This window comes from Stomoxys calcitrans, chromosome 2, assembly GCF_963082655.1.
Source record: "Stomoxys calcitrans chromosome 2, idStoCalc2.1, whole genome shotgun sequence".
In the NCBI taxonomy this organism is placed as follows: domain Eukaryota; kingdom Metazoa; phylum Arthropoda; class Insecta; order Diptera; family Muscidae; genus Stomoxys; species Stomoxys calcitrans.
This window is the reverse complement of record NC_081553.1, coordinates 151,429,600-151,573,778: the sequence shown is the minus strand read 5'-3', so window position 1 is coordinate 151,573,778 and position 144,179 is coordinate 151,429,600. Positions and strand designations below refer to the sequence as shown.

At 36.1% G+C, this 144,179-nt stretch overlaps 1 long non-coding RNA gene across 1 annotated transcript; it reads left to right on the top strand.

The window, feature by feature from the left end:
• The first annotated feature begins 132,986 nt into the window (after window positions 1–132,986).
• Window positions 132,987–133,465, top strand: LOC131995208 (uncharacterized). Its single transcript, XR_009397264.1, has 2 exons — window positions 132,987–133,068; window positions 133,149–133,465. It is a non-coding gene; the product is annotated as an uncharacterized LOC131995208 (long non-coding RNA).
• Window positions 133,466–144,179: the final 10,714 nt, after the last annotated feature.

Sequence of the window (144,179 nt, the reverse complement as noted above, 5' to 3'; positions counted from 1 at the left end):
GTGAGTGCTAGGTAGACAAAACCAGTATGGAATTGTAGATATTATTATTGGCTTTCAAATGAATCAATCCGATTGCAAATCGCTTACGTCGTTTCCGAGAAAACCGAATATTACATTTTCCTTCCGCACAAGTCACTTCCAGAATGAACCAACATAAAATTATTCTATATCTCGGAAACGGTAAGTGCTAGATAGACTTAACCATAATGCAATTGTAGATATTACTATTGGCTTTCAAATGAATCAATCCGATTGCAAATCGGTTAAGTCGTTTCCGAGAAAAACGAAAATTACATATTCCATCCGCACAAGTCACTTTCAGAATGAACCAACATAAAAATAATCTATATCTCGGAAACTGTGAGTGCTAGGTAGACATAACCATAATGGAATTGTAGATATTATTATTGGCTTTCAAATGAATCAATCCGATTGCAAATCGCTTAAGTCGTTTCCGAGAAAAACGAAAATTACATATTCCATCCGCACAAGTCACTTCCAGAATGAACCAACATAAAATTATTCTATATCTCGGAAACGGTAAGAGCTGGGTAAACATAACCAGTATGGAATTGTGGATATTATTATTGGCTTTCAAACGAATCAATCCGATTGAAAATCGGTTAAGTCGTTTCCGAGAAAAACGAAAATTACATATTCCATCCGCACAAGTCACTTCCAGAATGAACCAACATAAAATTATTCTATATCTCGGAAACGGTATGCGCTAGTTATACATAACCATAATGGAATTGTAGATATTACTATTGGCTTTCAAATGAATCAATCCGATTGCAAATCGGTTAAGTCGTTTCCGAGAAAAACGAAAATTACATATTCCATCCGCACAAGTCACTTCCAGAATGAACCAACATAAAAATAATGTATATCTCGGAAACTGTGAGTGCTAGGTAGACAAAACCAGTATGGGATTGTAGATATTATTATTGGCTATCAAACGAATCAATCCGATTGCGAATCGGTTAAGTCGTTTCCGAGAAAAACAAAAATTACATATTCCATCCGCACCAGTCACTTCCAAAATGATCCAACTTAAAATTATTCTATATCTATTGGCTTTTAAACGAATTTATCCGATTGCAAATCGGTTAAGTCGTTTCCGAGAAAAACGAAAATTACATATTCCATCCGAACAAGTCACTTCCAGAATGACCCAACCTAAAAATAATCTATATATCAGAAACGGTGAGTTCTAGGTAGACAAAACGAGTATGGGATTGTAGATATTATTATTGGCTATCAAACGAATCAATCCGATTGCGAATCGGTTAAGTCGTTTCCGAGTAAAACAAAAATTACATATTCCATCCGCACCAGTCACTTCCAAAATGGTCCAACTTAAAATTATTCTATATCTATTGGCTTTTAAATGAATTTATCCGATTGCAAATCGGTTAAATCGTTTCCGAGAAAAACGAAAATTACATATTCCATCCGAACAAGTCACTTCCAGAATGACCCAACCTAAAAATAATCTATATATCAGAAACGGTGAGTTCTAGGTAGACAAAACGAGTATGGGATTGTAGATATTATTATTGGCTTTCAAACGAATCAATCCGATTGCAAATCGCTTAAGTCGTTTCCGAGAAAAACGAAAATTACATATTCCATCCGCACAAGTCACTTCCAGAATGAACCAACATAAAATTATTCTATATCTCGGAAACGGTAAGAGCTGGGTAAACATAACCAGTATGGAATTGTGGATATTATTATTGGCTTTCAAACGAATCAATCCGATTGAAAATCGGTTAAGTCGTTTCCGAGAAAAACGAAAATTACATATTCCATCCGCACAAGTCACTTCCAGAATGAACCAACATAAAATTATTCTATATCTCGGAAACGGTATGCGCTAGTTATACATAACCATAATGGAATTGTAGATATTACTATTGGCTTTCAAATGAATCAATCCGATTGCAAATCGGTTAAGTCGTTTCCGAGAAAAACGAAAATTACATATTCCATCCGCACAAGTCACTTCCAGAATGAACCAACATAAAAATAATGTATATCTCGGAAACTGTGAGTGCTAGGTAGACAAAACCAGTATGGGATTGTAGATATTATTATTGGCTATCAAACGAATCAATCCGATTGCGAATCGGTTAAGTCGTTTCCGAGAAAAACAAAAATTGCATATTCCATCCGCACCAGTCACTTCCAAAATGATCCAACTTAAAATTATTCTATATCTATTGGCTTTTAAACGAATTTATCCGATTGCAAATCGGTTAAGTCGTTTCCGAGAAAAACGAAAATTACATATTCCATCCGAACAAGTCACTTCCAGAATGACCCAACCTAAAAATAATCTATATATCAGAAACGGTGAGTTCTAGGTAGACAAAACGAGTATGGGATTGTAGATATTATTATTGGCTATCAAACGAATCAATCCGATTGCGAATCGGTTAAGTCGTTTCCGAGTAAAACAAAAATTACATATTCCATCCGCACCAGTCACTTCCAAAATGGTCCAACTTAAAATTATTCTATATCTATTGGCTTTTAAATGAATTTATCCGATTGCAAATCGGTTAAATCGTTTCCGAGAAAAACGAAAATTACATATTCCATCCGAACAAGTCACTTCCAGAATGACCCAACCTAAAAATAATCTATATATCAGAAACGGTGAGTTCTAGGTAGACAAAACGAGTATGGGATTGTAGATATTATTATTGGCTTTCAAACGAATCAATCCGATTGCGAATCGGTTAAGTCACTTCCGAGAAAAACGAAAATTACATATTCCATCCGCACAAGTCACTTCCAGAATGACCCAACCTAAAAATAATCTATATATCAGAAACGGTGAGTGCTAGGTAGACAAAACGAGTATGGGATTGTAGATATTATTATTGGCTTTCAAACGAATCAATCCGATTGTAAATCGCTTAAGTCGTTTTCGAGAAAATCGAAAATTACATATTCCATCCGCACAAGTCACTTCCAGAATGACCCAACCTAAAAATAATCTATATCTCGGAAACGGTAAGTGCTAGGTAGACATAACCAGTATGGAATTGTGGATATTATTATTGGCTTTCAAACGAATCAATCCGATTGAAAATCGGTTAAGTCGTTTCCGAGAAAAACGAAAATTACATATTCCATCCGCACAAGTCACTTCCAGAATGACCCAAACTAAAAATAATCTATATCTCAGAAACGATAAGAGCTAGGTAGACAAAACCAGTATAGAATTGTATTAATTATTAGTGGCTTTCAAACGAATCAATCCGATTGCGAATCGCTTAAGTCGTTTTCGAGAAAATCGAAAATTACATATTCCATCCGCACAAGTCACTTCCAGAATGACCCAACCTAAAAATAATCTATATCTCAGAAACGGTAAGTGCTAGGTAGACATAACCAGTATGGAATTGTGGATATTATTATTGGCTTTCAAACGAATCAATCCGATTGAAAATCGGTTAAGTCGTTTCCGAGAAAAACGAAAATTACATATTCCATCCGCACAAGTCACTTCCAGAATGACCCAAACTAAAAATAATCTATATCTCAGAAACGATAAGAGCTAGGTAGACAAAACCAGTATAGAATTGTAGTAATTATTAGTGGCTTTCAAACGAATCAATCCGATTGCAAATCGCTTAAGTCGTTTCCGAGAAAAACGAAAATTATTATTTCCATCCGCACAAGTCACTTCCAGAATGAACCAACCAAAAATTATTCTATATCTCGGAAACGGTAAGTGCTAGGTAGACAAAACCAGTACAGAATTGTAGATATTAATATTGGCTTTCAAATGAATCAATCCGATTGCAAATCGCTTAAGTCGTTTCCGAGAAAACCGAAAATTACATATTCCATCCGCACAAGTCACTTCCAGAATGACCCAACCTAAAAATAATCTATATCTCAGAAACGGTAAGTGCTAGGTAGACATAACCAGTATGGAATTGTGGATATTATTATTGGCTTTCAAACGAATCAATCCGATTGAAAATCGGTTAAGTCGTTTCCGAGAAAAACGAAAATTACATATTCCATCCGCACAAGTCACTTCCAGAATGACCCAAACTAAAAACAATCTATATCTCAGAAACGATAAGAGCTAGGTAGACAAAACCAGTATAGAATTGTAGTAATTATTAGTGGCTTTCAAACGAATCAATCTGATTGCAAATCGCTTAAGTCGTTTCCGAGAAAAACGAAAATTATTATTTCATCCGCACAAGTCACTTCCAGAATGAACCAACATAAAAATAATCTATATCTCGGAAACTGTGAATCCTAGGTAGACAAAACCAGTACGGAATTGTAGATATTATTATTGGCTTTCAAATGAATCAATCCGATTGCAAATCGCTTAAGTCGTTTCCGAGAAAACCGAAAATTACATATTCCATCCGCACAAGTCACTTCCAGAATGAACCAACATAAAAATAATGTATATCTCGGAAACTGTGAGTGCTAGGTAGACATAACCATAATGGAATTGTAGATATTATTATTGGCTTTCAAATGAATCAATCCGATTGCAAGTCGTTTCCGAGAAAAACGAAAATTACATATTCCATCCGCACAAGTCACTTCCAGAATGAACCAACATAAAATTATTCTATATCTCGGAAACGGTAAGTGCTAGGTAGACATAACCATAATGCAATTGTAGATATTACTATTGGCTTTCAAATGAATCAATCCGATTGCAAATCGGTTAAGTCGTTTCCAAGAAAAACGAAAATTACATATTCCATCCGCACAAGTCACTTCCAGAATGAACCAACATAAAAATAATCTATATCTCGAAAACTGTGAGTGCTAGGTAGACATAACCATAATGCAATTGTAGATATTACTATTGGCTTTCAAATGAATCAATCCGATTGCAAATCGGTTAAGTCGTTTCCGAGAAAAACGAAAATTACATATTCCATCCGCACAAGTCACTTCCAGAATGAACCAACATAAAAATAATCTATATCTCGGAAACTGTGAGTGCTAGGTAGACAAAACCAGTACGGAATTGTAGATATTGTTATTGGCTTTCAAATCAATCAATCCGATTGCAAATCGCTTAAGTCGTTTTCGAGAAAATCGAAAATTACATATTCCATCCGCACAAGTCACTTCCAGAATGAACCAACCAAAAATTATTCTATATCTCGGAAACGGTAAGAGCTGGGTATACATAACCAGTATGGAATTGTGGATATTATTATTGGCTTTCAAATGAATCAATCCGATTGCAAATCGCTTAAGTCGTTTCCGAGAAAACCGAAAATTACATATTCCATCCGCACAAGTCACTTCCAGAATGAACCAACATAAAATTATTCTATATCTCGGAAACGGTAAGTGCTAGGTAGACATAACCATAATGCAATTGTAGATATTACTATTGGCTTTCAAATGAATCAATCCGATTGCAAATCGGTTAAGTCGTTTCCGAGAAAAACGAAAATTACATATTCCATCCGCACAAGTCACTTCCAGAATGAACCAACATAAAAATAATCTATATATCGAAAACTGTGAGTGCTAGGTAGACATAACCATAATGGAATTGTAGATATTATTATTGGCTTTCAAATGAATCAATCCGATTGCAAATCGCTTAAGTCGTTTCCGAGAAAAACGAAAATTACATATTCCATCCGCACAAGTCACTTCCAGAATGAACCAACATAAAATTATTCTTTATCTCGGAAACGGTAAGTGCTAGGTAGACATAACCATAATGCAATTGTAGATATTACTATTGGCTTTCAAATGAATCAATCCGATTGCAAATGGGTTAAGTCGTTTCCGAGAAAAACGAAAATTACATATTCCATCCGCACAAGTCACTTCCAGAATGAACCAACATAAAAATAATCTATATCTCGAAAACTGTGAGTGCTAGGTAGACATTACCATAATGGAATTGTAGATATTATTATTGGCTTTCAAATGAATCAATCCGATTGCAAATCGCTTAAGTCGTTTCCGAGAAAAACGAAAATTACATATTCCATCCGCACAAGTCACTTCCAGAATGAACCAACATAAAATTATTCTATATCTCGGAAACGGTAAGAGCTGGGTACACATAACCAGTATGGAATTGTGGATATTATTATTGGCTTTCAAACGAATCAATCTGATTGAAAATCGGTTAAGTCGTTTCCGAGAAAAACGAAAATTACATATTCCATCCGCACAAGTCACTTCCAGAATGAACCAACATAAAATTATTCTATATCTCGGAAACGCTATGCGCTAGTTATACATAACCATAATGGAATTGTAGATATTACTATTGGCTTTCAAATGAATCAATCCGATTGCAAATCGGTTAAGTCGTTTCCGAGAAAAACGAAAATTACATATTCCATCCGCACAAGTCACTTCCAGAATGAACCAACATAAAATTATTCTTTATCTCGGAAACGGTAAGTGCTAGGTAGACATAACCATAATGCAATTGTAGATATTACTATTGGCTTTCAAATGAATCAATCCGATTGCAAATGGGTTAAGTCGTTTCCGAGAAAAACGAAAATTACATATTCCATCCGCACAAGTCACTTCCAGAATGAACCAACATAAAAATAATCTATATCTCGAAAACTGTGAGTGCTAGGTAGACATTACCATAATGGAATTGTAGATATTATTATTGGCTTTCAAATGAATCAATCCGATTGCAAATCGCTTAAGTCGTTTCCGAGAAAAACGAAAATTACATATTCCATCCGCACAAGTCACTTCCAGAATGAACCAACATAAAATTATTCTATATCTCGGAGACGGTAAGAGCTGGGTACACATAACCAGTATGGAATTGTGGATATTATTATTGGCTTTCAAACGAATCAATCTGATTGAAAATCGGTTAAGTCGTTTCCGAGAAAAACGAAAATTACATATTCCATCCGCACAAGTCACTTCCAGAATGAACCAACATAAAATTATTCTATATCTCGGAAACGCTATGCGCTAGTTATACATAACCATAATGGAATTGTAGATATTACTATTGGCTTTCAAATGAATCAATCCGATTGCAAATCGGTTAAGTCGTTTCCGAGAAAAACGAAAATTACATATTCCATCCGCACAAGTCACTTCCAGAATGAACCAACATAAAAATAATGTATATCTCGGAAACTGTGAGTGCTAGGTAGACATAACCATAATGGAATTGTAGATATTATTATTGGCTTTCAAATGAATCAATCCGATTGCAAATCGATTAAGTCGTTTCCGAGAAAAACGAAAATTACATATTCCATCCGCACAAGTCACTTCCAGAATGAACCAACATAAAATTATTCTATATCTCGGAAACGGTAAGAGCTGGGTAAACATAACCAGTATGGAATTGTGGATATTATTATTGGCTTTCAAACGAATCAATCCGATTGAAAATCGGTTAAGTCGTTTCCGAGAAAAACGAAAATTACATATTCCATCCGCACAAGTCACTTCCAGAATGAACCAACATAAAATTATTCTATATCTCGGAAACGGTAAGCGCTAGTTATACATAACGATAATGGAATTGTAGATATTACTATTGGCTTTCAAATGAATCAATCCGATTGCAAATCGGTTAAGTCGTTTCCGAGAAAAACGAAAATTACATATTCCATCCGCACAAGTCACTTCCAGAATGAACCAACATAAAATTATTCTTTATCTCGGAAACGGTAAGTGCTAGGTAGACATAACCATAATGCAATTGTAGATATTACTATTGGCTTTCAAATGAATCAATCCGATTGCAAATGGGTTAAGTCGTTTCCGAGAAAAACGAAAATTACATATTCCATCCGCACAAGTCACTTCCAGAATGAACCAACATAAAAATAATCTATATCTCGAAAACTGTGAGTGCTAGGTAGACATAACCATAATGGAATTGTAGATATTATTATTGGCTTTCAAATGAATCAATCCGATTGCAAATCGCTTAAGTCGTTTCCGAGAAAAACGAAAATTACATATTCCATCCGCACAAGTCACTTCCAGAATGAACCAACATAAAATTATTCTATATCTCGGAAACGGTAAGAGCTGGGTACACATAACCAGTATGGAATTGTGGATATTATTATTGGCTTTCAAACGAATCAATCTGATTGAAAATCGGTTAAGTCGTTTCCGAGAAAAACGAAAATTACATATTCCATCCGCACAAGTCACTTCCAGAATGAACCAACATAAAATTATTCTATATCTCGGAAACGCTATGCGCTAGTTATACATAACCATAATGGAATTGTAGATATTACTATTGGCTTTCAAATGAATCAATCCGATTGCAAATCGGTTAAGTCGTTTCCGAGAAAAACGAAAATTACATATTCCATCCGCACAAGTCACTTCCAGAATGAACCAACATAAAAATAATGTATATCTCGGAAACTGTGAGTGCTAGGTAGACATAACCATAATGGAATTGTAGATATTATTATTGGCTTTCAAATGAATCAATCCGATTGCAAATCGCTTAAGTCGTTTCCGAGAAAAACGAAAATTACATATTCCATCCGCACAAGTCACTTCCAGAATGAACCAACATAAAATTATTCTATATCTCGGAAACGGTAAGAGCTGGGTATACATAGCCATTATGGAATTGTGGATATTATTATTGGCTTTCAAATCAATCAATCCGATTGCAAATCGCTTAAGTCGTTTTCGAGAAAATCGAAAATTACATATTCCATCCGCACAAGTCACTTCCAGAATGAACCAACCAAAAATTATTCTATATCTCGGAAACGGTAAGAGCTGGGTATACATAACCAGTATGGAATTGTGGATATTATTATTGGTTTTCAAATGAATCAATCCGATTGCAAATCGCTTAAGTCGTTTCCGAGAAAACCGAAAATTACATATTCCATCCGCACAAGTCACTTCCAGAATGAACCAACATAAAATTATTCTATATCTCGGAAACGGTAAGTGCTAGGTAGACATAACCATAATGCAATTGTAGATATTACTATTGGCTTCCAAATGAATCAATCCGATTGCAAATCGGTTAAGTCGTTTCCGAGAAAAACGAAAATAACATATTCCATCCGCACAAGTCACTTCCAGAATGAACCAACATAAAAATAATCTATATCTCGGAAACTGTGAGTGCTAGGTAGACAAAACCATAATGGAATTGTAGATATTATTATTGGCTTTCAAATGAATCAATCCGATTGCAAATCGCTTAAGTCGTTTCCGAGAAAAACGAAAATTACATATTCCATCCGCACAAGTCACTTCCAGAATGAACCAACATAAAATTATTCTATATCTCGGAAACGGTAAGAGCTGGGCACAAGTCACTTCCAGAATGAACCAACATAAAATTATTCTATATCTCGGAAACGGTAAGAGCTGGGCACAAGTCACTTCCAGAATGAACCAACATAAAATTATTCTATATCTCGGAAACGGTAAGTGCTAGGTAGACATAACCATAATGGAATTGTAGATATTATTATTGGCTTTCAAACGAATCAATCCGATTGAAAATCGGTTAAGTCGTTTCCGAGAAAAACGAAAATTACATATTCCATCCGCACAAGTCACTTCCAGAATGACCCAAACTAAAAATAATCTATATCTCAGAAACGATAAGAGCTAGGTAGACAAAACCAGTATAGAATTGTAGTAATTATTAGTGGCTTTCAAACGACTCAATCCGATTGCAAATCGCTTAAGTCGTTTCCGAGAAAAACGAAAATTATTATTTCATCCGCACAAGTCACTTCCAGAATGAACCAACATAAAAATAATCTATATCTCGGAAACTGTGAGTGCTAGGTAGACATAACCATAATGGAATTGTAGATATTATTATTGGCTTTCAAATGAATCAATCCGATTGCAAATCGCTTAAGTCGTTTCCGAGAAAAACGAAAACTACATATTCCATCCGCACAAGTCACTTCCAGAATGAACCAACATAAAATTTTTCTATATCTCGGAAACTGTGAGTGCTAGGTAGACAAAACCAGTATGGAATTGTGGATATTATTATTGGCTTTCAAACGAATCAATCCGATTGAAAATCGGTTAAGTCGTTTCCGAGAAAAACGAAAATTACATATTCCATCCGCACAAGTCACTTCCAGAATGAACCAACATAAAAATAATGTATATCTCGGAAACTGTGAGTGCTAGGTAGACATAACCATAATGGAATTGTAGATATTATTATTGGCTTTCAAATGAATCAATCCGATTGCAAATCGGTTAAGTCGTTTCCAAAAAAAAACAAAATTACATGTTCCATCCGCACAAGTCACTTCCAGAATGACCCAACCTAAAAATAATCTATATCTCAGAAACGGTAAGTGCTAGGTAGACATAACCAGTATGGAATTGTGGATATTACTATTGGCTTTCAAACGAATCAATCCGATTGAAAATCGGTTAAGTCGTTTCCGAGAAAAACGAAAATTACATATTCCATCCGCACAAGTCACTTCCAGAATGACCCAAACTAAAAATAATCTATATCTCAGAAACGATAAGAGCTAGGTAGACAAAACCAGTATAGAATTGTAGTAATTATTAGTGGCTTTCAAACGACTCAATCCGATTGCAAATCGCTTAAGTCGTTTCCGAGAAAAACGAAAATTATTATTTCATCCGCACAAGTCACTTCCAGAATGAACCAACATAAAAATAATCTATATCTCGGAAACTGTGAGTGCTAGGTAGACATAACCATAATGGAATTGTAGATATTATTATTGGCTTTCAAATGAATCAATCCGATTGCAAATCGCTTAAGTCGTTTCCGAGAAAAACGAAAACTACATATTCCATCCGCACAAGTCACTTCCAGAATGAACCAACATAAAATTTTTCTATATCTCGGAAACTGTGAGTGCTAGGTAGACAAAACCAGTATGGAATTGTGGATATTATTATTGGCTTTCAAACGAATCAATCCGATTGAAAATCGGTTAAGTCGTTTCCGAGAAAAACGAAAATTACATATTCCATCCGCACAAGTCACTTCCAGAATGAACCAACATAAAATTATTCTATATCTCGGAAACGGTATGCGCTAGTTATACATAACCATAATGGAATTGTAGATATTACTATTGGCTTTCAAATGAATCAATCCGATTGCAAATCGGTTAAGTCGTTTCCGAGAAAAACGAAAATTACATATTCCATCCGCACAAGTCACTTCCAGAATGAACCAACATAAAATTATTCTATATCTCGGAAACGGTAAGTGCTAGGTAGACATAACCATAATGCAATTGTAGATATTACTATTGGCTTTCAAATGAATCAATCCGATTGCAAATCGGTTAAGTCGTTTCCAAGAAAAACGAAAATTACATATTCCATCCGCACAAGTCACTTCCAGAATGAACCAACATAAAAATAATCTATATCTCGAAAACTGTGAGTGCTAGGTAGACATAACCATAATGCAATTGTAGATATTACTATTGGCTTTCAAATGAATCAATCCGATTGCAAATCGGTTAAGTCGTTTCCGAGAAAAACGAAAATTACATATTCCATCCGCACAAGTCACTTCCAGAATGAACCAACATAAAAATAATCTATATCTCGGAAACTGTGAGTGCTAGGTAGACAAAACCAGTACGGAATTGTAGATATTGTTATTGGCTTTCAAATCAATCAATCCGATTGCAAATCGCTTAAGTCGTTTTCGAGAAAATCGAAAATTACATATTCCATCCGCACAAGTCACTTCCAGAATGAACCAACCAAAAATTATTCTATATCTCGGAAACGGTAAGAGCTGGGTATACATAACCAGTATGGAATTGTGGATATTATTGTTGGCTTTCAAATGAATCAATCCGATTGCAAATCGCTTAAGTCGAGAAAACCGAAAATTACATATTCCATCCGCACAAGTCACTTCCAGAATGAACCAACATAAAATTATTCTATATCTCGGAAACGGTAAGTGCTAGGTAGACATAACCATAATGCAATTGTAGATATTACTATTGGCTTTCAAATGAATCAATCCGATTGCAAATGGGTTAAGTCGTTTCCGAGAAAAACGAAAATTACATATTCCATCCGCACAAGTCACTTCCAGAATGAACCAACATAAAAATAATCTATATCTCGGAAACTGTGAGTGCTAGGTAGACAAAACCAGTATGGAATTGTAAATATTATTATTGGCTTTCAAATGAATCAATCCGATTGCAAATCGCTTAAGTCGTTTCCGAGAAAACCGAAAATTACATATTCCATCCGCACAAGTCACTTCCAGAATGAACCAACATAAAATTATTCTATATCTCGGAAACGATAAGTGCTAGGTAGACATAACCATAATGCAATTGTAGATATTACTATTGGCTTTCAAATGAATCAATCCGATTGCAAATCGGTTAAGTCGTTTCCGAGAAAAACGAAAATTACATATTCCATCCGCACAAGTCACTTCCAGAATGAACCAACATAAAAATAATCTATATCTCGAAAACTGTGAGTGCTAGGTAGTGCTAGTTGGCTTTCAAATGAATCAATCCGATTGCAAATCGCTTAAGTCGTTTCCGAGAAAAACGAAAATTACATATTCCATCCGCGCAAGTCACTTCCAGAATGAACCAACATAAAATTATTCTATATCTCGGAAACGGTAAGAGCTGGGTATACATAACCAGTATGGAATTGTGGATATTATTATTGGCTTTCAAACTAATCAATCCGATTGAAAATCGGTTAAGTCGTTTCCGAGAAAAACGAAAATTACATATTCCATCCGCACAAGTCACTTCCAGAATGAACCAACAAAAATTATTCTATATCTCGGAAACGGTAAGCGCTAGTTATACATAAGCATAATGGAATTGTAGATATTACTATTGGTTTTCAAATGAATCAATCCGATTGCAAATCGGTTAAGTCGTTTCCGAGAAAAACGAAAATTACATATTCCATCCGCACAAGTCACTTCCAGAATGAACCAACATAAAAATAATGTATATCTCAGAAACGGTAAGTGCTAGGTAGACATAACCAGTATGGAATTGTGGATATTACTATTGGCTTTCAAACGAATCAATCCGATTGAAAATCGGTTAAGTCGTTTCCGAGAAAAACGAAAATTACATATTCCATCCGCACAAGTCACTTCCAGAATGACCCAAACTAAAAATAATCTATATCTCAGAAACGATAAGAGCTAGGTAGACAAAACCAGTATAGAATTGTAGTAATTATTAGTGGCTTTCAAACGAATCAATCCGATTGCAAATCGCTCAAGTCGTTTCCGAGAAAAACGAAAATTATTATTTCATCCGCACAAGTCACTTCCAGAATGAACCAACATAAAAATAATCTATATCTCGGAAACTGTGAGTGCTAGGTAGACAAAACCAGTATGGAATTGTGGATATTATTATTGGCTTTCAAACGAATCAATCCGATTGAAAATCGGTTAAGTCGTTTCCGAGAAAAACGAAAATTACATATTCCATCCGCACAAGTCACTTCCAGAATGAACCAACATAAAATTATTCTATATCTCGGAAACGGTATGCGCTAGTTATACATAACCATAATGGAATTGTAGATATTACTATTGGCTTTCAAATGAATCAATCCGATTGCAAATCGGTTAAGTCGTTTCCGAGAAAAACGAAAATTACATATTCCATCCGCACAAGTCACTTCCAGAATGAACCAACATAAAAATAATCTATATCTCGAAAACTGTGAGTGCTAGGTAGACATAACCATAATGCAATTGTAGATATAACTATTGGCTTTCAAATGAATCAATCCGATTGTAAATCGGTTAAGTCGTTTCCAAGAAAAACGAAAATTACATATTCCATCCGCACAAGTCACTTCCAGAATGAACCAACATAAAAATAATCTATATCTCGAAAACTGTGAGTGATAGGGAGACATAACCATAATGCAATTGTAGATATTACTATTGGCTTTCAAATGAATCAATCCGATTGCAAATCGGTTAAGTCGTTTCCGAGAAAAACGAAAATTACATATTCCATCCGCACAAGTCACTTCCAGAATGAACCAACATAAAAATAATCTATATCTCGGAAACTGTGAGTGCTAGGTAGACAAAACCAGTACGGAATTGTAGATATTGTTATTGGCTTTCAAATCAATCAATCCGATTGCAAATCGCTTAAGTCGTTTTCGAGAAAATCGAAAATTACATATTCCATCCGCACAAGTCACTTCCAGAATGAACCAACCAAAAATTATTCTATATCTCGGAAACGGTAAGAGCTGGGTATACATAACCAGTATGGAATTGTGGATATTATTGTTGGCTTTCAAATGAATCAATCCGATTGCAAATCGCTTAAGTCGAGAAAACCGAAAATTACATATTCCATCCGCACAAGTCACTTCCAGAATGAACCAACATAAAATTATTCTATATCTCGGAAACGGTAAGTGCTAGGTAGACATAACCATAATGCAATTGTAGATATTACTATTGGCTTTCAAATGAATCAATCCGATTGCAAATCGGTTAAGTCGTTTCCGAGAAAAACGAAAATTACATATTCCATCCGCACAAGTCACTTCCAGAATGAACCAACATAAAAATAATCTATATCTCGGAAACTGTGAGTGCTAGGTAGACAAAACCAGTACGGAATTGTAAATATTATTATTGGCTTTCAAATGAATCAATCCGATTGCAAATCGGTTAAGTCGTTTCCGAGAAAAACGAAAATTACATATTCCATCCGCACAAGTCACTTCCAGAATGAACCAACATAAAAATAATCTATATCTCGAAAACTGTGAGTGCTAGGTAGTGCTAGTTGGCTTTCAAATGAATCAATCCGATTGCAAATCGCTTAAGTCGTTTCCGAGAAAAACGAAAATTACATATTCCATCCGCACAAGTCACTTCCAGAATGAACCAACATAAAATTATTCTATATCTCGGAAACGGTAAGAGCTGGGCACAAGTCACTTCCAGAATGAACCAACATAAAATTATTCTATATCTCGGAAACGGTATGAGCTGGGTATACATAACCAGTATGGAATTGTGGATATTATTATTGGCTTTCAAACTAATCAATCCGATTGAAAATCGGTTAAGTCGTTTCCGAGAAAAACGAAAATTACATATTCCATCCGCACAAGTCACTTCCAGAATGAACCAACAAAAATTATTCTATATCTCGGAAACGGTAAGCGCTAGTTATACATAAGCATAATGGAATTGTAGATATTACTATTGGTTTTCAAATGAATCAATCCGATTGCAAATCGGTTAAGTCGTTTCCGAGAAAAACGAAAATTACATATTCCATCCGCACAAGTCACTTCCAGAATGAACCAACATAAAAATAATGTATATCTCAGAAACGGTAAGTGCTAGGTAGACATAACCAGTATGGAATTGTGGATATTACTATTGGCTTTCAAACGAATCAATCCGATTGAAAATCGGTTAAGTCGTTTCCGAGAAAAACGAAAATTACATATTCCATCCGCACAAGTCACTTCCAGAATGACCCAAACTAAAAATAATCTATATCTCAGAAACGATAAGAGCTAGGTAGACAAAACCAGTATAGAATTGTAGTAATTATTAGTGGCTTTCAAACGAATCAATCCGATTGCAAATCGCTCAAGTCGTTTCCGAGAAAAACGAAAATTATTATTTCATCCGCACAAGTCACTTCCAGAATGAACCAACATAAAAATAGTCTATATCTCGGAAACTGTGAGTGCTAGGTAGACAAAACCAGTATGGAATTGTGGATATTATTATTGGCTTTCAAACGAATCAATCCGATTGAAAATCGGTTAAGTCGTTTCCGAGAAAAACGAAAATTACATATTCCATCCGCACAAGTCACTTCCAGAATGAACCAACATAAAATTATTCTATATCTCGGAAACGGTATGCGCTAGTTATACATAACCATAATGGAATTGTAGATATTACTATTGGCTTTCAAATGAATCAATCCGATTGCAAATCGGTTAAGTCGTTTCCGAGAAAAACGAAAATTACATATTCCATCCGCACAAGTCACTTCCAGAATGAACCAACATAAAAATAATCTATATCTCGAAAACTGTGAGTGCTAGGTAGACATAACCATAATGCAATTGTAGATATTACTATTGGCTTTCAAATGAATCAATCCGATTGCAAATCGGTTAAGTCGTTTCCAAGAAAAACGAAAATTACATATTCCATCCGCACAAGTCACTTCCAGAATGAACCAACATAAAAATAATCTATATCTCGAAAACTGTGAGTGATAGGGAGACATAACCATAATGCAATTGTAGATATTACTATTGGCTTTCAAATGAATCAATCCGATTGCAAATCGGTTAAGTCGTTTCCGAGAAAAACGAAAATTACATATTCCATCCGCACAAGTCACTTCCAGAATGAACCAACATAAAAATAATCTATATCTCGGAAACTGTGAGTGCTAGGTAGACAAAACCAGTACGGAATTGTAGATATTGTTATTGGCTTTCAAATCAATCAATCCGATTGCAAATCGCTTAAGTCGTTTCCGAGAAAAACGAAAATTATTATTTCATCCGCACAAGTCACTTCCAGAATGAACCAACATAAAAATAATCTATATCTCGGAAACTGTGAGTGCTAGGTAGACAAAACCAGTACGGAATTGTAGATATTATTATTGGCTTTCAAATGAATCAATCCGATTGCAAATCGCTTAAGTCGTTTCCGAGAAAAACGAAAATTACATATTCCATCCGCACAAGTCACTTCCAGAATGAACCAACATAAAATTATTCTATATCTCGGAAACGGTAAGTGCTAGGTAGACATAACCATAATGCAATTGTAGATATTACTATTGGCTTTCAAATGAATCAATCCGATTGCAAATCGGTTAAGTCGTTTCCGAGAAAAACGAAAATTACATATTCCATCCGCACAAGTCACTTCCAGAATGAACCAACATAAAAATAATCTATATCTCGAAAACTGTGAGTGCTAGGTAGACATAACCATAATGCAATTGTAGATATTACTATTGGCTTTCAAATGAATCAATCCGATTGTAAATCGGTTAAGTCGTTTCCGAGAAAAACGAAAATTACATATTCCATCCGCACAAGTCACTTCCAGAATGAACCAACATAAAAATAATCTATATCTCGGAAACTGTGAGTGCTAGGTAGACAAAACCAGTACGGAATTGTAGATATTGTTATTGGCTTTCAAGTCACTTTCAAGTCACTATTGGCTTTCACAAGTCACTTCCAGAATGAACCAACCAAAAATTATTCTATATCTCGGAAACGGTAAGAGCTGGGTATACAAAACCAGTATGGAATTGTGGATATTATTATTGGCTTTCAAATGAATCAATCCGATTGCAAATCGCTTAAGTCGTTTCCGAGAAAACCGAAAATTACATATTCCATCCGCACAAGTCACTTCCAGAATGAACCAACATAAAATTATTCTATATCTCGGAAACGGTAAGTGCTAGGTAGACATAACCATAATGCAATTGTAGATATTACTATTGGCTTTCAAATGAATCAATCCGATTGCAAATCGGTTAAGTCGTTTCCGAGAAAAACGAAAATTACATATTCCATCCGCACAAGTCACTTCCAGAATGAACCAACATAAAAATAATCTATATCTCGGAAACTGTGAGTGCTAGGTAGACAAAACCAGTACGGAATTGTAGATATTATTATTGGCTTTCAAATGAATCAATCCGATTGCAAATCGCTTAAGTCGTTTCCGAGAAAACCGAAAATTACATATTCCATCCGCACAAGTCACTTCCAGAATGAACCAACATAAAATTATTCTATATCTCGGAAACGGTAAGTGCTAGGTAGACATAACCATAATGCAATTGTAGATATTACTATTGGCTTTCAAATGAATCAATCCGATTGCAAATCGGTTAAGTCGTTTCCGAGAAAAACGAAAATTACATATCCCATCCGCACAAGTCACTTCCAGAATGAACCAACATAAAAATAATCTATATCTCGAAAACTGTGAGTGCTAGGTAGACATAACCATAATGGAATTGTAGATATTATTATTGGCTTTCAAATGAATCAATCCGATTGCAAATCGCTTAAGTCGTTTCCGAGAAAAACGAAAATTACATATTCCATCCGCACAAGTCACTTCCAGAATGAACCAACATAAAATTATTCTATATCTCGGAAACGGTAAGCGCTAGTTATACCTAACCATAATGGAATTGTAGATATTACTATTGGCTTTCAAATGAATCAATCCGATTGCAAATCGGTTAAGTCGTTTTCGAGAAAAACGAAAATTACATATTCCATCCGCACAAGTCACTTCCAGAATGAACCAACATAAAAATAATGTATATCTCGGAAACTGTGAGTGCTAGGTAGACATAACCATAATGGAATTGTAGATATTATTATTGGCTTTCAAATGAATCAATCCGATTGCAAATCGGTTAAGTCGTTTCCAAAAAAAACAAAATTACATATTCCATCCGCACAAGTCACTTCCAGAATGACCCAACCTAAAAATAATCTATATCTCAGAAACGGTAAGTGCTAGGTAGACATAACCAGTATGGAATTGTGGATATTACTATTGGCTTTCAAACGAATCAATCCGATTGAAAATCGGTTAAGTCGTTACCGAGAAAAACGAAAATTACATATTCCATCCGCACAAGTCACTTCCAGAATGACCCAAACTAAAAATAATCTATATCTCAGAAACGATAAGAGCTAGGTAGACAAAACCAGTATAGAATTGTAGTAATTATTAGTGGCTTTCAAACGAATCAATCCGATTGCAAATCGCTTAAGTCGTTTCCGAGAAAAACGAAAATTATTATTTCATCCGCACAAGTCACTTCCAGAATGAACCAACATAAAAATAATCTATATCTCGGAAACTGTGAGTGCTAGGTAGACAAAACCAGTACGGAATTGTAGATATTATTATTGGCTTTCAAATGAATCAATCCGATTGCAAATCGCTTAAGTCGTTTCCGAGAAAAACGAAAATTACATATTCCATCCGCACAAGTCACTTCCAGAATGAACCAACATAAAATTATTCTATATCTCGGAAACGGTAAGTGCTAGGTAGACATAACCATAATGCAATTGTAGATATTACTATTGGCTTTCAAATGAATCAATCCGATTGCAAATCGGTTAAGTCGTTTCCGAGAAAAACGAAAATTACATATTCCATCCGCACAAGTCACTTCCAGAATGAACCAACATAAAAATAATCTATATCTCGAAAACTGTGAGTGCTAGGTAGACATAACCATAATGCAATTGTAGATATTACTATTGGCTTTCAAATGAATCAATCCGATTGTAAATCGGTTAAGTCGTTTCCGAGAAAAACGAAAATTACATATTCCATCCGCACAAGTCACTTCCAGAATGAACCAACATAAAAATAATCTATATCTCGGAAACTGTGAGTGCTAGGTAGACAAAACCAGTACGGAATTGTAGATATTGTTATTGGCTTTCAAGTCACTTTCAAGTCACTATTGGCTTTCACAAGTCACTTCCAGAATGAACCAACCAAAAATTATTCTATATCTCGGAAACGGTAAGAGCTGGGTATACAAAACCAGTATGGAATTGTGGATATTATTATTGGCTTTCAAATGAATCAATCCGATTGCAAATCGCTTAAGTCGTTTCCGAGAAAACCGAAAATTACATATTCCATCCGCACAAGTCACTTCCAGAATGAACCAACATAAAATTATTCTATATCTCGGAAACGGTAAGTGCTAGGTAGACATAACCATAATGCAATTGTAGATATTACTATTGGCTTTCAAATGAATCAATCCGATTGCAAATCGGTTAAGTCGTTTCCGAGAAAAACGAAAATTACATATTCCATCCGCACAAGTCACTTCCAGAATGAACCAACATAAAAATAATCTATATCTCGGAAACTGTGAGTGCTAGGTAGACAAAACCAGTACGGAATTGTAGATATTATTATTGGCTTTCAAATGAATCAATCCGATTGCAAATCGCTTAAGTCGTTTCCGAGAAAACCGAAAATTACATATTCCATCCGCACAAGTCACTTCCAGAATGAACCAACATAAAATTATTCTATATCTCGGAAACGGTAAGTGCTAGGTAGACTAACCATAATGCAATTGTAGATATTACTATTGGCTTTCAAATGAATCAATCCGATTGCAAATCGGTTAAGTCGTTTCCGAGAAAAACGAAAATTACATATCCCATCCGCACAAGTCACTTCCAGAATGAACCAACATAAAAATAATCTATATCTCGAAAACTGTGAGTGCTAGGTAGACATAACCATAATGGAATTGTAGATATTATTATTGGCTTTCAAATGAATCAATCCGATTGCAAATCGCTTAAGTCGTTTCCGAGAAAAACGAAAATTACATATTCCATCCGCACAAGTCACTTCCAGAATGAACCAACATAAAATTATTCTATATCTCGGAAACGGTATGCGCTAGTTATACATAACCATAATGGAATTGTAGATATTACTATTGGCTTTCAAATGAATCAATCCGATTGCAAATCGGTTAAGTCGTTTCCGAGAAAAACGAAAATTACATATTCCATCCGCACAAGTCACTTCCAGAATGAACCAACATAAAAATAATGTATATCTCGGAAACTGTGAGTGCTAGGTAGACAAAACCAGTATGGGATTGTAGATATTATTATTGGCTATCAAACGAATCAATCCGATTGCGAATCGGTTAAGTCGTTTCCGAGAAAAACAAAAATTACATATTCCATCCGCACCAGTCACTTCCAAAATGATCCAACTTAAAATTATTCTATATCTATTGGCTTTTAAACGAATTTATCCGATTGCAAATCGGTTAAGTCGTTTCCGAGAAAAACGAAAATTACATATTCCATCCGAACAAGTCACTTCCAGAATGACCCAACCTAAAAATAATCTATATATCAGAAACGGTGAGTTCTAGGTAGACAAAACGAGTATGGGATTGTAGATATTATTATTGGCTTTCAAACGAATCAATCCGATTGCGAATCGGTTAAGTCACTTCCGAGAAAAACGAAAAGTACATATTCCATCCACACAAGTCACTTCCAGAATGACCCAACCTAAAAATAATCTATATATCAGAAACGGTGAGTGCTAGGTAGACAAAACGAGTATGGGATTGTAGATATTATTATTGGCTTTCAAACGAATCAATCCGATTGTAAATCGCTTAAGTCGTTTTCGAGAAAATCGAAAATTACATATTCCATCCGCACAAGTCACTTCCAGAATGACCCAACCTAAAAATAATCTATATCTCAGAAACGGTAAGTGCTAGGTAGACATAACCAGTATGGAATTGTGGATATTATTATTGGCTTTCAAACGAATCAATCCGATTGAAAATCGGTTAAGTCGTTTCCGAGAAAAACGAAAATTACATATTCCATCCGCACAAGTCACTTCCAGAATGACCCAAACTAAAAATAATCTATATCTCAGAAACGATAAGAGCTAGGTAGACAAAACCAGTATAGAATTGTAGTAATTATTAGTGGCTTTCAAACGAATCAATCCGATTGCAAATCGCTTAAGTCGTTTTCGAGAAAATCGAAAATTACATATTCCATCCGCACAAGTCACTTCCAGAATGACCCAACCTAAAAATAATCTATATCTCAGAAACGGTAAGTGCTAGGTAGACATAACCAGTATGGAATTGTGGATATTATTATTGGCTTTCAAACGAATCAATCCGATTGAAAATCGGTTAAGTCGTTTCCGAGAAAAACGAAAATTACATATTCCATCCGCACAAGTCACTTCCAGAATGACCCAAACTAAAAATAATCTATATCTCAGAAACGATAAGAGCTTGGTAGACAAAACCCGTATAGAATTGTAGTAATTATTAGTGGCTTTCAAACGAATCAATCCGATTGCAAATCGCTTAAGTCGTTTCCGAGAAAAACGAAAATTATTATTTCCATCCGCACAAGTCACTTCCAGAATGAACCAACCAAAAATTATTCTATATCTCGGAAATGGTAAGTGCTAGGTAGACAAAACAAGTACAGAATTGTAGATATTATTATTGGCTTTCAAATGAATCAATCCGATTGTAAATCGCTTAAGTCGTTTTCGAGAAAATCGAAAATTACATATTCCATCCGCACAAGTCACTTCCAGAATGACCCAACCTAAAAATAATCTATATCTCAGAAACGGTAAGTGCTAGGTAGACATAACCAGTATGGAATTGTGGATATTATTATTGGCTTTCAAACGAATCAATCCGATTGAAAATCGGTTAAGTCGTTTCCGAGAAAAACGAAAATTACATATTCCATCCGCACAAGTCACTTCCAGAATGACCCAAACTAAAAATAATCTATATCTCAGAAACGATAAGAGCTAGGTAGACAAAACCAGTATAGAATTGTAGTAATTATTAGTGGCTTTCAAACGAATCAATTCGATTGCAAATCGCTTAAGTCGTTTCCGAGAAAAACGAAAATTATTATTTCATCCGCACAAGTCACTTCCAGAATGAACCAACATAAAAATAATCTATATCTCGGAAACTGTGAATGCTAGGTAGACAAAACCAGTACGAAATTGTAGATATTATTATTGGCTTTCAAATGAATCAATCCGATTGCAAATCGCTTAAGTCGTTTCCGAGAAAACCGAAAATTACATATTCCATCCGCACAAGTCACTTCCAGAATGAACCAACATAAAAATAATGTATATCTCGGAAACTGTGAGTGCTAGGTAGACATAACCATAATGGAATTGTAGATATTATTATTGGCTTTCAAATGAATCAATCCGATTGCAAATCGCTTAAGTCGTTTCCGAGAGAAACGAAAATTACATATTCCATCCGCACAAGTCACTTCCAGAATGAACCAACATAAAATTATTCTATATCTCGGAAACGGTAAGAGCTGGGTATACATAACCAGTATGGAATTGTGGATATTATTATTGGCTTTCAAACGAATCAATCCGATTGAAAATCGGTTAAGTCGTTTCCGAGAAAAACGAAAATTACATATTCCATCCGCACAAGTCACTACCAGAATGAACCAACATAAAATTATTCTATATCTCGGAAACGGTAAGCGCTAGTTATACATAACCATAATGGAATTGTAGATATTACTATTGGCTTTCAAATGAATCAATCCGATTGCAAATCGCTTAAGTCGTTTCCGTGAAAAACGAAAATTACATATTCCATCCGCACAAGTCACTTCCAGAATGACCCAACCTAAATATAATCTATATCTCAGAAACGGTAAGTGCTAGGTATACATAACCAGTATGGAATTGTAGATATTATTATTGGCTTTCAAATGAATCAATCCGTTTGCAAATCGCTTAAGTCGTTTCCGAGAAAAACGAAAATTACATATTCCATCCGCACAAGTCACTTCCAGAATGACCCAACCTAAATATAATCTATATCTCAGAAACGGTAAGTGCTAGGTATACATAACCAGTATGGAATTGTACATATTATTATTGGCTTTCAAATGAATCAATCCGATTGCAAATCGCTTAAGTCGTTTTCGAGAAAAACGAAAATTACATATTCCATCCGCACAAGTCACTTCCAGAATGAAACAACCTAAAAATAATCTATATCTCAGAAACGGTAAGTGCTAGGTATACAAAACCAGTATGGAATTGTGGATATTATTATTGGCTTTCAAATGAATCAATCCGATTGCAAATCGGTTAAGTCGTTTCCGAGAAAAACGAAAATTACATATTCCATCCGCACAAGTCACTTCCAGAATGACCCAACCTAAATATAATCTATATCTCAGAAACGGTAAGTGCTAGGTATACATAACCAGTATGGAATTGTGGATATTATTATTGGCTTTCAAATGAATCAATCCGATTGCAAATCGCTTAAGTCGTTTCCGTGAAAAACGAAAATTACATATTCCATCCGCACAAGTCACTTCCAGAATGACCCAACCTAAATATAATCTATATCTCAGAAACGGTAAGTGCTAGGTATACATAACCAGTATGGAATTGTGGATATTATTATTGGCTTTTAAATGAATCAATCCGATTGCAAATCGCTTAAGTCGTTTCCGAGAAAAACAAAAATTACATATTCCATCCGCACCAGTCACTTCCAAAATGATCCAACTTAAAATTATTCTATATCTATTGGCTTTTAAACGAATTTATCCGATTGCAAATCGGTTAAGTCGTTTCCGAGAAAAACGAAAATTACATATTCCATCCGAACAAGTCACTTCCAGAATGACCCAACCTAAAAATAATCTATATATCAGAAACGGTGAGTTCTAGGTAGACAAAACGAGTATGGGATTGTAGATATTATTATTGGCTATCAAACGAATCAATCCGATTGCGAATCGGTTAAGTCGTTTCCGAGAAAAACAAAAATTACATATTCCATCCGCACCAGTCACTTCCAAAATGATCCAACTTAAAATTATTCTATATCTATTGGCTTTTAAATGAATTTATCCGATTGCAAATCGGTTAAGTCGTTTCCGAGAAAAACGAAAATTACATATTCCATCCGAACAAGTCACTTCCAGAATGACCCAACCTAAAAATAATCTATATATCAGAAACGGTGAGTTCTAGGTAGACAAAACGAGTATGGGATTGTAGATATTATTATTGGCTTTCAAACGAATCAATCCGATTGCGAATCGGTTAAGTCACTTCCGAGAAAAACGAAAAGTACATATTCCATCCACACAAGTCACTTCCAGAATGACCCAACCTAAAAATAATCTATATATCAGAAACGGTGAGTGCTAGGTAGACAAAACGAGTATGGGATTGTAGATATTATTATTGGCTTTCAAACGAATCAATCCGATTGTAAATCGCTTAAGTCGTTTTCGAGAAAATCGAAAATTACATATTCCATCCGCACAAGTCACTTCCAGAATGACCCAACCTAAAAATAATCTATATCTCAGAAACGGTAAGTGCTAGGTAGACATAACCAGTATGGAATTGTGGATATTATTATTGGCTTTCAAACGAATCAATCCGATTGAAAATCGGTTAAGTCGTTTCCGAGAAAAACGAAAATTACATATTCCATCCGCACAAGTCACTTCCAGAATGACCCAAACTAAAAATAATCTATATCTCAGAAACGATAAGAGCTAGGTAGACAAAACCAGTATAGAATTGTAGTAATTATTAGTGGCTTTCAAACGAATCAATCCGATTGCAAATCGCTTAAGTCGTTTCCGAGAAAAACGAAAATTATTATTTCCATCCGCACAAGTCACTTCCAGAATGAACCAACCAAAAATTATTCTATATCTCGGAAATGGTAAGTGCTAGGTAGACAAAACCAGTACAGAATTGTAGATATTATTATTGGCTTTCAAATGAATCAATCCGATTGTAAATCGCTTAAGTCGTTTTCGAGAAAATCGAAAATTACATATTCCATCCGCACAAGTCACTTCCAGAATGACCCAACCTAAAAATAATCTATATCTCAGAAACGGTGAGTGCTAGGTAGACATAACCAGTATGGAATTGTGGATATTATTATTGGCTTTCAAACGAATCAATCCGATTGAAAATCGGTTAAGTCGTTTCCGAGAAAAACGAAAATTACATATTCCATCCGCACAAGTCACTTCCAGAATGACCCAAACTAAAAATAATCTATATCTCAGAAACGATAAGAGCTAGGTAGACAAAACCAGTATAGAATTGTAGTAATTATTAGTGGCTTTCAAACGAATCAATCTGATTGCAAATCGCTTAAGTCGTTTCCGAGAAAAACGAAAATTATTATTTCATCCGCACAAGTCACTTCCAGAATGAACCAACATAAAAATAATCTATATCTCGGAAACTGTGAATGCTAGGTAGACAAAACCAGTACGAAATTGTAGATATTATTATTGGCTTTCAAATGAATCAATCCGATTGCAAATCGCTTAAGTCGTTTCCGAGAAAACCGAAAATTACATATTCCATCCGCACAAGTCACTTCCAGAATGAACCAACATAAAAATAATGTATATCTCGGAAACTGTGAGTGCTAGGTAGACATAACCATAATGGAATTGTAGATATTATTATTGGCTTTCAAATGAATCAATCCAATTGCAAATCGCTTAAGTCGTTTCCGAGAAAAACGAAAATTACATATTCCATCCGCACAAGTCACTTCCAGAATGAACCAACATAAAATTATTCTATATCTCGGAAACGGTAAGAGCTGGGTATACATAACCAGTATGGAATTGTGGATATTATTATTGGCTTTCTATATTGATGCTATACGTTTCACTGTTAAAGAGAGCAGACGTGTTTTTGAGCGGCTCCATAAGTTCGACTGGTATTCACTGTTCCGATACATTTCTGGCAAGGAGGAGGCGTGTAGTCCATACTTCAGGAAGCTGTGCATCTTGCGACGAGTTCGGGAGGCTGCCCTTGTTCGGAAAAGTGCTTATTTCTTTGCGAGAAGTTTTAATTTTTGTAAAACAGATTGTGAAATCACTGGAAGGAAGATCTGTTGATGTTAACCGGTCAATGTTTTGCACAAATTCAGCAATCGGCACAACAGAAAACAGCTGGTACGTTTTGACAGTTTTGATAGTGTTGTATTTTACGTTTGAGGCCGAGCTTACATTGTAAAAGAAAGTCAGAGTTTGGATTTAAATAACTAGCAATAGAAATTCACCACTGCTACCACAGCATTAGATTAAATATACAACCCTAAAAGTATACTACAGAAAATTATAAAAACCGACTATAGCTCTGGTAACAACTTATCACCAAGAAAGTAGTAACCACCAAATTATTGGTCATTAAGGAATGTCAGAAAATCAGAAAACTTTGTTACAGACAACCCAACAAACAAAAAGAAAACTCCAGGAAACATCGCCAGAATATCAAAATATGTCGAAGAAACCCGTTGGCAATATGGAAGTGAGCGACTTAGTCGAGCTGATGAAATGCACAATGAGCGAATTGCTTGAAGACAAACTGCAAAATCTACCAACAAAACAAGATATTGAGGAGGTCAAGGCGGGAATATCATGGGCAACATCAGAGATTTCAGATCTCAAGGCAGAAAATGCAAAATTGAAAATGGAATTAGAGCTTCTGAAAAATAAAATTGAGAATAACGACCGTAGCATAAGATGGTTAGAGAATCAGGTCAGCAATACAAAACTTGTTTTTAAGGGAATTGTGAACGAAAAACCCGCAATAAACCCGGTTGTTAAGCTGTGCACTGAAAAACTGCAAATAACACCAGCCATAAAATCAGCTAAAACTATATTTGAACGAGGAAATGTGCAAACGGTGGTAGTAGAATTCGATAATGAAACTGTTGCATCAGAAGTACTTCAAAAAACAAGATTTTTATCCGGAACTTCAATCTATGTAGATCGAGATCTATGTCCAAGAAGACAGCGAAACAAGGTTGCAATGCTTTTAGTACGGAAGGATATTCTCCAGGAATCTAAAAAACATAAAATAATAGTAAGGGATGATAAAATGAAAATAAAAGATTATTGGTTCACATGGAACAACAACAACATTTTAACGTGTGGAAAAAGGAATGCTGAAATAGTTCTCAAAGAACTCTATGGCGAAGAATTATCCAGAACCAACTTTGACACAATTTTTGATGAGATTCAGTCAAAAAACTACTAAGATTAAATTCTAATCAGATTAGCCAAACTGTCGAGCAGAAAAATTGTAATTTAGAGCTAAAAATAATATCTTACAATATAAATGGTTTGGCAAACAAATATATGTTCCCAATATTCTTCACTTTTTTAAATGATTTTGATATAATTATTCTATTGGAAACACATCTCACAATCGAAAACACTAAACAAGCAGAGAAATATTTTCCAAATCACGATATTGACTGGGTATATGCAACAAGGGCAAGTAGATATGGAAGAGCAATTGGTGGGGTAATGATAGCTATCAAACGGTCAATCAAGGGAAACTATCTACAATATGAATTCGTTATGTTTTCTGGAATAAAAGCATTATATTTAAAGCTAGGCCAACTTAAATTCTGGATGCTACCATTGTATTTACGCAGTGTAAATTGGACCAACGATTTTACTGCAGTGAAACGAATAATTGAAGAAGACCCATGCAAAGATGTGATAATGATAGGTGATATGAATATCCGCATTGGAAGCAGTCAACAAGAAATAGTTTCGCTATTTAGAGAATCTTTCTCTGCAGGCATGAAGATAAGAAAATCGATGGATAAGGAAATTAATAGCAAAGGGCGCACATATCTGGAGTTCTGCAATGACAACAACTTAGTAATACTAAATGGCCAGACAAAAGGAGATGAAGATGGCAACTTTACTTTTGTGAGTACGGTTGGCGAGTCGGTTAATGACATATGTGCTATGTCTTCCAGTTTACTACAATATGTGGACAATTTTGCTGTCGAAGAAAACATTTGGTCTGACCATCTCCCCATTTCTTTGAAAATGAAATTTAATATAAACGGAACTGTTACAAACAGACTAAAGCTCTTACCAAAACTCTCTTGGAAAGACAACGACAAAAACAACTACCAAACAATGCTGAACATAAATCTTCAAAATGTCTTGAATACCCACGAAGTTCACAACCTTAAGGATCTGACAGACATCATAGTAAAATCATCTGTAACCACAGATAATCATAGCTACAAGCCAAAGGGGAAGTGGTATACTGAAAGATGTCATTGGGCGAGGAAAAAAGTCTTTAAAAGCTTGAGGAAATTTAAGAAAAGTAGCAATGAATGTAATAAACAACAATACCTGCAAGCACAACGTATATATAAAATGATATGCGTAACGAGCAAAAAGGCTTATTACAGCATGATTAGCGAACAAATCAACAATATTAAAAACAGTAAAGAATGGTGGAAATTAGTACGGGAGATTAATAATAACCAATTTCATATAGGCCCGAATATATCTGCGTCATCTTTTAGAGACTACTTCATGAAGCTACTCAATACAGATCAGACAACGTCGAATATTCTGTACGCTCCCTCATTTATCACAGTTCATTTATTAGACAAGGAAATAACGGTCGAAGAAGTAAAGAGAATGTTACAAAAGGTTAAACTAAACAAAGCTCCAGGAGAGGACAGGATTCCTTATGAATTTTTTGTTAATGCTACAGACGAGTTTATTTCGGAACTAGTACAGGTGTACAACACAATGTATACTAATGGAATAGTGGATGAGTCTTTTATCAAAACGGTAATTTTCCCAATTCACAAAAAGGGCAATGTAAATGAGACGAAAAATTATCGTGGAATATCATTCATGAACTCTGTAGCAAAAATATTCATGGGAGTTCTTAACGAAAGGCTGCAATTGTGGATAGAGGAAAGAAATATTTTAGTCGAATATCAGGCAGGCTTCCGAAAAAAGTACTCAACTACAGATAACATATACAACCTAGCGTCAATAGTTCACATTAAGCTGGCAAAAAAAGAAAAAGTATACGCATTTTTTGTGGACTTCAAAGCCGCATTTGACAAGATATCCCGAAGCCTACTTATCTACAAATTGCACGAAATGGGCATATCAAATAAATTTGTTACAATAATAGAAAATATCTATCAAAACACCCAATCAGCTATATGGACAGGAGAAGAATTATCGTATTATTTTCATACCATCTCGGGAGTAAAACAAGGCTGCCTTTTATCTCCACTGCTGTTTGCACTTTACGTCAACGACCTACATGATAGTCTGGGAGGAGGCTTGAATATAGAATGGCTGAACATAAGAGTATTACTATATGCGGACGACATTGTAATTCTGGTCGACGACAAGACGGTACTACAAAACATGATATCCAACTTAGAATACTATTGCGCAAAATGGAATCTGGAGGTTAACATGGACAAATCCAAAATAATTATTTTTCGAAACGGCGGACGAATATCTGACCACGAAAAATGGTATTTTCACGGAGAAGCGATAGAAATTGTTTCTGAGTATAATTATCTTGGTGTTATAATTACACCGCAAATGAAATTCCAAAAGCATGTTAAAAGTCGTAATGCTCAAGCAAAAAGTGCAATAAACATGACTTGGAAAGCATTTCTTCAAAAGAAAGATATTTCCTTGAGCCAAAAATGGAATTTATATCTGGCGGTTAGCAGATCCATACAGTCCTACTCCGCACAAGTCTGGGGATTTGGAAATTTTGAAGAAGTAGATAAGCTACAGCGTTTTTTTCTGAAACGAGTTCTGAAGCTACCCGAAAACACCCCAAATTATGCTATCGCTCTTGAAACCTGCATAGAAAATAGTCATATATATACGCTACAACTGCATATGAAATACGTGGGCAGAACTATGTTTAAATATAATCGAGATCGACTACCGCATCAGCTATCTAAAATTCTACTGAACAAACAACTGTTCTGGGTTAAAGAATTAAATGAGTTTGACATCCACGTAATCGATGCAAGCATCAATGAAACTACCTGGAATGGAATAATAACATCGCTCACTAACCATCTAAATGCGTGCAGTCGTACAAAATATGAACAGAAGGCAACACAAAGCAACGAAAGAATTTATAAACACCTAGACTACACTAGGGGTTCTGAATATATATCCGATCGCTACACTGAAGATGATATAACTTGGATACTAAAGGCAAGATGCGATTTGATATACCTCAATGGAAGCCAATACACTGCCAATTCTAATGAAATTACCGAATGCACATTATGTAATATGCGAGCAAAAGAAAACATTCAGCATTTCTTAGGAATATGCCCAATACTGCGAGGATACCGGATGCAATTTTTTGGCAAAATTAGTTTAACTGACAGAGAAATCATAGATATTCTAGATGGCAGAGGAGCCTTGGATTGGATAAACTTAGTGAAATATTTAAAAAATGCACTGAAGTATAGAAAATTAATAATCACTGAATTCACATGAAATTTAAACATAATGTTCTCTTTACCAAATCTCAAATGTTTGTATTAAATTTACCGGCTGACGACACTAAGTCAAAGCCGTATATCTTATTTCATAATCTAATATTCGAAGTACGATTTATTTTTTAAAATGAAATGAATAAAGATACTACTACTACTACTACTTATTGGCTTTCAAACGAATCAATCCGATTGAAAATCGGTTAAGTCGTTTCCGAGAAAAACGAAAATTACATATTCCATCCGCACAAGTCACTACCAGAATGAACCAACATAAAATTATTCTATATCTCGGAAACGGTAAGCGCTAGTTATACATAACCATAATGGAATTGTAGATATTACTATTGGCTTTCAAATGAATCAATCCGATTGCAAATCGCTTAAGTCGTTTCCGTGAAAAACGAAAATTACATATTCCATCCGCACAAGTCACTTCCAGAATGACCCAACCTAAATATAATCTATATCTCAGAAACGGTAAGTGCTAGGTATACATAACCAGTATGGAATTGTAGATATTATTATTGGCTTTCAAATGAATCAATCCGATTGCAAATCGCTTAAGTCGTTTCCGAGAAAAACGAAAATTACATATTCCATCCGCACAAGTCACTTCCAGAATGACCCAACCTAAATATAATCTATATCTCAGAAACGGTAAGTGCTAGGTATACATAACCAGTATGGAATTGTAGATATTATTATTGGCTTTCAAATGAATCAATCCGATTGCAAATCGCTTAAGTCGTTTCCGAGAAAAACGAAAATTACATATTCCATCCGCACAAGTCACTTCCAGAATGAAACAACCTAAAAATAATCTATATCTCAGAAACGGTAAGTGCTAGGTATACAAAACCAGTATGGAATTGTGGATATTATTATTGGCTTTCAAATGAATCAATCCGATTGCAAATCGGTTAAGTCGTTTCCGAGAAAAACGAAAATTACATATTCCATCCGCACAAGTCACTTCCAGAATGACCCAACCTAAATATAATCTATATCTCAGAAACGGTAAGTGCTAGGTATACATAACCAGTATGGAATTGTGGATATTATTATTGGCTTTCAAATGAATCAATCCGATTGCAAATCGCTTAAGTCGTTTCCGTGAAAAACGAAAATTACATATTCCATCCGCACAAGTCACTTCCAGAATGACCCAACCTAAATATAATCTATATCTCAGAAACGGTAAGTGCTAGGTATACATAACCAGTATGGAATTGTGGATATTATTATTGGCTTTCAAATGAATCAATCCGATTGCAAATCGCTTAAGTCGTTTCCGAGAAAAACGAAAATTACATATTCCATCCGCAAAAGTCACTTCCAGAATGAAACAACCTAAAAATAATCTATATCTCGGAAACTGTGAGTGCTAGGTATACAAAACCAGTATGGAATTGTGGATATTATTATTGGCTTTCAAATGAATCAATCCGATTGCAAATCGGTTAAGTCGTTTCCGAGAAAAACGAAAATTACATATTCCATCCGCACAAGTCACTTCCAGAATGAACCAACATAAAAATAATCTATATCTCGGAAACTGTGAGTGCTAGGTAGACATAACCATAATGGAATTGTAGATATTATTATTGGCTTTCAAATGAATCAATCCGATTGCAAATCGCTTAAGTCATTTCCGAGAAAAACGAAAATTACATATTCCATCCGCACAAGTCACTTCCAGAATGAACCAACATAAAAATAATCTATATCTCGGAAACTGTGAGTGCTAGGTATGCAAAACCAGTATGGAATTGTGGATATTATTATTGGCTTTCAAATGAATCAATCCGATTGCAAATCGGTTAAGTCGTTTCCGAGAAAAACGAATATTACATATTCCATCCGCACAAGTCACTTCCAGAATGACCCAACCTAAAAATAATCTATACCTCGGAAACGGTAAGAGCTAGGTAGACAAAACCGGTATAGAATTGTAGATATTATTATTGGCTTTCAAACGAATCAATCCGATTGAAAATCGGTTAAGTCGTTTCCGAGAAAAACGAATATTACATATTCCATCCGCACAAGTCACTTCCAGAATGACCCAACCTAAAAATAATCTATACCTTGGAAACGGTAAGAGCTAGGTAGACAAAACCAGTATAGAATTGTAGATATTATTATTGGCTTTCAAACGAATCAATCCGATTGAAAATCGGTTAGGTCGTTTCCGAGAAAAACGAAAATTACATATTTCATCCGCACAAGTCACTTCCAGAATGAACCAACATAAAAATAATCTATATCTCGGAAACTGTGAGTGCTAGGTAGACAAAACCAGTACAGAATTGTAGATATTATTATTGGCTTTCAAATGAATCAATCCGATTGCAAATCGCTTATGTCGTTTCCGAGAAAAACGAAAATTACATATTCCATCCGCACAAGTCACTTCCAGAATGAACCAACATAAAATTATTCTATATCTCGGAAACGGTAAGCGCTAGTTATACATAACCATAATGGAATTGTAGATATTACTATTGGCTTTCAAATGAATCAATCCGATTGCAAATCGGTTAAGTCGTTTCTGAGAAAAACGAAAATTACATATTCCATCCGCACAAGTCACTTCCAGAATGAACCAACATAAAAATAATGTATATCTCGGAAACTGTGAGTGCTAGGTAGACATAACCATAATGGAATTGTAGATATTATTATTGGCTTTCAAATGAATCAATCCGATTGCAAATCGCTTAAGTCGTTTCCGAGAAAAACGAAAATTACATATTCCATCCGCACAAGTCACTTCCAGAATGAACCAACATAAAATTATTCTATATCTCGGAAACGGTAAGAGCTGGGTATACATAACCAGTATGGAACTGTGGATATTATTATTGGCTTTCAAACGAATCAATCCGATTGAAAATCGGTTAAGTCGTTTCCGAGAAAAACGAAAATTACATATTCCATCCGCACAAGTCACTACCAGAATGAACTAACATAAAATTATTCTATATCTCGGAAACGGTAAGCGCTAGTTATACATAACCATAATGGAATTGTAGATATTACTATTGGCGAAACGAAAATTACATATTCCATCCGCACAAGTCACTTCCAGAATGAACCAACATAAAATTATTCTATATCTCGGAAACGGTAAGCGCTAGTTATACATAACCATAATGGAATTGTAGATATTACTATTGGCTTTCAAATGAATCAATCCGATTGCAAATCGGTTAAGTCGTTTCCGAGAAAAACGAAAATTACATATTCCATCCGCACAAGTCACTTCCAGAATGAACCAACATAAAAATAATCTATATCTCGAAAACTGTGAGTGCTAGGTAGACATAACCATAATGGAATTGTAGATATTATTATTGGCTTTCAAATGAATCAATCCGATTGCAAATCGCTTAAGTCGTTTCCGAGAAAAACGAAAATTACACATTCCATCCGCAATATGAACCAACATAAAATTATTCTATATCTCGGAAACGGTAAGAGCTGGGTACACATAACCAGTATGGAATTGTGGATATTATTATTGGCTTTCAAACGAATCAATCTGATTGAAAATCGGTTAGTTCGAAAAAAAAACAAAATTACATATTCCATCCGCACAAGTCACTTCCAGAATGACCCAACCTAAAAATAATCTATATCTCAGAAACGGTAAGTGCTAGGTAGACATAACCAGTATGGAATTGTGGATATTATTATTGGCTTTCAAACGAATCAATCCGATTGAAAATCGTTTAAGTCGTTTCCGAGAAAAACGAAAATTACATATTCCATCCGCACAAGTCACTTCCAGAATGACCCAAACTAAAAATAATCTATATCTCAGAAACGATAAGAGCTAGGTAGACAAAACCAGTATAGAATTGTAGTAATCATTAGTGGCTTTCAAACGAATCAATCCGATTGCAAATCGCTTAAGTCGTTTCCGAGAAAAACGAAAATTATTATTTCATCCGCACAAGTCACTTCCAGAATGAACCAACATAAAAATAATCTATATCTCGGAAACTGTGAATGCTAGGTAGACAAAACCAGTACGGAATTGTAGATATTATTATTGGCTTTCAAATGAATCAATCCGATTGCAAATCGCTTAAGTCGTTTCCGAGAAAACCGAAAACTACATATTCCATCCGCACAAGTCACTTCCAGAATGAACCAACATAAAATTATTCTATATCTCGGAAACGGTAAGTGCTAGGTAGACATAACCATAATGGAATTGTAGATATTATTATTGGCTTTCAAATGAATCAATCCGATTGCAAATGGGTTAAGTCGTTTCCGAGAAAAACGAAAATTACATATTCCATTCGCACAAGTCACTTCCAGAATGAACCAACATAAAAATAATCTATATCTCGAAAACTGTGAGTGCTAGGTAGACATAACCATAATGGAATTGTAGATATTATTATTGGCTTTCAAATGAATCAATCCGATTGCAAATCGCTTATGTCGTTTCCGAGAAAAACGAATATTACATATTCCATCCGCACAAGTCACTTCCAGAATGACCCAACCTAAAAATAATCTATACCTCGGAAACGGTAAGAGCTAGGTAGACAAAACCAGTATAGAATTGTAGATATTATTATTGGCTTTCAAACGAATCAATCCGATTGAAAATCGGTTAGGTCGTTTCCGAGAAAAACGAAAATTACATATTTCATCCGCACAAGTCACTTCCAGAATGAACCAACATAAAAATAATCTATATCTCGGAAACTGTGAGTGCTAGGTAGACAAAACCAGTACAGAATTGTAGATATTATTATTGGCTTTCAAATGAATCAATCCGATTGCAAATCGCATATGTCGTTTCCGAGAAAAACGAAAATTACATATTCCATCCGCACAAGTCACTTCCAGAATGAACCAACATAAAATTATTCTATATCTCGGAAACGGTAAGCGCTAGTTATACATAACCATAATGGAATTGTAGATATTACTATTGGCTTTCAAATGAATCAATCCGATTGCAAATCGGTTAAGTCGTTTCTGAGAAAAACGAAAATTACATATTCCATCCGCACAAGTCACTTCCAGAATGAACCAACATAAAAATAATGTATATCTCGGAAACTGTGAGTGCTAGGTAGACATAACCATAATGGAATTGTAGATATTATTATTGGCTTTCAAATGAATCAATCCGATTGCAAATCGCTTAAGTCGTTTCCGAGAAAAACGAAAATTACATATTCCATCCGCACAAGTCACTTCCAGAATGAACCAACATAAAATTATTCTATATCTCGGAAACGGTAAGAGCTGGGTATACATAACCAGTATGGAATTGTGGATATTATTATTGGCTTTCAAACGAAAATTACATATTCCATCCGCACAAGTCACTACCAGAATGAACCAACATAAAATTATTCTATATCTCGGAAACGGTAAGCGCTAGTTATACATAACCATAATGGAATTGTAGATATTACTATTGGCGAAACGAAAATTACATATTCCATCCGCACAAGTCACTTCCAGAATGAACCTACATAAAATTATTCTATATCTCGGAAACGGTAAGCGCTAGTTATACATAACCATAATGGAATTGTAGATATTACTATTGGCTTTCAAATGAAACAATCCGATTGCAAATCGGTTAAGTCGTTTCCGAGAAAAACGAAAATTATATATTCCATCCGCACAAGTCACTTCCAGAATGAACCAACATTAAAATAATCTATATATCTCGAAAACTGTGAGTGCTAGGTAGACTAACCATAATGGAATTGTAGATATTATTATTGGCTTTCAAATGAATCAATCCGATTGCAAATCGCTTAAGTCGTTTCCGAGAAAAACGAAAATTACATATTCCATCCGCAATATGAACCAACATAAAATTATTCTATATCTAGGAAACGGTAAGAGCTGGGTACACATAACCAGTATGGAATTGTGGATATTATTATTGGCTTTCAAACGAATCAATCCGATTGAAAATCGGTTAAGTCGTTTCCGAGAAAAACGAAAATTACATATTCCATCCGCACAAGTCACTTCCAGAATGAACCAACATAAAATTATTCTATATCTCGGAAACGGTAAGCGCTAGTTATACATAACCATAATGGAATTGTAGATATTACTATTGGCTTTCAAACGAATCAATCCGTTGCAAATCGGTTAAGTCATTTCCGAGAAAAACGAAAATTACATATTCCATCCGCACAAGACACTTCCAGAATGAACCAACATAAAAATAATGTATATCTCGGAAACTGTGAGTGCTAGGTAGACATAACCATAATGGAATTGTAGATATTATTATTGGCTTTCAAATGAATCAATCCGATTGCAAATCGCTTAAGTCGTTTCCGAGAAAAACGAAAATTACATATTCCATCCGCACAAGTCACTTCCAGAATGAACCAACATAAAATTATTCTATATCTCGGAAACGGTAAGAGCTGGGTATACATAACCAGTATGGAATTGTGGATATTATTGTTGGATTTCAAACGAATCAATCCGATTGAAAATCGGTTAAGTCGTTTACGAGAAAAACGAAAATTACATATTCCATCCGCACAAGTCACTACCAGAATGAACCAACATAAAAATAATCTATATCTCGGAAACTGTGAGTGCTAGGTAGACCAAACCAGTACGGAATTGTAGATATTGTTATTGGCTTTCAAATGAATCAATCCGATTGCAAATCGCTTAAGTCGTTTTCGAGAAAATCGAAAATTACATTTTCCATCCGCACAAGTCACTTCCAGAATGAACCAACCAAAAATTATTCTATATCTCGGAAATGGTAAGTGCTAGGTAGACAAAACCAGTATGGAATTGTAGATATTATTATTGGCTTTCAAATGAATCAATCCGATTGTAAATCGCTTAAGTCGTTTCCAAAAAAAACAAAATTACATATTCCATCCGCACAAGTCACTTCCAGAATGACCCAACCTAAAAATAATCTATATCTCAGAAACGGTAAGTGCTAGGTAGACATAACCAGTATGGAATTGTGGATATTATTATTGGCTTTCAAACGAATCAATCCGATTGAAAATCGGTTAAGTCGTTTCCGAGAAAAACGAAAATTACATATTCCATCCGCACAAGTCACTTCCAGAATGACCCAAACTAAAAATAATCTATATCTCAGAAACGATAAGAGCTAGGTAGACAAAACCAGTATAGAATTGTAGTAATTATTGGTGGCTTTCAAACGAATCAATCCGATTGCAAATCGCTTAAGTCGTTTCCGAGAAAAACGAAAATTATTATTTCATCCGCACAAGTCACTTCCAGAATGAACCAACATAAAAATAATCTATATCTCGAAAACTGTGAATGCTAGGTAGACAAAACCAGTACGGAATTGTAGATATTATTATTGGCTTTCAAATGAATCAATCCGATTGCAAATCGCTTAAGTCGTTTCCGAGAAAACCGAAAATTACATATTCCATCCGCACAAGTCACTTCCAGAATGAACCAACATAAAATTATTCTATATCTCGGAAACGGTAAGTGCTAGGTAGACATAACCATAATGGAATTGTAGATATTATTATTGGCTTTCAAATGAATCAATCCGATTGCAAATGGGTTAAGTCGTTTCCGAGAAAAACGAAAATTACATATTCCATCCGCACAAGTCACTTCCAGAATGAACCAACATAAAAATAATCTATATCTCGAAAACTGTGAGTGCTAGGTAGACATAACCATAATGGAATTGTAGATATTATTATTGGCTTTCAAATGAATCAATCCGATTGCAAATCGCTTAAGTCGTTTCCGAGAAAAACGAAAATTACATATTCCATCCGCACAAGTCACTTCCAGAATGAACCAACATAAAATTATTCTTTATCTCGGAAACGGTAAGTGCTAGGTAGACATAACCATAATGCAATTGTAGATATTACTATTGGCTTTCAAATGAATCAATCCGATTGCAAATGGGTTAAGTCGTTTCCGAGAAAAACGAAAATTACATATTCCATCCGCACAAGTCACTTCCAGAATGAACCAACATAAAAATAATCTATATCTCGAAAACTGTGAGTGCTAGGTAGACATAACCATAATGGAATTGTAGATATTATTATTGGCTTTCAAATGAATCAATCCGATTGCAAATCGCTTAAGTCGTTTCCGAGAACAACGAAAATTACATATTCCATCCGCACAAGTCACTTCCAGAATGAACCAACATAAAATTATTCTATATCTCGGAAACGGTAAGAGCTGGGTACACATAACCAGTATGGAATTGTGGATATTATTATTGGCTTTCAAACGAATCAATCTGATTGAAAATCGGTTAAGTCGTTTCCGAGAAAAACGAAAATTACATATTCCATCCGCACAAGTCACTTCCAGAATGAACCAACATAAAATTATTCTATATCTCGGAAACGCTATGCGCTAGTTATACATAACCATAATGGAATTGTAGATATTACTATTGGCTTTCAAATGAATCAATCCGATTGCAAATCGGTTAAGTCGTTTCCGAGAAAAACGAAAATTACATATTCCATCCGCACAAGTCACTTCCAGAATGAACCAACATAAAAATAATGTATATCTCGGAAACTGTGAGTGCTAGGTAGACATAACCATTATGGAATTGTAGATATTATTATTGGCTTTCAAATGAATCAATCCGATTGCAAATCGCTTAAGTCGTTTCCGAGAAAAACGAAAATTACATATTCCATCCGCACAAGTCACTTCCAGAATGAACCAACATAAAATTATTCTATATCTCGGAAACGGTAAGAGCTGGGTATACATAACCAGTATGGAATTGTGGATATTATTATTGGCTTTCAAACGAATCAATCCGATTGAAAATCGAACATAAAATTATTCTATATCTCGGAAACGGTAAGTGCTAGGTAGACATAACCATAATGGAATTGTAGATATTATTATTGGCTTTCAAATGAATCAATCCGATTGCAAATCGCTTAAGTCGTTTCCGAGAAAAACGAAAATTACATATTCCATCCGCACAAGTCACTTCCAGAATGAACCAACATAAAATTATTCTATATCTCGGAAACGGTAAGAGCTGGGTATACATAACCAGTATGGAATTGTGGATATTATTATTGGCTTTCAAACGAATCAATCCGATTGAAAATCGGTTAAGTCGTTTCCGAGAAAAACGAAAATTACATATTCCATCCGCACAAGTCACTTCCAGAATGAACCAACATAAAATTATTCTATATCTCGGAAACGGTATGCGCTAGTTATACATAACCATAATGGAATTGTAGATATTACTATTGGCTTTCAAATGAATCAATCCGATTGCAAATCGGTTAAGTCGTTTCCGAGAAAAACGAAAATTACATATTCCATCCGCACAAGTCACTTCCAGAATGAACCAACATAAAAATAATGTATATCTCGGAAACTGTGAGTGCTAGGTAGACATAACCATAATGGAATTGTAGATATTATTATTGGCTTTCAAATGAATCAATCCGATTGCAAATCGCTTAAGTCGTTTCCGAGAAAAACGAAAATTACATATTCCATCCGCACAAGTCACTTCCAGAATGAACCAACATAAAATTATTCTATATCTCGGAAACGGTATGAGCTGGGTATACATAACCATTATGGAATTGTGGATATTATTATTGGCTTTCAAATCATTCAATCCGATTGCAAATCGCTTAAGTCGTTTTCGAGAAAATCGAAAATTACATATTCCATCCGCACAAGTCACTTCCAGAATGAACCAACCAAAAATTATTCTATATCTCGGAAACGGTAAGAGCTGGGTATACATAACCAGTATGGAATTGTGGATATTATTATTGGCTTTCAAATGAATCAATCCGATTGCAAATCGCTTAAGTCGTTTCCGAGAAAACCGAAAATTACATATTCCATCCGCACAAGTCACTTCCAGAATGAACCAACATAAAATTATTCTATATCTCGGAAACGGTAAGTGCTAGGTAGACATAACCATAATGCAATTGTAGATATTACTATTGGCTTTCAAATGAATCAATCCGATTGCAAATCGGTTAAGTCGTTTCCGAGAAAAACGAAAATTACATATTCCATCCGCACAAGTCACTTCCAGAATGAACCAACATAAAAATAATCTATATCTCGGAAACTGTGAGTGCTAGGTAGACAAAACCAGTACGGAATTGTAGATATTATGAGTGGCTTTCAAATGAATCAATCCGATTGCAAATCGCTTAAGTCGTTTCCGAGAAAACCGAAAATTACATATTCCATACGCACAAGTCACTTCCAGAATGAACCAACATAAAATTATTCTATATCTCGGAAACGGTAAGTGCTAGGTAGACATAACCATAATGCAATTGTAGATATTACTATTGGCTTTCAAATGAATCAATCCGATTGCAAATCGGTTAAGTCGTTTCCGAGAAAACGGTAAGAGCTGGGCACAAGTCACTTCCAGAATGAACCAACATAAAATTATTCTATATCTCGGAAACGGTATGCGCTAGTTATACATAACCATAATGGAATTGTAGATATTACTATTGGCTTTCAAATGAATCAATCCGATTGCAAATCGGTTAAGTCGTTTCCGAGAAAAACGAAAATTACATATTCCATCCGCACAAGTCACTTCCAGAATGAACCAACATAAAATTATTCTATATCTCGGAAACGGTAAGTGCTAGGTAGACATAACCATAATGCAATTGTAGATATTACTATTGGCTTTCAAATAAATCAATCCGATTGCAAATCGGTTAAGTCGTTTCCGAGAAAAACGAAAATTACATATTCCATCCGCACAAGTCACTTCCAGAATGAACCAACATAAAAATAATCTATATCTCGAAAACTGTGAGTGCTAGGTAGACATAACCATAATGCAATTGTAGATATTACTATTGGCTTTCAAATGAATCAATCCGATTGCAAATCGGTTAAGTCGTTTCCGAGAAAAACGAAAATTACATATTCCATCCGCACAAGTCACTTCCAGAATGAACCAACATAAAAATAATCTATATCTCGGAAACTGTGAGTGCTAGGTAGACAAAACCAGTACGGAATTGTAGATATTGTTATTGGCTTTCAAATCAATCAATCCGATTGCAAATCGCTTAAGTCGTTTTCGAAAAAATCGAAAATTACATATTCCATCCGCACAAGTCACTTCCAGAATGAACCAACCAAAAATTATTCTATATCTCGGAAACGGTAAGAGCTGGGTATACATAACCAGTATGGAATTGTGGATATTATAATTGGCTTTCAAATGAATCAATCCGATTGCAAATCGCTTAAGTCGTTTCCGAGAAAAACGAAAATTACATATTCCATCCGCACAAGTCACTTCCAGAATGAACCAACATAAAATTATTCTATATCTCGGAAACGGTAAGAGCTGGGCACAAGTCACTTCCAGAATGAACCAACATAAAATTATTCTATATCTCGGAAACGGTAAGAGCTGGGTATACATAACCAGTATGGAATTGTGGATATTATTATTGGCTTTCAAACTAATCAATCCGATTGAAAATCGGTTAAGTCGTTTCCGAGAAAAACGAAAATTACATATTCCATCCGCACAAGTCACTTCCAGAATGAACCAACATAAAATTATTCTATATCTCGGAAACGGTAAGCGCTAGTTATACATAACCATAATGGAATTGTAGATATTACTATTGGCTTTCAAATGAATCAATTCGATTGCAAATCGGTTAAGTCGTTTCCGAGAAAAACGAAAATTACATATTCCATCCGCACAAGTCACTTCCAGAATGAACCAACATAAAAATAATGTATATCTCAGAAACGGTAAGTGCTAGGTAGACATAACCAGTATGGAATTGTGGATATTATTATTGGCTTTCAAACGAATCAATCCGATTGCAAATCGCTTAAGTCGTTTCCGAGAAAAACGAAAATTATTATTTCATCCGCACAAGTCACTTCCAGAATGAACCAACATAAAAATAATCTATATCTCGGAAACTGTGAGTGCTAGGTAGACAAAACCAGTACGGAATTGTAGATATTATTATTGGCTTTCAAATGAATCAATCCGATTGCAAATCGCTTAAGTCGTTTCCGAGAAAAACGAAAATTACATATTCCATCCGCACAAGTCACTTCCAGAATGAACCAACATAAAATTATTCTATATCTCGGAAACGGTAAGTGCTAGGTAGACATAACCATAATGCAATTGTAGATATTACTATTGGCTTTCAAATGAATCAATCCGATTGTAAATCGGTTAAGTCGTTTCCGAGAAAAACGAAAATTACATATTCCATCCGCACAAGTCACTTCCAGAATGAACCAACATAAAAATAATCTATATCTCGGAAACTGTGAGTGCTAGGTAGACAAAACCAGTACGGAATTGTAGATATTGTTATTGGCTTTCAAATCAATCAATCCGATTGCAAATCGCTTAAGTCGTTTTCGAGAAAATCGAAAATTACATATTCCATCCGCACAAGTCACTTCCAGAATGAACCAACCAAAAATTATTCTATATCTCGGAAACGGTAAGAGCTGGGTATACATAACCAGTATGGAATTGTGGATATTATTATTGGCTTTCAAATGAATCAATCCGATTGCAAATCGCTTAAGTCGTTTCCGAGAAAAACGAAAATTATTATTTCATCCGCACAAGTCACTTCCAGAATGAACCAACATAAAAATAATCTATATCTCGGAAACTGTGAGTGCTAGGTAGACAAAACCAGTACGGAATTGTAGATATTATTATTGGCTTTCAAATGAATCAATCCGATTGCAAATCGCTCAAGTCGTTTCCGAGAAAACCGAAAATTACATATTCCATCCGCACAAGTCACTTCCAGAATGAACCAACATAAAATTATTCTATATCTCGGAAACGGTAAGTGCTAGGTAGACATAACCATAATGCAATTGTAGATATTACTATTGGCTTTCAAATGAATCAATCCGATTGTAAATCGGTTAAGTCGTTTCCGAGAAAAACGAAAATTACATATTCCATCCGCACAAGTCACTTCCAGAATGAACCAACATAAAAATAATCTATATCTCGAAAACTGTGAGTGCTAGGTAGACATAACCATAATGCAATTGTAGATATTACTATTGGCTTTCAAATGAATCAATCCGATTGCAAATCGCTTAAGTCGTTTCCGAGAAAAACGAAAATTATTATTTCATCCGCACAAGTCACTTCCAGAATGAACCAACATAAAAATAATCTATATCTCGGAAACTGTGAGTGCTAGGTAGACAAAACCAGTACGGAATTGTAGATATTATTATTGGCTTTCAAATGAATCAATTCGATTGCAAATCGGTTAAGTCGTTTCCGAGAAAAACGAAAATTACATATTCCATCCGCACAAGTCACTTCCAGAATGAACCAACATAAAAATAATGTATATCTCAGAAACGGTAAGTGCTAGGTAGACATAACCAGTATGGAATTGTGGATATTACTATTGGCTTTCAAACGAATCAATCCGATTGAAAATCGGTTAAGTCGTTTCCGAGAAAAACGAAAATTACATATTCCATCCGCACAAGTCACTTCCAGAATGACCCAAACTAAAAATAATCTATATCTCAGAAACGATAAGAGCTAGGTAGACAAAACCAGTATAGAATTGTGGATATTATTATTGGCTTTCAAACGAATCAATCCGATTGCAAATCGCTTAAGTCGTTTCCGAGAAAAACGAAAATTATTATTTCATCCGCACAAGTCACTTCCAGAATGAACCAACATAAAAATAATCTATATCTCGGAAACTGTGAGTGCTAGGTAGACAAAACCAGTACGGAATTGTAGATATTATTATTGGCTTTCAAATGAATCAATCCGATTGCAAATCGCTTAAGTCGTTTCCGAGAAAAACGAAAATTACATATTCCATCCGCACAAGTCACTTCCAGAATGAACCAACATAAAATTATTCTATATCTCGGAAACGGTAAGTGCTAGGTAGACATAACCATAATGCAATTGTAGATATTACTATTGGCTTTCAAATGAATCAATCCGATTGTAAATCGGTTAAGTCGTTTCCGAGAAAAACGAAAATTACATATTCCATCCGCACAAGTCACTTCCAGAATGAACCAACATAAAAATAATCTATATCTCGGAAACTGTGAGTGCTAGGTAGACAAAACCAGTACGGAATTGTAGATATTGTTATTGGCTTTCAAATCAATCAATCCGATTGCAAATCGCTTAAGTCGTTTTCGAGAAAATCGAAAATTACATATTCCATCCGCACAAGTCACTTCCAGAATGAACCAACCAAAAATTATTCTATATCTCGGAAACGGTAAGAGCTGGGTATACATAACCAGTATGGAATTGTGGATATTATTATTGGCTTTCAAATGAATCAATCCGATTGCAAATCGCTTAAGTCGTTTCCGAGAAAAACGAAAATTATTATTTCATCCGCACAAGTCACTTCCAGAATGAACCAACATAAAAATAATCTATATCTCGGAAACTGTGAGTGCTAGGTAGACAAAACCAGTACGGAATTGTAGATATTATTATTGGCTTTCAAATGAATCAATCCGATTGCAAATCGCTCAAGTCGTTTCCGAGAAAACCGAAAATTACATATTCCATCCGCACAAGTCACTTCCAGAATGAACCAACCAAAAATTATTCTATATCTCGGAAACGGTAAGAGCTGGGTAGACATAACCATAATGCAATTGTAGATATTACTATTGGCTTTCAAATGAATCAATCCGATTGCAAATCGGTTAAGTCGTTTCCGAGAAAAACGAAAATTACATATTCCATCCGCACAAGTCACTTCCAGAATGAACCAACATAAAAATAATCTATATCTCGAAAACTGTGAGTGCTAGGTAGACATAACCATAATGCAATTGTAGATATTATTATTGGCTTTCAAATGAATCAATCCGATTGCAAATCGCTTAAGTCGTTTCCGAGAAAAACGAAAATTACATGTTCCATCCGCACAAGTCACTTCCAGAATGAACCAACATAAATTATTCTATATCTCGGAAACGGTAAGAGCTGGGCACAAGTCACTTCCAGAATGAACCAACATAAAATTATTCTATATCTCGGAAACGGTAAGAGCTGGGTATACATAACCAGTATGGAATTGTGGATATTATTATTGGCTTTCAAACGAATCAATCCGATTGAAAATCGGTTAAGTCGTTTCCGAGAAAAACGAAAATTACATATTCCATCCGCACAAGTCACTTCCAGAATGAACCAACATAAAATTATTCTATATCTCGGAAACGGTAAGCGCTAGTTATACATAACCATAATGGAATTGTAGATATTACTATTGGCTTTCAAATGAATCAATCCGATTGCAAATCGGTTAAGTCGTTTTCGAGAAAAACGAAAATTACATATTCCATCCGCACAAGTCACTTCCAGAATGAACCAACATAAAAATAATGTATATCTCGGAAACTGTGAGTGCTAGGTAGACATAACCATAATGGAATTGTAGATATTATTATTGGCTTTCAAATGAATCAATCCGATTGCAAATCGGTTAAGTCGTTTCTGAGAAAAACGAAAATTACATATTCCATCCGCACAAGTCACTTCCAGAATGACCCAAACTAAAAATAATCTATAGCTCAGAAACGATAAGAGCTAGGTAGACAAAACCAGTATAGAATTGTAGTAATTATTAGTGGCTTTCAAACGAATCAATCCGATTGCAAATCGCTTAAGTCGTTTCCGAGAAAAACGAAAATTATTATTTCATCCGCACAAGTCACTTCCAGAATGAACCAACATAAAAATAATCTATATCTCGGAAACTGTGAGTGCTAGGTAGACAAATCCAGTACGGAATTGTAGATATTATTATTGGCTTTCAAATGAATCAATCCGATTGCAAATCGCTTAAGTCGTTTCCGAGAAAAACGAAAATTACATATTCCATCCGCACAAGTCACTTCCAGAATGAACCAACATAAAATTATTCTATATCTCGGAAACGGTAAGTGCTAGGTAGACATAACCATAATGCAATTGTAGATATTACTATTGGCTTTCAAATGAATCAATCCGATTGCAAATCGGTTAAGTCGTTTCCGAGAAAATCGAAAATTACATATTCCATCCGCACAAGTCACTTCCAGAATGAACCAACATAAAAATAATCTATATCTCGAAAACTGTGAGTGCTAGGTAGACATAACCATAATGGAATTGTAGATATTACTATTGGCTTTCAAATGAATCAATCCGATTGTAAATCGGTTATGTCGTTTCCGAGAAAAACGAAAATTACATATTCCATACGCACAAGTCACTTCCAGAATGAACCAACATAAAAATAATCTATATCTCGGAAACTGTGAGTGCTAGGTAGACAAAACCAGTACGGAATTGTAGATATTGTTATTGGCTTTCAAATCAATCAATCCGATTGCAAATCGCTTAAGTCGTTTTCGAGAAAATCGAAAATTACATATTCCATCCGCACAAGTCACTTCCAGAATGAACCAACCAAAAATTATTCTATATCTCGGAAACGGTAAGAGCTGGGTATACATAACCAGTATGGAATTGTGGATATTATTATTGGCTTTCAAATGAATCAATCCGATTGCAAATCGCTTAAGTCGTTTCCGAGAAAACCGAAAATTACATATTCCATCCGCACAAGTCACTTCCAGAATGAACCAACATAAAATTATTCTATATCTCGGAAACGGTAAGTGCTAGGTAGACATAACCAAAATGCAATTGTAGATATTACTATTGGCTTTCAAATGAATCAATCCGATTGCAAATCGCTTAAGTCGTTTCCGAGAAAAACGAAAATTATTATTTCATCCGCACAAGTCACTTCCAGAATGAACCAACATAAAAATAATCTATATCTCGGAAACTGTGAGTGCTAGGTAGACAAAACCAGTACGGAATTGTAGATATTATTATTGGCTTTCAAATGAATCAATCCGATTGCAAATCGCTCAAGTCGTTTCCCAGAAAACCGAAAATTACATATTCCATCCGCACAAGTCACTTCCAGAATGAACCAACATAAAATTATTCTATATCTCGGAAACGGTAAGTGCTAGGTAGACATAACCATAATGCAATTGTAGATATTACTATTGGCTTTCAAATGAATCAATCCGATTGCAAATCGGTTAAGTCGTTTCCGAGAAAAACGAAAATTACATATTCCATCCGCACAAGTCACTTCCAGAATGAACCAACATAAAAATAATCTATATCTCGAAAACTGTGAGTGCTAGGTAGACATAACCATAATGGAATTGTAGATATTATTATTGGCTTTCAAATGAATCAATCCGATTGCAAATCGCTTAAGTCGTTTCCGAGAAAAACGAAAATTACATATTCCATCCGCACAAGTCACTTCCAGAATGAACCAACATAAAATTATTCTATATCTCGGAAACGGTAAGAGCTGGGCACAAGTCACTTCCAGAATGAACCAACATAAAATTATTCTATATCTCGGAAACGGTAAGAGCTGGGTATACATAACCATAATGCAATTGTAGATATTACTATTGGCTTTCAAATGAATCAATCCGATTGCAAATCGGTTAAGTCGTTTCCGAGAAAAACGAAAATTACATATTCCATCCGCACAAGTCACTTCCAGAATGAACCAACATAAAAATAATCTATATCTCGAAAACTGTGAGTGCTAGGTAGACATAACCATAATGGAATTGTAGATATTATTATTGGCTTTCAAATGAATCAATCCGATTGCAAATCGCTTAAGTCGTTTCCGAGAAAAACGAAAATTACATATTCCATCCGCACAAGTCACTTCCAGAATGAACCAACATAAAATTATTCTATATCTCGGAAACGGTAAGAGCTGGGTAAACATAACCAGTATGGAATTGTGGATATTATTATTGGCTTTCAAACGAATCAATCCGATTGAAAATCGGTTAAGTCCTTTCCGAGAAAAACGAAAATTACATATTCCATCCGCACAAGTCACTTGCAGAATGAACCAACATAAAATTATTCTATATCTCGGAAACGGTATGCGCTAGTTATACATAACCATAATGGAATTGTAGATATTACTATTGGCTTTCAAATGAATCAATCCGATTGCAAATCGGTTAAGTCGTTTCCGAGAAAAACGAAAAGTACATATTCCATCCGCACCAGTCACTTCCAAAATGATCCAACTTAAAATTATTCTATATCTATTGGCTTTTAAACGAATTTATCCGATTGCAAATCGGTTAAGTCGTTTCCGAGAAAAACGAAAATTACATATTCCATCCGAACAAGTCACTTCCAGAATGACCCAACCTAAAAATAATCTATATATCAGAAACGGTGAGTTCTAGGTAGACAAAACGAGTATGGGATTGTAGATTATATTATTGGCTTTCAAACCAATCAATCCGATTGCGAATCCGTTAAGTCGTTTCCGACAAAAAGAAAATTAGCTATTTCATCTGCACCAGTCACTTCCATTCGCTTTCAAATGAATCAATCCGATTGCAAATCGGTTAAGTCGTTTCCGAGAAAAACGAAAATTACATATTCCATCCGAACATGTCACTTCCAGAATGACAAAACATAAAAATGATCTATATCTCGGAAACGGTGAGTGCTATGTAGACAAAACGAGTGTGGAATTGTAGATATTATTATTGGCTTTCAAACGAATCAATCCGATTGCGAATCGAATAAGTCGTTTCCTAGAAAAACGAGAATTACATATTCCGTCCGCACAAGTCACTTCCTAACATAAACTTACTCTATATCTCGGAAACTGTGAGCGCTTTGTAGACAAAACGAGTATGGAATTGTAGATATTATTATTGGCTTTCAAACGAATCGATCCGATAGCGTATCGGTTAAGTCGTTTCCGAGAAAAACAAAAATTACATATTCCATCCGCACAAGTCACTTCCAGAATGACACAACACCAAATTATTCTATATCTTGGAATCTGTGATTGCTATGTAGACAAAGCGAGTATGGGATTGTAGACATTATTATTGGCTTTCAACCGAATCAATCCGATCGTGAATCGGTTAAGTCGTTTCCGAGAAAAACGAAAATTACATATTCCATCCGCACAAGTCACTTCCAGAATGACCCAACCTAAAAATATTCTATATCTCGGAAACGGTGAATGCTAGGTAGGCAAACCGAGTATGTGATTGTAGATATTATTATTGGCTTTCAAACGAATCAATCCGATTGCGAATCGGTTAAGTCGTTTCCGAGAAAAACGAAAATTACATATTCCATCAGAACAAGTCACTTCCAGAATGACCCAACCTAAAAATAATCTATATCTCAGAAACGGTGAGTGCTAGGTAGACAAAACGAGTATGGAATTGTAGATATTATTATTGGCTTTCAAACGAATCAATCCGATTGCGAATCGGTTAAGTCACTTCCGAGAAAAACGAAAAGTACATATTCCATCCGCACAAGTCACTTCCAGAATGACCCAACCTAAAAATAATCTATATATCAGAAACGGTGAGTGCTAGGTAGACAAAACGAGTATGGGATTGTAGATATTATTATTGGCTTTCAAACGAATCAATCCGATTGCGAATCGGTTAAGTCGTTTCCGAGAAAAACGAAAAGTACATATTCCATCCGCACCAGTCACTTCCAAAATGATCCAACTTAAAATTATTCTATATCTATTGGCTTTTACACGAAATTATCCGATTGCAAATCGGTTAAGTTGTTTCCGAGAAATACGAAAATTACATATTCCATCCGAACAAGTCACTTCCAGAATGACCCAACCTAAAAATAATCTATATATCAGAAACGGTGAGTTCTAGGTAGACAAAACGAGTATGGGATTGTAGATATTATTATTGGCTTTCAAACGAATCAATCCGATTGCGAATCGGTTAAGTCGTTTCCGAGAAAAACAAAAATTACATATTCCATCCGCACAAGTCACTTCCAGAATGACCCAACCTAAAAATAATCTATATCTCGGAAGTGGTGAGTGCTAGGTAGACAAAACGAGTATGGGATTGTAGATACTATTTTTGGCTTTCAAACGAATCAATCCAATTGCGAATCGGTTAAGTCGTTTCCGAGAAAAACGAAAAGTACATATTCCATCCGCACCAGTCACTTCCAAAATGACCCCACTTAAAATTATTCTATATCTATTGGCTTTTAAACGAATTTATCCGATTGCAAATCGGTTAAGTCGTTTCCGAGAAAAACGAAAATTACATATTCCATCCGAACAAGTCACTTCCAGAATGACCCAACCTCAAAATAATCTATATATCAGAAACGGTGAGTGCTAGGTAGACAAAACGAGTATGGAATTGTAGATATTATTATTGGCTTTCAAACGAATCAATCCGATTGCGAATCGGTTAAGTCGTTTCCGAGAAAAACGAAAATTACACATTCCGTCCGCACAAATCACTTCCAGAATGACCCAAAATAAAATTATTCTATAATCGGAAACTGTGAGTGCTATGTAGACAAAACCAGTATGGGATTGTATATATTATCATTGGCTTTCAAACGAATCAATCCAATTGCGAATCGGTTAAGTCGTTTCCGAGAAAAACGAAAATTACACATTCCGTCCGCACAAATCACTTCCAGAATGACCCAAAATAAAATTATTCTATAATCGGAAACTGTGAGTGCTATGTAGACAAAACCAGTATGGGATTGTATATATTATCATTGGCTTTCAAACGAATCAATCCGATTGCGAATCGGTTAAGTCGTTTCCGAGAAAAGTGAAAATTACATATTCCATCCGCACAAGTCACTTCCAGAATGACCCAACCTAAACTTATTCTCTATATCGGATACTGTAAGTGCTAGGTAGACAAGACAAGTATGGAATTGTAGATATTATTATTGGCTTTCAAACGAATCAATCCGATTGCGAATCGGTTATGTCGTTTCCGAGAAAAACGAAAATTACATATTCTATCCGCACAAGTCACTTCCAGAATGACACAACATCAAATTATTCTATATCTTGGAATCTGTGATTGCTATGTAGACAAAGCGAGTATGGGATTGTAGACATTATTATTGGCTTTCAACCGAATCAATCCGATTGTGAATCGGTTAAGTCGTTTCCGAGAAAAACGAAAATTACATATTCCATCCGCACAAGTCACTTCCAGAATGACCCAACCTAAAAATAATGTATATCTCGGAAACGGTGAGTACTAGGTAGGCAAAACGAGTATGTGATTGTAGATATTATTATTGGCTTTCAAACGAATTTATCCGATTGCAAATCAGTTAAGTCGTTTCCGAGAAAAACGAAAATTACATATTCCATCCGAACAAGTCACTTCTAGAATGACCCAACCTAAAAATAATCTATATCTCGGAAACGGTGAGTGCTAGGTAGACAAAACAAGTGCTATGTTGCAGGTATCATTATTGGCTTTTAAACGAATCTATCCGTTTGCGGATCGATTAAGCCGTTTTCGAGAAAAACGAAAATTACATATTCCATCCGCACAAATCACTTCAAGAATGACCCAACCTAAAAATATTCTATATCTCGGAAACGGTGAGTGCTAGGTAGACAAAACCAGTATGGAATTGTAGATATTATTATTGGCTTTCAAATGAATCAATCCGATTGCAAATCGGTTAAATCGTTTCCGAGAAAAGCGAAAATTACACTCCATCCGCACAAGTCACTTCCAGAATGAACCAACCTAAAAATAATCTATATCTCGGAAACTGTGAGTGCTAGGTAGACAAAACCAGTTTGGAATTGTAGATATTGTTATTGGCTTTCAAACGAATCAATCCGATTGCGAATCGGTTAAGTCGTTTCCGAGAAAAACGAAAAGTACATATTCCATCCGCACAAGTCACTTCCAGAATGACCCAACCTAAAAATGATCTATATCTCGGAAACTGTAAGTGCTAGGTAGACAAAACGAATATGGGATTGTAGATATTATTATTGGCTTTCAAACGAATCAATCCGATTGCGAATCGGTTAAGTCGTTTCCGAGAAAAACGAAAAGTAGATATTCCATCCGCACCAGTCACTTCCAAAATGACCCAACTTAAAATTATTCTATATCTATTGGCTTTTAAACGAATTTATCCGATTGCAAATCGGTTAACTCGTTTCCGAGAAAAACGAAAATTACATATTCCATCCGAACAAGTCACTTCCAGAATGACCCAACCTCAAAATAATCTATATATCAGAAACGGTGAGTGCTAGGTAGACAAAACGAGTATGGAATTGTAGATATTATTATTGGCTTTCAAACGAATCAATCCGATTGCGAATCGGTTAAGTCGTCTCCGAGAAAAACGAAAAGTACATATTCCATCCGCACAAGTCACTTCCAGAATGACCCAACCTTAAAATAATCTATATCTCGGAAATGGTGAGTGCTAGGTAGACAAAACGAGTATGGGATTGTAGATACTATTTTTGGCTTTCAAACGAATCAATCCAATTGCGAATCGGTTAAGTCGTTTCCGAGAAAAACGAAAAGTACATATTCCATCCGCACCAGTCACTTCCAAAATGACCCAACTTAAAATTATTCTATATCTATTGGCTTTTAAACGAATTTATCCGATTACAAATCGGTTAAGTCGTTTCCGAGAAAAACGAAAATTACATATTCCATCCGAACAAGTCACTTCCAGAATGACCCAACCTCAAAATAATCTATATATCAGAAACGGTGAGTGCTAGGTAGACAAAACGAGTATGGAATTGTAGATATTATTATTGGCTTTCAAACGAATCAATCCGATTGCGAATCGGTTAAGTCGTTTCCGAGAAAAACGAAAAGTACATATTCCATCCGCACAAGTCACTTCCAGAATGACCCAATCTAAAAATAATCTTATCTCGGAAACGGTGAGTGCTACGTAGACAAAACCAGTGTTATGTTGCAGATATTATTATTGGCTTTCGAACGAATCAATCCGATTGCGAATCGATTATGTCGTTTCCAAGAAAAACGAAAATTACATATTCCATCCGCACAAGTCACTTCCAGAATGACCCAACCTAAAAATAATCTATATCTCGGAAACGCTGAGTGCTAGGTAGACAAAACGAGTATGGGATTGTAGATATTATTATTGGCTTTCAAACGAATCAATCCAATTGCGAATCGGTTAAGTCGTTTCCGAGAAAAACGAAAATTACATATACTATCCGCACAAGTCACTTCCAGAATGACCCAAAATAAAAATATTCTATAATCGGAAACTGTGAGTCCTATGTAGACAAAACCAGTATGGGATTGTAGATATTATCATTGGCTTTCAAACGAATCAATCCGATTGCGAATCGGTTAAGTCGTTTCCGAGAAAAACGAAAATTACATATTCCATCCGCACAAGTCACTTCCAGAATGACCCAACCTAAACTTATTCTCTATCTCGGAAACTGTAAGTGCTAGGTAGACAAGACAAGTATGGAATTGTAGATATTATTATTGGCTTTCAAACGAATCAATCCGATTGCGAATCGGTTATGTCGTTTCCGAGAAAAACGAAAATTACATATTCCATCCGCACAAGTCACTTCCAGAATGACCCAACCTAAAAATAATCTATATCTCGGAAACGGTGAGTGCTAGGTAGACAAGACAAGTAGACAAAACGAGTATGGAATTGTAGATATTATTATTGGCTTTCAAACGAATCGATCCGATAGCGTATCGGTTAAGTCGTTTCCGAGAAAAACAAAAATTACATATTCCATCCGCACAAGTCACTTCCAGAATGACACAACATCAAATTATTCTATATCTCGGAATCTGTGAGTGCTATGTAGACAAAGCGAGTTTGGGATTGTAGACATTATCATTGGCTTTCAACCGAATCAATCCGATTGTGAATCGGTTAAGTCGTTTCCGAGAAAAACGAAAATTACTTATTCCATCCGCACAAGTCACTTCCAGAATGACCCAACCTAAAAATAATGTATATCTCGGAAACGGTGAGTGCTAGGTAGGCACAACGAGTATGTGATTGTAGATATTATTATTGGCTTTCAAACGAATTTATCCGATGGCAAATCGGTTAAGTCGTTTCCGAGAAAAACGAAAATTACATATTCCATCCGAACAAGTCACTTCCAGAATGACCCAACCTAAAAATAATCTATATCTCGGAAACGGTAAGTGCTAGGTAGACAAAACAAGTGCTATGTTGCAGGTATCATTATTGGCTTTCAAACGAATCTATCCGATTGCGGATCGATTAAGTCGTTTTCGAGAAAAACGAAAATTACATATTCCATCCGCACAAATCACTTCAAGAATGACCCAACCTAAAAATATTCTATATCTCGGAAACGGTGAGTGCTAGGTAAACAAAACCAGTATGGAATTGTAGATATTATTATTGGCTTTCAAATGAATCAATCCGATTGCAAATCGGTTAAGTCGTTTCCGAGAAAAGCGAAAATTGCAAACTCCATCCGCACAAGTCACTTCCAGAATGAACCAGCCTAAAAATAATCTATATCTCGGAAACTGTGAGTGCTAGGTAGACAAAACTAGTTTGGAATTGTAGATATTGTTATTGGCTTTCAAACGAATCAATCCGATTGCGAATCGGTTAAGTCGTTTCCGAGCAAAACGAAAACTACCTATTTCATCTGCACCAGTCACTTCGAGAATGACCCAACATAAAATTATTCTAAATCTCGAAAACGGTGAGTGCTAGGTTGACCAAACGAGTATGGGATTGTAGATATTATTATTGGCTTTCAAACGAATGAATCCGATTGCGAATCGGTTAAGTCGTTTCCGAGAAAAAGGAAAATTACATATTCCATCCGAACAAGTCACTTCCAGAATGACCCAACCTCAAAATAATCTATATATCAGAAACGGTGAGTGCTAGGTAGACAAAACGAGTATGGAATTGTAGATATTATTATTGGCTTTCAAACGAATCAATCCGATTGCGAATCGGTTAAGTCGTTTCCGAGAAAAACGAAAAGTACATATTCCATCCGCACAAGTCACTTCCAGAATGACCCAACCTAAAAATAATCTATATCTCGGAAATGGTGAGTGCTAGGTAGACAAAACGAGTATGGGATTGTAGATACTATTTTTGGCTTTCAAACGAATCAATCCAATTGCGAATCGGTTAAGTCGTTTCCGAGAAAAACCAAAATTACATATTCCATCCGCACAAGTCACTTCCAGAATGACCCAATCTAAAAATAATCTTATCTCGGAAACGGTGAGTGCTAGGTAGACAAAACCAGTGTTATGTTGCAGATATTATTATTGGCTTTCGAACGAATCAATCCGATTGCGAATCGGTTATGTCGTTTCCGAGAAAAACGAAAATTACATATTCCATCCGCACAAGTCACTTCCAGAATGACCCAACCTAAAAATAATCTATATCTCGGAAACGCTGAGTGCTAGGTAGACAAAACGAGTATGGGATTGTAGATATTATTATTGGCTTTCAAACGAATCAATCCAATTGCGAATCGGTTAAGTCGTTTCCGAGAAAAACGAAAATTACATATTCTATCCGCACAAGTCACTTCCAGAATGACCCAACCTAAAAATAATCTATATCTCGGAAATGGTGAGTGCTAGGTAGACAAAACGAGTATGGAATTGTAGATATTATTATTGGCTTTCAAACGAATCAATCCGATTGCGAATCGGTTAAGTCGCTTCCGAGAAAAACGAAAAGTACATATTCCATCCGCACAAGTCACTTCCAGAATGACCCAACCTAAAAATAATCTATATATCAGAAACGGTGAGTGCTAGGTAGACAAAACGAGTATGGGATTGTAGATATTATTATTGGCTTTCAAACGAATCAATCCGATTGCGAATCAGTTAAGTCGTTTCCGAGAAAAACGAAAAGTACATATTCCATCCGCACCAGTCACTTCCAAAATGATCCAACCTAAAAATAATGTATATCTCGGAAACGGTGAGTGCTAGGTAGGCAAAACGAGTATGGGATTGTAGATATTATTATTGGCTTTCAAACGAATCAATCCGATTGCGAATCAGTTAAGTCGTTTCCGAGAAAAACGAAAATTACACATTCCATCCGCACAAATCACTTCCAGAATGACCCAAAATAAAATTCTTCTATAATCGGAAACTGTGAGTGCTATGTAGACAAAACCAGTATGGGATTGTATATATTATCATTGGCTTTCAAACGAATCAATCCGATTGCGAATCGGTTAAGTCGTTTCCGAGAAAAGTGAAAATTACATATTCCATCCGCACAAGTCACTTCCAGAATGACCCAACCTAAACTTATTCTCTATATCGGATACTGTAAGTGCTAGGTAGACAAGACAAGTATGGAATTGTAGATATTATTATTGGCTTTCAAACGAATCAATCCGATTGCGAATCGGTTATGTCGTTTCCGAGAAAAACGAAAATTACATATTCTATCCGCACAAGTCACTTCCAGAATGACACAACATCAAATTATTCTATATCTTGGAATCTGTGATTGCTATGTAGACAAAGCGAGTATGGGATTGCAGACATTATTATTGGCTTTCAACCGAATCAATCCGATTGTGAATCGGTTAAGTCGTTTCCGAGAAAAACGAAAATTACATATTCCATCCGCACAAGTCACTTCCAGAATGACCCAACCTAAAAATAATGTATATCTCGGAAACGGTGAGTGCTAGGTAGGCAAAACGAGTATGTGATTGTAGATATTATTATTGGCTTTCAAACGAATTTATCCGATTGCAAATCAGTTAAGTCGTTTCCGAGAAAAACGAAAATTACATATTCCATCCGCACAAGTCACTTCCAGAATGACCCAACCTAAAAATAATCTATATCTCGGAAATGGTGAGTGCTAGGTAGACAAAACGAGTATGGGATTGTAGATACTATTTTTGGCTTTCAAACGAATCAATCCAATTGCGAATCGGTTAAGTCGTTTCCGAGAAAAACGAAAAGTACATATTCCATCCGCACCAGTCACTTCCAAAATGACCCAACTTAAAATTATTCTATATCTATTGGCTTTTAAACGAATTTATCCGATTGCAAATCGGTTAAGTCGTTTCCGAGAAAAACGAAAATTACATATTCCATCCGAACAAGTCACTTCCAGAATGACCCAACCTCAAAATAATCTATATATCAGAAACGGTGAGTGCTAGGTAGACAAAACGAGTATGGAATTGTAGATATTATTATTGGCTTTCAAACGAATCAATCCGATTGCGAATCGGTTAAGTCGTTTCCGAGAAAAACGAAAAGTACATATTCCATCCGCACAAGTCACTTCCAGAATGACCCAATCTAAAAATAATCTATATCTCGGAAATGGTGAGTGCTAGGTAGACAAAACCAGTGTTATGTTGCAGATATTATTATTGGCTTTCGAACGAATCAATCCGATTGCGAATCGGTTATGTCGTTTCCAAGAAAAACGAAAATTACATATTCCATCCGCACAAGTCACTTCCAGAATGACCCAACCTAAAAATAATCTATATCTCGGAAACGCTGAGTGCTAGGTAGACAAAACGAGTATGGGATTGTAGATATTGTTATTGGCTTTCAAACGAATCAATCCGATTGCGAATCGGTTAAGTCGTTTCCGAGAAAAACGAAAAGTACATATTCCATCCGCACCAGTCACTTCCAAAATGACCCAACTTAAAATTATTCTATATCTATTGGCTTTCAAACGAATCAATCCGATTGCGAATCGGTTAAGTCGTCTCCGAGAAAAACGAAAAGTACATATTCCATCCGCACAAGTCACTTCCAGAATGACCCAACCTAAAAATAATCTATATCTCGGAAACGGTGAGTGCTAGGTAGACAAGACAAGTAGACAAAACGAGTATGGAATTGTAGATATTATTATTGGCTTTCAAACGAATCGATCCGATAGCGTATCGGCTAAGTCGTTTCCGAGAAAAACAAAAATTACATATTCCATCCGCACAAGTCACTTCCAGAATGACACAACATCAAATTATTCTATATCTCGGAATCTGTGAGTGCTATGTAGACAAAGCGAGTTTGGGATTGTAGACATTATTATTGGCTTTCAACCGAATCAATCCGATTGTGAATCGGTTAAGTCGTTTCCGAGAAAAACGAAAATTATATATTCCATCCGCACAAGTCACTTCCAGAATGACCCAACCTAAAAATAATGTATATCTCGGAAACGGTGAGTGCTAGGTAGGCACAACGAGTATGTGATTGTAGATATTATTATTGGCTTTCAAACGAATTTATCCGATTGCAAATCGGTTAAGTCGTTTCCGAGAAAAACGAAAATTACATATTCCATCCGAACAAGTCACTTCCAGAATGACCCAACCTAAAAATAATCTATATCTCGGAAACGGTAAGTGCTAGGTAGACAAAACAAGTGCTATGTTGCAGGTATCATTATTGGCTTTCAAACGAATCTATCCGATTGCGGATCGATTAAGTCGTTTTCGAGAAAAACGAAAATTACATATTCCATCCGCACAAATCACTTCAAGAATGACCAAACCTAAAAATATTCTATATCTCGGAAACGGTGAGTGCTAGGTAAACAAACCAGTATGGAATTGTAGATATTATTATTGGCTTTCAAATGAATCAATCCGATTGCAAATCGGTTAAGTCGTTTCCGAGAAAAGCGAAAATTGCAAACTCCATCCGCACAAGTCACTTCCAGAATGAACCAGCCTGACAATAATCTATATCTCGGAAACTGTGAGTGCTAGGTAGACAAAACTGGTTTGGAATTGTAGATATTGTTATTGGCTTTCAAACGAATCAATCCGATTGCGAATCGGTTAAGTCGTTTCCGAGCAAAACGAAAACTACCTATTTCATCTGCACCAGTCACTTCGAGAATGACCCAACATAAAATTATTCTAAATCTCGAAAACGGTGAGTGCTAGGTTGACCAAACGAGTATGGGATTGTAGATATTATTATTGGCTTTCAAACGAATCAATCCGATTGCGAATCGGTTAAGTCGTTTCCGAGAAAAAGGAAAATTACATATTCCATCCGAACAAGTCACTTCCAGAATGACCCAACCTCAAAATAATCTATATATCAGAAACGGTGAGTGCTAGGTAGACAAAACGAGTATGGAATTGTAGATATTATTATTGGCTTTCAAACGAATCAATCCGATTGCGAATCGGTTAAGTCGTTTCCGAGAAAAACGAAAAGTACATATTCCATCCGCACAAGTCACTTCCAGAATGACCCAACCTAAAAATAATCTATATCTCGGAAATGGTGAGTGCTAGGTAGACAAAACGAGTATGGGATTGTAGATACTATTTTTGGCTTTCAAACGAATCAATCCAATTGCGAATCGGTTAAGTCGTTTCCGAGAAAAACCAAAATTACATATTCCATCCGCACAAGTCACTTCCAGAATGACCCAATCTAAAAATAATCTTATCTCGGAAACGGTGAGTGCTAGGTAGACAAAACCAGTGTTATGTTGCAGATATTATTATTGGCTTTCGAACGAATCAATCCGATTGCGAATCGGTTATGTCGTTTCCGAGAAAAACGAAAATTACATATTCCATCCGCACAAGTCACTTCCAGAATGACCCAACCTAAAAATAATCTATATCTCGGAAACGCTGAGTGCTAGGTAGACAAAACGAGTATGGGATTGTAGATATTATTATTGGCTTTCAAACGAATCAATCCAATTGCGAATCGGTTAAGTCGTTTCCGAGAAAAACGAAAATTACATATTCTATCCGCACAAGTCACTTCCAGAATGACCCAAAATAAAAATATTCTATAATCGGAAACTGTGAGTCCTATGTAGACAAAACCAGTATGAGATTGTAGATATTATCATTGGCTTTCAAACGAATCAATCCGATTGCGAATCGGTTAAGTCGTTTCCGAGAAAAACGAAAATTACATATTCCATCCGCACAAGTCACTTCCAGAATGACCCAACCTAAACTTATTCTCTATCTCGGAAACTGTAAGTGCTAGGTAGACAAGACAAGTATGGAATTGTAGATATTATTATTGGCTTTCAAACGAATCAATCCGATTGCGAATCGGTTATGTCGTTTCCGAGAAAAACGAAAATTACATATTCCATCCGCACAAGTCACTTCCAGAATGACCCAACCTAAAAATAATCTATATCTCGGAAACGGTGAGTGCTAGGTAGACAAGACAAGTAGACAAAACGAGTATGGAATTGTAGATATTATTATTGGCTTTCAAATGAATCGATCCGATAGCGTATCGGTTAAGTCGTTTCCGAGAAAAACGAAAATTACATATTCCATCCGCACAAGTCACTTCCAGAATGACACAACATCAAATTATTCTATATCTCGGAATCTGTGAGTGCTATGTAGACAAAGCGAGTATGGGATTGTAAACATTATTATTGGCTTTCAACCGAATCAATCCGATTGTGAATCGGTTAAGTCGTTTCCGAGAAAAACGAAAATTACATATTCCATCCGCACAAGTCACTTCCAGAATGACCCAACCTAAAAATAATGTATATCTCGGAAACGGTGAGTGCTAGGTAGGCAAAACGAGTATGTGATTGTAGATATTATTATTGGCTTTCAAACGAATTTATCCGATTGCAAATCGGTTAAGTCGTTTCCGAGAAAAACGAAAATTACATATACCATCCGAACAAGTCACTTCCAGAATGACCCAACGTAAAAATAATCTATATCTCGGAAACGGTAAGTGCTAGGTAGACAAAACAAGTGCTATGTTGCAGGTATCATTATTGGCTTTCAAACGAATCTATCCGATTGCGGATCGATTAAGTCGTTTTCGAGAAAAACGAAAATTACATATTCCATCCGCACAAATCACTTCAAGAATGACCCAACCTAAAAATATTCTATATCTCGGAAACGGTGAGTGCTAGGTAGACAAAACCAGTATGGAATTGTAGATATTATTATTGGCTTTCAAATGAATCAATCCGATTGCAAATCGGTTAAGTCGTTTCCGAGAAAAGCGAAAATTGCAAACTCCATCCGCACAAGTCACTTCCAGAATGAACCAGCCTAAAAATAATCTATATCTCGGAAACTGTGAGTGCTAGGTAAACAAAACTACTTTGGAATTGTAGATATTGTTATTGGCTTTCAAACGAATCAATCCGATTGCGAATCGGTTAAGTCGTTTCCGAGCAAAACGAAAACTACCTATTTCATCTGCACCAGTCACTTCGAGAATGACCCAACATAAAATTATTCTAAATCTCGAAAACGGTGAGTGCTAGGTTGACCAAACGAGTATGGGATTGTAGATATTATTATTGGCTTTCAAACGAATCAATCCGATTGCGAATCGGTTAAGTCGTTTCCGAGAAAAACGAAAATTACATATTCCATCCGCACAAGTCACTTTCAGAATGACCCAACCTAAAAATAATCTATATATCAGAAACTCTGAGTGCTAGGTAGACAAAACGAGTATGGGATTGTAGATATTATTATTGGCTTTCAAATGAATCAATCCGATTGCGAATCGGTTAAGTCGTTTCCGAGAAAAACGAAAAGTACATATTCCATCCGCACCAGTCACTTCCAAAATGACCCAACTTAAAATTATTCTATATCTATTGGCTTTTAAACGAATTTATCCGATTGCAAATCGGTTAAGTCGTTTCCGAGAAAAACGAAAATTACATATTCCATCCGAACAAGTCACTTCCAGAATGACCCAACCTCAAAATAATCTATATATCAGAAACGGTGAGTGCTAGGTAGACAAAACGAGTATGGAATTGTAGATATTATTATTGGCTTTCAAACGAATCAATCCGATTGCGAATCTGTTAAGTCGTTTTCGAGAAAAACGAAAAGTACATATTCCATCCGCACAAGTCACTTCCAGAATGACTTGACAGATCACGTGGGATTTCAGACATGGTGTCAAAGAGAAAGATGCTCAGCATGCTTTGACATTTCATCATGAATAGACTTACTAACGAGCAACGCTTGCAAATCATTGAATTTTATTACCAAAATCAGTGTTCGGTTCGAAATGTTTTCATCCACCGTTCAGCGATGAGGCTCATTTCTGGTTGAATGGCTACGTAAATAAGCAAAATTGCCGCATTTGGAGTGAAGAGCAACCAGAAGCCGTTCAAGAACTGCCCATGCATCCCGAAAAATGCACTGTTTGGTGTGGTTTGTACGCTGGTGGAATCATTGGACCGTATTTTTTCAAAGATGCTGTTGGACGCAACGTTACGGTGAATGAACACATTTCGAACCGAACACTGATTTTGGTAATAAAATTCAATGATTTGCAAGCGTTGCTCGTTAGTAAGTCTATTCATGATGAAATGTCAAAGCATACTGAGCATCTTTCTCTTTGACACCATGTCTGAAATCCCACGTGATCTGTCAAATACTAATGCATGAAAATCCTAACCTCAAAAAAATCACCCTTTAGATATTATTACTGGTTTTCAAACGAATTAATCCGATTGCGAATCGGTTAAGTCGTTGGTAGACAAGACGGTGAGTGCTAGGTAGACAAGACAAGTAGACAAAACGAGTATGGAATTGTAGATATTATTATTTGCTTTCAAACGAATCGATCCGATAGCGTATCGGTTAAGTCGTTTCCGAGAAAAACAAAAATTACATATTCCATCCACACAAGTCACTTCCAGAATGACACAACATCAAATTATTCTATATCTCGGAATCTGTGAGTGCTATGTAGACAAAGCGAGTATGGGATTGTAGACATTATTATTGGCTTTCAACCGAATCAATCCGATTGTGAATCGGTTAAGTCGTTTCCGAGAAAAACGAAAATTACATATTCCATCCGCACAAGTCACTTCCAGAATGACCCAACCTAAAAATAATGTATATCTCGGAAACGGTGAGTGCTAGGTAGGCAAAACGAGTATGTGATTGTAGATATTATTATTGGCTTTCAAACGAATTTATCCGATTGCAAATCGGTTAAGTCGTTTCCGAGAAAAACGAAAATTACATATACCATCCGAACAAGTCACTTCCAGAATGACCCAACGTAAAAATAATCTATATCTCGGAAACGGTAAGTGCTAGGTAGACAAAACAAGTGCTATGTTGCAGGTATCATTATTGGCTTTCAAACGAATCTATCCGATTGCGGATCGATTAAGTCGTTTTCGAGAAAAACGAAAATTACATATTCCATCCGCACAAATCACTTCAAGAATGACCCAACCTAAAAATATTCTATATCTCGGAAACGGTGAGTGCTAGGTAGACAAAACCAGTATGGAATTGTAGATATTATTATTGGCTTTCAAATGAATCAATCCGATTGCAAATCGGTTAAGTCGTTTCCGAGAAAAGCGAAAATTGCAAACTCCATCCGCACAAGTCACTTCCAGAATGAACCAGCCTAAAAATAATCTATATCTCGGAAACTGTGAGTGCTAGGTAGACAAAACTAGTTTGGAATTGTAGATATTGTTATTGGCTTTCAAACGAATCAATCCGATTGCGAATCGGTTAAGTCGTTTCCGAGCAAAACGAAAACTACCTATTTCATCTGCACCAGTCACTTCGAGAATGACCCAACATAAAATTATTCTAAATCTCGAAAACGGTGAGTGCTAGGTTGACCAAACGAGTATGGGATTGTAGATATTATTATTGGCTTTCAAACGAATCAATCCGATTGCGAATCGGTTAAGTCGTTTCCGAGAAAAACGAAAATTACATATTCCATCCGCACAAGTCACTTTCAGAATGACCCAACCTAAAAATAATCTATATATCAGAAACTCTGAGTGCTAGGTAGACAAAACGAGTATGGGATTGTAGATATTATTATTGGCTTTCAAACGAATCAATCCGATTGCGAATCGGTTAAGTCGTTTCCGAGAAAAACGAAAAGTACATATTCCATCCGCACCAGTCACTTCCAAAATGACCCAACTTAAAATTATTCTATATCTATTGGCTTTTAAACGAATTTATCCGATTGCAAATCGGTTAAGTCGTTTCCGAGAAAAACGAAAATTACATATTCCATCCGAACAAGTCACTTCCAGAATGACCCAACCTCAAAATAATCTATATATCAGAAACGGTGAGTGCTAGGTAGACAAAACGAGTATGGAATTGTAGATATTATTATTGGCTTTCAAACGAATCAATCCGATTGCGAATCTGTTAAGTCGTTTTCGAGAAAAACGAAAAGTACATATTCCATCCGCACAAGTCACTTCCAGAATGACTTGACAGATCACGTGGGATTTCAGACATGGTGTCAAAGAGAAAGATGCTCAGTATGCTTTGACATTTCATCATGAATAGACTTACTAACGAGCAACGCTTGCAAATCATTGAATTTTATTACCAAAATCAGTGTTCGGTTCGAAATGTTTTCATTCACCGTTCAGCGATGAGGCTCATTTCTGGTTGAATGGCTACGTAAATAAGCAAAATTGCCGCATTTGGAGTGAAGAGCAACCAGAAGCCGTTCAAGAACTGCCCATGCATCCCGAAAAATGCACTGTTTGGTGTGGTTTGTACGCTGGTGGAATCATTGGACCGTATTTTTTCAAAGATGCTGTTGGACGCAACGTTACGGTGAATGAACACATTTCGAACCGAACACTGATTTTGGTAATAAAATTCAATGATTTGCAAGCGTTGCTCGTTAGTAAGTCTATTCATGATGAAATGTCAAAGCATACTGAGCATCTTTCTCTTTGACACCATGTCTGAAATCCCACGTGATCTGTCAAATACTAATGCATGAAAATCCTAACCTCAAAAAAATCACCCTTTAGATATTATTATTGGTTTTCAAACGAATCAATCCGATTGCGAATCGGTTAAGTCGTTTCCGAGAAAAACGAAAATTACATATTCCATCCGCACAAGTCACTTCCAGAATGACCCAACCTAAAAATGATCTATATCTCGGAAACTGTAAGTGCTAGGTAGACAAAACGAATATGGGATTGTAGATATTATTATTGGCTTTCAAGCGAATCAATCCGATTGCGAATCGGTTAAGTCGTTTCCGAGAAAAACTAAAAGTACATATTCCATCCGCACCAGTCACTTCCAAAATGACCCAACTTAAAATTATTCTATATCTATTGGCTTTTAAACGAATTTATCCGATTGCAAATCGGTTAAGTCGTTTCCGAGAAAAACGAAAATTACATATTCCATCCGAACAAGTCACTTCCAGAATGACCCAACCTCAAAATAATCTATATATCAGAAACGGTGAGTGCTAGGTAGACAAAACGAGTATGGAATTGTAGATATTATTATTGGCTTTCAAACGAATCAATCCGATTGCGAATCGGTTAAGTCGTTTCCGAGAAAAACGAAAAGTACATATTCCATCCGCACAAGTCACTTCCAGAATGACCCAACCTAAAAATAATCTATATCTCGGAAATGGTGAGTGCTAGGTAGACAAAACGAGTATGGGATTGTAGATACTATTTTTGGCTTTCAAACGAATCAATCCAATTGCGAATCGGTTAATTCGTTTCCGAGAAAAATGAAAAGTACATATTCCATCCGCACCAGTCACTTCCAAAATGACCCAAATTAAAATTATTCTATATCTATTGGCTTTTAAACGAATTTATCCGATTGCAAATCGGTTAAGTCGTCTCCGAGAAAAACGAAAAGTACATATTCCATCGAAAAGTCACTTCCAGAATGACCCAACCTCAAAATAATCTATATATCAGAAACTGTGAGTGCTAGGTAGACAAAACGAGTATGGAATTGTAGTTATTATTATTGGCTTTCAAACGAATCAATCCGATTGCGAATCGGTTAAGTCGTTTCCGAGAAAAACGAAAAGTACATATTCCATCCGCACAAGTCACTTCCAGAATGACCCAACCTAAAAATAATCTATATCTCGGAAATGGTGAGTGCTAGGTAGACAAAACGAGTATGGGATTGTAGATACTATTTTTGGCTTTCAAACGAATCAATCCAATTGCGAATCGGTTAATTCGTTTCCGAGAAAAACGAAAAGTACATATTCCATCCGCACAAGTCACTTCCAAAATGACCCAACTTAAAATTATTCTATATCTATTGGCTTTTAAACGAATTTATCCGATTGCAAATCGGTTAAGTCGTCTCCGAGAAAAACGAAAAGTACATATTCCATCGAACAAGTCACTTCCAGAATGACCCAACCTCAAAATAATCTATATATCAGAAACGGTGAGTGCTAGGTAGACAAAACGAGTATGGAATTGTAGATATTATTATTGGCTTTCAAACGAATCAATCCGATTGCGAATCGGTTAAGTCGTTTCCGAGAAAAACGAAAAGTACATATTCCATCCGCACAAGTCACTTCCAGAATGACCCAACCTAAAAATAATCTATATCTCGGAAATGGTGAGTGCTAGGTAGGCAAAACGAGTATGGGATTGTAGATACTATTTTTGGCTTTCAAACGAATCAATCCAATTGCGAATCGGTTAAGTCGTTTCCGAGAAAAACGAAAATTACATATTCCATCCGCACAAGTCACTTCCAGAATGACCCAATCTAAAAATAATCTTATCTCGGAAACGGTGAGTGCTAGGTAGACAAAACCAGTGTTATGTTGCAGATATTATTATTGGCTTTCGAACGAATCAATCCGATTGCGAATCGGTTATGTCGTTTCCGAGAAAAACGAAAATTACATATTCCATCCGCACAAGTCACTTCCAGAATGACCCAACCTAAAAATAATCTATATCTCGGAAACGGTGAGTGCTAGGTAGACAAAACGAGTATGGGATTGTAGATATTATTATTGGCTTTCAAACGAATCAATCCAATTGCGAATCGGTTAAGTCGTTTCCGAGAAAAACGAAAATTACATATTCCATCCGCACAAGTCACTTCCAGAATGACCCAAAATAAAAATATTCTATAATCGGAAACTGAGTGCTATGTAGACGAAACCAGTATGGGATTGCAGATATTATCATTGGCTTTCAAACGAATCAATCCGATTGCGAATCGGTTAAGTCGTTTCCGAGAAAAACGAAAATTACATATTCCATCCGCACAAGTCACTTCCAGAATGACCCAACCTAAACTTATTCTCTATCTCGGAAACTGTAAGTGCTAGGTAGACAAGACAAGTATGGAATTGTAGATATTATTATTGGCTTTCAAATAAATCAATCCGATTGCAAATCGGTTAAGTCGTTTCCGAGAAAAGCGAAAATTGCAAACTCCATCCGCACAAGTCACTTCCAGAATGAACCAACCTAAAAATAATCTATATCTCGGAAACTGTGAGTGCTAGGTAGACAAAACAAGTGCTATGTTGCAGGTATCATTATTGGCTTTCAAACGAATCTATCCGATTGCGGATCGATTAAGTCGTTTTCGAGAAAAACGAAAATTACATATTCCATCCGCACAAATCACTTCAAGAATGACCCAACCTAAAAATATTCTATATCTCGGAAACGGTGAGTGCTAGGTAGACAAAACAAGTGCTATGTTGCAGGTATCATTATTGGCTTTCAAACGAATCTATCCGATTGCGGATCGATTAAGTCGTTTTCGAGAAAAACGAAAATTACATATTCCATCCGCACAAGTCACTTCCAGAATGACCCAACCTAAAAATAATCTATATCTCGGAAACGGTGAGTGCTAGGTAGACAAAACAAGTGCTATGTTGCAGGTATCATTATTGGCTTTCAAACGAATCTATCCGATTGCGGATCGATTAAGTCGTTTTCGAGAAAAACGAAAATTACATATTCCATCCGCACAAATCACTTCAAGAATGACCCAACCTAAAAATATTCTATATCTCGGAAACGGTGAGTGCTAGGTGGACAAAACCAGTATGGAATTGTAGATATTATTATTGGCTTTCAAATAAATCAATCCGATTGCAAATCGGTTAAGTCGTTTCCGAGAAAAGCGAAAATTGCAAACTCCATCCGCACAAGTCACTTCCAGAATGAACCAACCTAAAAATAATCTATATCTCGGAAACTGTGAGCGCTAGGTAGACAAAACTAGTTTGGGATTGTAGATATTGTTATTGGCTTTCAAACGAATCAATCCGATTGCGAATCGGTTAAGTCGTTTCCGAGCAAAACGAAAACTACCTATTTCATCTGCACCAGTCACTTCGAGAATGACTCAACATAAAATTATTCTAAATCTCGAAAACGGTGAGTGCTAGGTAGACAAAACGAGTATGGGATTGTAGATATTATTATTGGCTTTCAAACGAATCAATCCGATTGCGAATCGGTTAAGTCGTTTCCGAGAAAAACGAAAATTACATATTCCATCCGCACAAGTCACTTTCAGAATGACCCAACCTAAAAATAATCTGTATATCAGAAACTCTGAGTGCTAGGTAGACAAAACGAGTATGGGATTGTAGATATTATTATTGGCTTTCAAACGAATCAATCCGATTGCGAATCGGTTAAGTCGTTTCCGTGAAAAACGAAAAGTACTTATTCCATCCGCACCAGTCACTTCCAAAATGACCCAACCTCAAAATAATCTATATATCAGAAACGGTGAGTGCTAGGTAGACAAAACGAGTATGGAATTGTAGATATTATTATTGGCTTTCAAACGAATCAATCCGATTGCGAATCGGTTAAGTCGTTTCCGAGAAAAACGAAAAGTACATATTCCATCCGCACAAGTCACTTCCAGAATGACCCAACCTAAAAATAATCTATATCTCGGAAATGGTGAGTGCTAGGTAGACAAAACGAGTATGGGATTGTAGATACTATTTTTGGCTTTCAAACGAATCAATCCAATTGCGAATCGGTTAAGTCGTTTCCGAGAAAAACGAAAAGTACATATTCCATCCGCACCAGTCACTTCCAGAATGAACCAACATAAAATTATTCTATATCTCGGATCAGTGTTCGGTTCGAAATGTTTTCATTCACCGTTCAGCGATGAGGCTCATTTCTGGTTGAATGGCTACGTAAATAAGCAAAATTGCCGCATTTGGAGTGAAGAGCAACCAGAAGCCGTTCAAGAACTGCCCATGCATCCCGAAAAATGCACTGTTTGGTGTGGTTTGTACGCTGGTGGAATCATTGGACCGTATTTTTTCAAAGATGCTGTTGGATGCAACGTTACGGTGAATGAACACATTTCGAAACGAACACTGATTTTGGTAATAAAATTCAATGATTTGCAAGCGTTGCTCGTTAGTAAGTCTATTCATGATGAAATGTCAAAGCATACTGAGCATCTTTCTCTTTGACACCATGTCTGAAATCCCACGTGATCTGTCAAATACTAATGCATGAAAATCCTAACCTCAAAAAAATCACCCTTTACATATTCCATCCGCACAAGTCACTTCCAGAATGACCCAACATAAAAATGATCTATATCTCGGAAACTGTAGGTGCTAGGTAGACAAAACGCGTATGGAATTGTAGATATTATTATTGGCTTTCAAACGAATCAATCCGATTGCGAATCGGTTAAGTCGTTTCCGAGAAAAACGAAAAGTACATATTCCATCCGCACAAGTCACTTCCAGAATGACCCAACCTAAAAATAATCTATATCTCGGAAATGGTGAGTGCTAGGTAGACAAAACGAGTATGGGATTGTAGATACTATTTTTGGCTTTCAAACGAATCAATCCAATTGCGAATCGGTTAAGTCGTTTCCGAGAAAAACGAAAAGTACATATTCCATCCGCACCAGTCACTTCCAAAATGACCCAACTTAAAATTATTCTATATCTATTGGCTTTTAAACGAATTTATCCGATTGCAAATCGGTTAAGTCGTTTTTCTCGGAAACGACTTAACCAATTTGCAATCGGATTGATTCATTTGAAAGCCAATAATAATATCTACAATTCCATACTGCTTTGTGTATCTAGCACTCACAGTTTCCGAGATATAGAATAATTTTATGTTGGTTCATTCTGGAAGTGACTTGTGCGGATGGAATATGTAATTTTCGTTTTTCTCGGAAACGACTTAAGCTATTTGCAATCGGATTGATTCGTTTGAAAGCCAATATTAATATCTACATTTCCATACTGGTTTTGTCTACCTAGCACTCACAGTTTCCGAGATATAGATTATTTTTATGTTGGTTCATTCTGGAAGTGACTTGTGCGGATGGAATATGTAATTTTCGTTTTTCTCGGAAACGACTTAACCGATTTGCAATCGGATTGATTCATTTGAAAGCCAATATTAATATCTACAATTCCATACTGGTTATGTCTACCTAGCTCTTACAGTTTCCGAGATATAAAGGGTGATTTTTTTGAGGTTAGGATTTTCATGCATTAGTATTTGACAGATCACGTGGGATTTCAGACATGGTGTCAAAGAGAAAGATGCTCAGTATGCTTTGACATTTCATCATGAATAGACTTACTAACGAGCAACGCTTGCAAATCATTGAATTTTATTACCAAAATCAGTGTTCGGTTCGAAATGTTTTCATTCATCGTTCAGCGATGAGGCTCATTTCTGGTTGAATGGCTACGTAAATAAGCAAAATTGCCGCATTTGGAGTGAAGAGCAACCAGAAGCCGTTCAAGAACTGCCCATGCATCCCGAAAAATGCACTGTTTGGTGTGGTTTGTACGCTGGTGGAATCATTGGACCGTATTTTTTCAAAGATGCTGTTGGACGCAACGTTACGGTGAATGAACACATTTCGAACCGAACACTGATTTTGGTAATAAAATTCAATGATTTGCAAGCGTTGCTCGGTAGTAAGTCTATTCATGATGAAATGTCAAAGCATACTGAGCATCTTTCTCTTTGACACCATGTCTGAAATCCCACGTGATCTGTCAAATACTAATGCATGAAAATCCTAACCTCAAAAAAATCACCCTTTACATATTCCATCCGCACAAGTCACTTCCAGAATGACCCAACATAAAAATGATCTATATCTCGGAAACTGTAGGTGCTAGGTAGACAAAACGAGTATGGGATTGTGGATATTATTATTGGCTTTCAAACGAATCAATCCGATTGCGAATCGGTTAAGTCGTTTCCGAGAAAAACGAAAATTACATATTCCATCCGAACAAGTCACTTCCAGAATGACCCAACCTAAAAATAATCTATATCTCGGAAACGGTGAGTGCTAGGTAGACAAAACAAGTGCTATGCTGCAGGTATCATTATTGGCTTTTAAACGAATCTATCCGATTGCAAATCGGTTAAGTCGTTTCCGAGAAAAACGAAAATTACATATTCCATCCGAACAAGTCACTTCCAGAATGACCCAACCTAAAAATAATCTATATATCAGAAACGGTGAGTGCTAGGTAGACAAAACGAGTATGGAATTGTAGATATTATTATTGGCTTTCAAACGAATCAATCCGATTGCGAATCGGTTAAGTCGTTTCCGAGAAAAACGAAAATTACATATTCCATCCGAACAAGTCACTTCCAGAATGACCCAACCTAAAAATAATCTATATCTCGGAAACGATGAGTGCTAGGTAGACAAAACAAGTGCTATGTTGCAGGTATCATTATTGGCTTTTAAACGAATCTATCCGATTGCAAATCGGTTAAGTCGTTTCCGAGAAAAACGAAAATTACATATTCCATCCGAACAAGTCACTTCCAGAATGACCCAATCTAAAAATAATCTATATATCAGAAACGGTGAGTGCTAGGTAGACGAAACGAGTATGGAATTGTAGATATTATTATTGGCTTTCAAACGAATCAATCCGATTGCGAATCGGTTAAGTCGTTTCCGAGAAAAACGAAAATTACCTATTTCATCTGCACCAGTCACTTCGAGAATGACCCAACATAAAATTATTCTATATCTCAAAAACGGTGAGTGCTAGGTTGACCAAACGAGTATGGGATTGTAGATATTATTATTGGCTTTTAAACGAATCTATCCGATTGCGGATCGATTAAGTCGTTTTCGAGAAAAACGAAAATTACATATTCCATCCGCACAAATCACTTCCAGAATGACCCAACATAAAAATGATCTATATCTCGGAAACTGTAAGTGCTAGGTAGACAAAACGAGTATGGGATTGTAGATATTATTATTGGCTTTCAAACGAATCAATCCGATTGCGAATCGGTTAAGTCGTTTCCGAGAAAAACGAAAAGTACATATTCCATCCGCACAAGTCACTTCCAGAATGACCCAACCTAAAAATGATCTATATCTCGGAAAATGTAAGTGCTAGGTAGACAAAACGAGTATGGGATTGTAGATATTATTATTGGCTTTCAAACGAATCAATCCGATTGCGAATCGGTTAAGTCGTTTCCGAGAAAAACGAAAATTACATATTCCATCCGCACCAGTCACTTCCAAAATGACCCAACTTAAAATTATTCTATATATATTGGCTTTTAAACGAATTTATCCGATTGCAAATCGGTTAAGTCGTTTCCGAGAAAAACGAAAATTACATATTCCATCCGAACAAGTCACTTGCAGAATGACCCAACCTAAAAATAATCTATATCTCGGAGATGGTGAGTGCTAGGTAGACAAAACGAGTATGGAATTGTAGATATTATTATTGGCTTTCAAACGAATCAATCCGATTGCGAATTGGTTAAGTCGTTTCCGAGAAAAACGAAAAGTACATATTCCATCCGCACAAGTCACTTCCAGAATGACCCAACCTAAAAATAATCTATATCTCGGAAAGGTGAGTGCTAGGTAGACAAAACGAGTATGGGATTGTAGATACTATTTTTGGCTTTCAAACGAATCAATCCAATTGCGAATCGGTTAAGTCGTTTCCGAGAAAAACGAAAATTACATATTCCATCCGCACAAGTCACTTCCAGAATGACCCAATCTAAAACTAATCTTATCTCGGAAACGGTGAGTGCTAGGTAGACAAAACCAGTGTTATGTTGCAGATATTATTATTGGCTTTCGAACGAATCAATCCGATTGCGAATCGGTTATGTCGTTTCCGAGAAAAACGAAAATTACATATTCCATCCGCACAAGTCACTTCCAGAATGACCCAACCTAAAAATAATCTATATCTCGGAAACGGTGAGTGCTAGGTAGACAAAACGAGTATGGGATTGTAGATATTATTATTGGCTTTCAAACGAATCAATCCGATTGCGAATCGGTTAAGTCGTTTCCGAGAAAAACGAAAAGTACATATTCCATCCGCACCAGTCACTTCCAAAATGACCCAACTTAAAATTATTCTATATCTATTGGCTTTTAAACGAATTTATCCGATTGCAAATCGGTTAAGTCGTTTCCGAGAAAAACGAAAATTACATATTCCATCCGAACAAGTCACTTCCAGAATGACCCAACCTCAAAATAATCTATATATCAGAAACGGTGAGTGCTAGGTAGACAAAACGAGTATGGAATTGTAGATATTATTATTGGCTTTCAAACGAATCAATCCGATTGCGAATCGGTTAAGTCGTTTCCGAGAAAAACGAAAAGTACATATTCCATCCGCACAAGTCACTTCCAGAATGACCCAACCTAAAAATAATCTATATCTCGGAAATGGTGAGTGCTAGGTAGACAAAACGAGTATGGGATTGTAGATACTATTTTTGGCTTTCAAACGAATCAATCCAATTGCGAATCGGTTAAGTCGTTTCCGAGAAATACGAAAAGTACATATTCCATCCGCACCAGTCACTTCCAAAATGACCCAACTTAAAATTATTCTATATCTATTGGCTTTTAAACGAATTTATCCGATTGCAAATCGGTTAAGTCGTCTCCGAGAAAAACGAAAAGTACATATTCCATCGAACAAGTCACTTCCAGAATGACCCAACCTCAAAATAATCTATATATCAGAAACGGTGAGTGCTAGGTAGACAAAACGAGTATGGAATTGTAGATATTATTATTGGCTTTCAAACGAATCAATCCGATTCCGAATCGGTTAAGTCGTTTCCGAGAAAAACGAAAAGTACATATTCCATCCGCACAAGTCACTTCCAGAATGACCCAACCTAAAAATAATCTATATCTCGGAAATGGTGAGTGCTAGGTAGACAAAACGAGTATGGGATTGTAGATACTATTTTTGGCTTTCAAACGAATCAATCCAATTGCGAATCGGTTAAGTCGTTTCCGAGAAAAACGAAAATTACATATTCCATCCGCACAAGTCACTTCCAGAATGACCCAATCTAAAAATAATCTTATCTCGGAAACGGTGAGTGCTAGGTAGACAAAACCAGTGTTATGGTGCAGATATTATTATTGGCTTTCGAACGAATCAATCCGATTGCGAATCGGTTATGTCGTTTCCGAGAAAAACGAAAATTACATATTCCATCCGCACAAGTCACTTCCAGAATGACCCAACCTAAAAATAATCTATATCTCGGAAACGGTGAGTGCTAGGTAGACAAAACGAGTATGGGATTGTAGATATTATTATTGGCTTTCAAACGAATCAATCCAATTGCGAATCGGTTAAGTCGTTTCCGAGAAAAACGAAAATTACATATTCCATCCGCACAAGTCACTTCCAGAATGACCCAAAATAAAAATATTCTATAATCGGAAACTGTGAATGCTATGTAGACGAAACCAGTATGGGATTGTAGATATTATCATTGGCTTTCAAACGATCAATCCGATTGCGAATCGGTTAAGTCGTTTCCGAGAAAAACGAAAATTACATATTCCATCCGCACAAGTCACTTCCAGAATGACCCAACCTAAACTTATTCTCTATCTCGGAAACTGTAAGTGCTAGGTAGACAAAACAAGTATGGAATTGTAGATATTATTATTGGCTTTCAAACGAATCAATCCAATTGCGAATCGGTTAGGTCGTTTCCGAGAAAAAAGAAAATTACATATTCCATCCGCACAAGTCACTTCCAGAATGACCCAAAATAAAAATATTCTATAATCGGAAACTGAGTGCTATGTAGACGAAGCCAGTATGGGATTGTAGATATTATCATTGGCTTTCAAACGAATCAATCCGATTGCGAATCGGTTAAGTCGTTTCCGAGAAAAACGAAAATTACATATTCCATCCGCACAAGTCACTTCCAGAATGACCCAAAATAAAAATATTCTATAATCGGAAACTGAGTGCTAGGTAGACGAAACCAGTATGGGATTGTAGATATTATTATTGGCTTTCAAACGAATCAATCCAATTGCGAATCGGTTAAGTCGTTTCCGAGAAAAACGAAAATTACATATTCCATCCGCACAAGTCACTTCCAGAATGACCCAAAATAAAAATATTCTATAATCGGAAACTGTGAATGCTATGTAGACGAAACCAGTATGGGATTGTAGATATTATCATTGGCTTTCAAACGATCAATCCGATTGCGAATCGGTTAAGTCGTTTCCGAGAAAAACGAAAATTACATATTCCATCCGCACAAGTCACTTCCAGAATGACCCAACCTAAACTTATTCTCTATCTCGGAAACTGTAAGTGCTAGGTAGACAAAACGAGTATGCGATTGTAGATATTATTATTGGCTTTCAAACGAATCAATCCAATTGCGAATCGGTTAAGTCGTTTCCGAGAAAAACGAAAATTACATATTCCATCCGCACAAGTCACTTCCAGAATGACCCAAAATAAAAATATTCTATAATCGGAAACTGAGTGCTATGTAGACGAAACCAGTATGGGATTGTAGATATTATCATTGGCTTTCAAACGAATCAATCCGATTGCGAATCGGTTAAGTCGTTTCCGAGAAAAACGAAAATTACATATTCCATCCGCACAAGTCACTTCCAGAATGACCCAACCTAAAAATAATTTATATCTCGGAAACGGTGCTAGGTAGACAAGACAAGTAGACAAAACGAGTATGGAATTGTAGATATTATTATTGGCTTTCAAACGAATCGATCCGATAGCGTATCGGTTAAGTCGTTTCCGAGAAAAACAAAAATTACATATTCCATCCGCACAAGTCACTTCCAGAATGACACAACATCAAATTATTCTATATCTCGGAATCTGTGAGTGCTATGTAGTCAAAGCGGGTATGGGATTGTAGACATTATTATTGGCTTTCAACCGAATCAATCCGATTGTGAATCGGTTAAGTCGTTTCCGAGAAAAACGAAAATTACATATTCCATCCGCACAAGTCACTTCCAGAATGACCCAACCTAAAAATAATGTATATCTCGGAAACGGTGAGCGCTAGGTAGGCAAAACGAGTATGTGATTGTAGATATTATTATTGGCTTTCAAACGAATTTATCCGATTGCAAATCGGTTAAGTCGTTTCCGAGAAAAACGAAAATTACATATTCCATCCGAACAAGTCACTTCCAGAATGACCCAACCTAAAAATAATCTATATCTCGGAAACGGTGAGTGCTAGGTAGACAAAACAAGTGCTATGTTGCAGGTATCATTATTGGCTTTCAAACGAATCTATCCGATTGCGGATCGATTAAGTCGTTTTCGAGAAAAACGAAAATTACATATTCCATCCGCACAAATCACTTCAAGAATGACCCAACCTAAAAATATTCTATATCTCGGAAACGGTGAGTGCTAGGTAGACAAAACCAGTATGGAATTGTAGATATTATTATTGGCTTTCAAATAAATCAATCCGATTGCAAATCGGTTAAGTCGTTTCCGAGAAAAGCGAAAATTGCAAACTCCATCCGCACAAGTCACTTCCAGAATGACCCAACCTAAAACTAATCTTATCTCGGAAACGGTGAGTGCTAGGTAGACAAAACCAGTGTTATGTTGCAGATATTATTATTGGCTTTCGAACGAATCAATCCGATTGCGAATCGGTTATGTCGTTTCCGAGAAAAACGAAAATTACATATTCCATCCGTACAAGTCACTTCCAGAATGACCCAACCTAAAAATAATCTATATCTCGGAAACGGTGAGTGCTAGGTAGACAAAACGAGTATGGGATTGTAGATATTATTATTGGCTTTCAAACGAATCAATCCGATTGCGAATCGGTTAAGTCGTTTCCGAGAAAAACGAAAAGTACATATTCCATCCGCACCAGTCACTTCCAAAATGACCCAACTTAAAATTATTCTATATCTATTGGCTTTTAAACGAATTTATCCTATTGCAAATCGGTTAAGTCGTTTCCGAGAAAAACGAAAATTACATATTCCATCCGAACAAGTCACTTCCAGAATGACCCAACCTCAAAATAATCTATATATCAGAAACGGTGAGTGCTAGGTAGACAAAACGAGTATGGAATTGTAGATATTATTATTGGCTTTCAAACGAATCAATCCGATTGCGAATCGGTTAAGTCGTTTCCGAGAAAAACGAAAAGTACATATTCCATCCGCACAAGTCACTTCCAGAATGACCCAACCTAAAAATAATCTATATCTCGGAAATGGTGAGTGCTAGGTAGACAAAACGAGTATGGGATTGTAGATACTATTTTTGGCTTTCAAACGAATCAATCCAATTGCGAATCGGTTAAGTCGTTTCCGAGAAATACGAAAAGTACATATTCCATCCGCACCAGTCACTTCCAAAATGACCCAACTTAAAATTATTCTATATCTATTGGCTTTTAAACGAATTTATCCGATTGCAAATCGGTTAAGTCGTCTCCGAGAAAAACGAAAAGTACATATTCCATCGAACAAGTCACTTCCAGAATGACCCAACCTCAAAATAATCTATATATCAGAAACGGTGAGTGCTAGGTAGACAAAACGAGTATGGAATTGTAGATATTATTATTGGCTTTCAAACGAATCAATCCGATTCCGAATCGGTTAAGTCGTTTCCGAGAAAAACGAAAAGTACATATTCCATCCGCACAAGTCACTTCCAGAATGACCCAACCTAAAAATAATCTATATCTCGGAAATGGTGAGTGCTAGGTAGACAAAACGAGTATGGGATTGTAGATACTATTTTTGGCTTTCAAACGAATCAATCCAATTGCGAATCGGTTAAGTCGTTTCCGAGAAAAACGAAAATTACATATTCCATCCGCACAAGTCACTTCCAGAATGACCCAATCTAAAAATAATCTTATCTCGGAAACGGTGAGTGCTAGGTAGACAAAACCAGTGTTATGTTGCAGATATTATTATTGGCTTTCGAACGAATCAATCCGATTGCGAATCGGTTATGTCGTTTCCGAGAAAAACGAAAATTACATATTCCATCCGCACAAGTCACTTCCAGAATGACCCAACCTAAAAATAATCTATATCTCGGAAACGGTGAGTGCTAGGTAGACAAAACGAGTATGGGATTGTAGATATTATTATTGGCTTTCAAACGAATCAATCCAATTGCGAATCGGTTAAGTCGTTTCCGAGAAAAACGAAAATTACATATTCCATCCGCACAAGTCACTTCCAGAATGACCCAAAATAAAAATATTCTATAATCGGAAACTGTGAATGCTATGTAGACGAAACCAGTATGGGATTGTAGATATTATCATTGGCTTTCAAACGATCAATCCGATTGCGAATAGGTTAAGTCGTTTCCGAGAAAAACGAAAATTACATATTCCATCCGCACAAGTCACTTCCAGAATGACCCAACCTAAACTTATTCTCTATCTCGGAAACTGTAAGTGCTAGGTAGACAAAACAAGTATGGAATTGTAGATATTATTATTGGCTTTCAAACGAATCAATCCAATTGCGAATCGGTTAAGTCGTTTCCGAGAAAAAAGAAAATTACATATTCCATCCGCACAAGTCACTTCCAGAATGACCCAAAATAAAAATATTCTATAATCGGAAACTGAGTGCTATGTAGACGAAGCCAGTATGGGATTGTAGATATTATCATTGGCTTTCAAACGAATCAATCCGATTGCGAATCGGTTAAGTCGTTTCCGAGAAAAACGAAAATTACATATTCCATCCGCACAAGTCACTTCCAGAATGACCCAAAATAAAAATATTCTATAATCGGAAACTGAGTGCTAGGTAGACGAAACCAGTATGGGATTGTAGATATTATCATTGGCTTTCAAACGAATCAATCCGATTGCGAATCGGTTAAGTCGTTTCCGAGAAAAACGAAAATTACATATTCCATCCGCACAAGTCACTTCCAGAATGACCCAACCTAAACTTATTCTCTATCTCGGAAACTGTAAGTGCTAGGTAGACAAGACAAGTATGGAATTGTAGATATTATTATTGGCTTTCAAACGAATCAATCCGATTGCGAATCGGTTATGTCGTTTCCGAGAAAAACGAAAATTACATATTCCATCCGCACAAGTCACTTCCAGAATGACCCAACCTAAACTTATTCTCTATCTCGGAAACTGTAAGTGCTAGGTAGACAAAACGAGTATGCGATTGTAGATATTATTATTGGCTTTCAAACGAATCAATCCAATTGCGAATCGGTTAAGTCGTTTCCGAGAAAAACGAAAATTACATATTCCATCCGCACAAGTCACTTCCAGAATGACCCAAAATAAAAATATTCTATAATCGGAAACTGAGTGCTATGTAGACGAAACCAGTATGGGATTGTAGATATTATCATTGGCTTTCAAACGAATCAATCCGATTGCGAATCGGTTAAGTCGTTTCCGAGAAAAACGAAAATTACATATTCCATCCGCACAAGTCACTTCCAGAATGACCCAACCTAAAAATAATCTATATCTCGGAAACGGTGCTAGGTAGACAAGACAAGTAGACAAAACGAGTATGGAATTGTAGATATTATTATTGGCTTTCAAACGAATCGATCCGATAGCGTATCGGTTAAGTCGTTTCCGAGAAAAACAAAAATTACATATTCCATCCGCACAAGTCACTTCCAGAATGACCCAACCTAAAAATAATGTATATCTCGGAAACGGTGAGCGCTAGGTAGGCAAAACGAGTATGTGATTGTAGATATTATTATTGGCTTTCAAACGAATTTATCCGATTGCAAATCGGTTAAGTCGTTTCCGAGAAAAATGAAAATTACATATTCCATCCTCACAAGTCACTTCCAGAATGACCCAACATAAAAATAATCTATATCTCGGAAACGGTGAGCCCTAGGTAGACAAAACAAGAATGGAATTGTAGATATTCTTATTAGCTTTCAAACGAATCATCCCGATTGCGAATAGGTTAAGTCGTTTCAGAGAAAAACAAAAATTGCATATTTCATCTGCACCAGTCACTTCCAGAATTACCCAACATTAAATTATTCTATATCTCGGAAACGGTGAGTGCTATGTAGACAAGACGAGTATGGGATTGTAGATATTATTATTGGCTTTCAAACGAATCAATTTGATTGTGAATCGATTAAGTGGTTTCTGAGAAAAACGAAAATTACCTATTCCATCCTCACAAGTCACTTCCAGAATGACCCAACCTAAAATTATTCTCTATCTCGGAAACTGTGAGTGCTAGGTAGACAAGACATGTATGGATTTGTAGATATTATTATTGGCTTTCAGATGAACACAAGTCACTTCCAGAATGACCCAACCTAAAAATAATGTATATCTCGGAAACGGTGAGCGCTAGGTAGGCAAAACGAGTATGTGATTGTAGATATTATTATTGGCTTTCAAACGAATTTATCCGATTGCAAATCGGTTAAGTCGTTTCCGAGAAAAACGAAAATTACATATTCCATCCGAACAAGTCACTTCCAGAATGACCCAACCTAAAAATAATCTATATCTCGGAAACGGTGAGTGCTAGGTAGACAAAACAAGTGCTATGTTGCAGGTATCATTATTGGCTTTCAAACGAATCTATCCGATTGCGGATCGATTAAGTCGTTTTCGAGAAAAACGAAAATTACATATTCCATCCGCACAAATCACTTCAAGAATGACCCAACCTAAAAATATTCTATATCTCGGAAACGGTGAGTGCTAGGTAGACAAAACCAGTATGGAATTGTAGATATTATTATTGGCTTTCAAATAAATCAATCCGATTGCAAATCGGTTAAGTCGTTTCCGAGAAAAGCGAAAATTGCAAACTCCATCCGCACAAGTCACTTCCAGAATGAACCAACCTAAAAATAATCTATATCTCGGAAACTGTGAGTGCTAGGTAGACAAAACTAGTTTGGAATTGTAGATATTGTTATTGGCTTTCAAACAAATCAATCCGATTGCGAATCGGTTAAGTCGTTTCCGAGCAAAACGAAAACTACCTATTTCATCTGCACCAGTCACTTCGAGAATGACCCAACATAAAATTATTCTAAATCTCGAAAACGGTGAGTGCTAGGTTGACCAAACGAGTATGGGATTGTAGATATTATTATTGGCTTTCAAACGAATCAATCCGATTGCGAATCGGTTAAGTCGTTTCCGAGAAAAACGAAAATTACATATTCCATCCGCACAAGTCACTTTCAGAATGACCCAACCTAAAAATAATCTGTATATCAGAAACTCTGAGTGCTAGGTAGACAAAACGAGTATGGGATTGTAGATATTATTATTGGCTTTCAAACGAATCAATCCGATTGCGAATCGGTTAAGTCGTTTCCGTGAAAAACGAAAAGTACTTATTCCATCCGCACCAGTCACTTCCAAAATGACCCAACCCCAAAATAATCTATATATCAGAAACGGTGAGTGCTAGGTAGACAAAACGAGTATGGAATTGTAGATATTATTATTGGCTTTCAAACGAATCAATCCGATTGCGAATCGGTTAAGTCGTTTCCGAGAAAAACGAAAAGTACATATTCCATCCGCACAAGTCACTTCCAGAATGACCCAACCTAAAAATAATCTATATCTCGGAAATGGTGAGTGCTAGGTAGACAAAACGAGTATGGGATTGTAGATACTATTTTTGGCTTTCAAACGAATCAATCCAATTGCGAATCGGTTAAGTCGTTTCCGAGAAAAACGAAAAGTACATATTCCATCCGCACCAGTCACTTCCAAAATGACCCAACTTAAAATTATTCTATATCTATTGGCTTTTAAACGAATTTATCCGATTGCAAATCGGTTAAGTCGTTTTTCTCGGAAACGACTTAACCAATTTGCAATCGGATTGATTCATTTGAAAGCCAATAATAATATCTACAATTCCATACTGCTTTGTGTATCTAGCACTCACAGTTTCTGAGATATAGAATAATTTTATGTTGGTTCATTCTGGAAGTGACTTGTGCGGATGGAATATGTAATTTTCGTTTTTCTCGGAAACGACTTAAGCTATTTGCAATCGGATTGATTCGTTTGAAAGCCAATATTAATATCTACATTTCCATACTGGTTTTGTCTACCTAGCACTCACAGTTTCCGAGATATAGAATATTTTTATGTTGGTTCATTCTGGAAGTGACTTGTGCGGATGGAATATGTAATTTTCGTTTTTCTCGGAAACGACTTAACCGATTTGCAATCGGATTGATTCATTTGAAAGCCAATATGAATATCTACAATTCCATACTGGTTATGTCTACCTAGCTCTTACAGTTTCCGAGATATAAAGGGTGATTTTTTTGAGGTTAGGATTTTCATGCATTAGTATTTGACAGATCACGTGGGATTTCAGACATGGTGTCAAAGAGACCAAGAAACGAGAAAAACGAAAATTACATATTCCATCCGAACAAGTCACTTCCAGAATGACCCAACCTAAAAATAATCTATATATCAGAAACGGTGAGTGCTAGGTAGACAAAACTATTATGGAATTGTAGATATTATTATTGGCTTTCAAACGAATCAATCCGATTGCGAATCGGTTAAGTCGTTTCCGAGAAAAACGAAAATTACATATTCCATCCGAACAAGTCACTTCCAGAATGACCCAACCTAAAAATAATCTATATCTCGGAAACGATTAGTGCTAGGTAGACAAAACAAGTGCTATGTTGCAGGTATCATTATTGGCTTTTAAACGAATCTATCCGATTGCAAATCGGTTAAGTCGTTTCCGAGAAAAACGAAAATTACATATTCCATCCGAACAAGTCACTTCCAGAATGACCCAATCTAAAAATAATCTATATATCAGAAACGGTGAGTGCTAGGTAGACGAAACGAGTATGGAATTGTAGATATTATTATTGGCTTTCAAACGAATCAATCCGATTGCGAATCGGTTAAGTCGTTTCCGAGAAAAACGAAAATTACCTATTTCATCTGCACCAGTCACTTCGAGAATGACCCAACATAAAATTATTCTATATCTCAAAAACGGTGAGTGCTAGGTTGACCAAACGAGTATGGGATTGTAGATATTATTATTGGCTTTTAAACGAATCTACCCGATTGCGGATCGATTAAGTCGTTTTCGAGAAAAACGAAAATTACATATTCCATCCGCACAAATCACTTCCAGAATGACCCAACATAAAAATGATCTATATCTCGGAAACTGTAAGTGCTAGGTAGACAAAACGAGTATGGGATTGTAGATATTATTATTGGCTTTCAAACGAATCAATCCGATTGCGAATCGGTTAAGTCGTTTCCGAGAAAAACGAAAAGTACATATTCCATCCGCACAAGTCACTTCCAGAATGACCCAACCTAAAAATGATCTATATCTCGGAAAATGTAAGTGCTAGGTAGACAAAACGAGTATGGGATTGTAGATATTATTATTGGCTTTCAAACGAATCAATCCGAATGCGAATCGGTTAAGTCGTTTCCGAGAAAAACGAAAATTACATATTCCATCCGCACCAGTCACTTCCAAAATGACCCAACTTAAAATTATTCTATATATATTGGCTTTTAAACGAATTTGTCCGATTGCAAATCGGTTAAGTCGTTTCCGAGAAAAACGAAAATTACATATTCCATCCGAACAAGTCACTTGCAGAATGACCCAACCTCAAAATAATCTATATCTCGGAAACGGTGAGTGCTAGGTAGACAAAACGAGTATGGAATTGTAGATATTATTATTGGCTTTCAAACGAATCAATCCGATTGCGAATTGGTTAAGTCGTTTCCGAGAAAAACGAAAAGTACATATTCCATCCGCACAAGTCACTTCCAGAATGACCCAACCTAAAAATAATCTATATCTCGGAAATGGTGAGTGCTAGGTAGACAAAACGAGTATGGGATTGTAGATACTATTTTTGGCTTTCAAACGAATCAATCCAATTGCGAATCGGTTAAGTCGTTTCCGAGAAAAACGAAAATTACATATTCCATCCGCACAAGTCACTTCCAGAATGACCCAATCTAAAACTAATCTTATCTCGGAAACGGTGAGTGCTAGGTAGACAAAACCAGTGTTATGTTGCAGATATTATTATTGGCTTTCGAACGAATCAATCCGATTGCGAATCGGTTATGTCGTTTCCGAGAAAAACGAAAATTACATATTCCATCCGCACAAGTCACTTCCAGAATGACCCAACCTAAAAATAATCTATATCTCGGAAACGGTGAGTGCTAGGTAGACAAAACGACTATGGGATTGTAGATATTATTATTGGCTTTCAAACGAATCAATCCGATTGCGAATCGGTTAAGTCGTTTCCGAGAAAAACGAAAAGTACATATTCCATCCGCACCAGTCACTTCCAAAATGACCCAACTTAAAATTATTCTATATCTATTGGCTTTTAAACGAATTTATCCGATTGCAAATCGGTTAAGTCGTTTCCGAGAAAAACGAAAATTACATATTCCATCCGAACAAGTCACTTCCAGAATGACCCAACCTCAAAATAATCTATATATCAGAAACGGTGAGTGCTAGGTAGACAAAACGAGTATGGAATTGTAGATATTATTATTGGCTTTCAAACGAATCAATCCGATTGCGAATCGGTTAAGTCGTTTCCGAGAAAAACGAAAAGTACATATTCCATCCGCACAAGTCACTTCCAGAATGACCCAACCTAAAAATAATCTATATCTCGGAAATGGTGAGTGCTAGGTAGACAAAACGAGTATGGGATTGTAGATACTATTTTTGGCTTTCAAACGAATCAATCCAATTGCGAATCGGTTAAGTCGTTTCCGAGAAATACGAAAAGTACATATTCCATCCGCACCAGTCACTTCCAAAATGACCCAACTTAAAATTATTCTATATCTATTGGCTTTTAAACGAATTTATCCGATTGCAAATCGGTTAAGTCGTCTCCGAGAAAAACGAAAAGTACATATTCCATCGAACAAGTCACTTCCAGAATGACCCAACCTCAAAATAATCTATATATCAGAAACGGTGAGTGCTAGGTAGACAAAACGAGTATGGAATTGTAGATATTATTATTGGCTTTCAAACGAATCAATCCGATTGCGAATCGGTTAAGTCGTTTCCGAGAAAAACGAAAAGTACATATTCCATCCGCACAAGTCACTTCCAGAATGACCCAACCTAAAAATAATCTATATCTCGGAAATGGTGAGTGCTAGGTAGACAAAACGAGTATGGGATTGTAGATACTATTTTTGGCTTTCAAACGAATCAATCCAATTGCGAATCGGTTAAGTCGTTTCCGAGAAAAACGAAAATTACATATTCCATCCGCACAAGTCACTTCCAGAATGACCCAATCTAAAAATAATCTTATCTCGGAAACGGTGAGTGCTAGGTAGACAAAACCAGTGTTATGTTGCAGATATTATTATTGGCTTTCGAACGAATCAATCCGATTGCGAATCGGTTATGTCGTTTCCGAGAAAAACGAAAATTACATATTCCATCCGCACAAGTCACTTCCAGAATGACCCAACCTAAAAATAATCTATATCTCGGAAACGGTGAGTGCTAGGTAGACAAAACGAGTATGGGATTGTAGATATTATTATTGGCTTTCAAACAAATCAATCCAATTGCGAATCGGTTAAGTCGTTTCTGAGAAAAACGAAAATTACATATTCCATCCGCACAAGTCACTTCCAGAATGACCCAACCTAAACTTATTCTCTATCTCGGAAACTGTAAGTGATAGGTAGACAAGACAAGTATGGAATTGTAGATATTATTATTGGCTTTCAAACGAATCAATCCGATTGCGAATCGGTTATGTCGTTTCCGAGAAAAACGAAAATTACATATTCCATCCGCACAAGTCACTTCCAGAATGACCCAACCTAAAAATAATCTATATCTCGGAAACGGTGAGTGCTAGGTAGACAAGACAAGTAGACAAAACGAGTATGGAATTGTAGATATTATTATTGGCTTTCAAACGAATCGATCCGATAGCGTATCGGTTAAGTCGTTTCCGAGAAAAACAAAAATTACATATTCCATCCGCACAAGTCACTTCCAGAATGACACAACATCAAATTATTCTATATCTCGGAATCTGTGAGTGCTATGTAGACAAAGCGGGTATGGGATTGTAGACATTATTATTGGCTTTCAACCGAATCTATCCGATTGTGAATCGGTTAAGTCGTTTCCGAGAAAAACGAAAATTACATATTCCATCCGCACAAGTCACTTCCAGAATGACCCAACCTAAAAATAATCTATATCTCGTTAACGGTGAGTGCTAGGTAGACAAAACAAGTGCTATGTTGCAGGTATCATTATTGGCTTTCAAACGAATCTAATCGATTGCGGATCGATTAAGTCGTTTTCGAGAAAAACGAAAATTACATATTCCATCCGCACAAATCACTTCAAGAATGACCCAACCTAAAAATATTCTATATCTCGGAAACGGTGAGTGCTAGGTAGACAAAACCAGTATGGAATTGTAGATATTATTATTGGCTTTCAAATAAATCAATCCGATTGCAAATCGGTTAAGTCGTTTCCGAGAAAAGCGAAAATTGCAAACTCCATCCGCACAAGTCACTTCCAGAATGAACCAACCTAAAAATAATCTATATCTCGGAAACTGTGAGTGTTAGGTAGACAAAACTAGTTTGGAATTGTAGATATTGTTATTGGCTTTCAAACGAATCAATCCGATTGCGAATCGGTTAAGTCGTTTCCGAGCAAAACGAAAACTGCCTATTTCATCTGCACCAGTCACTTCGAGAATGACCCAACATAAAATTATTCTAAATCTCGAAAACGGTGAGTGCTAGGTTGACCAAACGAGTATGGGATTGTAGATATTATTATTGGCTTTCAAACGAATCAATCCGATTGCGAATCGGTTAAGTCGTTTCCGAGAAAAACGAAAATTACATATTCCATCCGCACAAGTCACTTTCAGAATGACCCAACCTAAAAATAATCTATATATCAGAAACTCTGAGTGCTAGGTAGACAAAACGAGTATGGGATTGTAGATATTATTATTGGCTTTCAAACGAATCAATCCGATTGCGAATCGGTTAAGTCGTTTCCGTGAAAAACGAAAAGTACATATTCCATCCGCACCAGTCACTTCCAAAAAGACCCAACCTCAAAATAATCTATATATCAGAAACGGTGAGTGCTAGTTAGACAAAACGAGTATGGAATTGTAGATATTATTATTGGCTTTCAAACGAATCAATCCGATTGCGAATCGGTTAAGTCGTTTCCGAGAAAAACGAAAAGTACATATTCCATCCGCACAAGTCACTTCCAGAATGACCCAACCTAAAAATAATCTATATCTCGGAAATGGTGAGTGCTAGGTAGACAAAACGAGTATGGGATTGTAGATACTATTTTTGGCTTTCAAACGAATCAATCCAATTGCGAATCGGTTAAGTCGTTTCCGAGAAAAACGAAAAGTACATATTCCATCCGCACCAGTCACTTCCAAAATGACCCAACTTAAAATTATTCTATATCTATTGGCTTTTAAACGAATTTATCCGATTGCAAATCGGTTAAGTCGTTTTTCTCGGAAACGACTTAACCGATTTGCAATCGGATTGATTCATTTGAAAGCCAATAATAATATCTACAATTCCTATGTGCTATGTGTATCTAGCACTCACAGTTTCCGAGATATAGAATAATTTTATGTTGGTTCATTCTGGAAGTGACTTGTGCGGATGGAATATGTAATTTTCGTTTTTCTCGGAAACGACTTAAGCTATTTGCAATCGGATTGATTCATTTGAAAGCCAATATTAATATCTACATTTCCATACTGGTTTTGTCTACCTAGCACTCACAGTTTCCGAGATATAGATTATTTTTATGTTGGTTCATTCTGGAAGTGACTTGTGCGGATGGAATATGTAATTTTCGTTTTTCTCGGAAACGACTTAACCGATTTGCAATCGGATTGATTCATTTGAAAGCCAATATTAATATCTACAATTCCATACTTGTTATGTCTACCTAGCTCTTACAGTTTCCGAGATATAAAGGGTGATTTTTTTGAGGTTAGGATTTTCATGCATTAGTATTTGACAGATCACGTGGGATTTCAGACATGGTGTCAAAGAGAAAGATGCTCAGTATGCTTTGACATTTCATCATGAATAGACTTACTAACGAGCAACGCTTGCAAATCATTGAATTTTATTACCAAAATCAGTGTTCGGTTCGAAATGTTTTCATTCACCGTTCAGCGATGAGGCTCATTTCTGGTTGAATGGCTACGTAAATAAGCAAAATTGCCGCATTTGGAGTGAAGAGCAACCAGAAGCCGTTCAAGAACTGCCCATGCATCCCGAAAAATGCACTGTTTGGTGTGGTTTGTACGCTGGTGGAATCATTGGACCGTATTTTTTCAAAAATGCTGTTGGACGCAACGTTACGGTGAATGAACACATTTCGAACCGAACACTGATTTTGATAATAAAATTCAATGATTTGCAAGCGTTGCTCGTTAGTAAGTCTATTCATGATGAAATGTCAAAGCATACTGAGCATCTTTCTCTTTGACACCATGTCTGAAATCCCACGTGATCTGTCAAATACTAATGCATGAAAATCCTAACCTCAAAAAAATCACCCTTTACATATTCCATCCGCACAAGTCACTTCCAGAATGACCCAACATAAAATTGATCTATATCTCGGAAACTGTAAGTGCTAGGTAGACAAAACGAGTATGGGATTGTAGATATTATTATTGGCTTTCAAACGAATCAATCCGATTGCGAATTGGTTAAGTCGTTTCCGAGAAAAACGAAAATTACATATTCCATCCGAACAAGTCACTTCCAGAATGACCCAACCTAAAGATAATCTATATCTCGGAAACGGTGAGTGCTAGGTAGACAAAACAAGTGCTATGTTGCAGGTATCATTATTGGCTTTTAAACGAATCTATCCGATTGCAAATCGGTTAAGTCGTTTCCGAGAAAAACGAAAATTACATATTCCATCCGAACAAGTCACTTCCAGAATGACCCAACCTAAAAATAATCTATATATCAGAAACGGTGAGTGCTAGGTAGACAAAACGAGTATGGAATTGTAGATATTATTATTGGCTTTCAAACGAATCAATCCGATTGCGAATCGGTTAAGTCGTTTCCGAGAAAAACGAAAATTACATATTCCATCCGAACAAGTCACTTCCAGAATGACCCAACCTAAAAAAAATCTATATCTCGGAAACGGTGAGTGCTAGGTAGACAAAACAAGTGCTATGTTGCAGGTATCCTTATTGGCTTTTAAACGAATCTATCCGATTGCAAATCGGTTAAGTCGTTTCCGAGAAAAACGAAAATTACATATTCCATACGAACAAGTCACTTCCAGAATGACCCAACCTAAAAATAATCTATATATCAGAAACGGTGAGTGCTAGGTAGACAAAACGAGTATGGAATTGTAGATATTATTATTGGCTTTCAAACGAATCAATCCGATTGCGAATCGGTTAAGTCGTTTCCGAGAAAAACGAAAATTACATATTCCATCCGAACAAGTCACTTCCAGAATGACCCAACCTAAAAATAATCTATATCTCGGAAACGATGAGTGCTAGGTAGACAAAACAAGTGCTATGTTGCAGGTATCATTATTGGCTTTTAAACGAATCTATCCGATTGCAAATCGGTTAAGTCGTTTCCGAGAAAAACGAAAATTACCTATTTCATCTGCACCAGTCACTTCGAGAATGACCCAACATAAAATTATTCTATATCTCAAAAACAGTGAGTGCTAGGTTGACCAAACGAGTATGGGGTTGTAGATATTATTATTGGCTTTTAAACGAATCTATCCGATTGCGGATCGATTAAGTCGTTTTCGAGAAAAACGAAAATTACATATTCCATCCGCACAAATCACTTCCAGAATGACCCAACATAAAAATGATCTATATCTCGGAAACTGTAAGTGCTAGGTAGACAAAACGAGTATGGGATTATTATTATTATATATGGGATATTATTATTGGCTTTCAAACGAATCAATCCGATTGCGAATCGGTTAAGTCGTTTCCGAGAAAAACGAAAAGTACATATTCCATCCGCACAAGTCACTTCCAGAATGACCCAACCTAAAAATGATCTATATCTCGGAAAATGTAAGTGCTAGGTAGACAAAACGAGTATGGGATTGTAGATATTATTATTGGCTTTCAAACGAATCAATCCGATTGCGAATCGGTTAAGTCGTTTCCGAGAAAAACGAAAATTACATATTCCATCCGCACCAGTCACTTCCAAAATGACCCAACTTAAAATTATTCTATATCTATTGGCTTTTAAACGAATTTATCCGATTGCAAATCGGTTAAGTCGTTTCCGAGAAAAACGAAAATTACATATTCCATCCGAACAAGTCACTTGCAGAATGACCCAACCTCAAAATAATCTATATCTCGGAAATGGTGAGTGCTAGGTAGACAAAACGAGTATGGAATTGTAGATATTATTATTGGCTTTCAAACGAATCAATCCGATTGCGAATTGGTTAAGTCGTTTCCGAGAAAAACGAAAAGTACATATTCCATCCGCACAAGTCACTTCCAGAATGACCCAACCTAAAAATAATCTATATCTCGGAAATGGTGAGTGCTAGGTAGACAAAACGAGTATGGGATTGTAGATACTATTTTTGGCTTTCAAACGAATCAATCCAATTGCGAATCGGTTAAGTCGTTTCCGAGAAAAACGAAAATTACATATTCCATCCGCACAAGTCACTTCCAGAATGACCCAATCTAAAAATAATCTTATCTCGGAAACGGTGAGTGCTAGGTAGACAAAACCAGTGTTATGTTGCAGATATTATTATTGGCTTTCGAACGAATCAATCCGATTGCGAATCGGTTATGTCGTTTCCGAGAAAAACGAAAATTACATATTCCATCCGCACAAGTCACTTCCAGAATGACCCAACCTAAAAATAATCTATATCTCGGAAACGGTGAGTGCTAGGTAGACAAAACGAGTATGGGATTGTAGATATTATTATTGGCTTTCAAACGAATCAATCCAATTGCGAATCAGTTAAGTCGTTTCCGAGAAAAACGAAAATTACATATTCCATCCGCACAAGTCACTTCCAGAATGACCCAAAATAAAATTATTCTATAATCGGAAACTGTGAGTGCTATGTAGACAAAACGAGTATGGGATTGTAGATATCATCATTGGCTTTCAAACGAATCAATCCGATTGCGAATCGGTTAAGTCGTTTCCGAGAAAAACGAAAATTACATATTCCATCCGCACAAGTCACTTCCAGAATGACCCAAAATAAAATTATTCTATAATCGGAAACTGTGAGTGCTAGGTAGACAAGACAAGTATGGAATTGTAGATATTATTATTGGCTTTCAAACGAATCAATCCGATTGCGAATCGGTTAAGTCGTTTCAGAGAAAAACGAAAAGTACATAGTCCATCCGCACAAGTCACTTCCAGAATGACCCAACATAAAAATGATCTATATCTCGGAAACTGTAAGTGCTAGGTAGACAAAACGAGTATGGGATTGTAGATATTATTATTGGCTTTCAAACGAATCAATCCGATTGCGAATCGGTTAAGTCGTTTCCGAGAAAAACGAAAAGTACATATTCCATCCGCACCAGTCACTTCCAAAATGACCCAACTTAAAATTATTCTATATCTATTGGCTTTTAAACGAATTTATCCGATTGCGAATCGGTTAAGTCGTTTCCGAGAAAAACGAAAAGTACATATTCCATCCGCACAAGTCACTTCCAGAATGACCCAACCTAAAAATAATCTATATCTCGGAAATGGTGAGTGCTAGGTAGACAAAACGAGTATGGGATTGTATATACTATTTTTGGCTTTCAAACGAATCAATCCGATTGCGAATCGGTTAAGTCGTTTCCGAGAAAAACGAAAAGTACATATTCCATCCGCACAAGTCACTTCCAGAATGAACCAACATAAAATTATTCTATATCTCGGAAACTGTGAGTGCTAGATACACATAGCAGTATGGAATTGTAGATATTATTATTGGCTTTCAAACGAATCAATCCGATTGCGAATCGGTTAAGTCGTTTCCGAGAAAAACGAAAAGTACATATTCCATCCGCACCAGTCACTTCCAAAATGACCCAACTTAAAATTATTCTATATCTATTGGCTTTTAAACGAATTTATCCGTTTAGAATGACCCAACCTAAAAATAATCTATATCTCGGAAACGGTGAGTGCTAGGTAGACAAAACGAGTATGGGATTGTAGATATTATTATTGGCTTTCAAACGAATCAATCCAATTGCGAATCAGTTAAGTCGTTTCCGAGAAAAACGAAAATTAAATATTCCATCCGCACAAGTCACTTCCAGAATGACCCAAAATAAAATTATTCTATAATCGGAAACTGTGAGTGCTATGTAGACAAAACGAGTATGGGATTGTAGATATCATCATTGGCTTTCAAACGAATCAATCCGATTGCGAATCGGTTAAGTCGTTTCCGAGAAAAACGAAAATTACATATTCCATCCGCACAAGTCACTTCCAGAATGACCCAAAATAAAATTATTCTATAATCGGAAACTGTGAGTGCTAGGTAGACAAGACAAGTATGGAATTGTAGATATTATTATTGGCTTTCAAACGAATCAATCCGATTGCGAATCGGTTAAGTCGTTTCCGAGAAAAACGAAAATTACATATTCCATCCGCACAAGTCACTTCCAGAATGACCCAACCTAAAAATAATCTATATCTCGGAAATGGTGAGTGCTAGGTAGACAAAACGAGTATGGGATTGTAGATATTATTATTGGCTTTCAAACGAATCAATCCGATTGCGAATCGGTTAAGTCGTTTCCGTGAAAAACGAAAAGTACATATTCCATCCGCACCAGTCACTTCCAAAAAGACCCAACCTCAAAATAATCTATATATCAGAAACGGTGAGTGCTAGGTAGACAAAACGAGTATGGAATTGTAGATATTATTATTGGCTTTCAAACGAATCAATCCGATTGCGAATCGGTTAAGTCGTTTCCGAGAAAAACGAAAAGTACATATTCCATCCGCACAAGTCACTTCCAGAATGACCCAACCTAAAAAGAATCTATATCTCTTAAACGGTGAGTGCTAGGTAGACAAAACAAGTGCTATGTTGCAGGTATCATTATTGGCTTTTAAACGAATCTATCCGATTGCAAATCGTTTAAGTCGTTTCCGAGAAAAACGAAAATTACATATTCCATCCGAACAAGTCACTTCCAGAATGACCCAACCTAAAAATAATCTATATATCATAAACGGTGAGTGCTAGGTAGACAAAACGAGTATGGAATTGTAGATATTATTATTGGCTTTCAAACGAATCAATCCGATTGCGAATCGGTTAAGTCGTTTCCGAGAAAAACGAAAATTACATATTCCATCCGAACAAGTCACTTCCAGAATGACCCAACCTAAAAAAAATCTATATCTCGGAAACGGTGAGTGCTAGGTAGACAAAACAAGTGCTATGTTGCAGGTATCCTTATTGGCTTTTAAACGAATCTATCCGATTGCAAATCGGTTAAGTCGTTTCCGAGAAAAACGAAAATTACATATTCCATACGAACAAGTCACTTCCAGAATGACCCAACCTAAAAATAATCTATATATCAGAAACGGTGAGTGCTAGGTAGACAAAACGAGTATGGAATTGTAGATATTATTATTGGCTTTCAAACGAATCAATCCGATTGCGAATCGGTTAAGTCATTTCCGAAAAACGAAAATTACATATTCCATCCGAACAAGTCACTTCCAGAATGACCCAACCTAAAAATAATCTATATCTCGGAAACGATGAGTGCTAGGTAGACAAAACAAGTGCTATGTTGCAGGTATCATTATTGGCTTTTAAACGAATCTATCCGATTGCAGATCGGTTAAGTCGTTTCCGAGAAAAACGAAAATTACATATTCCATCCGAACAAGTCACTTCCAGAATGACCCAACCTAAAAATAATCTATATCTCGGAAACGATGAGTGCTAGGTAGACAAAACAAGTGCTATGTTGCAGGTATCATTATTGGCTTTTAAACGAATCTATCCGATTGCAAATCGGTTAAGTCGTTTCCGAGAAAAACGAAAATTACATATTCCATCCGCACAAGTCACTTCCAGAATGACCCAAAATAAAATTATTCTATAATCGGAAACTGTGAGTGCTAGGTAGACAAGACAAGTATGGAATTGTAGATATTATTATTGGCTTTCAAACGAATCAATCCGATTGCGAATCGGTTAAGTCGTTTCCGAGAAAAACGAAAATTACCTATTTCATCTGCACCAGTCACTTCGAGAATGACCCAACATAAAATTATTCTATATCTCAAAAACGGTGAGTGCTAGGTTGACCAAACGAGTATGGGGTTGTAGATATTATTATTGGCTTTTAAACGAATCTATCCGATTGCGGATCGATTAAGTCGTTTTCGAGAAAAACGAAAATTACATATTCCATCCGCACAAATCACTTCCAGAATGACCCAACATAAAAATGATCTATATCTCGGAAACTGTAAGTGCTGGGTAGACAAAACGAAAATGGGATTGTAGATATTATTATTGGCTTTCAAACGAATCAATCCGATTGCGAATCGGTTAAGTCGTTTCCGAGAAAAACGAAAAGAACATATTCCATCCGCACAAGTCACTTCCAGAATGACCCAACCTAAAAATGATCTATATCTCGGAAAATGTAAGTGCTAGGTAGACAAAACGAGTATGGGATTGTAGATATTATTATTGGCTTTCAAACGAATCAATCCGATTGCGAATCGGTTAAGTCGTTTTCGAGAAAAACGAAAAGTACATATTCCATCCGCACCAGTCACTTCCAAAATGACCCAACTTAAAATTATTCTATATCTATTGGCTTTTAAACGAATTTATCCGATTGCAAATCGGTTAAGTCGTTTCCGAGAAAAACGAAAATTACATATTCCATCCGAACAAGTCACTTGCAGAATGACCCAACCTCAAAATAATCTATATCTCGGAAATGGTGAGTGCTAGGTAGACAAAACGAGTATGGAATTGTAGATATTATTATTGGATTTCAAACGAATCAATCCGATTGCGAATTGGTTAAGTCGTTTCCGAGAAAAACGAAAAGTACATATTCCATCCGCACAAGTCACTTCCAGAATGACCCAACCTAAAAATGATCTATATCTCGGAAAATGTAAGTGCTAGGTAGACAAAACGAGTATGGGATTGTAGATATTATTATTGGCTTTCAAACGAATCAATCCGATTGCGAATCGGTTAAGTCGTTTCGAGAAAAACGAAAATTACATATTCCATCCGCACCAGTCACTTCCAAAATGTCCCAACTTAAAATTATTCTATATCTATTGGCTTTTAAACGAATTTATCCGATTGCAAATCGGTTAAGTCGTTTCCGAGAAAAACGAAAATTACATATTCCATCCGAACAAGTCACTTGCAGAATGACCCAACCTCAAAATAATCTATATCTCGGAAATGGTGAGTGCTAGGTAGACAAAACGAGTATGGAATTGCAGATATTATTATTGGCTTTCAAACGAATCAATCCAATTGCGAATCGGTTAAGTCGTTTCCGAGAAAAACGAAAATTACATATTCCATCCGCACAAGTCACTTCCAGAATGACCCAATCTAAAAATAATCTTATCTCGGAAACGGTGAGTGCTAGGTAGACAAAACCAGTGTTATGTTGCAGATATTATTATTGGCTTTCGAACGAATCAATCCGATTGCGAATCGGTTATGTCGTTTCCGAGAAAAACGAAAATTACATATTCCATCCGCACAAGTCACTTCCAGAATGACCCAACCTAAAAATAATCTATATCTCGGAAACGGTGAGTGCTAGGTAGACAAAACGAGTATGGGATTGTAGATATTATTATTGGCTTTCAAACGAATCAATCCAATTGCGAATCAGTTAAGTCGTTTCCGAGAAAAACGAAAATTAAATATTCCATCCGCACAAGTCACTTCCAGAATGACCCAAAATAAAATTATTCTATAATCGGAAACTGTGAGTGCTATGTAGACAAAACGAGTATGGGATTGTAGATATTATTATTGGCTTTCAAACGAATCAATCCGATTGCGAATCGGTTAAGTCGTTTCCGAGAAAAACGAAAAGTACATATTCCATCCGCACAATTCACTTCCAGAATGACCCAACCTAAAAATAATCTATATCTCGGAAACGGTGAGTGCTAGGTAGACAAAACAAGTGCTATGTTGCAGGTATCATTATTGGCTTTTAAACGAATCTATCCGATTGCAAATCGGTTAAGTCGTTTCCGAGAAAAACGAAAATTACACATTCCATCCGAACAAGTCACTTCCAGAATGACCCAACCTAAAAATAATGTATATCTCGGAAACGGTGAGTGCTAGGTAGACAAAACAAGTGCTATGTTGCAGGTATCATTATTGGCTTTTAAACGAATCTATCCGATTGCAAATCGGTTAAGTCGTTTCCGAGAAAAACGAAAATTACACATTCCATCCGAACAAGTCACTTCCAGAATGACCCAACCTAAAAATAATCTATATATCAGAAACGGTGAGTGCTAGGTAGACAAAACGAGTATGGAATTGTAGATATTATTATTGGCTTTCAAACGAATCAATCCGATTGCGAATCGGTTAAGTCGTTTCCGAGAAAAACGAAAATTACCTACTTCATCTGCACCAGTCACTTCGAGAATGACCCAACATAAAATTATTCTATATCTCAAAAACGGTGAGTGCTAGGTTCACCAAACGAGTATGGGATTGTAGATATTATTATTGGCTTTTAAACGAATCTATCCGATTGCGGATCGATTAAGTCGTTTTCGAGAAAAACGAAAATTAAATATTCCATCCGCACAAATCACTTCCAGAATGACCCAACAAAAAATGATCTATATCTCGGAAACTGTAAGTGCTAGGTAGACAAAACGAGTATGGGATTGTAGATATTATTATTGGCTTTCAAACGAATCAGTCCGATTGCGAATCGGTTAAGTCGTTTCCGAGAAAAACGAAAAGTACATATTCCATCCGAACAAGTCACTTCCAGAATGACCCAACCTAAAAATAATCTATATCTCGGAAATGGTGAGTGCTAGGTAGACAAAACGAGTATGGGATTGTAGATACTATTTTTGGCTTTCAAACGAATTAATCCAATTGCGAATCGGTTAAGTCGTTTCCGAGAAAAACGAAAAGTACATATTCCATCCGCACCAGTCACTTCCAAAATGACCCAACTTAAAATTATTCTATATCTATTGGCTTTTAAACGAATTTATCCGATTGCAAATCGGTTAAGTCGTTTCCGAGAAAAACGAAAATTACATATTCCATCCGAACAAGTCACTTCCAGAATGACCCAACCTAAAAATAATCTATATATCAGAAACGGTGAGTGCTAGGTAGACAAAACGAGTATGGAATTGTAGATATTATTATTGGCTTTCAAACGAATCAATCCGATTGCGAATCGGTTAAGTCGTTTCCGAGAAAAACGAAAATTACATATTCCATCCGAACAAGTCACTTCCAGAATGACCCAACCTAAAAATAATCTATATCTCGGAAACGGTGAGTGCTAGGTAGACAAAACAAGTGCTATGTTGCAGGTATCATTATTGGCTTTTAAACGAATCTATCCGATTGCAAATCGGTTAAGTCGTTTCTGAGAAAAACGAAAATTACATATTCCATCCGAACAAGTCACTTCCAGAATGACCCAACCTAAAAATAATCTATATATCAGAAACGGTGAGTGCTAGGCAGACAAAACGAGTATGGAATTGTAGATATTATTATTGGCTTTCAAACGAATCAATCCGATTGCGAATCGGTTAAGTCGTTTCCGAGAAAAACGAAAATTACATATTCCATCCGAACAAGTCACTTCCAGAATGACCCAACCTAAAAATAATCTATATCTCGGAAACGGTGAGTGCTAGGTAGACAAAACAAGTGCTATGTTGCAGGTATCATTATTGGCTTTTAAACGAATCTATCCGATTGCAAATCGGTTAAGTCGTTTCCGAGAAAAACGAAAATTACACATTCCATCCGAACAAGTCACTTCCAGAATGACCCAACCTAAAAATAATCTATATCTCGGAAACGGTGAGTGCTAGGTAGACAAAACAAGTGCTATGTTGCAGGTATCATTATTGGCTTTTAAACGAATCTATCCGATTGCAAATCGGTTAAGTCGTTTCCGAGAAAAACGAAAATTACACATTCCATCCGAACAAGTCACTTCCAGAATGACCCAACCTAAAAATAATCTATATATCAGAAACGGTGAGTGCTAGGTAGACAAAACGAGTATGGAATTGTAGATATTATTATTGGCTTTCAAACGAATCAATCCGATTGCGAATCGGTTAAGTCGTTTCCGAGAAAAACGAAAATTACCTACTTCATCTGCACCAGTCACTTCGAGAATGACCCAACATAAAATTATTCTATATCTCAAAAACGGTGAGTGCTAGGTTCACCAAACGAGTATGGGATTGTAGATATTATTATTGGCTTTTAAACGAATCTATCCGATTGCGGATCGATTAAGTCGTTTTCGAGAAAAACGAAAATTACATATTCCATCCGCACAAATCACTTCCAGAATGACCCAACAAAAAATGATCTATATCTCGGAAACTGTAAGTGCTAGGTAGACAAAACGAGTATGGGATTGTAGATATTATTATTGGCTTTCAAACGAATCAGTCCGATTGCGAATCGGTTAAGTCGTTTCCGAGAAAAACGAAAAGTACATATTCCATCCGAACAAGTCACTTCCAGAATGACCCAACCTAAAAATGATCTATATCTCGGAAACTGTAAGTGCTAGGTAGACAAAACGAGTATGGGATTGTAGATATTATTATTGGCTTTCAAACGAATCAATCCTATTGCGAATCGGTTAAGTCGTTTCCGAGAAAAACGAAAATTACATATTCCATCCGAACAAGTCACTTCCAAAATGACCCAACTTAAAATTATTCTATATCTATTGGCTTTTAAACGAATTTATCCGATTGCAAATCGGTTAAGTCGTTTCCGAGAAAAACGAAAATTACATATTCCATCCGAACAAGTCACTTGCAGAATGACCCAACCTCAAAATAATCTATATATCAGAAACGGTGAGTGCTAGGTAGACAAACCGAGTATGGAATTGTAGATATTATTATTGGCTTTCAAACGAATCAATCCGATTGCGAATTGGTTAAGTCGTTTCCGAGAAAAACGAAAATTACATATTCCATCCGCACAAGTCACTTCCAGAATGACCCAACCTAAAAATAATCTATATCTCGGAAATGGTGAGTGCTAGGTAGACAAAACGAGTATGGGATTGTAGATACTATTTTTGGCTTTCAAACGAATTAATCCAATTGCGAATCGGTTAAGTCGTTTCCGAGAAAAACGAAAATTACATACTCCATCCGCACAAGTCACTTCCAGAATGACCCAATCTAAAAATAATCTTATCTCGGAAACGGTGAGTGCTAGGTAGACAAAACCAGTGTTATGTTGCAGATATTATTATTGGCTTTCGAACGAATCAATCCGATTGCGAATCGGTTATGTCGTTTCCGAGAAAAACGAAAATTACATATTCCATCCGCACAAGTCACTTCCAGAATGACCCAACCTAAAAATAATCTATATCTCGGAAACGGTGAGTGCTAGGTAGACAAAACGAGTATGGGATTGTAGATATTATTATTGGCTTTCAAACGAATCAATCCAATTGCGAATCGGTTAAGTCGTTTCCGAGAAAAACGAAAATTACATATTCCATCCGCACAAGTCACTTCCAGAATGACCCAAAATAAAATTATTCTATAATCGGAAACTGTGAGTGCTATGTAGACAAAACCAGTATGGGATTGTAGATATTATCATTGGCTTTCAAACGAATCAATCCGATTGCGAATCGGTTAAGTCGTTTCCGAGAAAAACGAAAATTACATATTCCATCCGCACAAGTCACTTCCAGAATGACCCAAAATAAAATTATTCTATAATCGGAAACTATGAGTGCTAGGTAGACAAGACAAGTATGGAATTGTATATATTATTATTGGCTTTCAAACGAATCAATCCGATTGCGAATCGGTTAAGTCGTTTCCGAGAAAAACGAAAATTACATATTCCATCCGAACAAGTCACTTCCAGAATGACCCAACCTAAAAATAATCTATATATCAGAAACGGTGAGTGCTAGGTAGACAAAACGAGTATGGGATTGTAGATATTATTATTGGCTTTCAAACGAATCAATCCGATTGCGAATCGGTTAAGTCGTTTCCGAGAAAAACGAAAAGTACATATTCCATCCGCACCAGTCACTTCCAAAATTACCCAACTTAAAATTATTCTATATCTATTGGCTTTTAAACGAATTTATCCGATTGCAAATCGGTTAAGTCGTTTCCGAGAAAAACGAAAATTACATATTCCATCCGAACAAGTCACTTCCAGAATGACCCAACCTAAAAATAATCTATATATCAGAAACGGTGAGTGCTAGGTAGACAAAACGAGTATGGAATTGTATATATTATTATTGGCTTTCAAACGAATCAATCCGATTGCGAATCGGTTAAGTCGTTTCCGAGAAAAACGAAAAGTACATATTCCATCCGCACAAGTCACTTCCAGAATGACCCAACCTAAAAATAATCTATATATCAGAAACGGTGAGTGCTAGGTAGACAAAACGAGTATGGAGTTGTATATATTATTATTGGCTTTCAAACGAATCAATCCGATTGCGAATCGGTTAAGTCGTTTCCGAGAAAAACGAAAAGTACATATTCCATCCGCACAAGTCACTTCCAGAATGACCCAACCTAAAAATAATCTATATATCAGAAACGGTGAGTGCTAGGTAGACAAAACGAGTATGGGATTGTAGATATTATTATTGGCTTTCAAACGAATCAATCCGATTGCGAATCGGTTAAGTCGTTTCCGAGAAAAACGAAAAGTACATATTCCATCCGTTTCCGAGAAAAACGAAAAGTACATATTCCATCCGCACCAGTCACTTCCAAAATGACCCAACTTAAAATTATTCTATATCTATTGGCTTTTAAACGAATTTATCCGATTGCAAATCGGTTAAGTCGTTTCCGAGAAAAACGAAAATTACATATTCCATCCGAACAAGTCACTTCCAGAATGACCCAACTTAAAAATAATCTATATATCAGAAACGGTGAGTGCTAGGTAGACAAAACGAGTATGGAATTGTAGATATTATTATTGGCTTTCAAACGAATCAATCCGATTGCGAATCGGTTAAGTCGTTTCCGAGAAAAACGAAAATTACATATTTCATCCGAACAAGTCACTTCCAGAATGAACCAACATAAAATTATTCTATATCTCGGAAACGGTGAGTGCTAGGTAGACAAAACAAGTATTATATTGTATTGGCTTTCAAGCGAATCAATCCGATTGCGAATCTGTTAAGTCGTTTCCGAGAAAAACGAAAATTACATATTCCACCCGCACAAGTCACTTCCAGAATGACCCAACATAAAATTATTCTATATCTCGGAAACTATGAGTGCTATGTAGACAAAACCAGTATGGGACTGTAGACATTATTATTGGCTTTTAAACGAATCAATACGATTGTGTATCGGTTAAGTCGTTTCCGAGAAAAACGAAAATTACATATTCCATCCGCACAAGTCACTTCCAGAATGACCCAACCTAAAATTATTCTCTATTTCGGAAACTGTGGGTGCTAGGTAGACAAGACAAGTATGGAATTGTAGATATTATTATTGGCTTTCAAACTAATCAATACGATTGCAAATAGGTGAAGTCGTTTCCGAGAAAAACGAAAATTACATATTCTATCCGCACAAATCACTACCAGAATGACCCAACCAAAAAATAATCTATATCTCGAAAACGGTGAGTTCTTGGTAGACAAAACCAGTATGGAATTGTAGATTTTATTATTGGCTTTCAAACGAATCAATCCGATTGCGAATAGGTTAAGTCGTTTTCGAGAAAAACGAAAATTACATATTCCATCCACACAAGTCACTTCCAGAATGACCCAACCTAAAAATATTCTATATCTCGAAAACTGTAAGTGCTATGTAGATAAAACCAGTATGGAATTGTAGATAATATTATTGGCTTTCAAATTAATCAATCCGATTGCAAATCGGTTAAGTCGTTTCCGAGAAAAACGAAAACATATTCCATTCGCACAAGTCTTCCAGAATGACCCAACCTAAATATAATCTATAACTCGGAAACGGTGAGTGCTAGGTAGACAAAACAAGTTTTATATTGTAGATATGATTATTGGCTTTCAAACGAATCAATCCGACTGCTAATCGGTTAAGTCGTTTCCGAGAAAAACGAAAATTGCATATTCCTTCCACACAAGTCACTTCCAGAATGACCCAACATAAAATTATTCTATATCTCGGAAGCGGTGAGTGCTATGTAGACAAAACCAGTATGGGATTGTAGACATTATTATTGGCTTTTAAACGAATCAATACGATTGTGTATCGGTTAAGTCGTTTCCGAGAAAAACGAAAATTACATATTCCATCCGCACAAGTCACTTCCAGAATGACCCAACCTAAAATTATTCTCTATTTCGGAAACTGTAAGTGCTAGGTAGACAAAACAAGTATGGAATTGTAGATAATATTATTGGCTTTCAAACGAATCAATCCGATTGCAAATAGGTGAAGTCGTTTCCGAGAAAAACGAAAATTACATATTCTATCCGCACAAATCACTACCAGAATGACCCAACCTAAAAATAATCTATATCTCGAAAGCGGTGAGTTCTTGGTAGACAAAACCAATATGGAATTGTAGATATTATTATTGGCTTTCAAACGAATCAATCCGATTGCGAATAGGTTAAGTCGTTTTCGAGAAAAACGAAAATTGCATATTCCATCCACACAAGTCACTTCCAGAATGACCCAACCTAAATATAATCTAAACCTCGGAAACGATGAGTGCTAGGTAGACAAAACAAGTATTATATTGTAGATATTATTATTGGCTTTCAAGCGAATCAATCCGATTGCAAATAGGTGAAGTCGTTTCCGAGAAAAACGAAAATTACATATTCTATCCGCACAAATCACTACCAGAATGACCCAACCAAAAAATAATCTATATCTCGAAAATGGTGAGTGCTAGGTAGATAAAACGAGTATGGGATTGTAGATATTATTTTTGGCTGTCAAAAGAATCAATCCAATTACGAGTTGGTTAAGTCGTTTCCGAGAAAAACGAAAATTACATATTCCATCCGCACAAGTCACTAACGGTGAAACGGTGAGTGCTAGGTAGACAAAACAAATATTATATTGTAGATATGATTACTGGCTTTCAAGCGAATCAAACCGAATGCGAATCGGTTAAGTCGTTTACTAGAAAAACGAAAATTACCTATTTCATCCGCACCAGTCATTTCCAGAATGACCCAACAATAAATTATTCTATATCTCCTAAATTGTGAGTGTTAGGTAGATAAAACAAGTATGGAATTGGAGATATTATTTTTGGCTTTCAAACGAATTAATCCGATTGCAAATCTGTTAAGTCGTTTCCGAGAAAAACGAAAATTACATATTCCATCCGCACAAGTCACTTCCAGAATGACCCAACCTAAAAATAATCTATATCTCGGAAACGGTGAGTGTTAGGTAGACAAAGCGAGTATGGGATTGTAGATATTATTATTGGCTTTCAAACGAATCAATCCGACTGCTAATCGGTTAAGTCGTTTCCGAGAAAAACGAAAATTGCATATTCCATCCACACAAGTCACTTCCAGAATGACCCAACCTAAAAATAATCTATACCTCGGAAACGGTGAGTGCTGGCTAGATAAAACCAGTATGGAATTGTAGATATTATTATTGGCTTTCAAATGAATCAATCCGATTGCAAATGGGATAAGTCGTTTCCGAGAAAAACGAAAATTACATATTCCATCCAGACAAGTCACTTCCAGAATGACCCAACCTAAAAATAATATATATCTGAGAAACGGTGAGAGCTAGGTAGACAAAACCAGTATGGAATTGTAGATATTATTATTGGCTTTCAAATGAATCAATCCGATTGCGAATCGGTTAAGTCATTTCCGAGAAAAACGAAAATTACATATTCCATCCACACAAGTCACTTCCAGAATGACCCAACCTAAAAATAATCTATAACTCAGAAACGGTGAGTGCTTGGTAGACAAAACCAGTATGGAATTGTATATATTATTATTGGCTTTCAAATGAATCAATTCGATTGCGAATCGGTTAAGTCGTTTCCGAGAAAAACTAAAACTACATATTCCATCCGCACAAGTCACTTCCAGAATGACCCAACATAAATTATTCTATATCTCGGAAACTGTGAGTGCTATGTAGACAAAACCAGTATGGGATTGTAGATATTATTATTGGCTTTCAAACGAATCAATCCGATTGCGAATAGGTTAAGTCGTTTCCGAGAAAAACGAAAATTACATATTCCATCCGCACAAGTCACTTCCAGAATGACCCAACCTAAAAATATTCTCTATATCGGAAACTTTGAGTGCTAGGTAGACAAAACAAGTACGGAATTGTAGATATATTATTGGCTTTCAAACGAATCAATCCGATTGCAAATCGGTTAAATCGTTTCCGAGAAAAAAGGAAATTACATATTCCATCCGCACAAGTCACTTCCAGAATGACCCAACCAAAAATAATCTATATATCGGATACAGTGAATGCGAAGTAGACAAAACGAGTATGGGATTGTAGATATTATTATTGGCTTTCAAACGAATCAATCCGATTGCGAATCAGTTAAGTCGTTTCGGAGAAAAACGAAAATTGCATATTCCATCCTCACAAATCACTTCCAGAATGACCCAACCTAAAAATAATATATATGTATCTGAGAAACGGTGAGAGCTAGGTAGACAAAACCAGTATGGAATTGTTGATATTATTATTGGCTTTCAAACGAATCAATCCGATTGCGAATCGGTTAAGTCGTTTCCGAGAAAAACGAAAATTACATATTCCATCCGCACAAGTCACAACCAGAATGACCCAATATAAATTATTCTATATTTCGGAAACTGTGAGTGCTATGTAGACAAAACCAGTATGGGATTGTAGATATTATTATTGGCTTTCAAGCGAATCAATCCGATTGTGAATAGGTTAAGTCGTTTCCGAGAAAAACTAAAATTACATATTCAATCCGCACAAGTCACTACCAGAATGAACCAACATAAAATTATTCTATATCTCGGAAACGCTGAGTGCTAGGTAGACAAAACATGTATTATATTGTATTGGCTTTCAAGCGAATCAATCCGATTGCGAATAGGTTAAGTCGTTTCCGAGAAAAACTAAAATTACATATTCCACCCGCACAAGTCACTTCCAGAATGACCCAACATAAAATTATTCTATATCTCGGAAACTGTGAGTGCTATGTAAGGGACTGTAGACATTATTATCGGCTTTTAAACGAATCAATACGATTGCAAATCGGTTAAGTCGTTTCCGAGAAAAACGAAAATTGCATATTCCTTCCACACAAGTCACTTCCAGAATGACCCAACATAAAATTATTCTATATCTCGGAAGCGGTGAGTGCTATGTAGACAAAACCAGTATGGGATTGTAGACATTATTATTGGCTTTTAAACGAATCAATACGATTGCAAATCGCTTAAGTCGTTTCCGAGAAAAACGAAAATTACATATTCCATCCGCACAAGTCACTTCCAGAATGACCCAACCTAAAATTATTCTCTATTTCGGAAACTGTAAGTGCTAGGTAGACAAAACAAGTATGGAATTGTAGATAATATTATTGGCTTTCAAACGAATCAATCCGATTGCAAATAGGTGAAGTCGTTTCCGAGAAAAACGAAAATTACATATTCTATCCGCACAAATCACTACCAGAATGACCCAACCTAAAAATAATCTATATCTCGAAAACGGTGAGTTCTTGGTAGACAAAACCAATATGGAATTGTAGATATTATTATTGGCTTTCAAACGAATCAATCCGATTGCGAATAGGTTAAGTCGTTTTCGAGAAAAACGAAAATTGCATATTCCATCCAAACCAAAACCAGTATGGAATTGTTGATATTATTATTGGCTTTCAAACGAATCAATCCGATTGCGAATCGGTTAAGTCGTTTCCGAGAAAAACGAAAATTACATATTCCATCCGCACAAGTCACAACCAGAATGACCCAATATAAATTATTCTATATTTCGGAAACTGTGAGTGCTATGTAGACAAAACCAGTATGGGATTGTAGATATTATTATTGGCTTTCAAACGAATCAATCCGATTGTGAATAGGTTAAGTCGTTTCCGAGAAAAACTAAAATTACATATTCAATCCGCACAAGTCACTACCAGAATGAACCAACATAAAATTATTCTATATCTCGGAAACGCTGAGTGCTAGGTAGACAAAACAAGTATTATATTGTATTGGCTTTCAAGCGAATCAATCCGATTGCGAATAGGTTAAGTCGTTTCCGAGAAAAACTAAAATTACATATTCCACCCGCACAAGTCACTTCCAGAATGACCCAACATAAAATTATTCTATATCTCGGAAACTGTGAGTGCTATGTAAGGGACTGTAGACATTATTATCGGCTTTTAAACGAATCAATACGATTGCAAATCGGTTAAGTCGTTTCCGAGAAAAACGAAAATTACATATTCCATCCGCACAAGTCACTTCCAGAATGACCCAACCTAAAATTATTCTCTATTTCGGAAACTGTGAGTGCTAGGTAGACAAGACAAGTATGGAATTGTAGATATTATTATTGGCTTTTAAACGAATCAATACGATTGCAAAGAGGTGAAGTCGTTTCCGAGAAAAACGAAAATTACATATTCTATCCGCACAAATCACTACCAGAATGACCCAACCAAAAAATAATCTATATCTCGAAAACGGTGAGTTCTTGGTAGACAAAACGAGTATGGAATTGTAGATATTATTATTGGCTTTCAAACGAATCAATCCGATTGCGAATAGGTTAAGTCGTTTTCGAGAAAAACGAAAGTTACATATTCCATCCACACAAGTCACTTCCAGAATGACCCAACATAAAATTATTCTATATCTCGGAAGCGGTGAGTGCTATGTAAACAAAACCAGTATGGGATTGTAGACATTATTATTGGCTTTTAAACGAATCAATACGATTGTGTATCGGTTAAGTCGTTTCCGAGAAAAACGAAAATTACATATTCCATCCGCACAAGTCACTTCCAGAATGACCCAATCTAAAATTATTCTCTATTTCGGAAACTGTGAGCGCTAGGTAGACAAGACAAGTATGGAATTGTAGATATTATTATTGGCTTTCAACCGAATCAATCCGATTGCAAATAGGTGAAGTCGTTTCCGAGAAAAACGAAAATTACATATTCTATCCGCACAAATCACTACCAGAATGACCCAACCAAAAAATAATCTATATCTCGAAAATGGTGAGTGCTAGGTAGATAAAATGAGTATGGGATTGTAGATATTATTTTTGGCTTTCAAAAGAATCAATCCAATTACGAGTTGGTTAAGTCGTTTCCGAGAAAAACGAAAATTACATATTCCATCCGCACAAGTCACTAACAGAATGACCCAACCTAAAAATAATCTATATCTCGGAAACGGTGAGTGCTAGGTAGACAAAACAAGTATTATATTGTAGATATGATTACTGGCTTTCAAGCGAATCAAACCGAATGCGAATCGGTTAAGTCGTTTACGAGAAAAACGAAAATTACCTATTTCATAGGCACCAGTCATTTCCAGAATGACCCAACAATAAATTATTCTATATCTCCTAAATTGTGAGTGTTAGGTAGATAAAACAAGTATGGAATTGGAGATATTATTTTTGGCTTTCAAACGAATCAATCCGATTGCAAACCTGTTAAGTCGTTTCCGAGAAACACGAAAATTAAATATTCCATCTGTACAAGTCACTTCCAGAATGACCCAACCTAAAAATAATCTATATCTCGGAAACGGTGAGTGTTAGGTAGACAAAACGAGTATGGGATTGTAGATATTATTTTTGGCTTTCAAACGAATCAATCCGACTGCTAATCGGTTAAGTCGTTTCCGAGAAAAACGAAAACTCCAGAATGACCCAACCTAAAAATAATCTATACCTCGGAAACGGTGAGTGCTAGCTAGATAAAACCAGTATGGAATTGTAGATATTATTATTGGCTTTCAAATGAATCAATCCGATTGCAAATCGGATAAGTCGTTTCCGAGAAAAACGAAAATTACATATTCCATCCGCACAAATCACTTCCAGAATGACCCAACCTAAAAATAATATATATCTGGCAAACGGTGAGAGCTAGGTAGACAAAACGAGTATGGAAATGTAGATATTATTATTGGCTTTCAAATGAATCAATTCGATTGCGAATCTGTTAAGTCGTTTCCGAGAAAAACTAAAATTACATATTCCATCCGCACAAGTCACAACCAGAATGACCCAATATAAATTATTCTATATTTCGGAAACTGTGAGTGCTATGTAGACAAAACCAGTATGGGATTGTAGATATTATTATTGGCTTTCAAACGAATCAATCCAATTGCGAATAGGTTAAGTCGTTTCCGAGAAAAATGGAAATTACCTATTCCATCCGCACAAGTCACTTCCAGAATGACCCGACCTAAAAATAATCTTTATTTCGGAAACTGTGAGTGCTAGGTAGACAAAGCATGGGATGTGGGAGTATGGGATTGTAGATATTATTATTGGCTTTCAAACGAATCAATCCGATTACAAATAGGTGAAGTCGTTTCCGAGAAAAACGAAAATTACCTATCCATCCGCACAAGTCACTACCAGAATGACCCAACCAAAAAATAATCTATATCTCGAAAACGGTGAGTTCTTGGTAGACAAAACCAGTATGGAATTGTAGATATTATTATTGGCTTTCAAACGAATCAATCCGATTGCGAATAGGTTAAGTCGTTTCCGAGGAAAACGAAAATTACCAATTCCATCCGCACAAGTCACTTTCAGAATGACCCAACATAAAATTATTCTATATCTCGGAAACTGTAAGTGCTATGTAGACAAAACCAATATGGAATTGTAGATAATATTATTGGCTTTCAAATAAACCAATCCGATTGCAAATCGGTTAAGTTTTTTCCGAGAAAAACGAAAATTACATATTCCATTCGCACAAGTCACTTCCAGAATGACCCAACCTAAAAATAATCTATATCTCGGAAACGGTGAGTGCTAGATAGACAAAACAAGTATTATATTGTAGATATGATTATTGGCTTTCAAGCGAATCAAACCGAATGCGAATCGGTTAAATCGTTTACGAGAACAACGAAAATTACATATTCCATCCACACAAGTCACTTCCAGAATGACCCAACCTAAAAATAATCTATAACTCAGAAACGGTGAGTGCTAGGTAGACAAAACGAGTATGGGATTGTATATATTATTATTGGCTTTCAAATGAATCAATCCGATTGCAAATCGGTTAAGTCGTTTCCGATAAAAACGAAAATTACATATTCCATCCACACAAGTCACTTCCAGAATGACCCAACCTAAAAATAATCTATATCTCGGAAACGGTGAGTGCTAGGTAGACAAAACGAGTATGGGATTGTAGATATTATTATTGGCTTTCACATGAATCAATCCGATTGCAAATCGGTTAAGTCGTTTCCGAGAAAAACGAAAATTACATATTCCATCCACACAAGTCACTTCCAGAATGACCCAACATAAATTATTCTATATATCGGAAACTGTGAGTGCTATGTAGACAAAACGAGTATGGGATTGTAGATATTATTATTGGCTTTCAAACGAATCAATCCGATTGCGAATAGGTTAAGTCGTTTCCGAGAAAAACGAAAGTTACCTATTCCATCCGCACAAGTCACTTCCAGAATGACCCAACCTAAACTTATTCTCTATCTCGGAAACGGTGAGTGCTAGGTAGTCAAAACAAGTATTATATTGTAGATATTATTATTGGCTTTCAAATGAATCAATCCGATTGCAAATCGGTTAAGTCGTTTCCGAGAAAAACGAAACTTACATATTCCATCCGCACAAATCACTTCCAGAATGACTAACATAAAATTATTCTATATCTCGGAAACGGTGAGTGCTAGGTAGAAACAACCAGTACGGAATTGTAGATTTTATTATTGGCTTTCAAATGAATCAATCCGATTGCGAATCGGTTAAGTCGTTTCCGAGAAAAACGAAAATTACATATTCCATCAGCACAAGTCACTTCCAGAATGAACCAACCTAAAAATAATCTATAACTCAGAAACGGTGAGTGGTTGGTAGACAAAACCAGTATGGAATTGTATATATTATTATTGGCTTTCAAATGAATCAATTCGATTGCGAATCGGTTAAGTCGTTTCCGAGAAAAACGAAAATTACATATTCCATCCACACAAGTCACTTCCAGAATGGCCCAACATAAATTATTCTATATATCGGAAACGGTGAGTCATTCTGGAAGTGACTTGTGTAGACAAAACGAGTATGGGATTGTAGATATTATTATTGGCTTTCAAACGAATCAATCCGATTGCGAATAGGTTAAGTCGTTTCCGAGAAAAACGAAAGTTACCTATTCCATCCGCACAAGTCACTTCCAGAATGACCCAACCTAAACTTATTCTCTATCTCGGAAACGGTGAGTGCTAGGTAGTCAAACCAAGTATTATATTGTAGATATTATTATTGGCTTTCAAGCGAATCAAACCGATTGCGAATCGGTTAAGTCGTTTACGAGAAAAACGAAAATTACCTATTTCATCTGCAACTGTCATTTCCAGAATGACCCAACCATAAATTATTCTATATCTCGTAAATTGTGAGTTTCTAGGTAGATAAAACAAGTATGGAATTGGAGATATTATTATTGGTTTTCAAACAAATCAATCCGATTGCGAATCGGTTAAGTCGTTTCCGAGAAAAACGAAAATTGCATATTCCATCCACACAAGTCACTTCCAGAATGACCCAACCTAAAAATAATCTATATCTGGGAAACGGTGAGTGCTAGCTAGACAAAACCAGTATAGAATTGTAGATATTATTATTGGCTTTCAACCGAATCAATCCGATTGCAAATCGGTTAAGTCGTTTCCGAGAAAAATTAAAATTACATATTCCATCCACACAAGTCACTTCCAGAATGACCCAACCTAAAAATAATCTATAACTCAGAAACGGTGAGTGCTTGGTAGACAAAACGAGTATGGGATTGTAGATATTATTATTGGCTTTCAAATGAATCAATCCGATTGCAAATCGGTTAAGACGTTTCCGATAAAAACGAAAATTACATATTCCATCCACACAAGTCACTTCCAGAATGACCCAACCTAAAAATAATCTATATCTCGGAAACGGTGAGTGCTAGGTAGACAAAACGAGTATGGGATTGTAGATATTATTAATGGCTTTCAAACCAATCAATCCGATTGCGAATCGGTTAAGTTGTTTCCGAAAAAACGAAAATTACATATTCCATCCAAAACAAGTATGGAATTGTAGATATTCTTATTAGCTTTCAAACGAATCAACCCGATTGCGAATCGGCTAAGTCGTTTCCGAGAAAAACGAAAATTATATATTCCATCCGAACCAACATATTATTATTCCATATCTCGGAAACGGTGAGTGCTAAGTAGACAAAAAAAGAATTATATTGTAGATATTATTACTGGCTTTCAAGCGAATCAATCCGATTGCGAATCGGTTAAGTCGTTTCCGAGAAAAACGAAAGTTACATGTTCCACCCGCACAAGTCACTTCCAGAATGACCCAACATGAAATAATTCTATATCTTGGAAACTGAGATTGCTATGTAGACAAAACCAGTATGGGATTGTAGACATTATTATTGGCTTTTAAACGAATCAATACGATTGTGTATCGGTTAAGTCGTTTTCGAGAAAAACGAAAATTACATATTCCATCCGCACAAGTCACTTCCAGAATGACCCAACCTAAAATAATGCTCTATTTCGGAAACTGTGAGCGCTAGGTAGACAAGACAAGTATGGGATTGTAGATATTATTATTGGCTTTCAAACGAATCAATCCGATTGCGAATCGGTTAAGTCGTTTCCGAGAAAAACGAAAATTACATATTCCATCCGCAGAAATCACTTCCAGAGTGACCCAAAGTAAAAATAATCTATATCTCGGAAACGGTGAGTGCTATGTAGACAAGACAAGTATTATATTGTAGATATTATTATTGGCTTTCAAGCGAATCAAACCGATTGCGAATCGGTTAAGTCGTTTACGAGAAAAACGAAAATTACCTATTTTATCCGCACCAGTCACTTCCAGAATGACCCAACAATAAATTATTCTATATCTCGGAAACTATTAGTGCTAGGTAGACAAAACCAGTCTGGGATTGTAGATATTATTATTGGATTTCAAACGAATCAATCCGATTGCGAGTCGGCTAAGTCATTTCCAAGAAAAACGAAAATTACATATTCTATCCGCACAAGTCACTTCCAGAATGACCCAACCTAAAAATAATCTATATCTCGGAAACGGTAAGTGCTAAGTGAACAAAACGAGCATGGGATTGCAGATATTTTTATTGGCTTTCAAGCGAATCAACCCGATTGCGAATCGGTTAAGTCGTTTACGAGAAAAACGAAAATTACCTATTTTATCCGCACAAGTCACTTCCAGAATGACCCAACCTAAACTTATTCTCTATCTCGGAAACGGTGAGTGCTAGGTAGTCAAAACAAGTATTATATTGTAGATATTATTATTGGCTTTCAAGCGAATCAAACCGATTGCGAATCGGTTAAGTCTTTTGCGAGAAAATCGAAAATTACATATTCCATCTGCAACAGTCATTTCCAGAATGACCCAACCATAAATTATTCTATATCTCGTAAATTGTGAGTTTCTAGGTAGATAAAACAAGTATGGAATTGGAGATATTATTATTGGCTTTCAAACGAATCAATCCGATTGCGAATCGGTTAAGTCGTTTCCGAGAAAAACGAAAATTACATATTCCATCCACACAAGTCACTTCCAGAATGACCCAACCTAAAAATAATCTATATCTGGGAAACGGTGAGTGCTAGGTAGACAAAGCCAGTATGGAATTGTAGATATTATTATTGGCTTTCAACCGAATCAATCCGATTGCAAATCGGTTAAGTCGTTTCCGAGAAAAACGAAAATTACATATTCCATCCACACAAGTCACTTCCAGAATGACCCAACCTAAAAATAATCTATAACTCAGAAACAGTGAGTGCTTAGTAGACAAAACGAGTATGGGATTGTAGATATTAATATTGGCTTTCAAGTGAATCAATCCGATTGCAAATCGGTTAAGTCGTTTCCGATAAAAACGAAAATTACATATTCCATCCACACAAGTCACTTCCAGAATGACCCAACCTAAAAATAATCTATATCTCGGAAACGGTGAGTGCTAGGTAGACAAAACGAGTATGGGATTTTAGATATTATTATTGGCTTTCAAACGAATCAATCCGATTGCGAATCGGTTAAGTCGTTTCCGAGAAAACGAAAATTACATATTCCATCCGCACAAACCACTTCCAGAATGACTAACATAAAATTATTCTATATCTTGGAAACTGAGATTGCTATGTAGACAAAACCAGTATGGGATTGCAGACATTATTATTGGCTTTTAAACGAATCAATACGATTGTGTATCGGTTAAGTCGTTTTCGAGAAAAACGAAAATTACATATTCCATCCGCACAAGTCACTTCCAGAATGACCCAACCTAAAATTATTCTCTATTTCGGAAACTGTGAGTGCTAGATAGACAAAAAGAGTATGGGATTGTAGATATTATTATTGGCTTTCAAACGAATCAATCCGATTGCGAATCGGTTAAGTCGTTTCCGAGAAAAACGAAAATTACATATTCCATCCGCAGAAATCACTTCCAGAGTGACCCAACCTAAAAATAATCTATATCTCGGAAATGGTGAGTGCTATGTAGACAAGACAAGTATTATATTGTCGATATTATTATTGGCTTTCAAGCGAATCAAACCGATTGCGAATCGGTTAAGTCGTTTACGAGAAAAACAAAAATTACCTATTTTATCCGCAACAGTCACTTCCAGAATGGCCCAACAATAAATTATTCTATATCTCGGAAACTATTAGTGCTAGGTAGACAAAACCAGTATGGGATTGTAGATATTATTATTGGATTTCAAACGAATCAATCCGATTGCGAGTCGGCTAAGTCATTTCCAAGAAAAACGAAAATTATATATTCTATCCGCACAAGTCACTTCCAGAATGACCCAACCTAAAAATAATCTATATCTCGGAAACGGTAAGTGCTAAGTGAACAAAACGAGCATGGGATTGCAGATATTATTGTTGGCTTTCAAGCGAATCAAACCGATTGCGAATCGGTTAAGTCGTTTACGATAAAAACGAAAATTACCTATTTTATCCGCACCAGTCACTTCCAGAATGACCCAACAATAAATTATTCTATATCTCGGAAACTGTGAGTGCTAGGTAGACAAAACGAGTATGGGATTGTAGATATTATTGTTGGCTTTCAAATGAATCAATCCGATTGCAATTTGGTTAAGTCGTTTCCGAGAAAAACGAAAATTATATATTCCATCCGCACAAGTCACTTCCAGAATGACCCAACCTTAAAATAATCTATATCTCGGAAACGGTGAGTGCTAGGTAGGCAAAACGAGTATGGGATTGTAGATATTATTATTTGCTTTCAAACGAATCAATCCGATTTCTAATCGGTTAAGTCGTTTCCGAGAAAAACGAAAATTGCATATTCCATCCGCCCAAGTCACTTCCAGAATGAACCAACCTAAAAATAATCTATATCTCGGAAACGGTGAGTGCTAGCTAGACAAAACCAGTATGGAATTGCAGATATTATTATTGGCCTTCAAATGAATCAATCCGATTGCAAATCTGTTAAGTCGAAAATTACATATTCTATCCACACAAATCACTTCCAGAATGACCCAACATAAATTATTCTATATATCGGAAACTGTGAGTGCTATGTAGACAAAACGAGTATGGGATTGTAGATATTATTATTGGCTTTCAAACGAATCAATCCGATTGCGAATAGGTTAAGTCGTTTCCGAGAAAAACGAAAATTACCTATTCCATCCGCACAAGTCACTTCCAGAATGACCCAACCTAAACTTATTCTCTATCTCGGAAACGGTGAGTGCTAGGTAGTCAAAACAAATATTATATTGTAGATATTATTATTGGCTTTCAAGCGAATCAAACCGATTGCGAATCGGTTAAGTCGTTTGCGAGAAAATCGAAAATTACATATTCCATCTGCAACTGTCATTTCCAGAATGACCCAACCATAAATTATTCTATATCTCGTAAATTGTGAGTTTCTAGGTAGATAAAACAAGTATGGAATTGGAGATATTATTATTGGCTTTCAAACGAATCAATCCGATTGCGAATCGGTTAAGTCGTTTCCGAGAAAAACGAAAATTGCATATTCCATCCACACAAGTCACTTCCAGAATGACCCAACCTAAAAATAATCTATATCTGGGAAACGGTGAGTGCTAGGTAGACAAAGCCAGTATGGAATTGTAGATATTATTATTGGCTTTCAACCGAATCAATCCGATTGCAAATCGGTTAAGTCGTTTCCGAGAAAAACGAAAACTACATATTCCATCCACACAAGTCACTTCCAGAATGACCCAACCTAAAAATAATCTATAACTCAGAAACAGTGAGTGCTTAGTAGACAAAACGAGTATGGGATTGTAGATATTAATATTGGCTTTCAAGTGAATCAATCCGATTGCAAATCGGTTAAGTCGTTTCCGATAAAAACGAAAATTACATATTCCATCCACACAAGTCACTTCCAGTATGACCCAACCTAAAAATAATCTATATCTCGGAAACGGTGAGTGCTAGGTAGACAAAACGAGTATGGGATTGTAGATATTATTATTGGCTTTCAAACGAATCAATCCGATTGCGAATCGGTTAAGTCGTTTCCGAGAAAACGAAAATTACATATTCCATCCGCACAAATCACTTCCAGAATGACTAACATAAAATTATTCTATATCTCGGAAACGGTGAGTGCTAGGTAGAAACAACCAGTACGGAATTGTAGATATTATTATTAACTTTCAAATGAATCAATCCGATTGCGAATCGGTTAAGTCGTTTCTGAGAAAAACGAAAATTACATATTCCACCCGCCCAAGTCACTTCCAGAATGACCCAACATAAAATAATTCTATATCTTGGAAACTGAGATTGCTATGTAGACAAAACCAGTATGGGATTGTAGACATTATTATTGGGTTTTAAACGAATCAATACGATTGTGTATCGGTTAAGTCGTTTTCGAGAAAAACGAAAATTACCTATTCCATCCGCACAAGTCACTTCCAGAATGACCCAACCTAAAATAATGCTCTATTTTGGAAACTGTGAGTGCTAGATAGACAAAACGAGTATGGGATTGTAGATATTATTATTGGCTTTCAAAGGAATCAATCCGATTGCGAATCGGTTAAGTCGTTTCCGAGAAAAACGAAAATTACATATTCCATCCGCAGAAATCACTTCCAGAATGACCCAACCTAAAAATAATCTATATCTCGGAAACAGTGAGTGCTATGTAGACAAGACAAGTATTATATTGTAGATATTATTATTGGTTTCAAGCGAATCAAACCGATTGCGAATCGGTTAAGTCATTTACGAGAAAAACGAAAATTACATATTCCATCCGCAGAAATCACTTCCAGAGTGACCCAAAGTAAAAATAATCTATATCTCGGAAACGGTGAGTGCTATGTAGACAAGACAAGTATTATATTGTAGATATTATTATTGGCTTTCAAGCGAATCAAACCGATTGCGAATCGGTTAAGTCGTTTACGAGAAAAACGAAAATTACCTATTTTATCCGCACCAGTCACTTCCAGAATGACCCAACAATAAATTATTCTATATCTCGGAAACTATTAGTGCTAGGTAGACAAAACCAGTCTGGGATTGTAGATATTATTATTGGATTTCAAACGAATCAATCCGATTGCGAGTCGGCTAAGTCATTTCCAAGAAAAACGAAAATTACATATTCTATCCGCACAAGTCACTTCCAGAATGACCCAACCTAAAAATAATCTATATCTCGGAAACGGTAAGTGCTAAGTGAACAAAACGAGCATGGGATTGCAGATATTTTTATTGGCTTTCAAGCGAATCAAACCGATTGCGAATCGGTTAAGTCGTTTACGAGAAAAACGAAAATTACCTATTTTATCCGCACAAGTCACTTCCAGAATGACCCAACCTAAACTTATTCTCTATCTCGGAAACGGTGAGTGCTAGGTAGTCAAAACAAGTATTATATTGTAGATATTATTATTGGCTTTCACGCGAATCAAACCGATTGCGAATCGTTTAAGTCGTTTGCGAGAAAATCGAAAATTACATATTCCATCTGCAACTGTCATTTCCAGAATGACCCAACCATAAATTATTCTATATCTCGTAAATTGTGAGTTTCTAGGTAGATAAAACAAGTATGGAATTGGAGATATTATTATTGGCTTTCAAACGAATCAATCCGATTGCGAATCGGTTAAGTCGTTTCCGAGAAAAACGAAAATTACATATTCCATCCACACAAGTCACTTCCAGAATGACCCAACCTAAAAATAATCTATATCTGGGAAACGGTGAGTGCTAGGTAGACAAAGCCAGTATGGAATTGTAGATATTATTATTGGCTTTCAACCGAATCAATCCGATTGCAAATCGGTTAAGTCGTTTCCGAGAAAAACGAAAATTACATATTCCATCCACACAAGTCACTTCCAGAATGACCCAACCTAAAAATAATCTATAACTCAGAAACAGTGAGTGCTTAGTAGACAAAACGAGTATGGGATTGTAGATATTAATATTGGCTTTCAAGTGAATCAATCCGATTGCAAATCGGTTAAGTCGTTTCCGATAAAAACGAAAATTACATATTCCATCCACACAAGTCACTTCCAGAATGACCCAACCTAAAAATAATCTATATCTCGGAAACGGTGAGTGCTAGGTAGACAAAACGAGTATGGGATTGTAGATATTATTATTGGATTTCAAACGAATCAATCCGATTACGAGTCGGCTAAGTCATTTCCAAGAAAAACGAAAATTATATATTCTATCCGCACAAGTCACTTCCAGAATGACCCAACCTAAAAATAATCTATATCTCGGAAACGGTAAGTGCTAAGTGAACAAAACGAGCATGGGATTGCAGATATTATTATTGGCTTTCAAGCGAATCAAACCGATTGCGAATCGGTTAAGTCGTTTACGATAAAAACGAAAATTACCTATTTTATCCGCACCAGTCACTTCCAGAATGACCCAACAATAAATTATTCTATATCTCGGAAACTGTGAGTGCTAGGTAGACAAAACGAGTATGGGATTGTAGATATTATTGTTGGCTTTCAAATGAATCAATCCGATTGCAATTTGGTTAAGTCGTTTCCGAGAAAAACGAAAATTATATATTCCATCCGCACAAGTCACTTCCAGAATGACCCAACCTTAAAATAATCTATATCTCGGAAACGGTGAGTGCTAGGTAGGCAAAACGAGTATGGGATTGTAGATATTATTATTTGCTTTCAAACGAATCAATCCGATTGCTAATCGGTTAAGTCGTTGCCGAGAAAAACGAAAATTGCATATTCCATCCGCCCAAGTCACTTCCAGAATGAACCAACCTAAAAATAATCTATATCTCGGAAACGGTGAGTGCAAGGTAGTCAAAACAAGTATTATATTGTAGATATTATTATTGGCCTTCAAATGAATCAAACCGATTGCGAATCGGTTAAGTCGTTTGCGAGAAAATCGAAAATTACATATTCCATCTGCAACTGTCATTTCCAGAATGACCCAACCATAAATTATTCTATATCTCGTAAATTGTGAGTTTCTAGGTAGATAAAACAAGTATGGAATTGGAGATATTATTATTGGCTTTCAAACGAATCAATCCGATTGCGAATCGGTTAAGTCGTTTCCGAGAAAAACGAAAATTGCATATTCCATCCACACAAGTCACTTCCAGAATGACCCAACCTAAAAATAATCTATATCTGGGAAACGGTGAGTGCTAGGTAGACAAAGCCAGTATGGAATTGTAGATATTATTATTGGCTTTCAACCGAATCAATCCGATTGCAAATCGGTTAAGTCGTTTCCGAGAAAAACGAAAACTACATATTCCATCCACACAAGTCACTTCCAGAATGACCCAACCTAAAAATAATCTATAACTCAGAAACAGTGAGTGCTTAGTAGACAAAACGAGTATGGGATTGTAGATATTAATATTGGCTTTCAAGTGAATCAATCCGATTGCAAATCGGTTAAGTCGTTTCCGATAAAAACGAAAATTACATATTCCATCCACACAAGTCACTTCCAGTATGACCCAACCTAAAAATAATCTATATCTCGGAAACGGTGAGCGCTAGGTAGACAAAACGAGTATGGGATTGTAGATATTATTATTGGCTTTCAAACGAATCAATCCGATTGCGAATCGGTTAAGTCGTTTCCGAGAAAACGAAAATTACATATTCCATCCGCACAAATCACTTCCAGAATGACTAACATAAAATTATTCTATATCTCGGAAACGGTGAGTGCTAGGTAGAAACAACCAGTAAGGAATTGTAGATATTATTATTAACTTTCAAATGAATCAATCCGATTGCGAATCGGTTAAGTCGTTTCCGAGAAAAACGAAAATTACATATTCCACCCGCCCAAGTCACTTCCAGAATGACCCAACATAAAATAATTCTATATCTTGGAAACTGAGATTGCTATGTAGACAAAACCAGTATGGGATTGTAGACATTATTATTGGGTTTTAAACGAATCAATACGATTGTGTATCGGTTAAGTCGTTTTCGAGAAAAACGAAAATTACCTATTCCATCCGCACAAGTCACTTCCAGAATGACCCAACCTAAAATAATGCTCTATTTCGGAAACTGTGAGTGCTAGATAGACAAAACGAGTATGGGATTGTAGATATTATTATTGGCTTTCAAAGGAATCAATCCGATTGCGAATCGGTTAAGTCGTTTCCGAGAAAAACGAAAATTACATATTCCATCCGCAGAAATCACTTCCAGAATGACCCAACCTAAAAATAATCTATATCTCGGAAACAGTGAGTGCTATGTAGACAAGACAAGTATTATATTGTAGATATTATTATTGGTTTCAAGCGAATCAAACCGATTGCGAATCGGTTAAGTCATTTACGAGAAAAACGAAAATTACCTATTTTATCCGCACCAGTCACTTCCAGAATGACCCAACAATAAATTATTCTATATCTCGGAAACTATTAGTGCTAGGTAGACAAAACCAGTATGGGATTGTAGATATTATTATTGGATTTCAAACGAATCAATCCGATTGCAAATCGGTTAAGTCGTTTCCAACAAAAACGAAAATTACATATTCTATCCGCACAAGTCACTTCCAGAATGACCCAACCTAAAAATAATCTATATCTCGGAAACGGTGAGTGCTAAGTGAACAAAACGAGCATGGGATTGCAGATATTATTATTGGCTTTCAAATGAAAAAAAATTAATTGGGAATCGGTTAAGTCGTTTCCGAGAAAAACGAAAATTACCTATTCCATCCACACAAGTCACTTCCAGAATGACCCAACCTAAATATAATCTATATCTCAGAAACTGTGAGTGCTAGGTAGACAAAACGAGTATGGGATTGTAGATATTATTATTGGCTTTCAAATGAATCAATCCGATTGCAATTTGGTTAAGTCGTTTCCGAGGAAAACGAAAATTAAATATTCCATCCGCACAAGTCACTTCCAGAATGACCCAACCTAAAAATAATCTATATCTCGGAAACGGTGAGTGCTAGGTAGGCAAAAGGAGTATGGGATTGTAGATATTATTATTGGCTTTCAAACGAATCAATCCGATTGCGAATCGGTTAAGTCGTTTCCGAGAAAAACGAAAATTGCATATTCCATCCACACAAGTCACTTCCAGAATGACCCAACGTAAAAATAATCTATTTCTCGGAAACGGTGAGTGCTAGGTAGACAAAACGAGTATGGGATTGTAGATATTATTATTGGCTTTCAAACGAATCAATCCGATTGCGAATCGGTTAAGTCGTTTCCGAGAAAAACGAAAATTACATATTCCATCCGCACAAATCACTTCCAGAATGACCTAACATAAAATTATTCTAAATCTCGAAAACGGTGAGTGCTAGGTAGACAAAACAAGAATTATATTGTAGATATTATTATTGGCTTTCAAGCGAATCAATCCGATTGCGAATCGGTTAAATCGTTTCCGAGAAAAACGAAAATTACATATTCCATCCGCACAAGTCACTTCCAGAATGACCCAACCTAAAATAATGCTCTATTTCGGAAACTGTGAGTGCTAGATAGACAAAACGAAAAAGGAATTGTAGGTATTATTATTGGCTTTCAAATGAATAAATCCGATTGCGAATCGGTTAAGTCGTTTCCGAGAAGAACGAAAATTACATATTTCATCCTCACAAGTCACTTCCAGAATGACCAAACCTAAAAATAATCTTTATCTCGGAAACGGTGAGTGCTAGGTTGACAAAACAAGTATGGAATTGTAGATATTCTTATTAGCTTTCAAACAAATCAACTTGATTGCGAATCGGTTAAGTCGTTTCCGAGAAAAACGAAAATTACATATTCCATCCGCACAAGTCACTTCCAGAATGACCCAACCTAAAAATAATCTATATCTCGGAAACGGTGAGTGCTAGGTAGACAACAAGAGTATGGAATTGTAGATATAATTATTGGCTTTCAAACGAATCAATCCGATTGCAAATCGGATAAGTCGTTTCCGAGAAAAACGAAAATTATATATTCCATCCGCACAAGTCACTTCCAGAATGACACAATGAAACGGTGAGTCCTAGAAAGACAAAACGAGAATGGGATTTCCGAGAAAAACGAATGACCCAACCTAAAAATAATCTATATCTCGGAAACGGTGAGAGCTAGGTAGACAAAACCAGTATGGAATTGTAGATATTATTATTGGCTTTCAAATGAATCATTCCGATTGCGATTCGGTTAAGTCGTTTTCGAGAAAAACGAAAATTAAATATTCTATCCTCACAAGTCACTTCCAAAATGACCCAACCTAAAAATAATCTATATCTCAGAAACAGTGAGTGCTAAGTGAACAAAACGAGTATGGGATTGTAGATATTATTATTGGCTTTCAAATGAATCAATCCGATTGCAATTTGGTTAAGTCGTTTCCGAGTCGTTTTTAACGAATCAATACGATTGTGTATCGGTTAAGTCGTTTTCGAGAAAAACGAAAATTACCTATTCCATCCGCACAAGTCACTTCCAGAATGACCCAACCTAAAATAATGCTCTATTTCAGAAACTGTGAGTGCTAGATAGACAAAACGAGTATGGGATTGTAGATATTATTATTGGCTTTCAAACGAATCAATCCGATAGCGAATCGGTTAAGTCGTTTCCGAGAAAAACGAAAATTACATATTCCATCCGCAGAAATCACTTCCAGAATGACCCAACCTAAAAATAATCTATATCTCGGAAACAGTGAGTGCTATGTAGACAAGACAAGTATTATATTGTAGATATTATTATTGGCTTTCAAGCGAATCAAACCGATTGCAAATCGGATAAGTCGTTTCCGAGAAAAACGAAAATTACCTATTTCATCTGCACCAGTCACTTCCAGAATGACCCAACAATAAATTGTTCTATATCTCGGAAACTATTAGTGCAAGGTAGACAAAACCAGTATGGGATTGTAGATATTATTATTGGATTTCAAACGAATCAATCCGATTGCGAATCGGTTAAGTCGTTTCCAAGAAAAACGAAAATTACATATTGTATCCGCACAAGTCACTTCCAGAATGACTAAACCAAAAAATAATCTATATCTCGGAAACGGTGAGTGCTAGGTGGACAAAACGAGTATGGAATTGCAGATATTATTATTGGCTTTTAAACGAACCAATCCGATTGCAAATCGGTTAAGTCGTTTCCGAGAAAAACGAAGATTACTTATTCCATTCGCACAAGTAACTTCCAGAATGACCCAACATAAAATTATTCTATATCTCATAAACGGTGAGTGCTAGGTAGACAAAACAAGAATTATGTTGTAGATATTATTATTGGCTTTCAAGCGAATCAATTCGATTGCGAATCGGTTAAGTCGTTTCCGAGAAAAACGAAAATTACATATTCCATCCGCAAAAGTCACTTTCAGAATGACCCAACCTAAAATAATGCTCTATTTCGGAAACTGTGAGTGCTAGATAGACAAAACGAAAAAGGAATTGTAGGTATTATTATTGGCTTTCAAATGAATAAATCCGATTGCGAATCGGTTAAGTCGTTTCCGAGAAGAACGAAAATTACATATTTCATCCTCACAAGTCACTTCCAGAATGACCAAACCTAAAAATAATCTTTATCTAGGTTGACAAAACAAGTATGGAATTGTAGATATTCTTATTAGCTTTCAAACAAATCAACTTGATTGCGAATCGGTTAAGTCGTTTCCGAGAAAAACGAAAATTACATATTCCATCCGCACAAGTCACTTCCAGAATGACCCAACCCAAAAATAATCTATATCTCGGAAACGGTGAGTGCTAGGTAGACAACAAGAGTATGGAATTGTAGATATAATTATTGGCTTTCAAACGAATCAATCCGATTGCAAATCGGATAAGTCGTTTCCGAGAAAAACGAAAATTATATATTCCATCCGCACAAGTCACTTCCAGAATGACCCAATGAAACGGTGAGTCCTAGAAAGACAAAACGAGAATGGGATTTCCGAGAAAAACGAATGACCCAACCTAAAAATAATCTATATCTCGGAAACGGTGAGAGCTAGGTAGACAAAACCAGTATGGAATTGTAGATATTATTATTGGCTTTCAAATGAATCATTCCGATTGCGATTCGGTTAAGTCGTTTTCGAGAAAAACGAAAATTACATATTCTATCCTCACAAGTCACTTCCAAAATGACCCAACATAAAAATAAAAGGAAAAAAAAGGAAAATTACATATTCCATCCGCACAAGTCACTTCCAGAATGACCCAACATAAAATTATTCTATATCTCGGAAACTGAGATTGCTATGTAGACAAAACCAGTATGGGATTGTAGACATTATTATTGGCTTTTAAACGAATCAATACGATTGTGTATCGGTTAAGTCGTTTCCGAAAAAAACTAAAATTTCATATTCCATCCGCACAAGTCACTTCCAGAATGACCCAATCTAAAATTATGCTATATTTTGGAAACTGTGAGTGCTAGGTAGACAAAACGAGTATAGAATGACCCAACCTAAAAAAATCTATATCTCGGAAACGGTGAGTGCTATGTGGACAAAACCAGTATGGAATTGTAGATAATATTATTGGCTTTCAAACGAATCCATCCGATTGCGAATCGGTTAAGTCGTTTCCGAGAAAAACGAAAATTGCTTATTCCAGCCGCACAAGTCACTTCCAGAATGACCCAACATAAAATTATTCTATATCTCGGAAACGGTGAGTGCTAGGTAGACAAAGCAAGAATTATATTGTAGATATTATTATTGGCTTTCAATCGAATTAATCCAATTGCAAATCGGTTAAGTCGTTTCCGAGAAAAAGGAAAATTACATATTCCATCCGCACAAGTCACTTCCAGAATGACCCAACATAAAATTATTCTATATCTCGGAAACTGAGATTGCTATGTAGACAAAACCAGTATGGGATTGTAGACATTATTATCGGCTTTTAAACGAATCAATACGATTGTGTATCGTGTAAGTCGTTTCCGAAAAAAACGAAAATTACATATTCCATCCGCACAAGTCACTTCCAGAATGACCCAACCTAAAATTATGCTCTATTTTGGAAACTGTGAGTGCTAGGTAGACAAGACAAGTATGGAATTGTAGATATTATTATTGGCTTTCAAACGAATCAATCCGATTGCAAATAGGTTAAGTCGTTTCCGAGAAAAACGAAAATTACCTATTTCATCCGCACAAGTCACATTCAGAATGACCCAACCTAAAAATAACCTATATCTCGGAAACAGTGAGTGCTAGGTAGACAAACCCAGTATGGAATTGTAGATATTATTATTGGCTTTCAAACGAATCAATCCAATTGCGAATAGGTTAAGTCGTTTCCGAGAAAAACGAAAATTACCTATTCCATCCGCACAAGTCACTTCCAGAATGACCCAACCTAAAAATTACCTATACCTCGGAAACTGTGAGTGCTAGATAGACAAAACCAGTATGGAATTGTAGATAATATTATTGGCTTTCAAATGAATCAATCCGATTGCAAATCGGTTAAGTCGTTTCCGAGAAAAACGAAAATTACATATTCCATCCGCACAAGTCACTTCCAAAATGACCCAACCTAAAAATAATCTATTATTATTTTTAGGTTGGGTATTATCATTGGCTTTCAAGCGAATCAAACCGATTTCGAATCGGTTAAGTCGTTTACGAGAAAAACGAAAATTACCTATTTCATCTGCACCAGTCACTTCCAGAATGACCCAACAATAAATTATTCTATATCTCGGAAACTATTAGTGCAAGGTAGACAAAACCAGTATGGGATTGTAGATATTATTATTGGATTTCAAACGAATCAATCCGATTGCGAATCAGTTAAGTCGTTTCCAAGAAAAACGAAAATTACATATTGTATCCGCACAAGTCACTTCCAGAATGACTAAACCAAAAAATAATCTATATCTCGGAAACGGTGAGTGCTAGGTGGACAAAACGAGTATGGAATTGCAGATATTATTATTGGCTTTTAAACGAACCAATCCGATTGCAAATCGGTTAAGTCGTTTCCGAGAAAAACGAAAATTACTTATTCCATTCGCACAAGTAACTTCCAGAATGACCCAACATAAAATTATTCTATATCTCATAAACGGTGAGTGCTAGGTAGACAAAACAAGAATTATGTTGTAGATATTATTATTGGCTTTCAATCTATACCTCGGAAACTGTGAGTGCTAGATAGACAAAACCAGTATGGAATTGTAGATAATATTATTGGCTTTCAAATGAATAAATCCGATTGCAAATCGGTTAAGTCGTTTACGAGAAAAACGAAAATTACCTATTTCATCTGCACCAGTCACTTCCAGAATGACCCAACAATAAATTATTCTATATCTCGGAAACTATTAGTGCAAGGTAGACAAAACCAGTATGGGATTGTAGATATTATTATTGGATTTCAAACGAATCAATCCGATTACGAATCGGTTAAGTCGTTCCCGAGAAAAACGAAAATTACATATTCCACCCGCACAAGTCACTTCCAGAATGACCTAACATAAAATTATTCTATATCTCGGAAACTGAGATTGCTATGTAAACAAAACCAGTATGGGATTGTAGACATTATTATTAGCTTTCAAACGAATCAATACGATTGTGTATCGGTTAAGTCGTTTCCGAGAAAAAACGAAAATTACATGTTCCATCCGCACAAGTCACGTCCAGAATGACCCAACCTAAAATTATGCTCTATGTCGGAAACGGTGAGCGCTAGGTAGACAGAACCAGTATGGAATTGTAGATAATATCATTGGCTTTCAAATGAATCAATCCGATTGCAAATTGCTTAAGTCGTTTCCTAGAAAAACGAAAATTACATATTCAATCCGCACAAGTCACTTCCAGAATTACCCAACCTAAAAATAATCTATATCTCGGAAACTGTGAGTGCTAGGTAGGCAGAACCAGTATGGAATTGTAGATAATATTATTGGCTTTCAAATGAATCAAACCGATTGCAAATTGGTTAAGTCGTTTCCTAGAAAAACGAACATTACATATTCAATCCGCACAAGTCACCTCCAGAATTACCCAACCTAAAAATAATCTATATCTCGGAAACGGTGAGTGCTAGGTGGACAAAACGAGCATGGGATAGTAGATATTATTATTAGCTTTCAAATAAAAAAAAAATTTAATTGCGAATCGGTTAAATTGTTTCCGAGAAAAACGAAAATTACATATTCCATCCGCACAAATCACTTCCAGAATGACCCAACCTAAAAATAATCTATATCTCGGAAACGGTGAGAGCTAGGTAGACAAAACCAGTATGGAATTGTAGATATTTTTATTGGCTTTCAAATGAATCATTCCGATTGCGATTCGGTTAAGTCGTTTCCGAGAAAACGATAATTTCATATTCCATCCGCACAAGTCACTTCCAGAATGACCCAACCTAAAAATAATCTATATCTCGGAAACGGTGAGTGCTAGGTAGACCTAACGAGTATGGGATTGTAGATATTATTATTGGCTTTCAAATGAATCAATCCGATTACGAATCGGTTAAGTCGCTTCCGAGAAAAACGAAAATTACATATTCCATCCGCACAAGCCACTTCCAGAATGACCCAACCTAAAAATAATCTATATTTCGGAAAAGGTGAGCGCTAGGTAGACAAAACGAGCATGGGATTGTAGATATTATTATTGGCTTTCAAACGAAAAAAATTAATTGCGAATCGGTTAAGTCGTTTCCGAGAAAAACGAAAATTACATATTCCATCCGTACAAATCACTTCCAGAATGACCCAACCTAAAAATAATTCATATCTCAGAAACGGTGAGAACTAGGTAGACAAAACCAGTATGGAATTGTAGATATTATTATTGGCTTTCAAACGAATCAATCCGATTGTGATTCGGTTAAGTCGTTTCCGAGAAAAATGAAAATTACATATTCCATCCTCACAAGTCACTTCCAGAATGACCCAACATAAAAATAATCTATATCTCGGAAACGGTGAGCCCTAGGTAGACAAAACAAGAATGGAATTGTAGATATTCTTATTAGCTTTCAAACGAATCATCCCGATTGCGAATAGGTTAAGTCGTTTCAGAGAAAAACAAAAATTGCATATTTCATCTGCACCAGTCACTTCCAGAATTACCCAACATTAAATTATTCTATATCTCGGAAACGGTGAGTGCTATGTAGACAAGACGAGTATGGGATTGTAGATATTATTATTGGCTTTCAAACGAATCAATTTGATTGTGAATCGATTAAGTGGTTTCTGAGAAAAACGAAAATTACCTATTCCATCCTCACAAGTCACTTCCAGAATGACCCAACCTAAAATTATTCTCTATCTCGGAAACTGTGAGTGCTAGGTAGACAAGACATGTATGGATTTGTAGATATTATTATTGGCTTTCAGATGAACACAAGTCACTTCCAGAATGACCCAACCTAAAAATAATCTATATCTCGGAAACGGTGAGTGCTATGTAGACAAAACAAGTATTATATTGTAGATATTATTATTGGCTTTCAAGCGAATCAATCCGATTGCGAATCGGTTAAGTCGTTTACGAGAAAAACGAAAATTACCTATTTCATCTGCACCAGTCACTTCCATAATGACCCAGCATTAAATTATTCTCTATCTCGGAAACTGTGAGTGCTAGGTAGACAAGGCAAAAATGGAATTGTAGATATTATTATTGGCTTTCAAACGAATCAATCCGATTGCGAATCGGTTAAGTCGTTTCCGAGAAAACGAAAATTACCTATTTCATCTGCACAAGTCACTTCCAGAATGACCCAACAATAAATTATTCTGAGTGCTAGGTAGACAAAACAAGTATGGAATTGTAGATATTCTTATTAGCTTTCAAACGAATCAATACGATTGCGAATCGGTTATGTCGTTTCCGAGAAAAACAAAAATTACCTATTTCATCTGCACCAGTCACTTCCAGAATGACCTAACAAAAAATTATTCTATATCTCGGAAATGGTGCGTGCTAGGTAGACAAAACGAGTATGGAATTGTAGATATTGGTATTGGCTTTCAAACGAATCAATCCGATTGCGAATCGGTTAAGTCGTTTCCGAGAAAAACGAAAATTACATATTCCATCCGCACAAGTCACTTCCAGAATGACCCAACATAAAATTATTCTATATCTCGGAAACTGTGAGTGCTATGTAGACAAAACAATAATCTATATCTTGGAAACGGTGAGTGCTAGGTAGACAAAACGAGTATGGAATTGTAGATAATATTATTGGCTTTCAAACGAATCAATCCAATTACGAATCGGTTAAGTCGTTTCCGAGAAAATGAAAATTTCATATTCCATCCGCACAAGTCACTTCCAGAATGACCCAACCTAAAAATAATCTATATCTCGGAAACGGTAAGTGCTAGGTAGACCTAATGAGTATGGGATTGTAGATATTATTATTGGCTTTCAGACGAATCAATCCGATTGCGAATCGGTTAAGTCGTTTCCGAGAAAAACGAAAATTTCATATTCCATCCGCATAAGTCACTTCCAGAATGACCCAACCTAAAAATAATCTATATCTCGGAAACAGTGAGTGCTAGGTAGACCTAACGAGTATGGGATTGTAGATATTATTATTGGCTTTCAAACGAATCAATACGATTGCAAATCGGTTAAGTCGTTAACGAGAAAAACAAAAATTACATATTCCATCCGCACAAGTCACTTCCAGAATGACCCAACCTGTAATATGATAACTTGTTATACTCGTATTTATAAGAAACTTTTGATGAAACTAAGTAGACTAGCTTGTTCCTTTAATGTTGTTTGTTTGAAAAATATAATAAAAAGAGTCAGTTTGTTGACAGAAGCTTTACAATTCAGGTGTGGGGTTCCCAAAAAAAAAAAAAAAAAAAAAAAAAATATAAAAAAAAGAAGACTCAAAAAAAAAAAAAAATTTTTTTAAATATGGATTCACGCCCTACTCTAGAAAGAATTCTTTCAGCTTTGAAAGCTTCAAATGTGGAATTTCCAGAAACAGCGTCAATTGCACAATTGAGAAGATTATATGATTCTTTGCAAGTTAACGGTGGTCCATCAAAGCAGACTGAATTGCCTTCTGGAAATGTGGTTTCTTCTGATTCTGCTGGGAATTCATCTGTAACTGTCACTACAATGTCATCCAATACTTTGAATGAAACTCCCGTTATTAATTCCGCAACTGCCGATCCTGAAAATTTGCTTCAGTCATTTCAATGTAACGGTGAGTCCACAAATCAAACTGAATTGGTTCTTGGAACTGCCGCTTGTTTTTCTGCCGCACGGACTTCAACCGATTTAATATCTAGAAATACATTGAGTGTCGCTTTTAATAACAGCGAAATTGGCGTATCCTGTGCAAATCTTCGGCAAACACAGACTTCTGTGCCTCCTTCCGTAATTTCTTCCGTACCTTCCGTCTATAATTCTTCTGCTTCCGTTCCTGTAAATACAGTTCAAAGACAATTTCCTGGTACTTCAGGGACTGCTGCTTCTGTTTCTGCCGCCCGGACTTCATCAGTTATTTCCGATTTAATGAATACAAATACATTGGGTGTCGCTTTCAACAATAGAGCAATCGGCGTGTCCTGTGATGTTCTTCCGCAAACACAAACTTCCGTACCTCCTTCCGTATCTTCTTGTGTTGTTTCTTCCGTACCCTCCGTCAATTATTCCTCAGTTTCCGTTCCTGCAAACTTACTTCGAGAACAATTTTCTAGACCTTCTGTTCCATCACAGGTAACAGACCCTTTCATGCGTTTTATCCCGTGAAGCTGATGAACTAGAGAGTGAAATTAGAGTTTTGAGATTGAAGCAAGAAATGTTGGCTCTTCGAAACCAAATTGAATCTTTAGAAAACGGTGGAAAAAAGGTTTCTACAAATATCAATTATGACGAGCTCTCTATGATGGTTCCGAAATTTTCTGGGAATGATGGACGAAATATTGAAAAATGGATAAACTCTTTTGAAAGCTACACTATAAATATGACTGACCAAGAAAAATATATGTGCTTAAGATATTTGCTGGTTGGAACTGCGCGAGAGTTCATGGAAAATTCAAATTACAAAGAATATAAGGAGTTGAAGAGATCGCTCTTAGACATTTTCAAGAGAACGGTAACGCAAGAAGAAGTTTATCAAAAATTGCGTTTGCGCAAGTTGAAGCCAACAGAGCCGTGTATTGCCTATATAATAGCAATGCAAACTATTGCAGCAGAAGGCGAAATCAACGAGCAAGAACTGGTTGACATTATAATAGACGGAATGGAAGATAAAACCAACAACATATCCATTCTATACGGATCAAACTCATTACAAGAATTGATGCATGGAATAGATAGATACGAGAAACGCAGGTCAAAAACAGTCAGTACTCATAAAGAAGGCCGTGACAATACTAAAGGCATACGATGTTTCAATTGCTCTCAATTTAGACATATGAAGAACACCTGCAATAAGCCTCGATGTCCACCGGGATCTTGTTTCCATTGTTTCCAAAAGGGACTTTTTTACAAGGATTGTCCTAAAAGGATGAATGTTACTGCTCCCATATTTTGTAGTAATGATATTGTAGACACAACACAAATGGTAAGTGTGGCCTTTAAATATTCTTGTGGATCCAAATATATTAATTCTGCGAATATTTCGTGCTTGATCGATTCCGGTAGCCCAATTAGTTTGGTTAAGATGTCTTTATTACCGACTGGTGTGATACGTTCGAAGAATTTAATACCAACTTCGTATGTTGGAGTTGGCAATTCCCCTTTGAAAATATATGGAAATATTTCTTGTTTAATAAAATTTAAAAAATCGTCTAAACAAATAGAATTACTTGTTGTTCCGAACGAGAGCATTCATGTTCCAATGATTCTTGGACGGAACTTTATGCAAGCATTTAATGTAAAATTACTTCAAGTCAAGGAAACTACGAATGATATAGAAGTATTTGAATCCACAAGAAAAATAAATGACAATAATAATATAACCTCGGTGTCTACACCATCTACGATAAGCAATTCTTATGATAGTCCTGTGAATTCCCAAGTGATACGTACGGACGATATTGATCTAAATCCTTTTTTAAATTCATTCCAGAAGAAGACTTTAGAAGATCTTATTCATAATCGTTATATAACTCCAAAGGGAATTGATAAAAAGTCATCTGATTATAGGATGCAGATTAAATTATCTGATGATATTCCAATACACTGCTCTCCCCGTAGATTGTCGGTTCGTGATCGTGAGGAAACGCAGAAGATTGTTAGTGATTTGTTAGAAAGGAAAATAATACGTTACAGCAATTCTCCATACACGTCAGCAATTGTGTTGGTAAAGAAAAAAACAGGGGAAACGCGGATGTGTGTCGATTATCGAGCGTTAAACAAAAAGACTATTAGGGATAACTTTCCTTTACCCCTCATCGAGGACTGTATTGAGAGCATATCAGGCAAAAAATGGTTTAGCCTCATGGATTTGAAGGATGGATTTTTCAACATAGAAATGCATAATGATTCAATTCCATACACTTCATTTGTAACCCCATTTGGACAGTACGAGTATTTGAAGATGCCATTTGGTTTAAAGAATGCTCCAGCAAACTTTCAACGCTTTATAAATGGTATATTTCGCGACTTAATAGAGGACCATAGAGTGGTTATATATATGGATGACATATTGATTGCATCCTCTGATTTCGATTCTCATGTTCAGACATTGGCGGTTGTACTTGGACGTGCTTTTGAGTACGGATTACGTATCAAGTTAACTTAATGTAAATTTGGTTATCAGAGTTTAGAGTATTTAGGATACTTAATCAGCCCAAAAGGTATACGACCGACAGAAAATCACTTGCGAGCTGTGAAACAAATACCAATGCCAAGGAATCATAGGGAATTACAAACTTGTCTTGGGTTGTTTTCCTACTTTAGGAAATTCGTTCCGTCATTCTCAAATATTGCAAGGCCATTGTTAGATTTGCTTCGTAAAGAGAAAAAATTCGTTTTCTCTGAAGAATGTGTAAAGGCCTTTAGTGAATTAAAGTCTCGTTTACTTCGGGCCCCAGTATTAGCTATCTATAACCCTAAAAGCGATACGGAGTTACATTGTGATGCAAGTTCCCATGGATTCGGAGCAATATTGATGCAGCGTCAGGATGATAAAAAGTTCCACCCCGTAGCATTTTTTTCAAAGGCTACAACCAATGCAGAATCGAGATATCATAGCTTCGAACTGGAAACACTCGCAATTATTTACGCGTTGCGCCGGTTTCGTGTGTATTTAGAAGGATTACATTTTACCATAGTCACAGATTGCAATTCACTTATAATGACCTTGAACAAGAGACAAGTTAATCCTCGGATATCCCGCTGGGCATTGGAACTAGAGAACTATGACTATTCTATCAAACACAGGAAGGGTTCTTCTATGGGTCATGTGGATATGTTAAGCAGATGTATAGAAAAGGAAATATCCCCTCATGTGGGATGTAACATGATTTGCTCTGTAGATTCGAATCAACTCGATGTCCAAATTCAACTGACCCAAGCTAGAGATCCTGTTATTAAGGACCTATGTAAACGTTTGGAAAAGGAAGAGATATGTGATTTTGACCTAATAGACGGTATCTTATTTAAGAAAGTGGGTGCAACCGTTTGTTTATATGTCCCAAAGGAAATGGAAGATAATGTGATAAGAATGATACATGAGAAGCTTGGACACCTGGGGACAGATAAATGTTATTATAAGATTCGAGAGAATTTTTGGTTCCCAGACATGCGCAATAAGATAGATAGCTTCATTAAGAATTGTATAAAATGTATCATTTATGCTGCTCCAGCTAGAATAAACCAACAGAACATGTACAGCATTCCAAAGGTGGCGGAGCCATTCGATACGATATACGTGGATCACTTCGGACCACTTCCATCATTAAAATCGAAAAGAAAACACATTTTAGTGGTAGTTGATTCTTTTACAAAATTTGTTCGACTTTATCCTGTAAATTCGACGAGCACTAAGGAGGTTTGTTGTTCTCTCGAAAAGTATTTTAGTTATTACAGTAGACCAAGACGCCTAATCTCGGACAGAGGATCATGTTTTACGTCATTGGAGTTTTCTGAATTCATTTTGAAAAATAATATTAATCATGTTAAGGTGGCGGTTGCCTCTCCACAAGCAAATGGGCAGGTTGAGCGTGTAAATCGTATTATTAAGTCCATGTTGAGCAAATTGAGTGACCCAATAGATCATTCCGATTGGTCATTGAAATTGTCCCAGGTGGAATATGCTATCAATAACTGTGTTCACAGTTCTACAAAGGAAACCCCAGCGAAGTTACTCTTTGGAACGAATCAACGAGGGGTGGTGGTAGATAAGCTGTCGGAATATCTAGATAAGAAAATGAGTAATGAGGAGAAACTAAATTTGAGGGATATGAGGGTTAAGGCATTGAATTCTATACAGCGATCTCAGAACTACAACGAATTATACTTTTCCAAACATCATGAACCGGCAAAACGTTACGATGAGGGTGATTATGTTGTTATTATGAATATTGACAATACAGTTGGGAAGAATAAGAAATTTTGTGAAAAATATCGTGGTCCCTACATTATTGAAAAAGTATTAGATAATGATCGCTACGTTGTGAGAGATGTTGACAATTGTCAACTGACACAGATCCCATATAAGGGTATAATTGAAGCAAAGCGACTTCGGAAATGGTTGACACCTAGGTTATAGATTTATGTTATTGGTCACACTTATATAATATACACAATTTTTATATCATGATTGTGGGCAATCATATTGTCAGGTTGGCCGAACTGTAATATGATAACTTGTTATACTCGTATTTATAGAAACTTTTGATGAAACTAAGTAGACTAGCTTGTTCCTTTAATGTTGTTTGTTTGAAAAATATAATAAAAAGAGTCAGTTTGTTGACAGAAGCTTTACACAACCTAAAAATAATCTATATCTCGTAAAAGGTGAGTGCTAGGTAGACAAAACAATTATTATATTGTAGATATTATTATTGGCTTTCAAGCAAATCAAACCGATTGCGAATCGGTTAAGTCGTTCACGAGTAAAACGAAAATTACCTATTTCATCTGCACAAGTCACTTCCAGAATGACCCAACAATAAATTATTCTGAGTGCTAGGTAGACAAAACAAGTATGGAATTGTAGATATTCTTATTAGCTTTCAAACGAATAATCGCGATTGCGAATCGGTTAAGTCGTTTTCGAGAAAAACGAAAATTACATATTCCATCCGCACAAGTCACTTCCAGAATGACCCAACATAAAATTATTCTATATCTCGGAAACTGTGAGTGCTATGTAGACAAAACAAGTATAGAATGACCCAACCTAAAAATAATCTATATCTCGGAAACGGTGAGTGCTAGGTAGACAAAACCAGTATGGAATTGTAGATAATATTATTGGCTTTCAAACGAATCAATCCGATTGCGAATCGGTTAAGTCGTTTCCGAGAAAACGAAAATTTCATATTCCATCCGCACAAGTCACTTCCAGAATGACCCAACCTAAAAATAATCTTTATCTCGGAAACGGTAAGTGCTAGGTAGACCTAACGAGTTTTGGATTGTAGATATTATTATTGGCTTTCAAACGAATCAATCCGATTGCGAATCGGTTAAGTCGTTTCCGAGAAAAACGAAAATTTCATATTCCATCCGCACAAGTCACTTCCAGAATGACCCAACCTAAAAATAATCTATATCTCGGAAACAGTGAGTGCTAGGTAGACCCAACGAGTACGGGATTGTAGATATTATTATTGGCTTTCAAACGAATCAATACGATTGCAAATCGGTTAAGTCGTTTACGAGAAAAACGACAATTACATATTCCATCCGCACAAATCACTTCCAGAATGACCCAACCTAAAATTAATCTATATCTCGGAAAAGGTGAGTGCTAGGTAGACAAAACAATTATTATATTGCAGATATTATTATTGGCTTTCAAGCAAATCAAACCGATTGCGAATCGGTTAAGTCGTTCACGAGTAAAAGGAAAATTACCTATTTCATCTGCACAAGTCACTTCCAGAATGACCCAACAATAAATTATTCTGAGTGCTAGGTAGACAAAACAAGTATGGAATTGTAGATATTCTTATTAGCTTTCAAACGAATAATCCCGATTGCGAATCGGTTATGTCGTTTCCGAGAAAAACAAAAATTACCTATTTCATCTGCACCAGTCACTTCCAGAATGACCTAACAAAAAATTATTCTATATCTCGGAAACGGTGAGTGCTAGGTAGACAAAACGAGTATGGAATTGTAGATATTATTATTGGCTTTCAAAAAAAAAATTACAAATTCCATCCGCACAAGTCACTTCCAGAATGACCCAACATAAAATTATTCCATATCTCGGAAACTGTGAGTGCTATGTAGACAAAACAAGTATAGAATGACCCAACCTAAAAATAATCTATATCTCGGAAACGGTGAGTGCTAGGTAGACAAAACCAGTATGGAATTGTAGATAATATTATTGGCTTTCAAACGAATCAATCCGATTGCGAATCGGTTAAGTCGTTTCCGAGAAAACGAAAATTTCATATTCCATCCGCACAAGTCACTTCCAGAATGACCCAACCTAAAAATAATCTATATCTCGGAAACGAAAAGTGCTAGGTAGACCTAACGAGTATGGGATTGTAGATAATATTATTGGCTATCAAACGAATCAATCCGATTGCGAATCGGTTAAGTCGTTTCCGAGAAAAACGAAAATTTCATATTCCATCCGCACAAGTCACTTCCAGAATGAAACAACCTAAAAATAATCTATATCTCGGAAACAGTGAGTGCTAGGTAGACCTAACGAGTACGGGATTGTAGATATTATTATTGGCTTTCAAACGAATCAATACGATTGCAAATCGGTTAAGTCGTTTACGAGAAAAACGACAATTACATATACCATCCGCACAAGTCACTTCCAGAATGACCCAACAATAAATTATTCTATATCTCGGAAAAGGTGAGTGCTAGGTAGACAAAACAATTATTATATTGCAGATATTATTATTGGCTTTCAAGCAAATCAAACCGATTGCGAATCGGTTAAGTCGTTCACGAGTAAAACGAAAATTACCTATTTCATCTGCACAAGTCACCTCCAGAATGACCCAACAATAAATTATTCTGAGTGCTAGGTAGACAAAACAAGTATGGAATTGTAGATATTCTTATTAGCTTTCAAACGAATAATCCCGATTGCGAATCGGTTATGTCGTTTCCGAGAAAAACAAAAATTACCTATTTCATCTGCACCAGTCACTTCCAGAATGACGTAACAAAAAATTATTCTATATCACGGAAACGGTGAGTGCTAGGTAGACAAAACGAGTATGGAATTGTAGATATTATTATTGGCTTTCAAACAAATCAATCCGATTGCGAATCGGTTAAGTCGTTTCCGAGAAAAACGAAAATTACATATTCCATCCGCACAAGTCACTTCCAGAATGACCCAACATAAAATTATTCTATATCTCGGAAACTGTGAGTGCTATGTAGACAAAACAAGTATAGAATGACCCAACCTAAAAATAATCTATATCTCGGAAACGGTGAGTGCTAGGTAGACAAAACCAGTATGGAATTGTAGATAATATTATTGGCTTTCAAACGAATCAATCCGATTGCGAATCGGTTAAGTCGTTTCCGAGAAAAACGAAAATTTCATATTCCATCCGCACACGTCACTTCCAGAATGACCCAACCTAAAAATAATCTATATCTCGGAAACAGTTAGTGCTAGGTAGACCTAACGAGTAGGGGATTGTAGATATTATTATTGGCTTTCAAACGAATCAATACGATTGCAAATCGGTTAAGTCGTTTACGAGAAAAACGACAATTACTTATTCCATCCGCACAAGTCACTTCCAGAATGACTCAACCTAAAATTAATTAATATCTCGGAAAAGGTGAGTGCTAGGTAGACAAAACAATTATTATATTGTAGATATTATTATTGGCTTTCAAGCAAATCAAAACGATTGCGAATCGGTTAAGTCGTTCACGAGTAAAACGAAAATTACCTATTTCATCTGCACAAGTCACTTCCAGAATGACCCAACAATAAATTATTCTGAGTGCTAGGTAGACAAAACAAGTATGGAATTGTAGATATTCTTATTAGCTTTCAAACGAATAATCCCGATTGCGAATCGGTTATGTCGTTTCCGAGAAAAACAAAAATTACCTATTTCATCTGCACCAGTCACTTCCAGAATAACCTAACAAAAAATTATTCTATATCTCGGAAACAGTGAGTGCTAGGTAGACCTAACGAGTATGGGATTGTAGATATTATTATTGGCTTTCAAACAAATCAATACGATTGCAAATCTGTTAAGTCGTTTACGAGAAAAACGAAAATTACATATTCCATCCGCACAAGTCACTTTCAGAATGACCCAACCTAAAAATAATCTATATCTGGGAAAAGGTGAGTGCTAGGTAGACAAAACAATTATTATATTGTAGATATTATTATTGGCTTTCAAGCAAATCAAACCGATTGCGAATCGGTTAAGTCGTTCACGAGTAAAACGAAAATTACCTATTTCATCTGCACAAGTCACTTCCAGAATGACCCAACAATAAATTATTCTATATCTCGGAAACTGTAAGTGCTAGGTAGACAAAACCAGTATGGGATTGTAGATATTATTATTGGATTTCAAATGAATCAATCCGATTGCGAATCGGTTAAGTCGCTTCCGAGAAAAACGAAAATTACATATTCCATCCACACAAGCCACTTCCAGAATGACCCAGCCTAAAAATAATCTGTATCTCGGAAACGCTGAGCGCTAGGTAGACAAAACGAGCATGGGATTGTAGATATTACTATTGGCTTTCAAAATGAAAAAAAATTAATTGCGAATCAGTTAAGTCGTTTCCGAGAAAAACGAAAATTACCTATTCCATCCGTACAAATCACTTCCAGAATGACCCAACCTAAAAATAATATATATCTCAGAAACGGTGAGAGCTAGGTAGACAAAACCAGTATGGAATTGTAGATATTATTATTGGCTTTCAAACGAATCAATCCGATTGTGATTCGGTTAAGTCGTTTCCGAGAAAAACGAAAATTACATATTCCATCCTCACAAGTCACTTCCAGAATGGCCCAACATAAAAATAATCTTTATCTCGGAAACGGTGAGTGCTAGGCAGATAAAACAAGAATGGAATTGTAGATATTCTTATTAGCTTTCAAACGAATCATCCCGATTGCGAATCGATTGAGTCGTTTCCGAGAAAAACGAAAATTACATGTTCCATCCTCACAAGTGACTTCCAGAATGACCCAACCAAAAATTATTCTCTATCTAGGAAACTGTGAGTGCTAGGTAGACAAGACAAGTATGGATTTGTAGATATTATTATTGGCTTTCAGACGAATTAACCCGATTGCGATTCGGTTAAGTCGTTTCCGAGAAAAACGAAAATTAAATATTCCATCCGCACAAGTCACTTCCCGAATGACCCAACCTAAAATTATTCTCTATCTCGGAAACTGTGAGCGCTAGGTAGACAAAACGTGTATGGGGTTGTAGATATTCTTATTAGCTTTCAAACGAATCAACCCGATTGCGAATCGATTAAGTCGTTTCCGAGAAAAAAAAACAAAAATTACATATTTCATCCGCACCAGTCACTTCCAGAATGACCTAACATAAAATTATTCTATATCTCAAAAACGGTGAGTGCTAGGTAGACAAAGCCAGTATGGAATTTTAGATATTATTATTGGCTTTCAAACGAATAATCCCGATTGCGAATCGGTTATGTCGTTTCCGAGAAAAACAAAAATTACCTATTTTATCTGCACCAGTCACTTCCAGAATGACCTAACAAAAAATTATTCTATATCTCGGAAACGGTGAGTGCTATGTAGACAAAACAAGTATAGAATGACCCAACCTAAAAATAATCTATATCTCGGAAACGGTGAGTGCTAGGTAGACAAAACCAGTATGGAATTGTAGATAATATTATTGGCTTTCAAACGAATCAATCCGATTGCGAATCGGTTAAGTCGTTTCCGAGAAAAACGAAAATTTCATATTCCATCCGCACACGTCACTTCCAGAATGACCCAACCTAAAAATAATCTATATCTCGGAAACAGTTAGTGCTAGGTGGACCTAACGATTAGGGGATTGTAGATATTATTATTGGCTTTCAAACGAATCAATACGATTGCAAATCGGTTAAGTCGTTTACGAGAAAAACGACAATTACTTATTCCATCCGCACAAGTCACTTCCAGAATGACCCAACCTAAAATTAATCTATATCTCGGAAAAGGTGAGTGCTAGGTAGACAAAATAATTATTATATTGTAGATATTATTATTGGCTTTCAAGCAAATCAAACCGATTGCGAATCGGTTAAGTCGTTCACGAGTAAAACGAAAATTACCTATTTCATCTGCACAAGTCACTTCCAGAATGACCCAACAATAAATTATTCTGAGTGCTAGGTAGACAAAACAAGTATGGAATTGTAGATATTCTTATTAGCTTTCAAACGAATAATCCCGATTGCGAATCGGTAATGTCGTTTCCGAGAAAAACAAAAATTACCTATTTCATCTGCACCAGTCACTTCCAGAATGACCTAACAAAAAATTATTCTATATCTCGGAAACGGTGAGTGCTAGGTAGACAAAACCAGTATGGAATTGTAGATATTATTATTGGCTTTCAAACAAATCAATCCGATTGCGAATCGGTTAAGTCGTTTCCGAGAAAAACGAAAATTACATATTCCATCCGCACAAGTCACTTCCAGAATGACCCAACATAAAATTATTCTATATCTCGGAAACTGTGAGTGCTATTTGGACAAAACAAGTATAGAATGACCCAACCTAAAAATAATCTATATCTCGGAAACGGTGAGTGCTAGGTAGACAAAACCAGTATGGAATTGTAGATAATATTATTGGCTTTCAAACGAATCAATCCGATTGCGAATCGGTTAAGTCGTTTCCGAGAAAACGAAAATTTCATATTCCATCCGCACAAGTCACTTCCAGAATGACCCAACCTAAAAATAATCTATATCTCGGAAACGGTGAGTGCTAGGTAGACCTAACGAGTATGGGATTGTAGATATTATTATTGGCTTTCAAACGAATAAATCCGATTGCGAATCGGTTAAGTCGTTTCCGAGAAAAACGAAAATTTCATATTCCATCCGCACAAGTCACTTCCAGAATGACCCAACCTAAAAATAATCTATATCTCGGAAACAGTGAGTGCTAGGTAGACCTAACGAGTATGGGATTGTAGATATTATTATTGGCTTTCAAACAAATCAATACGATTGCAAATCTGTTAAGTCGTTTACGAGAAAAACGAAAATTACATATTCCATCCGCACAAGTCACTTTCAGAATGACCCAACCTAAAAATAATCTATATCTGGGAAAAGGTGAGTGCTAGGTAGACAAAACAATTATTATATTGTAGATATTATTATTGGCTTTCAAGCAAATCAAACCGATTTCGAATCGGTTAAGTCGTTCACGAGTAAAACGAAAATTACCTATTTCATCTGCACAAGTCACTTCCAGAATGACCCAACAATAAATTATTCTATATCTCGGAAGCTGTAAGTGCTAGGTAGACAAAACCAGTATGGGATTGTAGATATTATTATTGGATTTCAAATGAATCAATCCGATTGCGAATCGGTTAAGTCGCTTCCGAGAAAAACGAAAATTACATATTCCATCCACACAAGCCACTTCCAGAATGACCCAGCCTAAAAATAATCTGTATCTCGGAAACGCTGAGCGCTAGGTAGACAAAACGAGCATGGGATTGTAGATATTACTATTGGCTTTCAAAATGAAAAAAAATTAATTGCGAATCAGTTAAGTCGTTTCCGAGAAAAACGAAAATTACCTATTCCATCCGTACAAATCACTTCCAGAATGACCCAACCTAAAAATAATATATATCTCAGAAACGGTGAGAGCTAGGTAGACAAAACCAGTATGGAATTGTAGATATTATTATTGGCTTTCAAACGAATCAATCCGATTGTGATTCGGTTAAGTCGTTTCCGAGAAAAACGAAAATTACATATTCCATCCTCACAAGTCACTTCCAGAATGGCCCAACATAAAAATAATCTTTATCTCGGAAACGGTGAGTGCTAGGTAGATAAAACAAGAATGGAATTGTAGATATTCTTATTAGCTTTCAAACGAATCATCCCGATTGCGAATCGATTAAGTCGTTTCCGAGAAAAACGAAAATTACATGTTCCATCCTCACAAGTGACTTCCAGAATGACCCAACCAAAAATTATTCTCTATCTAGGAAACTGTGAGTGCTAGGTAGACAAGACAAGTATGGATTTGTAGATATTATTATTGGCTTTCAGACGAATTAACCCGATTGCGATTCGGTTAAGTCGTTTCCGAGAAAAACGAAAATTAAATATTCCATCCGCACAAGTCACTTCCAGAATGACCCAACCTAAAATTATTCTCTATCTCGGAAACTGTGAGCGCTAGGTAGACAAAACGTGTATGAGGTTGTAGATATTCTTATTAGCTTTCAAACGAATCAACCCGATTGCGAATCGATTAAGTCGTTTCCGAGAAAAAAACAA